At 42.5% G+C, this 144,179-nt stretch overlaps 5 protein-coding genes and 2 non-coding genes across 10 annotated transcripts in view; 5 read left to right on the top strand and 2 right to left on the bottom strand.

Moving 5' to 3' along the window:
• The first annotated feature begins 79,895 nt into the window (after nt 1-79,895).
• On the top strand, nt 79,896-83,012 carry LOC112231446 (mesenteric estrogen-dependent adipogenesis protein). Its single transcript, XM_024398197.2, has 5 exons — nt 79,896-80,180; nt 80,306-80,442; nt 80,981-81,096; nt 81,269-81,439; nt 81,935-83,012. The coding sequence occupies exons 1-5, from the start codon at nt 79,984-79,986 to the stop codon at nt 81,953-81,955; spliced, it is 642 nt and encodes a 213-aa protein (XP_024253965.1). The 5' UTR covers nt 79,896-79,983; the 3' UTR covers nt 81,956-83,012.
• A 591-nt stretch (nt 83,013-83,603) lies between these two features.
• LOC112231447 (arachidonate 5-lipoxygenase-activating protein) lies at nt 83,604-90,197 on the bottom strand. The gene is made up of 5 exons (XM_042311392.1): nt 90,040-90,197; nt 89,301-89,379; nt 84,254-84,324; nt 84,089-84,170; nt 83,604-83,994 (listed from the first exon to the last, which is right to left on the bottom strand). Exons 1-5 carry the CDS (start codon nt 90,107-90,109, stop codon nt 83,832-83,834), a joined length of 465 nt encoding a protein of 154 aa, XP_042167326.1. The 5' UTR covers nt 90,110-90,197; the 3' UTR covers nt 83,604-83,831.
• A 241-nt stretch (nt 90,198-90,438) lies between these two features.
• On the top strand, nt 90,439-90,510 carry trnae-uuc. Its single transcript has one exon. It is a non-coding gene; the product is annotated as a tRNA-Glu (tRNA).
• Nucleotides 90,511-93,151: 2,641 nt separating this feature from the next.
• Nucleotides 93,152-116,396, bottom strand: LOC112231448 (SUMO-specific isopeptidase USPL1). 2 transcript variants are annotated; one of them, XM_042311135.1, is made up of 7 exons: nt 116,289-116,396; nt 114,979-116,237; nt 112,602-112,712; nt 110,842-110,977; nt 104,939-105,064; nt 97,758-97,918; nt 93,152-96,854 (listed from the first exon to the last, which is right to left on the bottom strand). In XM_042311135.1, the coding sequence occupies exons 2-7, from the start codon at nt 116,177-116,179 to the stop codon at nt 94,618-94,620; spliced, it is 3,972 nt and encodes a 1,323-aa protein (XP_042167069.1). In that variant the 5' UTR covers nt 116,180-116,237; nt 116,289-116,396; the 3' UTR covers nt 93,152-94,617. The 2 variants fall into 2 exon arrangements, with proteins under 2 accessions (XP_042167069.1, XP_042167070.1); XM_042311136.1 differs by having other exon boundaries at nt 93,152-95,528; nt 95,559-96,854; nt 114,979-116,320.
• trnae-uuc lies at nt 105,257-105,328 on the top strand. Its single transcript has one exon. It is a non-coding gene; the product is annotated as a tRNA-Glu (tRNA).
• An 11,825-nt stretch (nt 116,397-128,221) lies between the features above and the next one.
• hmgb1a (high mobility group box 1a) lies at nt 128,222-134,404 on the top strand. Of its 2 annotated transcripts, none has more exons than XM_024398207.2 (5): nt 128,222-128,354; nt 131,870-132,024; nt 132,445-132,590; nt 132,893-133,067; nt 133,546-134,404. In XM_024398207.2, the coding sequence occupies exons 2-5, from the start codon at nt 131,878-131,880 to the stop codon at nt 133,687-133,689; spliced, it is 612 nt and encodes a 203-aa protein (XP_024253975.1). In that variant the 5' UTR covers nt 128,222-128,354; nt 131,870-131,877; the 3' UTR covers nt 133,690-134,404. The 2 variants fall into 2 exon arrangements, with proteins under 2 accessions (XP_024253975.1, XP_024253973.1); XM_024398205.2 differs by lacking the exon at nt 128,222-128,354 and adding an exon at nt 130,013-131,701.
• Nucleotides 134,405-142,765: 8,361 nt separating this feature from the next.
• katnal1 (katanin p60 subunit A-like 1) overlaps nt 142,766-144,179 on the top strand; it is a 19,114-nt gene continuing 17,700 nt past the window's right edge. The window contains exon 1 of one of the 2 annotated variants that reach the window (XM_042311621.1): nt 142,766-142,871. The gene's annotated coding sequence lies outside the window, so the exon portion shown is untranslated. The remainder of the gene's footprint in view (nt 142,872-144,179) is intronic. The other variant, XM_042311620.1, reaches the window with a different exon arrangement.

Raw genomic sequence — 144,179 nt, 5'->3', positions numbered from 1 at the left:
AAAGAGTGTCAAGGTGTATGCCCCCCCCCAGTGGGTTCAACTCTACACAGATGGGGACCAGTTCTTCATCTTCACCAACATATTTTACAGTGTTGTAACCAAATAATGTTTTGAGAAAGTAGATGAAAGTTTAATACTCAAACATAAATGAGTATGAATAATTTACATCAAATAAAAGTTTAATTTCAGTGATGTGCATTGACATAAACAATGAAAATACTGTTGGAGTTTGTGTTGCAGAGAAGCACTTAGAAAGTAAAGGAAGAAATACACAAGGATTGAATAAATATATATATTATATTTCAGACATGTAATTATGCATATGTAAACAAACAATTCAATCTCGACCTCCATCCTTATAATGTCACAGAAATCACAAAAACCCAGCTCCACCGTCACTGCACACACCTGCAGTGGAACCAGTGCTGACAGAAGTCACAGCACAACCATGGCACCTTAGACTCACACACCTGCAGTGGAACCAGTGCTGACAGAAGTCACAGCAAAAACCATGGCACCTCAGACTCACACACCTGCAGTGGAACCAGTGCTGACAGAAGTCACAGCACAACCATGGTACCTCAGACTCACACTCCTGCAGTGGAACCAGTGCTGACAGAAGTCACCTCAGACTCACACTCCTGCGAGGAGCTTGCAGGTGGATCACACTTCCTGCGGGGAACCTGCAGGTATGGAACGCCGTTTGGGTATTTGTGTGTCAAAAAGGATACACGTCAAATAACAATATGCAATCTATATGCAAATGTTGGCCAATCACAAATAAGGTGCATGTGAAGTGAGCTCATCGTCAATCATCATCATCAACAAATGTCTAAGTCAAGTCTAAAAATGAAAACATCTGAGACCGCTTTTTAAATTTTGCCAGCCAAGTACAACCACCCCAGGAGGATCAGGTGGTTCAAAGGTAGGATTAATTCTGGTAGGTAATACCTGGCAAAAGTCAACATTGACCGGCACAGCTATCTAACGTTAATGTAACGCTCCCCTCTAGCTATGCTATTGTTTGTTATTAAACAGTATGTCTGTTCGAGTAAACCAGGCCTTTCTATTGCTGTTATGTTGTGTTATGATTTTGTAGACTTTTCCTATCAAATATCGCTTGAACATAAAGCGCCAATGGACTGGACTGAACTAACTATAGCAGCAGCTACCATGTGGTGCGCGAGTATGGGCGGCGGCGATTATGCTGAGTGTCATTCGTGTAACTTTTTATAACGTTTGCACCTGTCAGATTTCAATCATTCAGGAGAATGAATAATGCTGGGGTCCAAAGGCGGCAAACAGGGAGAAGCCGGCTGATAAACGAGGGTTTTCCAGGTCGCTGAGCCTACCATCCAGATGCTGAACAGGATAGGTACATTTTCCCTATATCCATACAGTACATGAGGACGCACATTACAGTGCTTGCTTTGTAAGTAAGCTAGGTGTGAATCTATCTTGTAATTAAACAGACTTATTGAAGGTTATTTTACTGATTTTAAAGATCATGGTCTGTTTCCCTGTGTACAGTGGGCTCCAAAATTACTGGCACCCCTGACTGGCAATGCACAAACAATACTTTAAAAAAATATATAAACAATATAATTATAGAGAACTCAACATACCAACATGTGACAGTGTACTTTATTAATGTTTCAATGGAACCCACCAAAATCATTCAATTATTTAATACAAAATAAATGAAACCAAAATCAATGTTTCATTATTGGCACTCCTCATTTAGTACTTAGTGCAACCACCTCTGGCAAGGATAACAGCATTCAGATCCTATGTAGATCCTTTCAGGATCCTTCACATTCTTGGGTTTGCGCTTATCAACTGCCCCTCTTCCACTCAGCCCACAGGTTTTCTATTGGATTGAGGTCCAGCGACTGAGATGGCCATGGCAGAACATTGATTTTGTTGTCACAGAACCATTTCTGTGTGGATCTTGTGGTATGTTTCGGGTCATTGTCTTGTTGGAAAGTCCACCTGATGCTCTATCTGACCAAAACGTTCAATGTTGGTCTCATCTGACCAGAGCACCTTCTTCCAGTCATAATTTAAATGACGTTTGGCAAACTCAAGCGCTTGCGTCTGTCTTGGGGTCAGAAAGGGCTTTCTTCTGGCAACCCTTCCAATGAGCCTGTGGATGGGGCTTTTTGAAACCTGGTGACCCCAAGACGCCACCAAGGCCTGCGATTCTTTCACAGTGATTATTGGTGATTTTGTTGCTTCTCTCACCATCCTCCTTCATATCCTGTGGGGCAAAATGCATTTGCGTCCTCTACCCATGAGGTTTTTAACTGTTCCATATCTTTTGAATTTTCTAATAATTGCCTTGACAGTGCTCAGTGGTATATTCAATTGTTTGTGGATCTTGTAGCCATTACCAGGTCTATGACCATCTGTCTCTTTTGTTTTCTTCATGGTGTTGGATGACAGCGGGATATTGCATGTGTGTTACCTCATTTTTATACCCTAGTGAAACAGGAAGTGATGTAATGGCTCAATATAGTTCCTTAGACTTAAACTTAAATAAGTGGAATTTAATTTGGATGTTATTTACAATACTCTTTAAGGGTGCCTTTAATTGTGAAACCTTGATTTGGAGGACATTAAAATTAAATCAATAAATTATTTTGGTTGCTTCCATTGAAACATGAATAAAGTAGAGTATTTCTCAAATGTTGGTATTTTGAGTTTCTCCATAATTATATTGTTTATATTTTTATAAGTATTGTTTGTGCATTGCCAGTCAGGGGTGCCAGTAATTTTGGAGCCCACTATATATTAGGATGCTTTTTATTAGATTGAAATAATGTTTTCATATCTCAGTATCTTTAGAGTATCCTGTGAGGCAGATCAATGTCCGCCATGGTCTGAAGGACAGCAGCTTCTTGAATGTTCGGAAGGAGCGAAACGGCTGTCCCTTGATGTCCATTGTAAGCCTTCTCTTTTACCACATATTAAGGTCTGATTTTCATGTAAAATACAGAATTTAAGCCAAAACAATTAGTGAAGAGGGTATTTCGGGTGCTTTGTCCATCATAGGGAGAATAAAGCTGGCACACACATTTTAAAATTCTAGATCAAAAAAGCAGACAAGAGGTGAAGAACAAATTGGAGGAATCAGTACAGGCTGAGCCTACTGAGGATGAAATTGATCGTTGTCAAGACAATGGAGGACAGTGATGGTGTGGTTGAATTGGTGGCCTTGGAGCAGGAAGGCAACTCTGTCATAAATCTGTGAAGGATTTGTCATGACCTCCTTTAACATAAGTATTTTTAAATCGGTCCACCCCACTAAATCAATACACTTCACTATACTGTCATTTAAACTTATTTTTGAAAACATAACAGGTTCAAATATAGGTCTCAACTGTCTTAGGCTGCTGGAGGCATTGGGGGACCACCGGACAGCAACCGAGCACTTTTTGTGGTCAACAATGTTACTAACAGTATTAGGTTGCTGTTAATCATGATGATATAAAATGTAACGGGGGGCAAACCACCGGTCCAGTATAAATCCCTATCTTCATAGTTTATTTATTTTCATATGGAATTATATGTCTAAAATATAATATATATATTTATTCAACCCATCTTGTGTATTTCTTCCTTTACTTTCTAAGTGCATCTCTGCAACACAAACAGTATTTTCATTGTTTATGTCCATGCACATGACTGAAATGAAACTTAAATTATTCATACTAATTTATATTTGAGTATTAAACTTTCATGTAGTTTCTCAAAACATATTACGAGACGTTATTTGGTTCTAACACTGTAAAAAAAAAAAATGTTGGTGAAGATGAAGAACCACAAGAGGGTGCATCGGGCTACGCAATGAAAAGTTGAAGGGCAAGTTAAAAATAAAAAGTAAACACTTCAAAGACTTAAACGGCTATATAATTAAACAATAGTAAGATGGCCAATAAATGAGGACATATTAATAATACAGGACATATTAATTATAAAGCTGAAAATAGTAGTATTTCCACTGAAATGTCAAACATGCTAATTGCTAACCCATTAGCTAACATTTTTGAGGCACCAATAATAAAACGTTGAAGGCTTGATCACAACACTGTTGAGGGTGATAGATTTCTTAAATGCTGTTGAATATGCCAATAATACGGGATTCTCGGAAATTCAGGTACCTTTGGGGAGTTTCAACGGTTTTGATAGCATTTAGCGATTTGAGAGTGGACAACAGAAGTCATAACAACAGTGGACACACAGGTAGAGAAGCACAAGGGGTGTGTGGCGGGAGAGGGGGCAAAACAACGCTATGTTGGGTGCTACTGGTGCTGTGTTGTGGTGTAACAGTACTCTTCTTGCGCTGTGTACAATCATCGACACGGACTCCAACTTGTAGCACCAGTCATGGAGATTTATTCTCATGGAAACAGCACAAAATTGCACATCATGCAACAGCTCACCTTCCAACTCTGCACTCATGCACGCTGGTTTAATGCTTGTTCACTGGGGCAGCGTAGTTACCAAAATAATACAACAATTAGTATACACAATATAATATTTTTAACACTGTACCTGATAGAAACAGCACAAAATTGCATGGTTAACCATCCAACTCGGCACTCACGCACTGTACAAAATATACGACCCCCCACCAGAGACAGTAAGTTGCTAGCTAGCATTAGCTGGAATTCTCCAACAAAATGCACAACAAATATGCACAAAAAAATGCTGCATCCTATGTGTGATGTTCTAATAATATTTATAAACTGTACATTCAAATCATCTCTTGGGAGTTGTGAGATTCTGTGTTATGCACTATAGCCCGTTACCATATACAGTGGGGCAAAAAAATATTTAGTCAGCCACCAATTGTGCAAGTTCTCCCACTTAAAAAGATGAGAGAGGCCTGTAATTTTCATCATAGGTACACTTCAACTATGACAGACTAAATAAGAAAAAAAATCCAGAAAATCACATTGTAGGTTTTTTTATGAATTTATTTGCAAATTATGGTGGAAAATAAGTATTTCATCAATAACAAAAGTTTCTCAATACTTTGTTATATACCCTTTGTTGGCAATGGCAGAGGTCAAACGTTTTCTGTAAGTCTTCACAAGGTTTTCACGCACTGTTGCTGGTATTTTGGCCCATTCCTCCATGCAGATCTCCTCTAGAGCAGTGATGTTTTGTGGCTGTTGCTGGGCAACACGGACTTTCAACTCCCTCCAAAGATTTTCTATGGGGTTGAGATCTGGAGACTGGCTAGGCCACTCCAGGACCTTGAAATGCTTCTTACGAAGCCACTCATTTGTTGCCTGGGCGGTGTGTTTGGGATCATTCATGCTGAAAGACCCAGCCACGTTTCAACTTCAATGCCCTTGCTGATGGAAGGAGGTTTTCACTCAAAATCTCATGATACATGGCCCCATTCATTCTTTCCTTTACATGGATCAGTCGTCCTGGTCCCTTTGCAGAAAAACAGCCCCAAAGCATGATGTTTCCACCCCATGCTTCACAGTAGGTATGGTGTTCTTTGGATGCAACTCAGCATTCTTTGTCCTCCAAACACGACGAGTTGAGTTTTTACCAAAAATGTCTATTTTGGTTTCATCTGACCATATGACATTCTCCCAATCTTCTTCTGGATCATTCAAATGCTCTTTAGCAAACTTCAGACGGGCCTGGACATGTACTGGCTTAAGCAGGGGGACACGTCTGGCATTGCAGGATTTGAGTCCCTGGCGGCGTAGAGTGTTACTGATGGTAGGCTTGTTACTTTGGTCCCCGTGTGGTTCTGGGATTTTTGCTCACCGTTCTTGTGATCATTTTCACCCCACGGGGTGAGATCTTGCATGGAGCCCCAGATCGAGGGAGATTATCAGTGGTCCTGTATGTCTTCCATTTCCTAATAATTGCTCCCACAGTTGATTTCTTCAAACCAAGCTGCTTACCTATTGCAGATCTACAATTTTGTCTCTGGTGTCCGTTGACAGCTCTTTGGTCTTGGCCATAGTGGAGTTTGGAGTGTGACTGTTTGAGGTTGTGGACACTGTTTTCTGACCATGGTAACCATCCCACCAATCACCAATCACGTCTTGTAGAAGACGTCATGTGAAGGCTTCGGAGGCATGTCTTGACTTGCCACAGCCAGGAGGACCCACGAGCACTGTGACGTCAGTTTTGAAGTGACGAGGAGGTGAGAGTTCCATCGCTGTTGCCCAGGCAACCAGTCCGCGGGTGATATTTGATGAAGACAGACGCATGCGCAGCAGCCACAGCTTTCAAATTTTCCGGAAGTATATTTCATCATTTGAACAGTGTCTTCAACACAATTTATTTTACCCTCTTTACAAGGCTCACCAATGCAGGTAAAACAAGGAACAGGGAAACAGAAATATCACATTTAACAAAAAGATAGCTTATGAAGAAGGTGTGCAGTTGCTTCGATAAAGATGGAACTAAAGTTTTATTATAGGCTAAGAGCAGTGAATATATTAACAAAAAAAGCAAACGTTTGAGCCCAAAAACGCAATAGATAGACCAAAAGGATGAAATGTATGTCCAAATAAAGAGCAATATATCATATTATGCAAAATCCTGAGAAAAAAACTGAGAATTCCTTTGACAATTTATATTTTCCAAGCAATCCTATGGTCAAGAATGAGATGACACATACAAATTAGGAGAAAACATAAATGCTAACTTCAAACAGACACATCAATAATAGTTTTAGACAAAGTAGAATAGACAGAATTGAACACGATAAACACACAACAATTGTTACATGGACTCAGAGCTCAAAATTATAGGTCATCCTGCCATCCCAGGACTGAAAAAAAATGAGCTGTTCAAAATAGACTGGGCCAGTTCTTGGATGACAGCTCTGTTAGCCTCTGTCATTTCTAACGGAGCTGCATTTCTAAGAACTGACACTAGATGAGAAAACATTAAGCAAAACAGTATCAGTATATTTCTACTTAACAAGAGTGGTGATGCATCCCAATTCTCCACACTTGTCCTGAAGTATCCACTTATATACTCCTCATGGGTTTTAAAATGATTGAATTGGTGTGAGTATTGGCTGGAGGGATTGATTGATTTATTTGACAATAAAACCAGTTAATTTAGTAAATCTAGCCTGCTGTAATTTTTTTAGACAGACCTAATGCCTGCGCCTTATGTAAAAATGGTGTTAGTTAGCTTGTGCACTATAGCAAGAGGTTAAAGCGTAACCAATTAAACTTGTTTTGAAGATAAAACTACTTTCAGTGCGCACTAATCCAGTGTCCCTGACTTCAACTTTTGGCTGCCATCTATTGGAAAGGAATGGTAACTACACTGGGCAGCTACAGTTGAAGTCGGAAGTTTACACTTAGGTTGGAGTCATTAAAACTCTTTTTTTCAACCACTCCACAAATTTCTTGTTAACAAACTATAGTTTTGGCAAGTCGGGTAGGATATCTACTTTGTGCACGACACAAGTCATTTTTCCAACATTGTTTACAGATTATTTCACTTATAATACACTATCACAATTCCAGTGGGTCAGAAGTTTGCATATGGTGCCTTTAAACAGCTTGGAAAATTCCAGAAAATGATGTCATGGCTTTAGAATGTTCTATTAGGCTAATTTACATCATTTGAGTCAATTGGAGGTGTACCTGTGGATGTATTTCAAGGCCTACCTTCAAACTCAGTGCCTCTTTGCTTGACATCATGGGAAAATTAAATGAAATTAGCCAAGACCGCAGAAATTAAATTGTAGACCTCCACAAGTCTGGTTCCTCCTTGGGAGCAATTTCCAAAGGTACCACATTCATCTGTACAAACAATAGTACGGATGTATAAACACCATGGGACCACGCAGCCGTCATACCGCTCCGGAATGAGATGCGTATGGTCTCCTAGAGATGAACGTACTTTGGTGCGAAAAGTGCAAATCAATCCCAGAACAACATAAAAGGACCTTGTGAAGATGCTGGAGGAAACAGGTACAAAAGTATCAATATCCACAGTCAAACAAGTCCTATATCAACATAACCTGAATGGCTGCTCAGCAAGGAAGAAGCCACTGCTCCAAAACCGCCATAAAAAAACAGACTACGGTTTGCAACTGCACATGGAGACAAAGATCGTACTTTTTGGAGTTATGTCCTCTGGTCTGATGAAACAAAAATATAACTGTTCTGCCATGATGACCATCGTTATGTTTGGAGGAAAAAGGGGGATGCTTGCAAGCCGAAGAACACCATCCCAACCGTGAAGCATGGGTTTTGCAGTATCATGTTGTGGGGGTGCTTTGCTGCAGGAGGGACTGGTGCACTTCACAGAAGGAAGGAAAATTATGTGGATATATTGAAGCAACATCTCAAGACATCAGTCAGGAAGTTAAAGCTTGGTTGCAAATGGGTCTTCCAAATGGACAATGACCCCAAACATACTTACAAAGTTGTGGCAGAATGGCCCAAGGAAAAGAAAGTCAAGGTATTGGAGTGGCCATCACAAAGCCCTGACCTCAATCCTATAGAACATTTGTGGGCAGAACTGAAAAGCATGTGCGAGCAAGGAGGCCTACCAACCTGACTCAGTTACACCAGCTCTGTCAGGAGGAATGGGCCAAAATTCACCCAACTTATTGTGGGAAGCTCGTGGAAGGCTACCCGAAACGTTTGACCCAAGTTAAACCATTTAAAGGCAATGCTACCAAATTCTAATTGAATGTGTATAAACTTCTGTGTAATGGAATTCCTCTTCTTCAGAGGAGGAGTAGCAAGGATCAGACAAATGTGCAGCGTGGTAAGTGTCCATAATGATATATTTAATAAATCAACTGAACAAAATAACAAAAGTACAAACAACCGAAACAGTCCCGTATGGTGAAAACACTAACACAGGATACAACCACCCACAAAACACAGTAGAAAACAGGCTGCCTAAATATGGCTCCCAATCAGAGACAACGACTGACACCTGCCTCTGATTGAGAACCATACTAGGCCAAACACATAGAAATATAACAGAACAAAACATAGAATGCCCACCCCAACTCACGCCCTGACCAACTAAAATAAAGACATACATTCTGACTCACTGAAAGAAATAAAAGTGAAATAAATGATTCTCTCTACTATTATTCTGACATTTCATATTCTTAAAATAAAGTGGTGATCCTAACTGACCTAAGACAGGACATTTTTACAAGGATTAAATGTCAGGAATTGTGAAAAACGGAGTGTAAATGTATTTGGCTAAGGTACAGAGTCAAAGTAGACTTTAATAATATGCCATTTAGCAGACACCTTTATCCAAAGTGAACTGGGTACATGGTAGCGGAAACAGATCATAGAAACAGGATTACAATGTTGATATTATGGATGGTCAGTCCTTGCATCTATATCTCTGTCTATGAATTTGAGAGTGGTTACATTTATCCAGGCCCATCCCTCAGCTTTTTACCGAAAGAGGAGCAGGGCGACACCTTGTCATTGTTTCTACTGCTGATTGTCACTTGAATAAGTTAAGATGCAGATTAAGTGCACACCAAAATATGTTACAGATACTATAAACATTTCCATCATTCAGAAAGTTAGTGAATACACAGCATCCAGGACAGCAAACAATCAATCAATCGTATTTTACAAAAGCCCTTTTTACATCAAAATAATAACCACAGTGGTTATAGAGGATGCAACAGTTCAACACCTCAGGAGAATATGTCAGTTGGCTTTTCACAGCTGAGCATTAATAGGTTGAGAGATTCGAACCACCAGGACAGGGTAGCACATCTGTTAAAACAGCAGGACCGGGACAGGGTAGCACATCTGTTAAAACGGGTAAAAGAGTCAGTGGAAAACATTTTTCACTCAGATTCCCTTTATCTTTAAATTATGGTGTATTTTGAATTCGCTGTTGAATGACCTGCTCCTTCTCCATTTTTGGGAACACCAGCCCGCTCCCCCAAAGGGATCAATAGTATATCTTGACCCGCACTGTGATTGTGATTCTGAGCTCTCAGGTTCATACAGCGAGTTCTGGTCTACACTGATCTCACTCTCCATCAGCTCCATCTGTGGCATATAGGGGCAGGACTCGGTTGTATACTGATTGTCGTGAGCACAATCTAGCTGGGCCCTGAGCTCTTTAGTGATGGTCCAAGTGGACCTCTTCTCCACTGCAGCACAGGAACACTCTGGCACCTAGGGGTCAGTTTGGCATGCTGTACTAACCGTTCTTTCCTGTTGGTAGAACACGATTAAGGCATCGATTTAGGCTATAGTTATATTCAATAATCACTGCATATACATGAAATAAACAATAGCCTTAGAAATAAGATGTATTTGCATGTGCCTCCTGCACAGTCTCTTCCAGGATGAAAACATTTTCAGGGATGAAGATGACAAATCTAATTGTATTTGTCACATGCGCTGAATACAACAGGTGTAGAGTGAAATGCTTACTAACAAGCCCTTAACCAACAATGCAGTTTTAGGAAAATCCCGAAGAATAACAAATAATTAAAGAGCAGCAGTAAATAACAATAGCGGGGCTATATACAGGGGGTACAGAGTCAATGTGCTGGGGGCACCGATGTCGAGGTAATTATGTACATGTAGGTTTGACGCAACCCTAACAGTACAGAGTCAATGTGCGGGGGGTACTGATGTCGAGGTAATTGAGGTAATTATGTACATGTAGGTAGAGTTATTAAAGTGGCTATGCATAGATAATATCAGAGTAGCAGCAGCAGCAGGGGGGGGGCAATAATAATAGTTTGGGTCGCCATTTCATTAGATGTTCAGGAGTCTTATGGCTTGGGGGTAGAAGCTGTTTAGAAGCCTCTTGGACCTAGACGTGGCCCTCCGGTACCGCTTGCCATGCGGTAGCAGAGAGAACAGTCTATGTCTGGGGTCGCTGGAGTCTTTGACAATTTTTAGGGCCTTCCTCTGACACTGCCTGGTATAGAGGTCCTGGATGGCAGGAAGCTTGGCACCGGTGATGTACTGGGCCGTACGCACTACCCTCTATAGTGCCTTGCAGTCGGAGGCCGAGCAGTTTCCATACCAGGCAGTGATGCAACCAGTCAGGATGCTCTCGATGGTGCAGCTGTAAAACCTTTGAGGATCTGAGGACCCGTGCCAAATCTTTTCAGTCTCCTGAGGAGGAATAGGTTTTGTTGTGCCCTCTTCACGACTGTCTTGGTGTGTTTGGACCATGTTAGTTTGTTAGGGATGTGGACGCCAAGGAACTTGAGGCTCTCAACCTGCTCCACTACAGCCCTGTTGATGAGAATGGGGGCGTGCTCGGTCCTCCTTTTCCTCTAGTCCACAATCATCTCCTTTGTTTTGATCACGTTGAGGGAGAGGTTGTTGTCCTGGCACCACTCTGACCTCCTCCCTATAGGCTCTCATCGTTGTCGGTGATCGTGTCTTAATGCATGGTAGGAATAATTTGACCACAAACTGTGTGTGAACCCTAAAACCCTCCCTAACCGGTTGAAGAAATAGCGACAAAGGTGTGCAAGGCAACAGTGACTTTTAACACTTCTATCTGTCCTAGCCATAAATTGGGGCAGGATTGCTGAGAGCACTTGTGGAGTGAGCATAGAGAGAACGGCTCAGATGAGAGACTTATATACGTGGGAGAATGTATCTATTTGGGTATCGAAATTGGGACACGATCAAGGGCCATTAAATGGGACATGCAAGAGTTACATGTGCCGTTAGGAACTGTAAACGATATCTGAAAAAAACATGCTACAATGATAAGTGCCGGGAGAAGGAAAGGGGGGATCTACACACTGCTAATAATTTAGATTAAGTCTGCATTGAGATACTGATATTTCATTACCAGGTCACTTATGACAGGAAAACAGGAATAAAGGGGGTTGTAATGAATAGTTATTACTGGTACTAAAAGGATTTGTTTATAAATTTACATTTTAATAGGGATGATGTGTGCTAAGTTGAGAAGTGTGAATTTGAGTTATGGAATTAAAGTAAGCACTAAGGACTGTTATTCTGAATTTGAGTTATGGAATTAAAGTAAGCACTAAGGACTGTTATTCTGAATTTGAGTTATGGAATTAAAGTAAGCACTAAGGACTGTTATTCTGAATTTGAGTTATGGAATTAAAGTAAGCACTAAGGACTGTTATTCTGAATTTGAGTTGGATAATTTATAAAAATGTTTTAGTTATGATTTGGATATAGCAAGAGAGAGTTGCTTTTGAACGGTGAGGGTTGGGGGCACTTTTTACATTTATTATGCCTAGGGAAGCTCTGGAAACCTTATCTCTAAGTATCCTTTGACAGGGAGGTTGTTAGAACTTACTGGATGATAGCTTGGGGTAACATTAAGGTTTTTGTTGGTTTTGTTTTATTATGTCATTAGAAGTTTTATGTTAAATTGTATTGATAAATAGAGATGGCTGGATGATATAATTCATTGCATATAAGGTTTATAGTCTGTGTTTTGCGATAACACCCAATGATGGAAAAGGAGAGGGCATAAAGACAAACAATACATTGACATAGAACGTAACAGATGGACGGTTCTTTCCCCAGTTTTAGTCACGTCAAGGGAGGTGTGAAGTTATTAAATATCTATTTTTTTCTCTCTTTCCTTTTGAAGTCAATATGTTTTTAGGTTTCGTGGAACATGAGAGTGATCATTGTTCCAGAGCAGGGACTGATGTATATTGACTAATTGATTTGAGAATGTTTTAGTATGTTTATAACTGTAGGAGTGCATTAGGACTAGTGACTAGTGTGTTATGGGTTAGATGGAATGATATATGTAGGTTGAATATTCTTCCAATTCATTCATCTCTTTGCCAATTTCTAACAGCCAGTGAACACTTGACAGATTACAGGCAGTAGTTATTCTCACGGCAGTCGCTGTAGGGACCGTAATTGAAGGAGGCTATAGGCATGGGCCATGTTAATAGTAGCAGGGGTACTTTAGTAGCATTGTTGGGATATCAGTTTATGAGGACTCATGCCACATGGATTGTTAACTGGTAACTGGGAGACTAATGGGAGTACAGGGGGGGGGGGTCAGTTATTCAAATGTCACAAATGAGTGACCTTGCCAGAAGAGGAGAGTCTATGTTGTCAGGAAATGACCCATGTGTTGCAGTGTGTATATCCTCAGGTGAAAGCAGAGATAACCAAGTGCATGGGCTGAATTCTGGAGATTGAGTGGTACATCCAGACACACCAGGAACGGCGTTGGTCTGGTCCACACACAGTACTCCTTACAACAGCTGCAGCGGTAAAGATCGGCATGTCTCTCCTCGGTGGGTGCATAGGTCTCACGTGAAGTGAGGTCCAGCTGCATTATGGGTGAGCTTGAAGACACCATGACATAGGAAGCAGAGCCAAAGAAAGAGAGAGACTAGATTCCACTGTAGACATGCAGATGGGTTAGGTCTGGGAGCTACTTTAAACATCATAGTTGGGTTGGGTTAGCTGTTTTATTGGTTAATGCATCATATGAAGAGGATAGATTTTGGGGTAATTGTACTCTAAACAACATATTGAAGGCATCGATGTGAAAAGCATATACAGTGCTGAGTTATCTCAAGAAGATGTAGCATTGATTAGGGATACGCACTTGCCTATCAGGTGATGTGCCTATCAGGTGGCAATAGAGGAGATGGGGAACAAAGTGAAAATAAAATGGCTTGGGAACATCTCTCGGAACCTGGGGCTGGAAAGGGGAAGACTGGGCGAAAGCACAAGGATGCTTTTAAGGGCCTTCATTTTTGTGGAATTCAGCAGAAAAGTATCCTGAAGGCATAGAGTCAGGTGAAGGGAGAGTGGGAATTGTCATGGTCTCAGACTTTGGTTTTCATGCATATATAATTATGCATAACTAATCACATTGTTAAGCTCGTTGATGGTACATTCACAGCCAAATAGGGAGTCATTGGAACGCAGCGCTTTCAAAACTTGGGGCACTTCCGGATTGGATTTTTCTCAGGCTTTCGCTTGCAACATCAGTTCTGTTATACTCACAGACAATATCTTTACAGGTTTGGAAATGTTAGAGTGTTTTCAATCGAAAGCTGTCAATTATATGCATATTCTAGCATCTTTTCCTGACAAAATATCCCATTTAAAACGGGAACGTTTTTTTCTCCAAAAATGAAAATACTGCCCCTAGCACCAACAGGTTTTAAGAGGGAATCTCAACGTAATTTATAATGTCTTACAAAGCCCAAGGTTTTCCATCAAACTAATTATCATTGCGTGATTAATGTGATGTAGTAAAGTAATTTAAATACGTTGCATGAGTGAACATAATCTACTTTTATTAATCCCTTAATGTCTAGGACAGGCGTTCCTCTCGGGAATGTTTCAACAAAAATTGCCCGAAATGTCATTATTATAAATATTTAACTTCAATTAAAACAGAAGTGCAATACACCAAATGAAAGCTAAACCTCTTGTTAATCTAGCCACCGTGTCAGATTTCAAAAAGCTTTCCTGCAAAACCGATTATCGATCAGTAGACAACACATTAGGTACAGTTACAGCAAAGTAGATTAGTCACGAAAGTCAGAAATAGCAATAAAATTCATCAATTACCTTTGAAGATCTTCTTCTTTTGGCAACACTAAAGGTCACGACGAAACAATAAAGTGTTCTTTTGTTTGTTATAATCCATTTTAATAGCCTAACAGGAAACATTTTGTAAACGGCTTGTGTTGTAAATACAGTGTCCTTCAACTTTGGACCTAACGTTCGATGTAATTACTTAATCTAAACGGACGTTTATCGAGTCATGTTTGGTTTCATTGCAATTCTCTGTTTGTTAGTAAAACAACCACACTTCATGGTTCTTTTCTGGGACATATTGACCGAAAGGAACTGATTTGAACACAGCAAACAATGACCTAATTGCGGACCAATGACCACTGATCGTCTTGAAATCTAGCTGGGTAGATAGCCAATGAGCTCAGGTAAACGACAACATGTGATGGTTCTATCCAGGAAGACTATCGTTTGTGGGAAACTCAGCGTGTAGACACAACCATTCGCCATTGAACATTCTACAAGACGCGCAGCATTTCTGCTTTGAGAGCATTTTCAGAGAAGAATTATGGCAAGTAAATCTTTAAAATCAAAGACAAAGACAAAGTATACAGATATACACGATATCATTGACGAGATTGATAGAGACAGTGAATTACTACAAGATGAGTCAGACAGTGAGCATTCTTTTGACTCTAAATCTGAGGGGATGTTCCTGTATGGAGAAGATTCTGTGTTGGATTGGTGAGTAACGTTTGATTGAAATCAATAAAATCAAATGTTATTCATTTGAGTTGTTTGAGATATTTTTATTTTATTTCCCATGAAATATAAAGTACACATATAAGTATAACGAAATGTATAAAGTAAACATTGCTCTACATTGTGGGTGTATGTCTGTATATATTACATGTTTTTATTTTACATGTATTTTATCTAAACATGGAATGGACAACACCTCACCTTAGTGGATGTTTACTTACTCTATATATAATCTGTGTCTGTTTGTCTGTGTCTTTGTTTCACAGTCCCAGCGATTCTGATTGGGAGCCCATACTGCCAAGGTGCAAATCCCCACTGAAGCTGGTCCATCCAGCCGAACCCCTGCTGTCTCCGGCACCACACCTACCCCATCAAGAAAAACTTGTGAGGGACACCTGGGTGACTTCATGCTCAATGGCATGTACCTCACTCATTCCTGAAGGTATCTGTCTGAAACGTTGGTCAAATACTGTTGCCTACTTATGTTGTTATTTGAAATTATGCTCAGTATCATAACTGAATGTTTGGCTGTTCTTGGTCAGTTGAAATATGCAACAACAATAAAAGAACAGAAAAATGTCTGTTTATTTCCTTGTATTTTCTTCTACCAGATCTATTGTGTTATATTCTCCTACATTCAATTCACATTTACACAACCTTCAGAGTGTTTTCTTTCAAATGGTACCATGAATATGCATATCCTTGCTTCTGGGCATGTCTACAGGCGGAAATTGCACAAAGTAGGGGGGTAGCTCGAAGAGGATGGGTAAACATCGAATGGCACAAACACACAGACAGTGGTGGCATGGCAAAGCTACCAGGCAACTAGCAGTCATGGGAACATTGCTCAGATTTTAACATCTGCCCATGCTAGTGATATTGCAGAGAGAAGGGAGTATCTGAGGAGATTTGATGCGGTCACCTCAATGTTAGGAAGACAGGGACTCTCTATCCATGCCAATGATGTCTCTAGTGAAAGCACAAATAAGAGGGAACTTTCTTGAATGTATGGAGCTTTTGAAGGAGTTTGACCCTTTGCTGCAAGGTACAATACTCCATCAAATGCAACGTATCTCTCTCCAGAATCTCAGAATGACGTGATCTAATACTGTGCTCAAGAGATTATGGACACCATGGTCTCTGAGATGTCAAAGTCTGGAATGTATACCATTATGGTGGATGAGGTCAGGGATGGGCAGTCTGAACAGTTGGCTCTGTGTGTTAGGTATGTAACAGAGGGGACAGTTAAGGAGCGTTTACTACCACTAGCAGAAATCAAGTCATTTAATGCCCAATTGATAGCAAATGAGTTGCAACAGCAGCTCCTAATGAGGGGTAGCAGGCCTAAAGTGCATTGCACAGACCTATGATGGTGCAGCTGTCATGAGTGGATCCAAAGGAGGTGTGCAAGGACATTTCAGAGTGCTGCATTCAGAGGCAATTTATGTACATTGCTTTGCTCATCATGAGCTTAATTTGGTGTTGTGTCATATTTGCAGGGCAATTCCGGAGGCTGCTGAGTTTAAGTTTCTTGGAGAATGTGTATTCGTTTTTCAACACATCCCTAGTTAACCACCACAAGTGCAAAGAAGCTCAGTCCAAACTTGGAATAGCATCAGCTGAACTTGTACAGCTCTCAAACGCTGGCTGGGCATGCCAGCTGAGGTCCATAAGTACAGTCCTGGACACTTTAACTGCTATTTTTAATTGTCTATCTGCCACTGGCTCCCCCATGGCTGTTTGTCTAAGAACAAAGCTTCATCAGTTCTCCACCATGTATTTGCTACTGATGTTTCAGTCTCAGTTTCTTTCTGTAACTGAGGGACGACACAAGTTCCTCCAGAAAGAGACAGTAGACCTGGCAGAAGCTTGTTTCAGCCAACAAGCTGTATGTGACACACTGATAGGCAAACGCACAGATCTTTATGACAGAGCCAAAGCACTCTGTGAAATTCACAATATTCCAGAGGCAGATGCAGCAAGAGAGCACAAACAAAGGAAATGGGAGATTTTGTGGTGGAGACCTCCTTGAGTTTAGGCACAGAATTGTCATGTTCCCAAACAATGAAAACAGAGTTGTTGCTCCCCTGCTTGGACAGGATGGTTTGTGAGCTTGACCAGCGATTCTCGACTGTAGATGCAGGTCTGCTCAACGGCATACAGGCATGCAGCCCCAACTCAAAAAACATCCTAGATACATCATGCTTAACTGAGTTTGCAAAGCACTACGGTATTGATGTTAAAACAAAAGAGATGTTGGTGGCCAGGTGACCTCCTGGATGATGATATGTTTCCTTCTCTGAAGGAAATCATTCAGGTTGCCTTCACAATTCCAGTGAGCAGCTGCTCCTGTGAAAGGTCCTTTAGTGCACTGCGCCGGCTGCACTCCTGGTTGCGTAAGACAATGGGTCAGAAAAGGCTTGCAATTCTTGCAGCCATGTCCATTGAGGTTGAAGTGCTTGGGCCACTAAGCCATAGTAGTGTTATTTACCACTTTGCCACCTTTAAAAATACACTATGATGCGTCCACCCACAAAATAAGCATCAAAAGAGAGAATCAGGAGGAGCGGTTCTTTAATAAAGGTTGTAATATTTGTTTGGGATCTTACTTTATCAGATTTTATCCCTAATTATTTTAGTTTTTTATTTAGTTCATTAGTTGAATTTAGTTTAAGATGTTCCATGTTTAAGATGTTCCATATCATGAATTATTGGGTTAATTTAGAGCAACACTTAACAGAAAGGGTGTGTCACGGCTGTTGTCAGATGAAGCAGGAGACCAAGGTGCAGCGTGGTAAATGTTCATGATAAATGTATTACTCCAAACACTTGAACAAAATGACAAAGAGTGAAAACCAAAACAGTCCTGTCAGGTGCAGACACTAAACAGAAAATAACTACCCACAAAACCCACACGAAAAGGACAACTTATATATGATCCCCAATCAGAGACAACGATAGACTGCCTCTGATTGGGAACATAGAAATAAAAAAATAGAATACCCACCTAGTCACACCCTGGCCTAACCAAAATAGAGAATTAAAAACCTCTCTATGGCCAGGGCGTGACAGGGTGAAACTTAAATAAAGATTTTTTTTTCTAATGTATAATATGACCTGCATGTCTTCACATTTCTCTCTCTCTCTCGAATAACATAGAACAGCCATTTTTGTGCCTTTTGTTGGTGTTGGATGGATGGGGACAGAGTGGACTTAAAATTCTATCCAAATAAAGAATTTAAGTAAGGCATATTAGATCCGTGTCTAACAAACTACGAGACAGGTATACTTTTAGCCAACCTTGACCAAAAATAACCTTATTTTGAACGATTTTACACCTGTTGTTACTCTAAACATACATGATAAATACATTTTGGGGGCTTTAAAACAAATCCTGGGGGAGTATGCCCGTGTCCCCCTAAAAGAGGCTTAGCCCCCCTATCCATGAATCTCTAGTGACGTCCCTGACCCCTGCCTTATAGAGCTAGTTCAACTTGTTTTTACAAAGCCTTTCTAAAGACAGTTTTAGATCTTGTGGAGAAAACAATTCCAAACAATGGATGAATTGGATGAAAGTGGATGAACAAGACAGCAATGCTCCCATCCACAGTGAATGTGTATCTGTCCAATAGTCATCTTATTATCCATCTTTCACATTCTTTACATTTTTGTACACTACCTGTAGTTTATGTGATGTAATCCACTTTCAAATTAAGTACATCTTAATATTCAATTAAAATAAGTATCCTACATATACAGCGGTGAAATACAATTCTAAACGTGTTGTGTTTACTTTGCAGCTCCAAATAAAGACCTTTCACACGTACCACTTCTATTCAGACCACTCAGACCTACAGCTGACACTGTTATATTCAGACCACTCAGACCTACAGCTGACACTGTTATATTCAGACCACTCAGACCTACAGCTGACACTGTTATATTCAGACCACTCAGACCTACAGCTGACACCGATGTATTCAGACCACTCAGACCTACAGCTGACACTGTTATATTCAGACCACTCAGACCTACAGCTGACACCGTTATATTCAGACCACTCAGACCTACAGCTGACACCGTTATATTCAGACACCACTCAGACCTACAGCTGACACCGATATATTCAGACCACTCAGACCTACAGCTGACACTGTTATATTCAGACCACTCAGACCTACAGCTGACACTGTTATATTCAGACCACTCAGACCTACAGCTGACACTGTTATATTCAGACCACTCAGACCTACAGCTGACACTGTTATATTCAGACCTCTCAGACCTACAGCTGACACTGTTATATTCAGACCACTCAGACCTACAGCTGACACCGATATATTCAGACCACTCAGACCTACAGCTGACACTGTTATATTCAGACCACTCAGACCTACAGCTGACACTGTTATATTCAGACCACTCAGACCTACAGCTGACACCGTTATATTCAGACCACTCAGACCTACAGCTGACACCGTTATATTCAGACCACTCAGACCTACAGCTGACACTGTTATATTCAGACCACTCAGACCTACAGCTGACACTGTTATATTCAGACCACTCAGACCTACAGCTGACACTGTTATATTCAGACCACTCAGACCTACAGCTGACACCGATATATTCAGACCACTCAGACCTACAGCTGACACTGTTATATTCAGACCACTCAGACCTACAGCTGACAGTTATATTCAGACCACTCAGACCTACAGCTGACACTGTTATATTCAGACCACTCAGACCTACAGCTGACACCGATATATTCAGACCACTCAGACCTACAGCTGACACCGATATATTCAGACCACTCAGACCTACAGCTGACACTGTTATATTCAGACCACTCAGACCTACAGCTGACACTGTTATATTCAGACCACTCAGACCTACAGCTGACACTGTTATATTCAGACCACTCAGACCTACAGCTGACACCGTTATATTCAGACCACTCAGACCTACAGCTGACACCGTTATATTCAGACACCACTCAGACCTACAGCTGACACCGTTATATTCAGACCACTCAGACCTACAGCTGACACCGTTATATTCAGACCACTCAGACCTACAGCTGACACCGTTATATTCAGACACCAATCAGACCTACAGCTGACACCGTTATATTCAGACCACTCAGACCTACAGCTGACACTGTTATATTCAGACCACTCAGACCTACAGCTGACACCGTTATATTCAGACCACTCAGACCTACAGCTGACACCGTTATATTCAGACCACTCAGACCTACAGCTGACACTGTTATATTCAGACCACTCAGACCTACAGCTGACACCGTTATATTCAGACCACTCAGACCTACAGCTGACACCGTTATATTCAGACCACTCAGACCTACTGCTGACACCTTATATTCAGACACCACTCAGACCGACAGCTGACACCTTATATTCAGACCACTCAGACCTACAGCTGACACTGTTATATTCAGACCACTCAGACCTACAGCTGACACCGTTATATTCAGACCACTCAGACCTACTGCTGACACCTTATATTCAGACCACTCAGACCTACAGCTGACACCGATATATTCAGACCACTCAGACCTACAGCTGACACCGTTATATTCAGACCACTCAGACCTACTGCTGACACCTTATATTCAGACCACTCAGACCTACAGCTGACACCGATATATTCAGACCACTCAGACATACAGCTGACACCGTTATATTCAGACACCACTCAGACCGACAGCTGACACCTTTATATACAGACCACTCAAACCTGCTGCTGACACCTTATATTTCAGACCACTCAGACCTACTGCTGACACCTTTATATACAGACACCACTCAGACCTACTGCTGACACCTTTATATACAGACCACTCAAACCTGCTGCTGACACCTTATATTTCAGACCACTCAGACCTACTGCTGACACCTTTATATACAGACACCACTCAGACCTACTGCTGACACCTTTATATTCAGACACCACTCAGACCTACTGCTGACACCTTTATATACAGACCACTCAGACCAACAGCTGACACCGTTATATTCAGACCACTCAGACCTACTGCTGACACCTTATATTCAGACACCACTCAGACCGACAGCTGACACCTTATATTCAGACCACTCAGACCTACAGCTGACACTGTTATATTCAGACCACTCAGACCTACTGCTGAGCTGACACCTTTAGTCTCCCTCTCTCTCCATCCTCTTGATCCATCCTCTGGCTGCATTTTAAGTAATGACTTTTTCTCTTTTAATTCAGCTTTCTTCCCATTTCTTGTTGTAGTTAAAAAAATGCAAACCAACTCGAGATTCTAAAAACAATTGTATCTTTAAATAAAATATTTTAAGATACAATTGTTTTTAGAATCTCCAGGTAGCATTTCATCTGTCAACTAACGACACGCATTGCTCTGTGCACCTGAAGCTATGGCAGGTAGCCTATATCTAGGTTACAATAGTAGTCAACAGTTAGTATGACACACTTTTACGTTACCGTGTGGCATATGGAGTAATTTTTGCACTGCAAATCCTGCCTCTCCCATCTCCTTATTGGTTTGTAGAAGCAGGTACCTATGTGCCATCTCCTCATTGGTTATACCCACGTGGGTGACTGAAAGACGAAAGAGGTCAGTTGCGGTAATGCACCTAAATTATGAAAGTTGCCAATCGCAATATAAAGTCAATAAAGGAAAAGGCCTGGAAGGAAGAGAGATGACTAGAAATGATTCGGTAGAGGACCTTGTGCATTTCAGGAAAAATAACAACTAAATGTTTATATCCCAGGACAAATTAGCGAGCAACAGCAAGCTAGCTGAAAAGGACAAATTAGCTAGCAAGTGCAAGCTAGCTAGCTAAACTACCATAAATGTTTAATGCTTTTCAACCTATCCCCAAATTAATATAATCGGTTCAGAGTTGTTTTGATATTTTAACCTGCGTGTTGTGATCGCATTTGGTGTGGGGGACAAAATACATTTATGGATTCCGTGTCAGGCTTAGTTTTAGTACCAGGCGAGATCCATTATCAGATCTGACCCATGATTGAGTCATTGAAACCCATGTCACCTTCAAACACACACACAGCACTTCTTTAATGGGTTTGAGAAGGGTCTGGGCTTGACGTTTAAATGTGAACTCAACATTAGCTCCTTAGTTGGCCAAACTCTCTTTATGAATTGCTATTGTTAGTAGTTTTTTATCTCATAATCTCTAGCTCTCCTTGTCAATTCAAGCCCCGTGGCAGAGTGGACCTCCCTGGTGCATTCCATCAGTCAAAGTTATGTGTATAGGGCCATGACACTTTCGCATACACTTTTCATGCAGAATGGCTCCTGGCTCCAGCCGTAAGCTGTGTCCTAGTTGTAACACATCAATAGGAGTAGCATCAAAGAAGTGGAAGATCTGTGGTGCAAAATTACAGCTAAAGGTAAAGTTAGAGGCCCAAAAAATGAAGGCAACAGATGAATGGGCAAATAAGACCATGAAACATGGAAGATATGCCACCTTGGTTAATGCAGCAAACAAGCTGCTAAACTTGATTATGTTTTCCTCTAAAAAGATTTCTGCATTTCTAGCTTAGGGATATGTTAGGTCCTATGCACTTATTTGTTGTTGTCTCATTGTGTCATTTAAGACTGTACATCTGAATGTCATTTGTTGTGTTTCTGGAAGTTATTTTGTGATTAATGATTCCAGGTCCATAGGCTCCACAAGGTAGGAGTGTACCCCCTGCTACTCCTCAGCAAGAGGAAGAAGGATAACATTTTGTTGTCAACTGCACTGTGTCCTCACAGTGGTATGATGAATCAGACCTCAATGGCAGCAATCCAAAGGTTGCATGAGGCAATTGTGAAAGGTATTTGGACAGAGATATGAATGTTTGTCTACCTTAAGACCCTATCCCTCAACCACCACATCCTTCAGACGGCAAAAAAACAAATTATTCCACTTACGCAAATTCGCCAAATTCAGCCCTCCCTCTCCTGTCCTGCTGTCCGAAACTCTCATCCATGCTTTCATCTTCTCCCGAATAGACTATTGCAACTCACTACTCCCCGGCACTAACACAAACTCCCTCTATAAGATCCAAATGGTTGAAAATTTAGCAGCCCCTCTTCTAACACACACTAAATCATCCAGGCAGCATATCACACCCATCCTCTGTGAACTCCACTGGCTTCCTGTCTCCCACCGCATTAATTACAAGATCCTCCTGACCTAAAAAGCTCTCCCCCACCTTGCTGACTCTTGAGTCCATCATCAAGTCCTTCTGTTCACCTGATTTAGAATTCCTCACAATCAAATGTCGACCGCATTATCTACCAAGGGAATTCTCTTCGATTATATTCACAGCCGTATATATTCCCCCCCAAGCAGACACATCGATGGCTCTGAACAAACTTTATTTGACTCTTTGCAAACTGGAATCCATATATCCGGAGGCTGCATTCATTGTAGCTGGGGATTTTAACAAGTCTAATCTGAAAACAAGACTCCCTAAATTGTATCAGCATATCGATTGCGCAACCAGGGCTGGAAAAACCTTGGATCATTGCTATTCTAACTTCCGCGACGCATATAAAGGCCCTGCCCCGCTCTCCTTTCGGAAAAGCTGACCACGACTCCATTTTGATGATCCCTGTCTACAGACAAAAGCTAAAATAATAAGCTCCCACGCTGAGGTCTGTTCAACGCTGGTCCGACCAATCTGATTCCACACTCCAAGACTGCTTCCATCACGTGGACTGGGATGTTTCGTATTGCGTCAGACAACATTGACGAATACGCTGATTCGGTGAGCGAGTTCATTAGAACGTGCGTTGAAGATGGCGTTCCCATAGCAACGATTAAAACATTCCCAACCAGAAACCGTGGATTGATGGCAGCATTCGCGTGAAACTGAAAGCGAGAAGAACTGCTTTTAATCAGGGCAAGGTGTCTGGTAACATGACTGAATACAAACAGTGCAGCTATTCCCTCCGCAAGGCTATCAAACAAGCTAAGCGCCAGTACAGAGACAAAGTAGAATCTCAATTCAACGGCTCAGACACAAGAGGCATGTGGCAGGGTCTACAGTCAATCACGGATTACAAAAAGAAAACCAGCCCCGTCACGGACCAGGATGTCTTGCTCCCAGGCAGACTAAATAACTTTTTTGCCCGCTTTGAGGACAATACAGTGCCACGGCCCGCAAATAAAACATGCGGACTCTCCTTCACTGCAGCCGACGTGAGGAAAACATTTAAACGTGTCAACCCTCGCAAGGCTGCAGGCCCAGACGGCATCCCCAGCCGCGCCCTCAGAGCATGCGCAGACCAGCTGGCTGGTGTGTTTACGGACATATTCAATCAATCCCTATCCCAGTCTGTTGTTCCCACATGCTTCAAGAGGGCCACCATTGTTCCTGTTCCCAAGAAAGCTAAGGTAACTGAGCTAAACGACTACTGCCCCGTAGCACTCACTTCCGTCATCATGAAGTGCTTTGAGAGACTAGTCAAGGACCATATCACCTCCACCCTACCTGACACCCTAGACCCACTCCAATTTGCTTACCGCCCAAATAGGTCCACAGACGATGCAATCTCAACCACACTGCACGCTGCCCTAACCCATCTGGACAAGAGGAATACCTATGAGAATGCTGTTCATCGACTACAGCTCGGCATTTAACACCATAGTGCCCTCCAAGCTCGTCATCAAGCTCGAGACCCTGGGCCTCGACCCCGCCCTGTGCAACTGGGTACTGGACTTCCTGACGGGCCGCCCCCAGGTGGTGAGGGTAGGCAACAACATCTCTACCCCGCTGATCCTCAACACTGGGGCCCCACAAGGGTGCATTCTGAGCCCTCTCCTGTACTCCCTGGACACGCACGCCTCCAACTCAATCATCAAGTTTGCGGACGACACAACAGTGGTAGGCTTGATTACCAACAACGACGAGACGACCTACAGGGAGGAGTTGACGGCCCTCGGAGTGTGGTGTCAGGAAAATAACCTCACACTCAACGTCAACAAAACTAAGGAGATGATTGTGGACTTCAGGAAACAGCAGAGGGAACACCCCCCTATCCACATCGATGGAACAGTAGTGGAGAGGGTAGTAAGTTCCTCGGCGCACACATCACAGACAAACTGAATTGGTCCACCCACACAGACAGCATCGTGAAGAAGGCGCAGCAGCCAGCGTCTCTTCAACCTCAGGAGGCTGAAGAAATTTGGCTTGTCACCAAAAGCACTCACAAACTTCTACAGATGCACAATCGAGAGCATCCTGTCGGGCTGTATCACCGCCTGGTACGGCAACTGCTCCGCCCACAACCGTAAGGCTCTCCAGAGGGTAGTGAGGTCTGCACAATGCATCACCGGGGGCAAACTACCTGCCCTCCAGGACACCTACACCACCCGATGTCACAGGAAGGCCATAAAGATCATCAAGGACAACAACCACCCGAGCCACTGCCTGCTCACCCCGCTATCATCCAGAAGGCGAGGTCAGTACAGGTGCATCAAAGCTGGGACCGAGAGACTGAAACAGCTTCTATCTCAAGGCCATCAGACTGTTAAACAGCCACCACTAACATTGAGTAGCTGCTGCCAACACACTGACTCAACTCCAGCCACTTTAATCATGGGAATTGATGGGAAATGATGTAAATATATCACTAGCCACTTTAAACAATGCTACCTAATATAATGTTTACATACCCTACATTATTCATCTCATATGTATACGTATATACTGTACTCTATATCATCTACTGCATCTTTATGTAATACATGTATCACTAGCCACTAACTATGCCACTTTGTTTACATACTCATCTCATATGTATATACTGCACTCAATACCATCTACTGTATCTTGCCTATGCCGCTCTGTACCATCACTCATTCATATATCTTTATGTACATATTCTTTATCCCCTTACACTTGCGTCTATAAGGTAGTAGTTTTAGAATTGTTAGCTAGATTACTTGTTGGTTATTACTGCATTGTCGGAACTAGAAGCACAAGCATTTCACTACACTCGCATTAGCATCTGCTAACCATGTGTATGTGACAAATAAAATTTGATTTGATTTGATTTGATCTTTCAGTCCCACCTAAAAACCCACCTCTTCACCACGGCCTACCCTTACCTCCAACTCCACCATTCTCACACTCACCTCTTCTGTTTCACACACACATAGACGCAACACCTGCTGTCTCACTCACATCCTTTCCTTGAGCCCTTCTTACCTATATTTAGCCCCGTTTATACCTGGTTCTAACATGCATTATATGTCCTGATCTTGTCCAGTCTGATTGTGCCCACATTTTCAAACAGGTGTAGAGGATTAAAAGTAGCATTGTGATCAGATCTTCCTAACCACATCTGGAGGTGACAGTGAAACCATTAAATTAAAAGGATCTCTAAGGTCAGGGCGTGACATTCATTTACAGTTGGAGAGAAATGTAGAGGAGCTGCAAGTAAACTAATGTCACGATCGTCGTAGAGAGGAGACCAAGGCGCAGCGTGATATGAATACATCTTCTATATTTAATGAAGAAAGAACACTAAATCAAACTTACAAAACATGACGCTATGTGTGTATATATAAACAATTCAGACACAGGCAACTAGACATAGACAATAACCCACAAAACCCACCAAAGAGATGGCTGCCTAAATATGGTTCCCAATTAGAGACAACAATAAACAGCTGCCTCTAATTAAGAACCAATCTAGGCAACCATAGACATACATAAACACCTAGATAGTATACTACCCCATAAGCCTACAAAACCCCTAGACAGTACAAAAACACACACACCATGTCACACCCTGACCTAACAAAAACAATAAAGAAAACAAAGAATACTCAGGTCAGGGCGTGACAACTAACAACCTTCAGTGTGGAAGAGAACAATTTAAATACACTTCAGTATAAGAGAAAGGAAAAATAATTGCCAGATAAAACAATGAGATTATTGGCAATCCCAACAAAGCACGGAAGAAACAAGTAGGGGCCTCTCCACCAGTGTTGCCAATTTAGCAACTTTATCGCTATATTTTTTGAGTATTCAGACTCCTCTAGCGACACATTTTCAAAAAAGAGACTAGCGACAAATCTAGCGACTTTTTCTGGTGTTATTGGAGACTTTTGGAGACTGATGTGAAAGCACGTATCGTTCTTACTCTTCTCAATGAGCAGCAAGTGCTGCAGTGCTGCCGTGGGCCCCATCCCCCCATCCCAAAGCACTTACAGGCTTCCTTGCTCAGCTGTCCCTTCCAGCTGCAGTCAGAGCAGGAGATGTTCACCCCTCCGCATCCAGACTGCAAATGAATTGCACATGCAGGAAGCAGCCGCTGGCTGATCCCATCCTGGTTGACATTTTTTTTTTATATAACTATATTAGGGCCTGCCATAATTTTCTCACATTGCCATTGACAGTTTTTTCTATTGTCTCTTTTTGGTCCATTTAGATTGTTAATGTAGATTGTATACACAAAAATGTATGGTTAAAAATGTTCATGTTTTACTGTGACTTGTTGTAGGCTCTAAGTGGACCATATAAAGTCGAAAACCAAACCAAATTAAGAAAACTAAGAAATAAAATAAAAAACTAACTCCGCCAGAGTGTCTCTTTTGCCAGTTCCAAGTCCGGATAAAAGAGGGGAGGGTTGGGATTGTGACATAAAATGTTTAAAAAGAATTGACAGAAGAAAGTAGTTCATTTGTAGTTCTAAACATATTTATTTAGGGGGTTTTTTACTTACTTTTTGTCTCTCCAACGACGTTACTCCTCTCTTACAGCGTCCATCACAATTACATGCATATGGCCAATTATGCAAATTAGGTGATGGCGTCATTTAGCTACTTTCATTACTGAAGAGTTGGCAAACACTGCTCTCCACACTAGTGGATGGTCGCGTGTTTAGTAATAACACGAGATGATGGACAGTGATGGAGCTGACCTGTGCTTTAGTGGTCAATAGTAACAAAGCATCTCAAGTAATAGACTGCGTTGTAAAAATACGTCAGAGAATCAGAATGATAGGTTACCTAACATATCAACATGTCAAAATATTATACTGGAGGCAGGACAGGTGTCATTGCAGCAAATTCAAGAGCAATTCAAGAACAAATTCTTATTTACAACAATGGCCTACCCCAGCCAACACTGGGCCAATTGTGCACCACCCTTTGTGATTCCCAATCACAGCTAGATATGATAAAGCCTGGACTTGAACCAGAGACTGTATTGCTGTCTCTTACACTGACATGCAGTGCGCCACTAGTGCCCCAGAGATAATAAGAAATGAATTGTAGAAATCTCTCAGAACAAATTAGTCAGGATCATTCTTAAACTTCCAGCATTTAGGCATGTTGACCATTCCCACTTCAAAAACCTTAGATGGCTCAATGTGGAAGAGAGTCTCTCAGATTAAATTGTGTCTGGTATGTAAAATTGTCCACAGTATGGTCCCCAGGTACCTATGTAACTACTTTAACTTGGTACGGGATAACCATAACTATTCCACTAGATTGAGTGAAACTGACGTCGTTCCTTTAGATCTAAAAGTGGTATTTGGGAAATAAACTTTTTTTATACTCAGCAGCCATTCTTTGGAATAATCTTCCATATGTAGTTTCAAGTTCTTACTGAAAAATTGGCTAAATAGTAGTATGTCTCAAAAGCGAGTCGTAAAGTTATATAATACGTGGCTGGCATAGCATGTGGTCTGAGTTCTGGTGCCTGTTGTTAATCATATTGTGATTGTCTTGTATATATTAGGTATTGATTGTTTTATATATTACGGGCATGTGAGACAAGGGAGATAGATGTACCTGTCCATTGTTGTTTATTAGGAAAGGGAATTGTACTAATTATTTCATGTTATGAATCGAAACATTGTTGCTGACATTACAATTGCCGCTTAACATTGTTGCATACCTCTTTCCCTCTTCAAAAAGACAATAATGGAAACAATATTTTAAGCTTTGTCGTGTTATCCTTGATGATTTTCTTAAATTGTATGTGGAGGCGTCACTGGCTGGAGCGCCCTTATGTTTTTTATTTTGTATTGTCTACTAAATTCAATCAATCAATCAATCAACACAGGCATAATAAGAGATATATAGCTAACTGTAAAGTAATGCGTGGCCATGATCAAAACGCGTGGGGTACGTCTGTAGCCTTCCACCTCGAAAGCTTGAAATAAATATTTTTTCTTGAATGTGATTTATACCTTTTAGTTTGCAAATTATTTTCACTCCGTTGGGAGATCACCGCTCCACGTCGTTCATAGTCATCCCTGTCAGCTGCTACGTCCAAACAGCGCTCAGCCCATCAAAACACTTCTCAAACAAAACTTTCCCATGGAGTAAAATTGACGGTCGACTACATCCCGAGTAGTCTAGATATAGGGCTTTACAACCATCCCAAAAATATATGCAATATTACATAGTCAGGGCACCTCGTTCATTCTAAACCGGCCTGCTGTCTAACCTGACATATACATGCATATTTATTAATGTTCATGGTTGGGTGGATTTTCAGAAAATATCCAACACTCAGCCAATCGTTTTTACATAACAACAGAATGCAGCGCAGCACCTCGACTGAAGAAAGAAGAGAGAACCAATTCACTAGTTACAGCATCTGCGAGCGCTCTGCAAAGGCAGCTTCCTAGTTACAGCAGCGCGTCCCCTGAACGATAATGAAGCGGGAACGTTAGGCGAGAAGCCTGACCACGGAGACGGGGGTGAGAAGGTGATAAAGCGTACTTCATGAGCTGTAACTGTCAACTACCGCCATTTGGAAAGTATGAGGTGAGGGAGAAAGTTTGGTGGAACAAGTATTAGCCTTTTTAAGTATCTTAATTCTGGATCTAATTCTTCGTTAGCTAGCCAGAGAAATGTTGAGCAACATTAGCCAATTTATCTGATCAAATAATTTGAGTTTTTGGTGTGAAAATTAGCTTGCTAATAAAGTCAGACAGCTAACGTTAGCTAGCTAACGTTACAACATCAGATGAGCTAACAGTAGTAACCTAACCAATTCGCTGTAGTATTAACTGGTATACGACTTCTTGTCGTTGCTTACTGGACGCTGGCAATCTGTGTGAAATGTTAACTAGCTAACGAACTAAGCACTATCTGTTAACAAATGTTTTACCTCTACAGTATGTGGTACATTTTTAGAATGAGATAATTAGGTGAAAATGAGGCGTTGCTTGTTAAAATAAACACGTGGATTCAGGGATCTAGTGTAGCTGGAGCTGGGCCGAACTTAATCTTGGATGCCACAGGTATAAGGAACACCACACACACTTTTCTGCTTTCTCACTTTTGCTGGCACATTGTAGAACAGATGTCCAAAGGCAGAACGTGTACAATGTAATAATATGCAGTGTAGCCCAAATATATTGTTTTTGTTGTGTTGAATTTGACAGTAACACGTGTGTGAGTGAGGGGGGATTATACTTTTTCTTTGCTCAGTGAATGTTATTTTTGCTCACATGTAGCCTTGTGCACTTGATCAATGTCTATAGTGGCCACCATAATATAGCAAAAATAGAATGGTTGTTTGTTTCATTCTATTTTTAAGATGTTTTTTCCCCCAGGTGCAATATTTATGTGTGGTCACAAACGTTCTATTATAAAGGCTGTCATGGCTAACTGCAATATTAGTGTATTGTTGTTGTTTTTTTCAGGACTTGCATGTCATTTGTAGTAAAGCGTAGGCAACAAATAACATGGGATTGCTTTCTTTACATTTTTTTAGCTGTGAGTTATGTTCACATGAACCACTTTTTATTTTGCACACAGACTGATCATGTAAATCCTAATTCTTTGTTGTTTAATTGGTTAAAACCTGTATTGCCTCCTAGCAGGGATTTTTTTTTTATGTTTCAGTGCAACAACAAAAAAAAGTGTCACCTTTTGGGCCCTCAGCAGTTTGCATCCCTGATGTTTTACCAATGTAAGGTAAAAAAATTAAAAAAATCTGAGGCAACTCAAAAATAAATGCAAAGAAAATAACATAATAAACTATGTAAACCTGCCCTGACTACCCTACCTCATGTAATGAAGCAAACCAAAAAAACACAGCAAATAATCAAAAGCCTACCCTTGCAGTGTTGCCAACTCCTCAGTAAGGAAAGTAGCTATTGGCTGTCCTAAAAGTCGCTAAATTACTCTTGATTCTTTTTTTTTTTGTTGTCACAATTCCAACCCTCCTCCTTTATCTGGGCTTGGGACCGGCAAAATTGACCCAAAAGAGACACTCTGTCGGAGTTACTTAGTTTACTTAGGTTTTTAACCTTATGGGCCACTTAGGAGCCTACAACAAGTCACAGTAAAACATGACATTTTTTTACCATAACACTTTTAACATAATTTTTTAAACAATCTACATTAACAATCTAAATGGACCAAAAAGAGAAAATAGAAAAAAACTGTCAATGACAATGTGAGAAAATTATGGTAACTAGTCTGGCCCTAATTCAGATTATTATGATTTTTTTTTCAGACCCCCTCCACACACACAGGCTGTGCTGGCTCACAAAAAGAGTGGGTCGTCTGTCATTTTGGTCAAGGCTCTCTATGGCAGGTTCAGCAACTGAGGGAGCTGACTTAAATGAGTAAGCAGCTGATGTGCCAAAACTTTACCAACACATTACCAGGCAGCTGGTGCTCATAGCAAGCCTCACCAGACAGCTTCAGTCCATATCGAATGTACATGATGGAGTTAAGGCTCTGCAAGTACATCTGATTTCTAAGTTTGCTTTTTACCACACTCATCTGGCTGAATACTCTCGACTTCAGCATTCAATTGTGGCAAGGACAACATAGACACAGCAGCCATGGCAAGTTCTTGAAACGGGTTGATATCAGCTGCATCCCTGAACTTCCAAATCTCACTCCAGAAGCCCAGTGTGTTTTTTGTCTCATTCCATTTCCTAAAATGGATGGCACGCCATTGCTGGACAATCTTGTCTATCTCTGCAGCGGAGTTGCCAAGGAGCTTGGTTAATTGTTCTATTTCTCCAGGGCTCTTATTGTGCTTTAGAGTTTCCTCCCCATTGAAAGCTGACATGTACTGCAATGCTTCAATGTTAGTGAGGGAGATGATGAAGGCTACACACCGCTTTTGGACATTGTTTTCATCCTCAGGCCCAAGGTGGAGCTCAGCTGCCTTTGACTCAAAAAGGTAACCTAGGTACGGTTTGGGACTGATGTGTCCATCTATTGACCCTTTGAAGTACATCAACATTTGCCAGTGGATTCAGCAGTCTGCTGCTCACAGACTTGATCAAGCTGTCAAGTAGTTTAAGAGGATCTACTTGCTCTCCCTCAAAAGCCTTGATGGCCAACTGTACCTCACCCAGCACTACTGTACCTCACCCAGCACTACTGTACCTCACCCAGCACTGACTTCAAAAGAGTCAGATACAGTATGTTTTGAGGATCACTGTACCAGGAGTATAAAACCTCAGCCAGGTAGCAGTGTTCACTGGACATGGTGACTGTGAAATGCAGCCTAAGCTCCTCCCACTGGTCCAAACTGCAGATTCAACCCACAGATGATAGTCTCATATGGCCTTGCAGGCCTCCCTGCGTTTTGGAGACACTGAATACTCGCTAAATATAGCGACAATGTCGCTAAGTTGGCAACACTGTACCCTTGCAATGACAATTAAGATGAAGCCGGTCACTGTCATAAAGTGTGTGATTTGGTTGTGAATGCATCAGAAATAATATGTTAGTCCTAAAATAAATGACAGATGCTGCAAAAGCCCATTTTGTTTCATTAACTACATGTTTAATAGTATCATCGTCCTTTGGTCGGGGTAGAATGAAGCAAACTGCAAACATTACTTCATACCGATACTCCCTAACTCTGACGATCAGTTCCAGCATCCTCCTGATAATGTTGTAAGGAGAATCCCTTGAGCTACGTTGTTTGTTCCAATGTGCACAATCAGTAGCAGTGGATCATTGACAGGTACGCAAATGGTACAACTGCTGATGTGTTGCTCGTTCCAGAGTGACTCAGGCAATGCATGTTTCGCGTCTTGAAGCATAAAATCTGCGAGGACAAACACTGAGTCCTGTTGGGGCAAACATTAAGGCAATTCAAAAGGAACAGATTTTGGCTAGCTTGAGATTACATAAAACAAATTTGGCTACATAACTGCACCTCGAGGCAATGTGCCAGCACCAAGCCTCTCTAAAGCAAATAGGGACATGCGGGGCACTGCACATCTTCGGTCTTAAATGCTCATGCTAGCAATTGTCGGGTTGAAGTGCAATGTGGCGACTGGTACGGCTACTCAATACACCGTACATTATGCACCTGTCATGTCACCTGTCAGGTCAGTCAGTAATTGCTGTAGATGTGCTCAATAGTGCTTGAGCATATGATACTCCCCAAAGCATGGTGAAACACATAGAGGTGTGTCACAAGCTAAACATGTACTTTGTCAACTTCCTCTGCTTCCTTCTCCTGGTGCCAGACAGGCAGACTTTGCAGTGCCTCCATGTGTGACTACCTTGAGTAGCAGTTTTTGAGGGACTTTGCAGGTATAATGTCATGCAGTGAGGCATAGGGGATTTCCTGCAGCAGGACAGCTCCCAGTGGATGGGCGCCGAGGGGTGTGGTGCTCCCCCAGCAGCTCTCTCATTAGGTTCTCTCTGTACTTTTGATAGGTAATTATTTTACCTATGAGGGAGTGAGGAGGATCAGGGAAGGGAGAAGATGATGAGGCAGTGGGTGAGATATTGTCACTATAATTGCATAATGGAACTGTATGTGATTTGTATGTGAACTACACATCCAATTACAAAAAATACCTTCAGTAATCATCTCACCTTTTAGTCGGCGGTGAACTATGTAGCCATTGAGGGAACGGGGTGTCGATCAGATGGAAAGAAAAAAAAATTCAGAGTGCATTCCAAAAGTATGTTTATCATGTCAGCCTTGCCCAATTGAGGTTATAGTCAAGCATGCAGTCTGGTTTGATTTCTCTCTCCCATCAGGTGGTCCACCTTCCCTGTGGCCGACATGGTCGCTGTATGGACATGGGCGTCTCGTTTGTCATGCCACTTTACTGCCAGTTGTTGAACGTTCTCATTGAACTCCACCTCCCTCTGCATCTTCCTGTATCCGAATGCCGACATCCCCTTCCTGTTCGACCTGACTGTGCCACAGGCCCCTGTGCTGTTGGAGACAGATGCTGAAAAAGTGTGGGACTACTGTACCAATTGTCCACATACAGAATGTGTCCCTTGCCGAGATGAGGAGCCAGCATGGTCATCACCGTGGACACGGACACCCCAAGCCCCTCATAATGTTGGATGTCAGTGGTAGACCCGGTGTAGACTATAATGTCCTGGACAAATCCTATCTTCACTTCGCACATGACAAAGAACATGACCCCAAACCTGTGCCTTTTGGAGGGAATATATTGACGGAACGCCAGCCTACCCTTCCATAACATCAGGGACTCATCAATGCATAGATCCTTGTATGGCACAAAGACCCGACCAAATGCTGATGTCAGGCTGGTAAGAACTGTTTTGTGTGTAACGGGTAATTTAGTGGAATGGGTCATTTATGTTGGCAGTAGCACTGTTGACGAAATGCAGGAATCACAGCAGAACTAGGAAGCGGTCTTGAGAAAAGACATTGGCAAAGAAGAGAGTTGCAAACACAGGATCTGTGCTCCAGTATTCTCTTAGGGAGTTTTTCTTAACTATTCCCATGAGAAGGATTGTCAGCAGGAAGGTATACATTTTACTAATCTCCTTTTGAAAGACATTGCTAATGCTACAGCTTAGCTCACTAGCTACATACATAAACAACAATACTGAATGGCTCAGAGTGGGAGTGAGAGGATACCTGATTGACTGCCTGCACACGCCACTTGTATCAATACATCACTATCAGAAAATGTTTTGTGTGGTAATTATTTACTGTTTTATTCACGATTTTAAGTTTTGGTGACCAATCATGCATTCCAATTCTTGCATAGATTGAAAATACTTTTTTGAAGGTTGTACTGATTATGATGAGGTAAGGTAATTCCATCTGTGTGGAGCCATGTTTGTTGATATACAATGCCCTCTGGACCAAAGATGTTATAACAAAATTAGGTGAGGGAGGGTTCACTCATGTTTTAGTAAACTTCTGGAAGTGGCCTCAAGTGGTGCGGTGGTCTAAGGCACTGCATTGCAGTGCTAGCTGTGCCACTAGAGATCCTGGTTCAAGTCCAGACTGAAGGAGTGGCACACAATTGGCCCAGTGTCGTCTGGGTTAGGGGAGGCTGGATGGATGTCCTTGTCCCATTGCACTCTAGCAACTCCTGTAGCGCGGCTGGCGCTGACATGGTTGCCAGTTGTACAGTGTTTCCTTTAACACGTTGGTGTTGCTGGGTTAAGTGGGCATTGCGTAAAGAATCTTTGTTGGGTTTTGTTTCGGAGGTTGCACGGCTCTCAACCTTCGCCTCTCTCGAGTCTGTACGTGAGTTGCAGCAATGAGACAAGACTGTAACTACCAATTGGATACCACAAAATTGTGGAGAAAAAGTTTTTAAAATAGATACTTCCGTAAGTGAACGATGCTAGACGACAAACCCTCTTCAACATGCATACTATAGATCAAATTCATCTGGTCTCTTATTATCTTTGGTGGATGCGAGAAAACAAAACATGACGGTTTACACAATCTACTGGATTACTTTTTGATTTCTAGAAAGTGTTTTACTCTATTTTTTATCAATGGGGAGCTCATCAGTGATGTGATTAATTATAAATAGTAATTGTCATCAGCTATTTCGTATTGTAGTTTCAGTGAGCTGAGAGTTTCAAAAATCTGACCGCTTGTGTTACATCAGTCTTTCCTCAGTTAGCGCTAGAACAGATGTACCCTACATTTTCCGGGTTTGGATGATTGTGTTATGCTGTAGCTACTTCTGTGAATGTCTGAACATTGTATCCAAAAAATAAACCGGTCACATTCTGGACATAACTTTAAGTAAGGACTGTACTCGTGCAAAATGTTTCTGTGAAACTCGAATGCTTGATTGTTGCGTTAATCGAAACTGCACGTTCTAATCACCCCGGTTTGATCGTACCCTGAACCACTGTAGAATGATCACACCCGATTGTTGGTACATGTGAAAAGGTTAATAAGTTACCTGAGGCAAGCCTATGAGGTTAACGGGGGCAGGTCTCTTGCCGGCAATAGCGAAGCAGGCATTGTGACACAGAACAATGGGCTGGGAATAGAACGTTCGGAAGGCAAGTTGGTGCTAAGAAATGTCCCCAAATAAGTCCTGTTTACTTCAAAACTACGGTGAGCAGCTGGGACATATGGTAATATTACGAAACTGGGCTCCATTGTGGATGTAATAAACTCGTTTTTATCAAACAAAACGTTACAAATATGTGTCCAGCCTACCAAAGGTGACAGCAGAACTCTCCCCCCATGACAAGTAGGCTAAATGTGGACATTTGTTATTTCTTGAATATGCCCATCTGAATCTGTTAAGAAAGACACCCGCAGTTGCGACCCAGATGTGTCTGTCTTCATTCACTTGTAGCCTACTTCTTAGCTGAAAAGCTAAAGAGAAGGACCTGATCACATGACGGGCGTTGGCCATATCTGAGAGAGCCGTTTGAGTGGGAGGTGCTTCGGAGCACCGCAGCCTGGAGAAGACAATTATAATTAGGCTATTATATTCAGCCCAAGGGCACAATGGCCACTTTGGCCGCAAAAGGCTTGGATTTTTTTAGGTGGCATTACGGCCACACAAGGGGGATGCTGCCGGGAAATTCGAAGGCTTGGTGAGAATATTATCAAGTGCTTGTCAAATTGTGAATGAGAGACTGATGAAGTGTGTGCAGCTTGTGACTTTTTCAAATCATTAGAGTCACATCATGCAGCCTTAGAATGTTTTAAACCTCTTGGAACTACCCATCCCGGATCCGGGAGAATTGTCATCAACTACACTAATTAGCATAGCGCAACGGTCAAAATATTATTCATGAAATCACAAGTGAAATATAGTGAAACACAGCTTAGCCTTTTGTTAATCACCCTGTCATCTCAGATTTTGAAATTATGCTTTACAGCCAAAGCAAGACAAGCGTTTGTGTAAGTTTATCGATAGCCTAGCATAGCATTATGTCCAGCTAGCAGCAGGAAGCTTGGTCACGAAAATCAGAAAAAGCAATCAAATTAACCGTTTACCATTGATGATCTTCAGATGTTTTCACTGACGAGACTCCCAGTTAGACAGCAAATGTTCCTTTTGTTCCATAAAGATTATTTTTATTCCCAAAATTCCTCCGTTTGTTTGTCACCTCATGTTGAAGAAATCCAACAACGCCGGGGGAAAAAATCTAATTATATCCATAATATCGACAGAAACATGGCAAACATTTTTATAATCAATCCTCAAGGTGTTTTTCTAATATCTATTTATTATCAACCGGGACAATTGGCTTTTCAGTAGGAGCGAGAGGAAAAATGACTACCTCTGTCTTTTACGCAAGAATCACTCTGAGAGCCCTCAGCCGGCCACTTACGCAATGTAGTCATTTATGCTTATTCTTCAACATAAAGGCGTGAAACTATGTCAAGAGCGCACACACAGGCAGGAGGCGGCAGTAGAGAGCCATTGTACCACTGTGACATTGTCGAGGCTATAGCAAAACCTGCTGCGTAAATTCTCCTAACCTCCTACGAAAATGTAACTTCTTACTCCCTTCCGAACTGCAGGAAGATAGCTATCTAGCATCCTAACCTCCTACGAAAATGTAACTTCTTACTCCCTTCCGAACTGCAGGAAGATAGCTATCTAGCCATCTACAGGACAGGTCAAGTTCATGACCACACCACCATGGGATCATACCCACCAACAACAGTTAAAAGAAATATATATTCAGTATTGTGTGAAACCAGACTTGGGGTGAAGGAGGTCACCGAATAGTTAGGCTTGGGGTGAAATAACCAGAGATATAACAGCAAGGCCTGTGTACTTGGACAACTCGACGCAAGCGTTGCAAAATAAATGTAGAAATCTATATTATTCAATTATTCCACCCACACTGCTCATGCGCGCCAACGAGCGACTGCATACCAAGGGCTAAAATCGAAGTCAGTTCTATTGGTGATGCAGACAGATCGCGCTGCAAGTCCTGCCTCTACCATCTCCTCATTGGTTTATAGAAGCAGATACCCACGTGCCATCTCCTCATTGGTTATATCCACGTGAGTAACTGAAAGACGAACAAGGACCGTGGCGGTTATGCACCTAATTTATGAAAATTGCCAATCGCAATATAGTCAAGAGAAGGGCCTGGAAGAAGGAGAGATGACTAGAAACAATTCGGTTGACCGTTTTATGTGTGGGTTAATTGGCAGAGTAGAGGACCTTGTGCATTTCAGGTAAAATAACAGCTCAATGTTTATATCCCAGGACAAATTAGCTAGCAGCAGCTAAATAGGACAAATTAGCTAGCAAGTGCAAGCTAACTATCTAAATTGCCATAAATGTTTACTGCTTTTCGACCTGTCCCCAAATAAATATAATTGGTTCAGTTTGTTTTGATATTTTAAACTCATGTTTGGTGTGGGGGGACAAAATACATTTATGCACGCGCGCAGCCGGTTTGGGTTCCGTGTAACGGACATGGAGAATTTTTTTAAATGATAATTGCTTTTTGTAATTATCCCAAATGTACAATTTCACTCAAAACATTTTGAAGCGCTGTGTGCTCCTAACAACAAAACAAAAAAGGGGGCACCGGTTGAGCCTGCTGCAACAACTGGATTAGTACAAACAATCTCCCTCTGCTCTCATTTACCCAGACACACACATGGCTCTGTTTCACTCACAGTCACTTGTCTCAGGGCACATGTATCCTCTTCTTCAAACATTGTGTTTGAATCATATTCCGTAGGTAGTCATTGTTCAATCTAGTTATTTTCTGTTGACTTTGGTGAGGCTATATGGTTGTTTATGTCTGTCTACTTGGCGCTGTTTAGCAGGCTTACTTTGTCCGTATAATTATTCAATTGCTGACTGATGTGATCCAAGCCCATGCTTGCTTGCTATTATTTATTCTCGCCCAGGCATGTTTACCGAGTGACAGATCATCGTTATACACTGAACAAAAATATAGACGCAACATGTCACAATTTCAAGGATTTTACTGAGGCACTTTTCAGATAAGGAAATCAGTCAATTGAAATAGATTCCTTAGGCTATGGATTTCACATGAAAATAAGTATACATAGTAATATAGATATGCATTGGTTGGTAACAGATACCTTTTTTAAAAAAGGTAGGGTGGATCAGAAAACCAGTCAGTATCTGGTGTGACCACCATTTGTCTCATGCAGTGCGACACATCTCCTTCAGATGGAGTTGATTGTGGCCTGTGGAATGTTGTTCCACTCCTCTTCAATGGGGTGTGCGAAGTTTCTGGATATTGCCAGGAACGATAGTTACCAGAGTTGTAAAGTGGATCGGAGCCCCATAGGGGAGCTCTGCTCCTAGTGGTGTACCCTGCTGCCTAGGCAGTGAACAGCCTGAGATAAAATGATGCACACACCTGCAGATGGGAGTACACGTGTCCCTGTTGCAGGGGACGCTTCCCCTCAATCAGCCACCCAAAAAATTATATTCAGCGAGACTAGGGGTCGGTTGGACCTTAAGCTCTATGGGGCTCTGCTCCATTCATAGAACTGGAGTTACACTCCGGTAACTATAGTTCTACATCGTGGAGAGAAACGCTCCCAAAATGTACTCCCTGCCGAGCCTTACACTTCCCACCTTAGAAAAGGTCAGCTCAGCAATGGCGGCGACCAAATCCCACAGTACTGTAACATACTGTAAAAACAGACGGTTACAATGTACTGCGTTATCGGTCTCATCCGCCCACTCAGTCTAAAGCAGTGGTTCTTAACCTGGGTTCGACCGAACCCCAGGGGTTCAGTGAGTCAGTCTCAGGGGTTCGGCAGAGGTCAAGACACACATCCGACTCATATGATTCGTGATGGCACGCCCCGCTTGGCCATCATTGGCTGCAGGTGATCACGCTACATCGCTTGGCCTATCTGTGCTGCAGGGAATTTGGTGCGCTCAGTAGTCGACTTGTGACTGTTGTGATGGTACGTCTTGTGATTTCTTTCTTAATATTTTAATCCCTTCATACTTACTATGTCGAGCAAAAAAAGAATGTGTTCGGACGAATATGTACAATATAAATTCACATGTATAACGGAATGTGATGGGAGTCAGCATCCTAACTGCATGATTTGCAATGCCAAGTTGAGCAATTCTAGTCTAGCACCAGCAAAACCACGAGAACACTTCTGCATGGAGATGGAAAATACAAGAACACAACGCTCGCTGAATTCAAGGTGAGAAGAGCCAGATTCAATGAAAAGGCTACTCTGCCTGTTCTCGGCTTTGTACCCATCAACAAACCGATCCTCACAGCATCGTACGAAGTTGCTTACCTGATCGCAAAGCAGAGCAAACCACACAACATTGGTGAAACACTCATAAAACCAGCTGTGTTGAAGATGGTGAATATCATGCTGGGAAAAGAGGCTGAAGTTAAGTTATCCCAAATTCCTCTTTCAAATGACACCATTAGCGACAGAATAGAGGACATGAGCAAAGACATCTTGGCTCAAGTAGTTGCAGATCTGATTTCAAGCCCGGCAAAATTCAGCCTTCAACTCGACGAGACCACAGATGTTTCCAATCTAAGCCAGCTTGCTGTATTCGTGCGCTATGTGAAATACAAATGATAAAGGAAGATTTTTTATTTTGTAAGCCTCTTACAACAACAACTAAGGCAGCCGATGTGAAGAAACTTGTGGATGACTTCTTCAAAGACAACAATCTTTCGTGGGATATGGTTTCCGCAGTTTGTTCGGACGGAGCTCCAGTCATGCTGGGAAGAAAGTCTAGTTTTGGTGCGCTAGTGAAAGCCGATGCACCACACATCATTGTTACGCATTGTATTCTGCACAGGCATGCATTGGCAACAAAAACCTTGCCTCCAAAACAGGCAGAAGTATTAAAAATTGTAGTGGAATGCGTGAACTATGTGCGAACTAGTGCTCTGAGGCACCGCATCTTCAGTGAGCTGTGTAAAGAAATGGGCTCTGAATTCGAGGTACTTCTGTACCATTCTAATGTTCGGTGTTTATCCCGGGGACAGGTGCTGAATCGTGTTTTTGCCGTGCGTGTGGAATTAGCCCTGTTTTTGCAAGAGCACCAACATTGTCATGCAGATTGCTTCAAAAATTCTGAGTTCATTCTCATTTTAGTGTACATGGCTGATATCTTCGCAGCTCTTAATCATCTCAATCAAAAGATGCAGGGCGATGGAGTCAACATCATCGAAGCGGAGGAAAACCTGAAGGCTTTTCAAAAAAAGCTACCGTTATGGAAACAACGAACAGAGAATGATAACTTCGCAAACTTTCCCCTGACTGTGTAAGTAAGATCGAAGATGTATCTGGAATCGGAGACATTTCTGTTCCCGCTGAACTGAAGCAAGCAATTGCCACGCACTTAGATGAACTTGCAAAGTTTCTCGACAGATACTTCCCTACAAGAGAGTCATATCCAGCATGGGTGAGACAGCCGTTCACGTTTAGTGTTGAGACAACAGATGTCAATGATGAATACCTCGATGAAATCATTGAAATTCAGCAGAGCCAGGTTCAGAACAACAACGCTTTCAAAGTTTTGGTGTCAACAAATGGTAACGTACCCTGTTATTGCTAAGAAAGCTCTGGAGATTTTCATACCGTTTGTTACAACATATCTTTGCGAGCAATCCTTTTCGAGCATGCTGGACATAAAAACGAAGAAAAGGAACAGACTTTGTTGTGAAAATGACATGAGAGTGGCACTTGGCAAGGTGAAGCCGCGCATTTCTGAACTGGTCTCTGAAAGGCAACAGCAGAAGTCACACTGATTTGCAGTAAATATTCATTATTATGTTTTTGTGTGAAAATCATGTTTTGATGATTTTGTTCTTTGAACACAGTGATGTTGAGGCACGGTTCATTTTGTGCACCAGTAAAATATATACCTATGTTTTGAGTTTGAAAAAATCATATTTTCGGTGAATGCGCATATGAAACTGGTGGGGTTCAGTACCTCCAACAAGGTTAAGAACCACTGGTCTAAAGGCAAAGCCAATTACTAGTGGGCAGATATCAGAATATGAGTGATACTAACTGTACCACAGATATATGAACTCAACTCTATTGATATTAAGATTGGTATTACAGTATTATTAGACCAATTTCAGAACTATATCCCTAATCCCTCCGCCCAAAAACACAGTCATAGACTTGTGGGCATGATATAACGTGACTCTACTGTGCCACTTAGCCAGGAGTCATGTCATGCAGTCCTTCTAATGAAGGACAAAACCTGACCTGATGGAAACCCTTTCCATTAATCGTGTGTTTTCCCACTGTAATTATAGCCTACACATCAGCCAAAACTTGAGTACAGGCTGAACCAATTTAGGAGACATGCTCACTGCTTTCACAGTGTAACCCACCACACTCAATCCATAGGCAGATGATTTGTGGGCAGATAACAGAATATTTTTCCAACTATTCTGCCTCAGCAGTTAGACGGTACCTCAATATTCCATCAACTTTAGTGACCGGTCTAATAGTCAAGAAACACTTGGTTACAGTACTATTTCCCAGCACAATGACACACTGGTGGCAGTCTAGACATGCCCTGTTGTGTTGACAGTGTCATACAAAGGTCATGATACATGTGTCTCTTTCTCGCTGTCAAAAAGAGAGGACCTGATGGGAACACAGCCCATTAGTCCTGCAACTCTTCTTAATTAACTCAAGTTCTGAACGAGCTAGAGAGTTAGATGACATGTCTAACAGGTAGAATCGGTGACGACCACGACACCTCTGCACGAATATCCTCTGAAAATGGCCCTAGACGCCACTAATACACGAGTGGAGTGGGCTCTTACACCTTGAGACATTGGCTGCCTCATGAGTCGTCTCAATACCTCCGCAAAGCCAATGAGACAGCCACTCGCTCATTGGGGGGGGGGGGTTCGATGGAACTGAATGGCATAATCCTTCTCCAGCGTCTGACTTAACCAGGAGAGGGTGCAGCTTCGCTGCCACTCCCAATAGTGCTGCGCAAAGCTGTGGTACATACAGTAGGAATGACCTGTATTCCTCTATGGCCCAAGCCGCTGCTGTCTCCCAGCACTGAAATGGTCGGACAGCTTAGGGTGCGTCCCCTTCAAAAGGGGGAGGGAATACTAGCGCGTTCTGTGAGAATAGGGGGCTCTGACACTTCGGTTAAACATGTAACCTGGTGGTTCCAGCCCTCTGAACACAGCACAAGTCTGAGCGGCAGGTATCCTAGTGTAACAGCTGTTTGAAGAAGTGGACCAAAGCGCAGTGTGGTAAGTGTTCATGATTTAATAATAGAAATGAACACTGAATAACAAAACCAACAAAGAGCGCAAACAAAACAGTTCTGTCTTGTGCAGACACAAAAACAGAACACAACTACCCACAAAACACAGGTGGGAAAAGGCTACCTAAGTATGGTTCTCAATCAGAGATAACGATAGACAGCTGCCTCTGATTGAGAACTACACCCGGCCAAACACAGAAATAGAAAACATAGAACACAAAACATAGAATGCCCACCCCAACTCACGCCCTGACCAAACCAAAATAGAGACATAAAAAGGATCTCTAAGGTCAGGGCATGACACCTAGTGAGCGGCAGGTAGCCTAGTGGTTAGAGTGTTGGACTAGTAACTGAAAGGTTGCAAGATGAAATCCCTGAGCTAACAAGGTAAAAATCTCATGTTCTGCCCCTGAACAAGGCAGTTAACCTACTGTTCCTAGGCTGTAATTGAAAATAAGAATTTGTTCTTAATTTACTTGCCTAGTAAAACAACACTAATTGAGGTGTCTGCCTGAGTTAGTGTGCTGTTCCCTAACAGCAATTGTGTCATTGGCCCACTGTGAGGCTGCTCTTAAAACCCTTATTATCTACTTCACTCCTAAGAGTGTGTAGTCTAGGGTTTTTATGAGGTATAATATGACGGCTCATTACAAGCGTCCGTCTTGCTTTCCTCATGTCATTCCTACTCACAACGCCCTTCTGTGTGTGCTGTGCTGCACACAGGGTGGAGAGAAGGAATCTGAGTGGTCTCAGTTTTGTTATGGAAAAGAGGTTATCTTGTGACAAAGTCAGATGGAACACATTCTTTATTAACCACAGACACAATGACTCATCCATCCCTTTACAGGGGTGGGGGATGTACAGTGGGCGCCCTCACACTAAGTGCTGCGCTCTCTCCCATCCTCTCCCCCTCCTTCCGTCATGGCCGGCGTCTCTTCTGACTGCCAGGGCAATGAAATGAAAGTCTCTCGTCGGTTTCACCGCCGCCTTCTCTGGTGCAGCCGGAGGGCGGGTCCCGCTCTCGGTACGCCAGGTGCAGCTGCTCGACAGGCTCTCTGTCTGGCCGTAGACCCAGGTCTATTGGCGACGGTGGAGTGAGGGGGTTCCTTTGCAGCTGTTCTAGACCCTCCTGCCAATGGCAGGTATCGAGACAGCTTATTTCTCTCCTCATGCTTTCCAAAATGCGCCGTCACATCTTGACATCTAGAGGTGTGTCGTTCCAGTACCACCAATGTGGCCATGAACCTCCCCGCACATTTAAAAAAATTGTTTTTTTAAATGGGGGGGTAAATCATTTTCATTTCACATTCAATTACAATTACAAATTCAGTGTAACATGGATTTATAAAAACAGTATCAAAAAGTACCGTAACCATATAAAAAAATAACAAAACCAACATTCAAGATTAGCATGCCTCTAACAAACTCCAAAAATAATACAAACAATTCTATAAATAAAAACATACACACATTCCAAAGTGAACTCTGTATCAGTCAGACTGATGCCCCACTTATCTATATTTCCAAATGTATTCTTTTCCAAATGTCTTGTTTTATAAATTGAACCAATTCTGTCGGTGACCACTTGAGGGTGTCAATGACCGCATCACATCTGGCCTCCCAAAGTTTGGTCTTGATAAGGGACACCAGAGTCACTCATTCTAATAATTGCACCTTTTCCACATTTTTTTGTTCAAATTTGGCTACCAAAAAATTGTTTTATTTTTTTCCAAACTAATTGGGCAAAGGAACATTCCCATAAAACATGGGGAATTGTTTCAGTTGCGAACAAAATATATTGGTACAAAATGCCTCTGGCCTACAATGCCAGAGGCAATCAGGAGAGGTGAAGGAAATAAAGGCCCTTGCCCCAATTTCCTCATGCATTACTGTCACGGCTGATTTCCTCCTTCCTCTGAAGAGGTGAAACAAGGATCGGACCAATACGCAGCGTGGTAAGTGTCCATGGTTTTAATAGGAAAACTCAACATCAATACAACTACAAAACAAGTGGAAACCCGAAACAGTCCCATGTGGCACAAACACTGACACAGGAAACAATCACCCACAAAATACCCAAAGAACATGGCTGCCTAAATATGGTTCCCAATCAGAGACAACGATAAACACCTGCCTCTGATTGAGAACCAATCTAGGCAACCATAGACTTACATAAACACCTAGAATGAACACAACCCCATAAATCTAAAAAAAAAACCTAGACAGTACAAACACCCTAGATGAGACAAAAAACATACATCACCCATGTCACACCCTGGCCTAACCAAAATAATAAAGAAAACAAAGATAACTAAGGCCAGGGCGTGACAATTACTTTGAACCAGCTCTCAGCAGTGGCCTCTCCCTGATCTGTCCCTGTTCTGGTAGGAAATATGTTCAAGTCCTATCATGAGGGTAAATAACAAGAAAATGTCAATATATTGTTTGAGCATTTTTCCAGTTGGCATGCATAACATTTTAAATTTACCGTAACCTACTATGGAAATCTTAGTTGGGTTCAGTAATGTATTCATTGAACCAAACAATATTGGAGGGCTAAAGCAATGAGTTTAGGAGATTATGAAACAACAGTGACATTACAATTACACTAAGATTTCTATGTTTCCTACCATGTACATCTTTAAATTCTCCCACTTCTTTGAGTCCTGACCACCTGTGAGCTTTCCCTCCAGCCCCATCCTCTGAACAATTGTCCTGTAAATAATTACAAAGCATTTTCACATTAAGTTATCGTACATATTAACAAAAAACTGACAGCACAAGTATTACATTTTAGAGAACTTTGGGACAGGGAAGCGCAACCCCTGGTTAATTGGCATGAAAGATAAAACACCCTACGTATTGCATCATGAGGGTTAAGCCACTTGGTGAAAACTGTAACGTGGCTCACGGCTACCATCCCACTTCAGACACAAACGTAGTAAAGCGAACCTGGGTTGCAGGTGTGCAAAGCAAACACCCTTTTACTTACACGCCAGATTGTTGACCAATGTCATACATTTACTATAGTGCTACTGCTAATACATTACTTATTAGAAATTATGTTCAAGTTTAATTTGTTGTGTCATATATATATATATATAGTATGCAGATGTTCATAGTAAGGATACTAACACATACTACAACATTGAACAATGCTGTGGTCAAATAAAGCAACCTAACAACTTACCGATCATGGCACATGGTGAAACAATTTTGATGGGCTTCCACTCTTGAGCCACAGTCTTAACCCTCTCAAACTTCTGGCAGGCTAGATAGGTACTGACCTTTAAGCACAAATTGTAAAGCACAAATGAAAATTTTAAACGTGTGCTCTCTGATATGACCTTCATTGAAATGATAATAATTTTAGTAATAATTGAATAAACAAAAGGTATTTCACTTGTCCACTTCCTTGACAATCCCATGCCAGAAGAAGTGTAGGTTGATTTTGGCAATCATGCACTTCACTCCAAAATGGCCAGCATGCATCTCGGTCAGCACGACCTCCTTCTCTTCAATGAAAATCACCCTCCTGTGTGGCTGGCCATCCTTCCCCCATAGGTACATGTGATTTCCTAAAAGGTTGGAAGACAAGAGTTGTTGAAATATTAAAGTCTGACGTCTGTTTCTCTCTCCCCATCTCTGTCTTTCATTCTCCTCTCACTTTCATCCTTCCTCGCTTTCTTCCTCTCTGTACATGTTTCTGGCCGTCTGTCTCTACCATAATTGCTTATGCCTTTCCATTTGATTGATCAGATTTAATTTATCGCTAGATACCTCAATATGACAGCCATATAAATAAATGTATAACTAGATGTATAACTAGATGGAAAATGGTTGTACATAAATCCTTCCAGTGATCTAGTAGAAGCTAACTGCTTAACGTTGCCCCAAAATGTTAATTTCTCTGCCCCTCCTACGAATCTTGTGCCTCTTGTCGAGATCAATGGTGCCTTCATAGTACTTTGCCTGGTTTCAAAGATAATGTTATGTTTCCTCAATGGAAGCCATTAAAGTGCAAGCTATATACAACAGAAAGCTACAGTAACAGTTAGCTAGCTAACGTTAGCTAAATAAAACTGTCTGGCTAGCTAGCTGAGTAGGTAGCCCGAGGTAAATAAGTAGCTAGCAATGTCAATCTAAAATGTATCTAAAAACATCTTAAATGATTTACTGTTATTTAGAAAATATGTTCTTCTATAAAGACAAATATATGGTAAAGAAAGAGTATTCTCTTTTCAGTCTTCTGAAGCAATAGGTATTTATTGTCAAAAACAGTCCTTGGAGAGCGGTTCTGAGGTAATACAATTGCCCGGGCCATGCCAAGGGTTTTTAGCCTCCTGAGGGTTAAGAGGCGTTGTCGTGCCCTCTTCACGACTATTGGTGTGCTTAGACCATGAGAGATCCTTAGTGTTGTGGACACCGACGAACTTGAAACTCTAATCCCGCTCCAGTACCCATCGATGTGAATGGGGGCGTGCTCGGCCCTCCGTTTTCTGTAGTCCATGATCAGCTCTTTTGTCTTGCTGACGTTAAGGGAGAGGTTGTTTTACTGGCACCACATTTCCTGTTCTCTGGCCTCCTGTCTATAATCCTACCAATGTCATGTTGTCGGCAAACTTAATGGTGGTGTTCAAATAGAACCCACATTTTAAATAAGGTTAGCCCTCAATAAGCATATCCAAGAGGGCTTTGTAGACTGAGAGGGTAATGATCCTGGCCAGCACCCGGAGGTAGTTATTCAGCTCCATGTTGTGACTGATCGAACAGACTAGTTCCTGGGGAATTTTTCCCCCGTAGATGATGGATCAGCATCTTCCAAAAGATAAGCCCTCAGACACAGTGTTATTTAGGGACTGATCAAACAGCTCCAAAGACAAATGTATGTCATTCAGCAGACACACTTATCCAGAACAACTTACAATGCATACATTTTTACACTGGTCCCCCATGGGAATAAAAACCCACAACCCTGGCATCGAAAGCACCCTGTTCTATCAACTGAGCCACCAGCCATGTGCCTTGGGAACATTTCTCCATAGATTACCAAGACTAGCAAGCAGACCACAATTATTTCAGTAAATGTCATTTTCTAGCTACTAAGACCTTTCATCTCCACACCAACCAGGGCTGGAATGTGTAAGATTGGATGATACTTGTGATCAGAAAAAACATTAGGCTATAACTAGCAGAGCAAATGGCGCTGAGATACGAATAATAAGATCATACACGTAGTGTTAGCTAACAGTACACTTTACTTTTAAAATGAAAACGTGTAATATCTGAAAATGTAGCTAGCTAGACTATGTACCCATATACATCATGGATGTATGCTTCTCCCTGTCACGGATGCCATGGCTGCCCTTAATTTGAAGAAGCCTTACTTCATACCGATACTCCCTAACTCTGACGATCAGTTCCAGCATCCTCCTGATAATGTTGTAAGGAGAATCCCCTTGAGCTACGTTGTTTGTTCCAATGTGTAAAATCAGTAGCAGTGGATCATTGACTGGTACGCAAATGTTACAACTGCTGATGTGTTGCTCGTTCCAGAGTTGTGCCAGGGTGCACCCAGTAGTGTGCATCAGGCAATGCATGTTTCATGCCTCGAAGCAAAGAATCTGCGAGGACGCAATCACTGACTCCTGTTGGGGAAAACATTAAGGTCATTCACAAGGAACAGATTTTGCCTAGGTTGAGATTACATAACACAAATACTAGGCTACATACCTTCACCTCTGAAGGCAACTTGCCAGCAGCAAGCCTCTCTAAAGCCCATAGGGACATGCGGGGCATATCTTCAGTTTAGCATTCTATAAATTGTCGGGCTGAAGTGTAATATGGCGACTGGTACTCCTACCCTATATACACCCTACAATATACAAAACAAATGCCCCGGGCGAATCAGCTATTGACTACACACTATAGCTGACAGCTCCCCCACCCTTTCCCCTCACCCTCGCAGAAAAACTCCCGCATGCGCTTTTTTCTGTCCCTTTCCTCACTGCTAATGCAAGAGGAAGGACTGAAACAGAATTTTAAGAGATTACTGTGAATTACAATGATGATTCATGTTCATTATCTAGATTCATGATTCATGTTCATTATCTATTTTCATGATTCATGTTCATTATCTATTTTCATGATTCATGTTCATTATCTATTTTCATGATTCATGTTCATTATCTATTTTCATGATTCATGTTTTGAAATTATACTTGATTACTATTTCAATAACTATTATCAATAATTCTGAACACGAATTCAGTCACCTCTTGTCGAGAAACGTATGTTCCTCTTGCATTCATTGTCAAATTCATCAACCATCATGATCTAGCCCCTCTGCCTTCTCACACAAGAAGCCAACTCAACAAGCCCCGCAAAAACTCGTGCCGTCAGAGGCAGCGAATCACTCTGCCTTCTCGCGCAAGCAAAGGGTATGTTGAGGTAAAATTGTTAACTGCGAGGGTTGAATGATGTAATTTATTCGCGGGCTGTTGAAGAGGCATTCTTTTGTGTTTTCGAGGCATATCAAATTACCCAGCACCCATTTAGAAACAACAAATCGTAAAACAAAAAAGGTAATTTCTTCTGGCTGTTTAACTTGGCCACATCTTGAAAAAGAGGACGGACATGCATTTTGTTCAGGTTTACACCTTTTTCTGAAAATAAATCTAAATATGGTTAACCATTTAACGTTTGATGGCTATGCGCCAGCCATCATTAACACTGTGGGTTATAACAACATGTACCCAGGTGAACAGTGAGCTTCCTCACCAAGTAGCCGTAACCTTGTTAATAATAAGTAACCTGAGATAAGCCTCCGAGTTCAATGTGGGCAGGTCTCAGTACCAACTATAGCGAAGCAGGCATTGTGATGTAGAACAATGGGCTAGGAATAGAACGTTTGGAAGGCGAGTTGGTGCCACGGTGCTCAATAGAACTAATGAGAGCTGGCAGGGTGAAAAATGCCCTAAACTAAGGCTTGTGTTTTTGGGATTATTTCAAAATTATGGAAAGCAGCTGGAACATATGGTAATATTATGAAACTGAGCTACACGGCAGATGCAATAACCAGTTTTTATCAGAAAAAAGCATTGTTAAAAATCTAATGTGTCCAGCCTACTAGTAATGTTAGTTAACCATGTTCCTATCATCAACATACTTGTGGATTGTCACGTGTACTCTCTCTCCGGCCTCTAGGTCACCAGGCTGCTCATTATGGTGCACACCTGTCACCATCGTTACGCGCACCTGCGTGTCATCAGACTCACCTGGACTCCATCACCTCCCTGATTACCTTCCCTATATATGTCACTCCCTTTGGTTCCTTCCCCAGGCGTTATTGTTTCTGTTCCAGTGTCATGCCTTTGCATCATTTATGTTTGGTATTATGTTGCGTTACATTTATTTATTAAAACACTCACTCACTCCCTGAACTTGCTTCCCGACTCTCAGCGCACACGTTACATGGATATTGGATAGTTTATTGCCGTTACAATTGTGGCAGTAATATAGATCTAAATGATGCTAGTAGAGTTTTTAGGTTATAGCTAGCTTATGTAGTTAATGAGTTGTCTAGCTAACGTTAGTCAAACAAACAAGCTAGCGCACCTTTTTTGCAGTTTCTCATGCAAGTGCACTCTGAGGTGATTCAAATGAATTGTGTTTTGCGCCGCAGAGCTTCTGTATTGCGCACTGGTCCCTGGCGTGCAGTTTCTCGCGCGGCTGCATTTTGAAGTGATTCAAGTGAATTGTGTTTCGCCCACAGAGCGTCTGTATCTGTATTGAGCGCTGTGTTTATTGAGATGCATCCTGTCTTGAGTTGCAGCCTGTCTGCCACAGCTCACAGAGCTAAATAACCTTCAAAACTGTGTTGAACCCAGACTGATTATCTATTTACCAAGAAAAGCGAATGTGCTTTACTGAACTTTATTGAAACTATGTTTGGTATAAATAGGATGTTTCTTTTGGTGTGGCGGCAATGATTCTGCCGTGGCGCAGCGCCACACTTAAATGAACACAGATGAGTACTGGTCAGGTTTATTGGGTTGTGGCATCCTGTTTTGTAGATGTTGTGCAAGATACATGCTGAGGTTATGATCTTGCATGTTTTTTTTCTGGGCTGTATAAAATAACTCCCCCTGCGCGGTCAATGCTTCTGTATCTGGATTTTAGGACTCCGATAGATCTCATTACGAAACTCCTCGTTTTCATCTGAGTATGGTTGTAGTACTCTTCTGCATCGTTGTTAGTGTGTAGGATTGGTGTCATGAGGCATGTTTTTTGTCCAAAGCCACTATAACCTAAAACCCCAAACATACAAAGTAATACATTTATATTATCAGAAGCAGCACTATTTTAAGTGTGCTGTTGACATCAAAACAATTCCACAGGCAACAGGTATTATTTCCTACATTGTTAGCCCAGAAAATCTTAAGTGTTATTACATACAACCGGGAAGAACTATTGGATATCAGAGCGACGTCAACTTACCAACATTACGACCAGGAATACAACTTTCCCAAAGCAAATCCTTTTGTCCACACCACCCAGGGCATTTGAACTGATCCCAGAGGCCGACCCAAATCAACGCCGCCGGAGAAGAGGAAGAGGGAGCGGTCTTCAGGGCACACACCACCCACCTCTCCCGAGTGTATATATATATATATTTTTCAATACAAGCATTTCACTACACTCGCAATAACATCTGCTAACCATGTGTATGTGACCAATAAAATGTGATTTGATTTTGATTTGAGGTAAAGGAAAGAAAGGGTTTGTGATTTATGATCTATTCACATAATAGCCATCCATCAATGTGATCTTCTTGAAACTTGACCCCAAGGGTTGAATTTGATACCATGAAGGAGTAATGTGTGCTCCCAGACCATTTGGCAAAAACATTTGTGAAGGCTAGTGTGGCATTGCAGACTACTTGCACATTCATAGATTGGCATTTTTCTCAAATTAACATGTGTCCTCTTCACGTGGACCCTATCAGGAGAAATGGTAAGACTACATCAAATACTCGTAAAGCCTACTGAAATAATACATAATTGGTGGGGTGCAAACTCTACTTATGTAGCCATGGTTTGACAGAAGCTGGTCATTGTCACTGACCTTTACAGCCACATGGGTCCAATCCACTGCACCATTGACATTGGGGAAGATAGCCACCTCAAAAAATAGCATTTATTTTGGTGCTTATTTGTTCAGGTGCAGTTGATGGGAACTTGATACATCTCTGCACATGACGACACAGTGCATTTCTTCTACCAGATCTATTGTGTTATATTCTCCTACATTCAATTAACATTTCCACAAACTTCAGAATGTTTCCATTCAAATGATACCAAGAATATGCATATCCTTGCTTCTGGGCCTGAGCTACAGGCAGGCAGTTAGATTAGGCTATGTCTTCAGGCGGAAATTGAGAAGAAGGGATGTAGCCATAGTCATTAAATAAAAGCTTTTCAAATGAACATTTATGTGGATGTTTTTAGTTCTAATGTATTTTTTAAATACTCTCCTCCTGACACCAGTCTGCACAAGACAAAGGTTTAGCTGTCCTAAAGCTTAGTGCATTTCCAAGAAGAAATCCTTAAACATTATTTTAAAGAATTTAATTAATTCTTAACTTCTTTCTTATGAAGAAACATTTAAAAAGCGTAAGGACATTTCCAATAACTTTATTGAGGAAAAGCAACGTTTAGTAAATTTCTTCTTAAGTATAAACTTCAGGAAAAAAATGTCCCTTAGAAAGACATTTCATTTTAAGGAGGTTTTGTGAATCTGGGCCCTAGTTCAGCATATCAACCAGCTAATTATTAGAATAATGTGTTTTAGATTAGGGTTGGAGTGAAAACCTACATGAACCGGGTTGGAGTTAAAACCTACATGAGGGTAACTCTACAGGAACAGGGTTGGAAGGTAGTTCTACAGGAACAGGGTTGGAGTTAAAACCTACAGGACGGTGGCTCTCCAGGAACAGGGTTGGAGTTAAAAACCTACAGGACGGTAGCACTCCAGGAACAGGGTTGGAGTGCGCTGGTGTAGAGAGTGTGCTTAGCTAGACTGCCATAGTTATTCTAACTGAGGAACTGCTAAAGACATCAGAATCAAATCACAACAACATTATCAATAAAGTGTTTGTGTGTGTGTCAGTGACAGAGAGAGAGATGGTAGAGAGAGAGAGAGGGAGAAGTAGAATTTTGGTATGCTTTAATTGTGGTCTTTTTACTTGTGGAAAAGAGAGGTGCAGGGAGTGCATCAGGCCAAAGTGTCATGACGCGCAATCACACGCGCACTTCAATCGAAACCACTAGACCAGCGTAGATCTTCTGAAATGAGTCTTCCCAGTCTGAGGTTGACACACGTGATAGACACATGTACACTCTATTTTACACACACACCTCATCTCACACACTTCACACCCCATCACACACGACTCATCTCACACCTCATCACACACATCTCATACCTCATCTCACACACCTCATACCTCATCTCACACACCTCAGACTACATCTTACACACCTTATACCTATCTCACACACCTCAACCTCACCTCACACCTTATGTCACCCCTCATCTCACACCTCATACCTCATCTCACACCTTATGTCACCCCCCATCACACACAACTCATCTCACACCTCATGTCAAACCTCATCTCACACACCTAATCGAACACCCTATCTCTCACATCTCATATCACATCTCCTCTCACACCTTATAGAAATTCTCAGGAAGAGAATTCACAATGATCAAGTAGAAACAGCCAGAGTGAACGGTTCATGGACAAAACCCCACCCACACACCTCTCCCTTCTCTCTTCACCCACACCTCTCTCATCCACTCTCTTCACCCACACCTCTCTCTCTCTTCACCCACACCTCTCTCTCTCTCTCTTCACCCACACCACTCTCGCTCTCTCTTCACCCACACCTCTCGCTCTCTCTTCACCCACACCACTCTCGCTCTCTCTTCACCTGAACCTCTGTCTCACCCTTGTCTCTCTCTTCACCCACATCTCTCTTCTCTCTCTTCGCCCACACCTCTCTCTCTCTCTCTTCACCCACACCACTCTCTTCACCTGAACCTCTCTGTCTCACCCTTGTCTCTCTCTTCACCCACATCTCTCTCCCCCTTCACCTGCACCTCTATCTCTCTTTCTCTCTCTCTCTTCACCCACATACTGCTCAATTTAACACAGTAGTCTTTATTGATATGGCAAATTAAGTTACTTACATTGTCAAAGTATACAGTACATATAGCAAAAATGGTGGGACCAACGGCAATAGTAACAGTAGTAGTAGTGGAAATGTGATTACCATTAACAGGAACTACAACAACAATATTCATGAGAATAATAATACATTAAAGCAATAGCAGTAGACCAGTCTCAACATGACTGAGAAGTCCCATGACATGGTATACGAAAGCCAAAACTAAATGGGAAATATTATTGACATTACATTGCACTCTTCACTGGCTGTCCCTCAGGTTGGCAGGAGGAAAAATATGTGGCTGCCAAAACTGCACATTTTGGCTTTTCACCCAATAACCATTTGATTCATTCTTTAGCTATAGTTTCAAATTCTTTGTACTGAATTAGAATTTTGGGAAAGAAATACTCTCTTAAGTCTGAATATTTGCCACAGTGTAATGGGAAATGCAGCTCAGTCTCTACCTCTCCCCTGGAGCAGAGGGAGCACAGCATGTCCTCTCTGGGCAGCCAGGTTTGCCTGTGATGACCGGTCTCTATTTTATTTTTATTTCACCTTTATTTAACCAGGTAGGCTAGTTGAGAACAAGTTCTCATTTACAACTGTGACCTGGCCAAGATAAAGCAAAGCAGTGCGACACAAACAACAACACAGAGTTACACATGGAGTAAACAAACATACAGTCAATAACACAATAGGGGGGGGAAGTCTATATACAAGTGTGCAAATAAGGTAAGATAAGGGAGGTAAGGCAATAAATAGGCCATATTGGTGAAATAATTACAATTTAGCAATTACAGTTTTTCTCAGTCGCTTTGGTGCATTTTTCACATCCTCCCTAATAAGTGCATTTCTCAGAACAATTTGTACAAACTGCAATATACAATAGACATGTTTCTAAAGCTAGTCAGTCACTAAAAATCCTTAGTACATCTCTCAAAAGTAAATATTCAGGCCAATGATCATGTCAGTGTCATCAGAATGATAAGTCATTGAGTCCTTGTTCACGAACAAGGTCGTCAAAATGTTTAGGCATGTTGTCAATGTAACTGTGTACTTTGACAGTATTACCTGATGTAAACTTAGGCTACAGTTTGGATGACAGTTACTGTATTGAAAATGCACAAGGCTGCACTTCTATGGCATATATCAATTTCAACAGTACTATTTACATATTACTGTATGTGGGTTATTGATTGAAAGAGACTGGACAACCCAAGGGGCACAACGGGGAAACAACTAAATTAGAAAGAAACACAGGAAACCACCCCTAAGGCACAACTTTGCCCGCAGCACTGTTGTGCTGTCTCTACACATCCAGACGTTCCTGTCTGTCGGCCCACATATTCTCATCCACATCACACCGGATATTTTCCCTTCCAATGCAACGTGGAAAGAATCTTTTGGAATGCCTTATCCATCCTCTGCAGGCGTCTACTGTGATGTCCTCACATGCTGCATCCATTGCAGCCAGCAGGGTCATCTGTGTGTGTGGCTGACGATCGTACACCTTCCACCTCCATGCTGAAAAGAACTCCTCAATTGGGTTAAGGAATGGTGAATAAGGTGGGAGGAATTCTATGAGCATCCTCGGGTGGGTCACAAACCATTGCCTTATGATGTTTGATCGATGGAAACTCACATTATCACAAATGACCACATACTTTGGCAAATCCTCTCTAAACAGACCCCTCTCATCATCAGGGATGAGAGCCCTGTAGAGAGTCTCTAAAAAGTTGAGTAGATGCTGGGTGTTGTATGGCCCTATAAGGGGGATATGGGTTAGGACACCATTTTTTTTATTTTACTAGGCAAGTCAGTTAAGGACAAATTCTTATTTTCAATGACAGCCTAGGAACAGTGGGTTAACTGCCTGTTCAAGGGCAGAATGACAGATTTGTACCTTGTCAGCTCAGGGATTTGAACTTGCAACCTTTCGGTTACTAGTCCAATGCTCTAACCACTAGGCTACCTAAAGTAGTTCCATAGATATATGTTTTACCTATACATACTGGTACCGTAGCTCCTTAACTCTGTCCTCATTCCTTTGGAATGGTACACGGTACAGCTGTTTCATCCTCATCTGGTTTCTATGCAGCACCCTGTCGATGGTTGAGATGTGTTATGATTGGTGTTTATATATTGGAGAGTTGAGACCAAATCACGGACGCTGGACAGAGTGGATTTCAGTTGTAACAAAAGGCAGTTTTAATGAGTCAAAGATATCTTGTCCTGCAGTTTTACGTGCACGGATCTAGTTCATACAACTCGGCAAGGAGTCAGGTGAAAAAGAGGCCTTATACAAAGGTTACATTCATTTTTATACATAGAATAAAGTAGGTAGAGTCTTGTCGTTTATGTCTTCTGATTGGTCCCAAAAAGTTGGAGGCGGACCTGCTCTAATCCAGAGCATGAGCCCCATTGGTACAGAACAGAGTCTTGTTCTCTGAGCCCCCGACCAGTAGAGGGGGAGATGTGTTTATACTAGGAGATGTTTGTGTCAGGGGTTCATGAGGTAGAGGGGCAGTTTTTATGGCTGGGTGTATGTGTTCATGCGATGGAATGTCTTTGTTTCCTGGGGTCGGGAGACAACCAAGCTGAGGGGATGGTTTTAGGGGGGTAGTTTTATTGCTGGCTGTGTGAGCTAGTTCCTGCTTTAGCAAGGGTACGTAAGATGACTTGAGTCAGGCGGTTTAGCTTAGCGCTGTATAATATATGAGTTATGTGTATGAATATTTATATAACAGATGCGAACCGTATGGATGTTTTCAAAGACATTGTTGTCTTCTATAAGCGTCCTTTGTATTTCCTGTTTGCTCGGACCATGGTGCAAATAGCCTCCTCCTGTTGAGGTGTGAAAAGGCGTCCTCTGCCACCGGTTTGAGGTAATCTTGCAGTCCTATGTGGGGATTAATGCAGTGATGCATCGCACACTTTCACATAGACAAAAACTATGCGAACACACATTTTACTGTAAAACATACAGGTGGGTGCATGTAAGGTGCAGTATGTATCTGTATAGAGTATATTTCTGTATGCTGTGAAATACAAGTGGACTACTGTAATATGAAGCATTGTAGGAAGTATACAGTATACTGCTTATATACAGTAACAGTGCACTGTACATTGGTGGACATACCTGTTCTCTCTTCGAAACGTTTGAACAATTGAGGACACGGTTGATCTCCCAATATTCGGCTGCACCCTTCGACCCGCCTCAGCCATTGTAAGGCCATGATTGACAACATGGTCTACAATAGTGGCCCTTATGTCATCAGATATGCGCCTATGTCCTCTTCTGCCTCTTCCTCTGTTTTGCCTTCCACCACGCATTCTTGCTCCTCTTCTTCCTCCTCTTGGCTGTTGACCCTGTTTGTTTCCTGGTCCATTCATTATTGGAAAATTGCAGCTCTGTGTTGTGGTCTGTCTATATATGCTTGCCAATTGATTCTTCATGAGATGCACCTTTGAGCAATTTAGACAACTGGTTGATTGTTGGTTGAACTAACACTTTACATTCCTTCATGAGTGAGGGTCTATTTCACCTGCACGATTCATCAATTCACGTTTTTGTACAAAAGGTCTAATAGAAATGTGTAAAACTATGCTTGACAGTTTATGACAAATAGTTCAACTATTTTGCATGTAATGGCTTATGCAAGGAACTAATGCCTAGATGTTTTGAGGGGTAAGACTATTCAACAGAGAACCATCTACTATATTTTGATCAACATGACATGAGCAATTGATAATGTGGAAAAAAGCTGACACTTGTACATTACCAATTGCAATTTGTTCAAAGGAATAAGAAATTGCTTTAATGATGTGCACAAGTGACTAGATGATTTGGAATTTGTACAAGTAGTATCAAGAATTGCACTTTTGATCTAAGAAATGCACCAAAGCGACTGAGAAAAACTGTAAACACTGGAGTGACAGATGTGCAGAAGATGAATGTGCAAGTAGAGATACTGGGGTGCAAAGGAGAAAAAATAAATAACAGTATGTGGATGAGGTAGTTGGATGGGCTATTTACAGATGGGCTATGTACAGGTGCAGTGATCTGTGAGTTGTACTGACAGCTGGTGCTTAAAGTTAGTGAGGAAGATATGAGTCTCCAGCTGTAACGGTTTTATTCCTGGGAAGGAGAGGAGGACCAAAATGCAGCGTGGTTATTTATAAACATCTTTAATGAAAGATGAAAACGTGAACACTATACAAAATAAGAAAATGTGGACAAACCGAAACAGTCCTAACTGGTGCAAAACACAGAGACAGGAACAATCACCCACAAGATACCTAAAGAATATGGCTGCCTAAATATGGTTCCCAATCAGAGACAACGATAAACACCTACCTCTGATTGAGAACCACTCCAGGCAACCATAGACTTACCTAGAACACTCAGCTGAACACAGCCCCATAGACTACAAAACCCCTAGACAAAACAAGACACACAAATCACCCATGTCACACCCTGGCCTAACCAGAATAACAAAGAAAACACAGAATACTAAGGCCTGGGCGTGACACCAGCTTCAGTGATATTTGCAATTCGTTCCAGTCATTGGCAGCAGAAAACTGGAAGGAAAGGTGGCTTGGGGGTGACCATTGAGATATACCTGCTGGAGCGCGTGCTACGGGTGGGTGCTGCTATGGTGACTAATGAGCTGAGATAAGGTGGGGCTTTACCTAGCAGAGACTTATAGATGACCTGGAGCCAGTGGGATAGGCGACGAATATGAAGTGAGGGCCAGCCAACGAGAGAATACAGGTCGCTGTGGTGGGTAGTATATGGGGCTTTGGTGACAAAACAGATGGCACTGTGATAGACTGCATCCAGTTTGCTGAGAAGAGTGTTGGAGGCTATTTTCTAAATGACATCGCTGAAGTCAAGAATCGTCAGGATAGTAGGTTTTACGAGGGTATGTTTGGCAGCATGAGTGAAGGATGCTTTGTTGCGAAATAGGAAGCCAATTCTAGATTTAATTTTGGATTGGAGATGCTTAATGTGAGTCTGGAAGGAGAGTTTACAGTCTAACCAGACACATAGGTATTTGTAGTTGTCCACATATTCTAAGAACCGTCCAGAGTAGTGATGCTGAACGGCGCTGGCAGGGGCCAGACTGCTTACTGAGTCTGTCGCTAGTCAATGTTTTCCTCAGTTTTCTATCAGCCACCATGTACTGTCTGTTTAGAACCAAATGGCATAGATGATATATTTTTATTTTTTCTTTGTGATGATTTGGTTGGGCCAGATGTTCTGTGTGATGTCTTGTGGCTCTATGGGGTTGGGTTGGGTTAGTGAACTGAGCTTCAGAACCAGCTGGCTGAGGGACATTTCTCTTGTTTCATTTCTTGACATTGCGGAGCTGTGTGATGGAATGTTTTGGGGTCACTTGTTTTTAGATGGTTTTAAAATGTAATGTGGTGGTTCTTTTTTCTGGTAATGGGTGCGTGTTGGTGGCAGGGAAGTCAGGCGCAGGAGAACGAACTTGGTATAAACGGAGTCGTTTAACAAAAGTTAACAAAACTCAAAACTCCAAAATATATAAAATAATCAAAGTGGGTACAAAACCCGTCGCACACCAACACATAACTTGCACAAACATACAATCACCGACAAGGACATGAGGGGAAACAGAGGGTTAAATACACATGTAATTGATGGGATTGGAACCAGGTGTGACGGAAGACAAGACAAAACCAATGGAAAATGTATCAGTGATGGCTAGAAGATCGGTGACGTCGACTGCCGAACATCGCTCGAACAAGGAGAGGGGCCGACTTTGGCGGAAGTCGTGACAGTACCCCCCTGAGCTGCGAGTTGACACCAACCTCAGGACGACCCGGAGGGCGAGGCGCAGGGCGACCCAGAAGGAGACGGTGGAACTCTCGCAGCATAGAAGAATCCAACACGTCCTCCACCGGAACCCAGCATCTCTCCTCCGGACCATACCCCTCCCAGTCCACGAGGTACTGAAGGCCCCTCGCCCGACGTCTCGAATCCATTATGGAACGAACAGAGTACGCCGTGGCCCCATCGATGTCCAGAGGGGGTGGAGGAACCTCAGACACCTGGAGCAGGCCAGCCACCACCGGCCTGAGGAGAGACACATGGAACGAGGGGTTAATGCGGTAATCGGGGGGAGCTGTAACCGATAACATACCTCGTTCACTCTCCTCAGGACTTTAATTGGCCCCACAAACCGCGGACCCAGCTTCCGACAGGGCTGGCAGAGGGGCAGGTTTCGGGTCGAGAGCCAGACCCAGTCCCACTGGGGGCGAACACCGGGGCCTCACTGTGGTGACGGTCTGCGTCAACTTTCTGGCACAGTACGGCGCGCTGAAGGTGGACATGGGCGGTGTCCCATGTCTCCTCCGCGCTCCGGAACCAGTCATCCACCGCAGGATCCTCGGTCTGACTCTGATGCCAAGGAGCCAGAACCAGCTGATACCCCAATACACACTGGAAGGGAGAGAGGTTAGTTGAGGAGTGGCGGAGTGCGTTCTGGGCCATCTCTGCCCAGTGCACGGATGCTGCCCACTCTCCCGGCTGGTCCTGGGAATAAGACCTCAGAAACCTACCCACATCCTGGTTAACTCTCTCCACCTGCCCGTTACTCTCGGGGTGAAAATCTGAGGTAGGCTGACCGAGACCCCCAGACCTTCCATGAACGGCCTCCAGAACCTCGACGTGAACTGGGGAACCCGCTCAGACACTATATCCTCAGGCACCCCGTAGTGCCGGAAGACGTGAGTAAATAGGGCCTCCGCAGTCTTTAGGGCCGTAGGGAGACCGGGAAAGGGAGGAGACGACAGGAATTAGAAAAACGATCCACAACGACCAGGATCATGGTGTTACCCTGTGAAGGTGGAAGATCGGTTATGAAATCCACCGACAGGTGCAACCATGGCCGTTGTGGAACGGGTAAGGTTTGTAGCTTACCTCTGGGCAAGTGCCTAGGAGCCTTACACTGGGCGCACACAGAGCAGGAGGAAACATAAACCCTCACATCCTTAGCCAAAGTGGGCCACCAGTACTTCCCACTAAGACAGCGCACCGTCCGGCCGATCTCAGGATGACCAGAGGAGGGTGACGTGTGGGCCCAATATATCAGCCGGTCGCAGACAGCAGATGTAAAGTAGAGACACCCAGCTGGACACTGAGGGGGAGCGGGCTCTGCACGTGACGGCCGCTCAATGTCTGCGTCCAGCTCCCACACTACCAGCGCCACCAAGCAAGAGGCGGGGAGTATGGGAGTGGGTTCCATCTCCTCTGTGTCATACAGCCGGGACAATGCGTCTGCTTTAACGTTCTGGGAGCCTGGTCTGTAAGAAAGGGTAAACACAAAACGGGTGAAAAACATGGCCCACCTTGCCTGGCGAGGGTTCAGTCTGCTCGCCGCCCAGATGTACTCCAGATTGCGGTGGTCAGTCCAGATGAGAAAAGGGTGTCTAGCCCCCTCAAGCCAATGTCTCCATGCCTTCAAAGCCTTGATGACAGCCAACAGCTCCTGGTCCCCCACATCATAGTTTCGCTCTCTCGGGCTGAGCTTCTTTCAAGAACAAGGCACAAGGGTGGAGCTTCGGTGGTGTACCAGAGCGCTGTTAGAACACAGTTCATATCCCAGCCTCGGACGTGTTCACCTCCACTATGAACGCCAAAGAGGGATCGGATGGGCCAGCACGGGAGCCGAGGTAAACAAAGCCCTCAAGTGGCTGAGAGCCCTGTCCTCCTCACCTGTCCAATGCAAGCGCACCGGCCCCCCTTCAGCAGTGAAGTAATGGGAGCCCCTACCTGACCAAAAACCCCGGATAAACCTCCGGTAGTAGTTGGAAAACCCTAAGAATCGCTGCACCTCCTTTACATTGGTGGGAATCGGCCAATTACGCACTGTTGCAATGCGGTCACTCTCCATCTCCACCCCTGACTTGGAAATGTGATACCCTAGGAAGGAGACGGACTATTGGAAGAATAGGCATTTCTCAGCCTTGACATACAGGTCATGCTCCAACAGGCGACCAAGCACTCTGCATACCAGGGACACATGCTCAGCGAGTGCAGCGGAGTATATCAAAATGTCATCAATATACACCACTACACCCTGCCCTGAAAATCTCGTCTACAAAAGCTTGGAAGACTGATGGCACATTCATCAACTCGTACGGCATGACGAGTTACTCACAGTGCCCAGAGGTGGTACTGAAAGCTGTCTTCTACTCGTCTCCCTCTCGGATACACACCAGGTAGTAAGCGCTCCTGAGATCTAGTTTGGTGAAGAAGCGCGCCCCGTGCATTGACTTTATTGCTGTGGCTATGAGCGGTAGTAGGTAACTATACCTCACCGTGATCTTATTTAGACCCCGGTAGTCAATACACGGACGCAGACCTCCCTCCTTCTTCACAAAAAATAATCTTGAGAAGACGGGTGAAGTGGAGGACCGAATGTACCCCTGACGCAGGGATTTGGAGACATGTGTTTCCATAGCCTCCGTCTCCGCCTGTGAGAGGGGATACACGTGACTCCTGGGAAGTGCAGCGTCTACCAGGAGATCTATCGCACAATTGCCCCGTTGATGAGGTGGTAATTGAGTCGCCTTCTTTTTAGAGAAGGCGAGAGCCAAATCGGCATATTCAGGGGGAATGCGCACGGTGGAGACGTGGTCTGGACTCTCCACCGTAGTCGCACCAACGGAAACCTCTAAACACATACCTGAGCACTCTCGCGACCACCCTGTAAGAGCACTCTGTGGCCAGCACCACGGGAAACGCAGGAGAGTCAATAAGGAAGAGACTAATTCTCTCTGTATGACCCCCCGTCCCCCGTCCCCCCCGTCACCATGCCCCCTAACCATCCCTGCCCCTAATGGTCGACTATCTAAGGCGTGAACAGGGAAAGGCACATCCACAGGTAGGCGCTCACCTGCTGCTCTACCCTCGGGTGGGTGGTCGAAGACTGCCTGGAAACGGCAGGTGAACTCCTCAAACTGGTCCAACGCCGCATCTCCCTCTCTCCATACGGCGTTGGCCCACTCCAGGGCTTTCCCGGTGAGGCACGAGACGCGGGCGGACACCCTCTCACGGTCCGATGGAGCTGGGTGGACCGTGGCCAGATAGAGGTTTAATTGAAGGAGGAACCCCTGGCAGTTGGCAGCACTCCTGTCGTACTCCTGTGGCAAGGAGAGACGGATCCCACTGAGTTCAGGCGGGAAAGGGGCGCTCAGGGGAGACCCCGGTTGTGCTGGTGGGGGCGCTGGAAGAACTCCCTGTCTCTCCCAGTGGTCCATTGTCTGGACAACGCGGTTCATGGCGGCACCAAGATGGTAAAGTATTACTGCTCCTGGACGCGCTCCTCCACCTCTATGGCCGGGGTAACTTTTCCTGCTGACTCCATAGAAGGGTTGGGGATTCTGTAATGTTGGTGGCAGGGAAGTCAGGCGCAGGAGAACGAACTTGACATAAACGGAGTCGTTTGATAAAAGTCAACAAAAACCACAAAAGAATATGGCTAGAAGATCGGTGATAATACAAGTTATACACATGGAATTATAGATATACCTCTCCTTAATGCAACCGCTGTGTCTGATTTCAAAAAAACTTTACGGAATGAGCAAACCATGCAATAATCTGAGACGGCGCTCAGAAAAATTTGTCACAATTAGCCGCCATGTTGACGTCAACATAAACAAGAAATTACATGATAAATATTCCCTTACCTTTGATGATCTACATCAGAAAGCACTCCAGGAATCCCAGGTCCACAATAAATGTTTGTTTTGTTCGATAATGTCCGTTATTTATGTCCAAATACCTTCTTCTGTTAGCGCGTTTGGTATACATATCCAAACGCTCATTCTGGTCAGCGTTACATCGGACAAAAAGTTATATTACAGGTCGAAGAAACATTTCAAACTAAGTACAGAATCAATCATTATGATGTTTTTAACATATAGTTTCAATAAAGTTCCAACAGAATCAATCATTATGATGTTTTTAACATATAGTTTCAATAAAGTTCCAACCGGAGTATTCCTTCTTGTCTTCATGAGCAATGGAATGCAAGTGGATACCATGAGGAATGCGTGTGATCAGAAAATGGCTGACTGCCAGACACCTGAAAGATTCTGCTATCATTCACTCCCACAACACCATAGAAGTCTCATTATAATGTATATTGATGGTTGACATCTAGTGGAACCCCTAGGCAGTGCAACATCATTAATATCTCAAGGGGATTTCATTGGGGACTCTGGTGAATACATACAAAGCTCAGATTTATCACTTCCTGTTTTGATTTCGCCTCAGGATTTTGCTTGCCATATGAGTTCTGTTATACTCACAGACATCATTCAAACGGTTTTAGAAACTTTAGAGTGTTTTCTATCCAATACTACTAATAATATGCATATATTAGCAACTGGGACTGAGGAGCAGGCCGTTTACTTTGTGCAACTTATTCATCCAAGCTACTCAATACTGCCCCCCAGCCATAAGAAGTTAATGTAGATGTGAAATAGTGTTGGGACTTATTGGGCAGCCCTGTTTCACTCCACATCCCTGAGAGAAGAAGTCTGTTTGCTTGTTTCCAATTTTAACCACATTTGTTTTTAGTGTACACTGATTTAATAACATCATGTGTTTTCCCTCCAATACCACTTTCTATTAGGTTATAAAAAATACCTTTGTGCCAAATTGAATTAAATGCTTTCTTGATTTTGTTTTGCTTTACTTGTTTATCAATTAGAGTGTGGAGGGTATTGGTGGTTTGATGTGCGGTAATTTGTTAAAAATCTAATCTGGCTTCTGCTCAGGACGTTGTGTTCATCAACGAAATGACGTAGTCAGCTATTTATGATACTACAGAGAATTTTCCCCAAGTTGCTGTAATTATTTGGGTCAAATTTGTCTCCCTTTTTATAGATTGGTGTGATCAAACCTTGGTTCCAAATATCAGGGGAAATACCTGCAGTGAGGATAATGTTGAGTTTGAGTATAGCCAATTTGAATTTGTGGTTTGTATATATGATCATTAATTTAAAATACCATCAGCACGGCAAGTCTTTTTGGGTTGGAGAGTGCATAGTTTTTCCAATAATTATTCTTCTGTAATTGGGGTATCCACAGGATTCTGATAGTCTTTGACTGCTGATTAAAGGTAATGTGTAATTGTTCTTGTATATCTTGTTGTTCTGGGCTCTTTGTTATATTTCTGTAGAGGTTTGCTAAGTGATTTCACCACATCACCATTTTGGATAGCCAATTCTTCATGGTGAGGTTTGTTTAATATATTCCAATTCCCCAGAAATGGTTTCATTCTATTCGCCTTATGTAGCCCCACCCACTTGACCCAGTTCCATTCGAACGCGATTGTGTTTGTGTTTCCGTTTTACAACTTCCGTCAACGCTAGCTAATTACATCAGAGCGGTGGCTAGCTAATAATTAAAAAACGTGCATCATTAACACATCTTAACAAACAAACAAAAACAAAACCTGGCTCACATTTGGGAACAGACACAAATGGCTTCACCAGGAGGGAAAGGGATTGGTCATTTGAAGATCGATGTTCAGCCCAGCCAATCAAGCAGCTCTTACCACTCTGCTTGGGACACTTGTATTCAACAGTGGTTCAGTAGAAACGGCAGGATGCTCTTGCATCGCTGGCCTTGGAAAGTCATGCAGCCTCCATGTTGTGGAAGGTCGGCTAATAAGCAAAGTCACTTGCATTTCTATGTCTAGTATTACTTAACATAAGCGATTACAGCATACAAGCAGCCTACATGTGTTGTGGTGACAGTTACTATAGTCCATACACTGACGTTATGACAGAGTTCTCAGATGATATCTATGATCAATCTCCGCATTACTTGGTCTTGTAATTGATGTTTATAGCCTATTTTCTTTGTTCCTTTCATAGAAGAAAGTTTCGTAATACTGCCTTATCTAGACACAGAAGGATAAAATATTCAGGCTTAACATAGCAGTTAGACCAAACGTTTTGTTGGATGAAAGCTGAATTGACAATGTCATTATTTATTGTTTATGTTAATATCATGTATTTGTGGATAAACAGAACTGCTGTATTAATGATTAATGATTCTGTAAGTATCCCATCAAATCTCATGCTGGTGAAGCAAGGCAGGTTTATGGAGTCCAGGTGATAAAGGGTATAAAGTAGGGTATAAAAAAAAATGTCAGCATCACATGTATTTCTTTAGTGCCTTTAGTGTTATTGTTTTTTTCTGGTTGAATAAGATTTGTAAAATATCCTTGTGGTTGGGGGGTAATGCCTAAAGTTTGGTAGGTATAAGTGGTCTCATCTCATTGGGAACAATAGCAAGGTAAGTTTATGATGAAACGTGCATGTGTTTTGATGAAGTTGATCACATAGTCCTCAGTCACACAATAGTTCATAATGGGATTTTATATTTTTTTTTGTAACAAACATTATATCACCGGTGCAGAATGCAGTGTCCAGAGGGCTAACTGGCATAGCGTACACAGATGAGCAGCGACAATGGAATGCAGGGACTCGGAGGAACCTTGAGCCAAAGCGGTTAAACAGCATAACTGTCCATAAGGACAGTGACCAATATGCAGAAAAGAGTCCAGAATGTCCACCCCTGCCTCCCACTCCTGCATTCCACTCACAGGAGGAATTGAATAGGAGCCTGAGACACCTGAATCTGCCTTTGGGGAGTCTGCTCTATAAGTGTGTTAGTGCTGATCCGAGCGTAACATCACAGCCAGTAGCATCCCAGGTAAAATTGGACTGAAAGGAATATTTATTTGTGGCTGTACCATTTTAATGTATTTGAAGATAATGAGCTGATGGCCTCCCAGTGGCTGGAAGTCTGTGGATACTCTGTGAACCACAGAGGCACTGTTGTCAGTGTCAAAGAGCCATGGCTATCAGCAAGCCCTGGCGGGAGTGCTGAACTCCAAGGAGCTGTCGGATAATCAAGTGTCCTGTCATCAATGGGTAAGCCTGTGATGTGAAGGTGGTGGAGGGCACACCCCAAATGCAACCACATGGGCCACGTGGCTACTACATGCAGGTGCAAACTGGTATGTTTTGCATAGGACTGAGAGAATGTAAGGTGCTCATCTGGACTCTGTCCCACACAAGTTGTCATCCCTGTTCCCTATGATGCACAGTCCTGTGCAGAGGCTGTTCTGAGGTTGAAGGCATTCTACCCAACACACATGCTGCCATTTATTGTTGAGGAGAATCAGGCAGGCAGATTGTCACTGAGTGACAAATATATGCAGCTCTGTATAGAGTATGTAGTCAGATGTCTCTCCTGTTTGCAGTTACTATTAACATATTGTTCTGACGTCCGGATGAAAAGCTTGCCCAAAGTAAACTGCCTGTTACTCAGGCCAGGATATGCAGAAGCTAGGATATGCATTTAATTGGTAGATTTGGATAGAAAACAGTCTTAAGTTTCTAAAACTGTTAAAATAATGTCTGTGAGAATAACAGAATTGATATGGCACTCAAAACCCCAAGTACAAACCATCCCCCCCCAAAAAAGATTCAGCCTACCACTGTTTTCAATGGCCGTCACTTTTATTATAAGTTTGAAACCTCCCAGATTGCAGTTCCTAGGGCTTCCACTAGATGTCAACAGTCTTTAGAAAGAGTTTCAGGCTGGTTTTTGGAAAAATTAGCTAGAAGTTGTAGTTTTTCTAAGTGGCTCCCATTTTGGCTGTAGGGTTTTCATGCACGTGGAGGAAAGCAGTTTCTTTGTTATTTATCTCCGGTAATGAACATACTATTCTCCGTCTTAAATTTGATCGTTTATTTACGTATTAAGGTACCTAAGGTTTGATTATAAACCTTGTTTGACTTGTTTGGATATGTTTATTGGTAACGTTTGGGTTTCATTTTGTATGCATTTTGATGGAGGGAAACTGGGTGGACTATTGACTGAAGCGCGCTAGCTAAACTGAGTTTTTATGGATATAGGACTTTATCGAACAAAAGGACCATTTGTAATGTAACTGGGACCTTTTGGAGTGCCAACAGAAGAAGATCTTCAAAGGTAAGGCATTTATTATATTGCTATTTCTGACTTTCGTGTCGCATCTGCCTGGTTGAAAAATGTTTTTCATGGTTTTGAATGCTGGGCGCTGTCCTCAGATAATCGCATGGTGTGCTTAAAGCCTTTTTGAAATCTGACACAGCGGCTGGATTAATAAGAAGTTAAGCTTTATTTTTAAGTATTAAACATGTATTTTCATGAATGTTAAATATTTATATTTCTGTTGTTTGAATTTCGCGCTCTGTAATTTCACCGGATGTTGTCGAGGTGGGTCGCTTGCGGAACGCCTGCGCTAGAAAGGTTAATGCATCAACTGTCACAGTATTATGGAAATTATTTTTATGACTTTGTTTTTTATTCATATTCATGAGTAATGTAAAACAAATAATTAAGTCAAGTTGTTATAAAATGAATTGACATTTACTTAAACGTAACTTTTTACAACTTTAATTCATATTTGGAAATCGACCTTGTAAATGGCATGTGACTAGTCAGATCATTCATAATTTTCTTGAATGACAGATTCAAAGTATTTTGTCCATTTTAGATGAGAGGTTGATTGGCATTGTCTGTGAGATGATTCTAAACCGTTTGAGCCTTTGAATTAAGCGTTCCACATGAACCCTCAAGTTAGCAATCCGTCTTGTAGATGTGGTGTCCTCCTCTGACAGCTGCGCGCCTCTTTTTGTGAAGGCTGGAATTGTTCATTTGACCTTCCACTCCTGTAGCATATCACGGAATGTGAAGCCCCGGTCAGCCATGACCTCATCACCTGGACAGAGGTACTCCAGGAACCCAGAATCTGATGTTATATATTTGTCGCTAAATCTACCTCCATATGCTGAGGGGATAAACATCAGTAGACCACCAGGTGCAATGGCCACCAGGAACTTGGTAGTGTTCTGGGTGTAGTAATGGCTGAATGACCCCCCTTGAATCCAGATTCTTACACTTCTGTAAAGCAGTTTCTGAGCAGTCAATCATGCCAGTTGTTCCTGGGTAGTGGTTCTTAAAACACTGTGGCATTCTAACACGGATGGTCTCCCCTGGCAACCATGGTATGTACTCCCTGAGATTCCCTTCCATCGTGTCAATCCCAATAACTAATCACTCGACTGACAATCTTCTGGGAAACACCAAACCTTTCTGCTAGGTACTGCTGCAGCAAGTTGAGCTTCAGCTTCATCAGTGTCATCGGAAGTTGGTCTGTCAGGTCTAACTGAAAGCTGCCTTTGTAGAGGGTTAGAAGATGTTCTGTCAGGGTAGGAAAGGTAGCAAGAGACAAGCCTGTATGCAGTGGACAGAGTGCTTTTTCCTCAGCAGGGTTTTGGAGAGAGGTGCTGCTGGGCACTGTGTCCCTGCCTCACAGGTAGTGGGGCTTTACGTGATCACCTGAGCTGTAGTTGTGATCACTTAGAGACGGGTCTTCCCATTGGGTTTGGGCATCCTTCTCTGTTGGCCAATCCCCAAATTTTCAATTTGATGAACACTTGAGCCTGTTGTCTCATCTGTTAAGAAATCAGTATGGCTCGTTAAGCAAGTCAATGGACAATTAATAACAAAACCATACAATAAAACACCATACTGCATGGATGCTCTTATAATATTTAATAATCATAACAATTAAGTATATATAAAATGGGAATGTTTTATTGAGTTGTAGAGGAAATAAATTGTGCTATTATGAGACTGTGCTTAGATAGAAGAGAGGGAGGGAGACACAAAATGAGAGCAGGCAAACTGCTCAAGCCTTAGGCTGACACGGAACCCAACATCGTGCATAGATTTATTTTGTCCCCCTACACCAAACGTGATCACGACACGCAGGTTAAAATATCAAAACAAACTCTGAACCGGTCCCATTAATGGGAACCGGTCGATAAGCATTAAACATTTATGCCAATTTAGCTAGTTAGCTTGCACTTGCTAGCTAATTTGTCCTATTTAGCTAGCTTGCTGTTGCTAGCTCATTTGTCCTGGGATATAAACATTGAGTTGGTATTTTACCTGAAATGCACAAGGTCCCCTACTCCGACAATTAATCCACACATAAAACGGTCAACCGAATCGTTTCTAGTCATCTCTCCTTCCAGGCTTTTTCATCTTTGAACTTATATGGTGATTGGCATCTAAACTTTCATAATATTACTACACCAACCGGCAACACAGTTCGTCTTTCAATCACCCACGTGGGTATAATCAATGAGGAAATGGCACGTGGGTACCTGCTTCTATAAGGAGATGGGAGAGGCAGGACTTGCAGCGAGATTTGCGTCAGAAATAGAAAGGAGTTCTATTTTAGCCCTTGGCTTCGCAGACGCGCGCGAGCAGTGTGGGTGCAATAATTGAATAACAGATTTCTAAAATTATTTTGCAACGCTCGTGCATGTGACGCAAGCGGTGTGGTCAGCCTATTACCTGTCACTGATGACTGCCTGACCAACACCTTGAAGCTTCTTCACAAGTGGAGCATTGTAGTCAGGCCATTTCTCAGGTTAAGGAAGCTCCACTGTAGGATTCTTGTCAAAGAAGTGATAGGAAGGAGACACAAAGGGAAGTTTTGGTGGTTTCTTTAGGTTTAACGCTTTGAGCCGCAAAGACTGTGTCTTCAGGAGGTGGATGCCGGTCGCATGGGGTTCCACAGGTATATTCAGATCGCATTAGGGGTTGGTGTACACAACATTGTTGTTGTAAAACTGCCTCCTTTTTCATTCAATTATTGTGACAGCCTCGTACTGAACAAATAATGCTTGCCATGTTGATCAATTTTAGGATTTTGTGCGGTCCTGTCAGTGTAAAACTATCAATTTCTCAACTAAAAGTTCCGCTTTCACCTCCCACCACTAGCACGCGCTAGCGTCGCACGAAAGTTGCCGGAACTCCCCATGATCACTGTGATGTTCCAGAATAAGGCGAATAGATTCCTCAATTCCATCCAGCTGATTTCTAAAGTGGTGTTTGTATTGCTTCAGTGTTTCTCCATATTAAAAGGTGACTATTTTTGTTGTCTGGTTTTTGATTAGATATATTTCTCAATGACCTCCTTACATTTCTTCAATCATTATCTAACCATTTTTCATTATCTATTATTTTGTTTCTTTATATTAACCAAGGAGGCTAATTTGTTAAATATAAAGTTTATGTTATAAATGGCCAAATGTCCACCTTCATTGCTGTAGGAGAATGTTAAGGCTAAAAAGTTGTCCAGGAGAGATTTATTTTTTGGCTGCTAATTGCTTGTGGGAAGATGTCTGTACTGTTTGCAATCCATCCATATAGGCCTGTTTTGTACCATGTAATTTATTGGGCCGTGATGCTTCATGGTTGGGTTCTGCTCTTCTCAGATACACTGTGATTTTACTGTGGTCTGAGAGAGCTGTTAGTGGGCTGACTGTGAAGGCTCTGAGACTCTGGGTTGAGGTCGGTGATAAATTAGTCTCTCTTCACCCACACATAAAGTGCATTCGGAAAGTATTCAGACTCCTTGCCTTTTTCCACATTTTGTTACGCTACAGCCGTATACTAAAATGGATTAAATTGTTTTTTTCCCCTCATCAATCTACACACAATACCCCATAATGACAAAGCAAAAACAGGTTTTTAGAGAAGTTTGCAAATGTATAAAAAAATTACCTAAAATGTCACATTTACACATATATTCAGGCTCTTTACTCAGTACTTTGTTGAAGCACCTTTGACAGCGATTACAGCCTTGAGTCTTCTTGGGTATGACGCTACAAGCTTGACACACCTGTATTTGGGGAGTTTCTCACCTTATTCTCTGCAGATCCTCTCTGTCAGGTTGGATGGGGAGTATTGCTGCTCAGCTATTTTCAGGTCTCTCCAGAGATGTTTGATCAGGTTCAAGTCCTGGCTCTGGCTGGGCAACTCAAGGACATTCAGAGACTTGTCCCAAAGCCACTCCTGCAATGTATTGGCTGTGTGCTTAGGGTCGTTGTCTTGTTGGAAGGTGGACCTTCGCCCCCAGTCTGAGGTCCTGAGTGTTCTGGAGCAGGTTTTCATCATGGATCTCTCTATACTTTGCTCTGTTCATCTTTCCCTTGATCCTGACTAGTCTTCCAGTCCCTGCTGCTGAAAAACATCCCCACAGCATGATGCTGCCACCACCATGCTTCATCATAGGGGTGGGTGCCAGGTTTCCTCCAGATGTGACACTGCATTCAGGCCAAAGATTTCAATCTTGGTTTCATCAGACCAGAGAATCTTGTGTCTCGTAGTCTGAGAGTCTATGTGAAGGGGTCTGAATACTTTCCAAATGCACTGTACCTCTCCCGCTCTCTCTTCGCCCACACCTCTCTTTCTCTCTTCACCCACACCTCTCTTCCTCTCTTCACCCACACAACTCTCTTCCTCTCTACCCACACAACTCTCTTCCTCTCTTCACCCACACCTCTCTTCCTCTCTTCACCCACACCTCTCTTTCTCTCTTTACCCACACCTCTCTTTCTCTCTTTACCCACACCTCTCTTTCTCTCTTTACCCACACCTCTCTTTCTCTCTTTACCCACACCTCTCTCTTTTTACCCACACCTCTCTCTCCCTCTCTCTTTTCATTCTTTTGTATTTCTCTCCTGGTATCATTCTTTCGATAAATTATTTGGTTAAACCCCCAACCTCTTTCTTTCCCATCAATCTGTGATTATTTTTTCTTCTGCTACCATTCACTCATTCCTAGTCTATTTAGTTGCACCCTCCTCATCTCTCCTGTCTCTGTTTTTACCCTCCCTGTTCAGTGTTCTGTTACCTGTTCACTGTTCTGTACCCTGTTCACTGTTCTGTTCCCAGTTCACTGTTCTGTTCCCTGTTCACTGTTCTGTGCCCTGTTCACTGTTCTGTTCACTGTTCTGTACCCTGTTCACTGTTCTGTACCCTGTTCACTGTTCCATGTTCACTGTTCTGTCCTCTGTTCTGTCCACTGTTCACTGTTCTGTCCAAATCAAATTTTATTTGTCACATACACATGGTTAGCAGATGTTAATGCGAGTGTAGTGAAATGCTTGTGCTTCTAGTTCCGACAATGCAGTAATAACGAGCAAGTAATCTAACTAACAATTCCAAAACTACTGTCTTATACACACAAGTGTAAGGGGATAAAGAATATGTACATAAAGATATATGAATGAGTGATGGTACAGAGCGGCATAGGCAAGATACAGTAGATGGTATCGAGTACAGTATATACATATGAGATGAGTATGTAAACAAAGTGGCATAGTTTAAAGTGGCTAGTGATACATGTATTACATAAAGATGCAGTAGATGATATAGAGTACAGTATATATGTATACATATGAGATGAATAATGTAGGGTATGTAAACATTATATTAGGTAGCATTGTTTAAAGTGGCTAGTGATATATTTTACATAATTTATAAATCAATTCCCATTATTAAAGTGGCTGGAGTTGAGTCAGTGTGTTGGCAGCAGCCACTCAATGTTAGTGGTGGCTGGTCCACTGTTCTGTTCCATGTTCACTGTTCTGTTCACTGTTCCCTATTCAATGTTCTTCGGTAAATAAACGTTTTGTATTGTGTGTTTGCATTGACCTTACATTGATTGAAACTATTCTCTTCTTACAATATTCTTTTTAATGGTTAGTTGAGCTGATCAGTCTTGGCCCAGCCCACCATTTTGTTAAAATGCCATTTTAAAATGTTATAAGTCTAGTGTAGACTATAGACTATACCCTATCTTTCCTGTCTCTCCCTCTTATGTGTCTTTCTGTCTGTCTTGTCTCATTCTTTGCAGTCAAACAGGCAGGCCGCCACTGCAAAATAACAGTTGAGGAGTCAGAGACAGGTCAATGGGGACCTCTTCTGGCGATTTCAGTGTACTACAACAGTTTGAGGACGAATTAAAAAAGGACTTGGCAGAGAAATATTGCTTCACAATATTACTGTTTTTTTTTTAACTTATCCTCTGGGGGCGTTTGCTCTAGTTCCTCAACAGCAAAAATAGGAGAGCTCATAAAAGCACCGTATAGTTTAAATGACTTAGGAACTGTGAACACTTTGGAGAGGTGTGTGTCCACTTGGAGACACCAGTTAGTCCTCCCACTCAAACCCTTGTCATTTTTTTTGTCTTCTGTTGCACCTACACCACATTTTCAAGGAATATTATTATCATGTTGCTGAATGAATGTATCCAGAGGATTTTGTTATCTACAAACACGGCAAAAGGTACAGTAAATGTAAAAATGCACATAAAATCAACAGTGTCATGTTTGGATTCAGTCCTGTGTCAGGTGAACTGTTGTGTCCTCACAGCTGACTGTGAACCGGGCGAAAAAAATACTTTCCATAGCTAAACCTTCATATCATAACCACTAACCTCTACACACAGCCTAGATCGTTATCGCCATTATTAGCTAGCTAACAACATAGTCAACATCGCTACTAGAACTAACTGGTTGGTAAACCCACTACAATCATGCAGTACAGTGTAGTCAGCAAGCAGTTTAGCAGTTACACCAGCGGGCCCCGTGGCAATAAATGAATAAAACCAAAAGCTTTACCTTGACTTGGAAGAGTTCCTGTGTTGGATAACCATAGCCAGCTAGCTAACATAGCATCCCTCTGTTATAGCCAGCTAGCTAACATAGCATCCCTCTGTTATAGCCAGCTAGCTAACATAGCATCCCTCTGTTATAGCCAGCTAGCTAACATAGCATCCCTCTGTTATAGCCAGCTAGCTAACATAGCATCCCTCTGTTATAGCCAGCTAGCTAACATAGCATCCCTCTGTTAAATCCAGCTAGCTAACATAGCATCCCTCTGTTATAGCCAGCTAGCTAACATAGCATCCCTCTGTTATAGCCAGCTAGCTAACATAGCATCCCTCTGTTATAGCCAGCTAGCTAACATAGCATCCCTCTGTTATAGCCAGCTAGCTAACATAGCATCCCTCTGTTATAGCTGCTTGCTGTCTCAGCCTCCAGTATTTATGCTGCAGTAGTTAATGTGTCGGGGGGCTAGGGTCAGTTTGTTATATCTGGAGTACCTCTCCTGTCCTATTCGGTGTCCTGTGTGAATCTAAGTGTGCTCAGCTCTCTTTCTCTATTTATGCTGAGGACCTGAGCCCTAGGACCATGCCCCAGGACTACCTGAATGATGACTCCTTGCTGTCCCCAGCCCACCTGGGTGCTGCTGCTCCAGTTTCAACTGTCTGCCTTATTATTATTACCCATGCTGGTCATTTATTTTGAACATCTTGGCCATGTTCTGTTATAATCTCCACCCGGCACAGCCAGAAGAGGACTGGCCACCCCACATATGCTTCTCTAATTCTTTCTTTCTTCTCTCTCTCTCTGAGGACCTGAGCCCTAGGACCATGCCTCAGGACTACCTGACATGATGACTCCTTGCTGTCCCCAGTCCACCTGGCCGTGCTGCTGCTCCAGTTTCAACTGTTCTGCCTTATTATTGGACCATGCTGGTCATTTATGAACATTTGAACATCTTGGCCATGTTCTGTTATAATCTCCACCCGGCACAGCCAGAAGAGGACTGGCCACCCCACATAGCCTGGTTCCTCTCTAGGTTTCTTCCTAGGTTTTGGCCTTTCTAGGGAGTTTTTCCTAGCCACCGTGCTTCTACACCTGCATTGCTTGCTGTTTGGGGTTTTAGGCTGGGTTTCTGTACAGCACTTTGAGATATCACCTGATGTACGAAGGGCTATATAAATACATTTGATTTGATTTTGATTTGAAATAAATTTGATTTGATTTATAGCCAGCTAGCTAACATAGCATCCCTCTGTTATAGCCAGCTAGCTAACATAGCATCCCTCTGTTTGAGCCGGGTGTTTAGGTCGTTCACGCTTCCTCTCTCTCCAGTTGAAGAGAGAGAAGAAGGACAGCTGTGAAAACAACAGCTGGAAAATGAGTTGGAATCACAGTAACATTTGGATGCATTTTAATAATGTAGACAATGTTAGAGCACAGGTAGAATTTTTCCAAAACAAAATATCATATAAAGCCGGTTCTACGCACAACCGAAGGGCGCAAGGGTCTTTAAATTAAAGATCCAGGCAGCCTCTCGTTTTAACAATAAATTATCAAGGTCACCCCCTCTCCTAGGGAGGGTGACATGTTCGATGCCAATGTAACGCAGAGACGAAATCGAGTGGCCTGCCTCCAAGAAGTGGGCCGCAACTGGATAAGTAAAGTTTTTACACCTAATGGTGCTACGATGCTCTGAGATACGTACTTTTAATTCGCGCTTTGTTTTACCTACATAATTTATACCACAAGGACAAGTTATAAGATAGATAACTGCCTGCACGTAATAACACCTTTTATTGGGATCGATTTCCCTGTTTGTGGGTGTTTGAAGGATCTACATTTATAAGTGCCATTGCATTGAGCACAGCCATTACATTTGTAATTTCCATCCAGTAGGGGCGCAAATAGACATTGTTCAGGAATATCTTGGGGTGGTAAATCAGAGTTTACCAATTGGTCTCTGAGATTTCTGCCCCGCGAGAATACGACCAAGGGAAGGTCCGAAAACACATTACCGAGACTATCATCGGATTTTAGGATGTGCCAATGTTTGTGAACAATTCCCTTAATTTGTTCAGAGCTACCTTTGAATAGCGGGTAGTTAGAACGCAAGAATGCGTCTTTTTGCGAGACTTGAAAAAGGTCATGTCTCGTTTTGTTTTGAATGTTCTCCATGGCAATATTAATCTGATCATTCTTGTAGCCCCTCTCCTTGAACTTTCTTTGCATCTCAGCCATATTTCTGTCGAAATCTGATTTTTGCAAATTCTTTTGAGTCGACAGAATTGGCTGTAGGGCAAACTATTTTTCAAGGGAAGTGGGTGACAACTATCAGCCCTCAACAAACTGTTACGATCAGTAGGCTTCCTGTAAAGATCAGTGTATAGAACATTATCTTCACACAAGATCAGAAGATCAAGAAAACTGATTTGACGTGTATCAGATTGCAGAGTAAATCTCAAATGATCAGAACAGGAGTTAAGAAAAGCATGGAACGCCTGGAGCTGTTTTGCATCACCCCTCAATAGAACAAAAATATCATCAATATACCGTTTCCAAATAATGATGTGAGGCAAGAAAACATTTTTGAGAGGATTGAAAATAGACTGTTTCTCCATGTAACCCACATACAAATTAGCATAGTTAGGAGCCATGGGGGATCCCATAGCAGTACCCTTCGTCTGAATAAAGAAATTATTTAGAAACATGAAATAGTTATGAGTGAGTACTATTTCAGCCAATGTTACAATGCATGCACTGGAAGGTAGTTCATTAGGGTCACGTTGCAGAAGAAAATGTTCCATAGCTTCAATACCGCCCTCGTGTGGAATATTAGTGTATAATGACTCAACATCAAAAGTAACTAACAAGGTATTCTCAGGGAGAGGATCAAGAGATTCAATGATAGAGATCATACTGCTGGTGTCCTTTACAAAGGAGGGGAGCTGTTCTGCGAGTGGTCTAATAAAAAAGTCAACAAAAGTAGATAGAGGGGCCGTTACTGCATCAATGCCCGCTACAATAGGGCGCCCTGGAGGTTGTGTAACATTCTTGTGTAATTTCGGCAAAGTATAGAAAGTGGCAATTTTAGGGTGTTGAATAGCTGCACTTGACCCCAGGTTTAAGAAGTTAGCCTTCAGTGATGCCAGAGCAATTGATGAGGCTCTTCAAAGAATAACCTCAGCAGCAGGGAGGGGCAGCCCCAGCAGTCAGCTGGCTCAGGCATCAGGGCAACAGGAAGAAGAGGGAGGGACAGCCCCAGCAGACAGCTGGCTCAGGCACCAGGGCAACAGGAAGAAGAGGGAGGGACAGCCCCAGCAGTCAGCTGGCTCAGGCACCAGGGCAACATGAAGAAGAGGGATCAGACAGAGCAGAAGCACCAGCAGTAGTGCCACTATAACATCTGCTGTTTGGATGCTGTTTGACGAGAGAACAACTGGGGATGCAGCACGAAGGAATCCCTCAGCAGACGCCATAATGGAGGTCCGATCCAAATTGGAGGAGCCGCTGCAGATCCTCTGAGCTGGTGGAAGAACAAGGCCTCTATCTCCCCACGGCTTACTAAAGTCATGACAGGGAGACTCTGCCTAGTGGCAGATGAACCAGAGCGTTCCGGCTCTTTTCAGTGAGCAGGTTCATTCGGCTCACCAAAAAGAGACGTCTCTTTTGGCTCCCAAACGGCTCTGAGAGGGTCTTCTCGAAAACGGGACAAATAATTACTGAGAGAAGAAACCGCATTAGCCGAAAGTGAGGCAGATTGCATTTCTGAATGCAAATCTCTCATAAAAGCAAAATATGTTCAGCATTTCTGTGTGCTGCTGGTTATAACATGGCAATAAAGAAGAGAGAGAAAAGAGGGACCAGTTTAATGTTTTAAGTGGGATGCTGCAGTTTTGCACATTAATTATTTTTTCTTTGATATGGTGCAATATTCTATTATTATGTTGTTCAGATTGTATTTGTTTTGAATTGTTAGATTGATATGCACTTTGTTTAATATACATTAAAAAGTTATACTTTAAATGCAAATATTTAATAGCATTCTTTTTCATAACAAACCAATGCATTTCTAAATACATTGTGGTTAAGGTAGAGTATGATTTCATTTAATCATTTAATTAGAATTATTTGAACACCAATCACAGTCAAAACTATCGCAAACTTTATGACTTGAAAAAATACAAAACATGTTTTTTTTAAAGAGCCGTTTGGGAGCCAAAAGAACCGGCTCTTTTTGGTGAGCTGAGCCGAACGAACCGGCTCACTGAAAAGATCCGGAACGCCCATCTGGGGTTACGAGACCTGTATTTCCTCATCACGTGATCTGGAATCGCAGCAGAAAAACAGACATTGCTCGAGACAGAAAACTCCACATAACTCCAAAGACATGACGATCACAGACGTGTCCCGTTGTACGATGGAAGTTATAGAAGTTGAGGAATTCTTGCGGAACCCTCCGCCCGGTTTCACCGTAGAGGCTGGCTACGGATTCGTGAAAAGCGATCCTGAAAACTGCTGCGTGTTCATCGATGACTTCGAGTTATCCAGAGGAGGAAAAGTAGTCTTCCAACACTCGCAGGGAAAGTAAGGAATATGTTCATTTAAAAAGTTTGATACATTAGTCAGCCTTGAAAATATAATTAATTCATCTGAGCATCAACTTCTTAACTAGAAATCGGAAATGTATCCAACAATTTATTTTCTTTCAGGAAAATCACAGTGCGCAATTTGGGAGATTACACTCGCTTCAGGAAGAACCTAACCTCAAAAAAGATATATATACTGGTGTCTGCATGTGAAAGTACACCTTCATCGACAGATAACAAAGCTCCCAAAAACAAAAGAGGTACAACTTTTCACTGTTCTATCTATAATGGTCCTGTAGGCTGCAGCAGACACGGCGTGCTCTGCGCTGTCGTCCATGGTTTTCATAAAGACTTTTCATAACGTTACTCTTTACTGCATCAAATACCAGATTGCATATGTGCAGGAGTAAATGTTAGCCTGATACAGTATATGTGTGTTGGTGGATATCAGCAGTACATAGTTCTTAACCATGCAGTGAAACAACGTTATTTATGTATTTTTAACCTGGGCTGGCCCTTCCATATGGAGGTTATAATGAGTCACTCCCTGCTTCCCAAATTGTACCTTATGCCCTATATAGTACACTACTGTTGGCCAGGGCTATGGTCAATATATTGTACTATAAAGGGAATATGGTGCTATTTGGGACGTAACTGTGGTTTTTGACTCTCAGGCGGTGCAGAGTGACTCAGCCTAACTTCACTCCTGGCTTATTACTAACACAGTGGCCTTCACAGGACTGACTGACTCTTTCTGATGCTCTGTCTCTCTCTCTCCTTTTCTCCCTCCCTCCCCAGTGCTCCAGCAGTATGTGGTGTCCATTGATGGCCGTAACCCTCTGATCAAGTGGGAGATTGAGAGAGGCCTGGACAGGACTATCTCCTCTGTGGCTGGGGAGAGCTACAGGGTTGACGTGAGTTTGTCATTTTTTTGTTATTACTTATTGTTATAGATTCTTAGATAACAAGCTTATTTTCTTTACACAGCCACCTCTCAAGATGTTGACATTGAAAATGGCATATTCATATTCATTTTTTTAATGTAAAGTTGAAATACATTTTTCCCTCTGCTTTTTTGGTTTTCAGATTGACCTGTGTGATGCGTTGCGTGGCTGGGAAGGGGAGAGTTTCTGTCTCCTAGGCAATAGAGAGAAGGTCACACCCGTGTGGAAGGATACCTGCTTCACCTTGAAATATTACTCGGATGCCCTCTTCGACTTCCCACACTGGCTCGGCTTCAGCAAACGACATTTCAAGGTCAAATACAATAAATGAATAAGGACTATTTTTTTATGAATGTATCTGGAACGTTCCGCTTAGCTTATTGATGTGTATTCTCTACTGCGGACAGTTTACTGCTGAATAATCTGTGTTTCTCTGAATCTTACTTGTGGCCATCAAAGGGTGCGTCACAATAATATCTCTGTCCTCCTGAAGTGTGCACTTGTTCACAACTTCCCACCAATCTAAAAGCATTGAGATATGGACACTCCCACCAGCCCATTGCTTCGCAATATTTCTTATACCGGTAATTTTTTTTCAAATCAGTGAAGGGAATAGATCCATTCTGGGAGGAAGGAGGTGATTGGGCCATAACTAGGGTGTCCACTCTGGGAGGAAGGAGGTGATTGGGCCATAGCTAGGGCGTCCACTCTGGGAGGAAGGAGGTGATTGGGCCATAGCTAGGGTGTCCACTCTGGGAGGAAGTAAAACCAACACATGTTTATTTACTTTGTGATTTCTTCCCTGTAGATCTCCTACCATGGAAGATGAGACCTTAGCAAGAATCAATAATTACTATTTGATGGGCAAGAAGACTGGACATAGGCCAAAGATGATGATCTATTATATTGACAAGGTAGCCGAGTGACCACTCTAACAATGGAAATGCATGTCCTCAATGTTTGAAGGCAACTGAGGTCAGGTGGGACCATACTAGCCAATGAGAGGGCAGATATGTGTGTGAACAACAGGCACAACCAAGTCATTTTTCGCAAAGCTGTCGGAATGCCACCTGCATCCACTTAGATCGGTACATTTGAAACAGTCTAAAAATTACAGACTTCTATTGAAATCAAATTAGCCCCATGTATTTCTACACTCTCTCATAGACCTCCATACAAAAAGGGTCTTATCTCACACGGCCATATTTAGGGCGGTAAATCCTCTCGCTTCGCCTCTTCCAAGGCCCATGTTTCAGTGGACAGCGACACCTGTCAGTTGAAGTGAGAAGCTGGGATGCCTGCTATGCAGGATTCCACCACTGGGAGGAGCTGTTTATCAGTAGACATGATCATCTCGTTTAGTGTAAGACATGGATGGTCAGTTCAATGCTGCTGCTTTGGTTTGAGAATTTAACCCTCGGCTGCACTGTTATGTCACTGGGAAGATGGAGTAAGCCAGTCGGCAAGAAACTATTGAAAGAACAGCCCAAAAGACTTCACAATGAGTTGTTTTATCTAGTTCATATATACAGGGCCTTTAGAAAGTATTGAAAGAACAGCCCAAAAGACTTTACAATAAGTTGTTTTATCTAGTTCATATATACAGGGCCTTCAGAAAGTATTTCAATCCTTTTGACTTGTTCTACATTTTGTTGTGTTACAGCCTGAATTTAAAATGGATTAAATTGGGTTTTTGTTATTGTTACTGACCTACACACAATACCCCATAATGACAAAGTGGAAGGATGTTTTTAGAAAAAAATCAAATTAATTTAAAAAAATAGTTTTAAGTATTCAACCTCTTATGGCAAGTCTAAATAAGTTCAGAAGTAAACAATCCACATAATAAGTTTACATGGATTCACTGTGTACAATGCTAGTGTTTAACAGGACTTTTGAATGACTACCTCATCTCTCTACCCAACACACAATTATCTGTAATGTCCCTCAGATGAGCAGTGAATTATAAAAAGAATAATGGGCAAATGTTGCACAATCCAGGTGTAGAAAACTCTTAGACTTACCCAGAAAGACAGCTGTAATCGCTGCCAAAGTATTGACTCAGGAGTATTTCTGTATTTACTTCTCAATAAATTTGGAAAACATTTGTAAAAACCAGGTTTTCACTTCATCATTATGGGGTATTGTGTGTATCTGGGTGAGAGGGGGGAAAAAATCAAATTAATCAATTTTGAATTCAGGCTGTAACACAAAATGTGGAATAAGTTGAGAGGTATGAATACTTTATGAAGGCTATGTACGTTAGAAAACATTTAAAAATTGTGTATGGTGACATGATTTCTAGAACATGGGGACATGATTTCTAGGACATTTGAATGTAGATGTTGAGATGTTGTATGCTCTTCAGATGAAGGGTCACCTTGGACTGACTTTAGAAACTGTTAAAATGACATTTAGAGTGATAGCTGTGGCATATCAACATATTTTATACATTTTCAATAGAATTCAATACTATGTAGCTTTTATGTTTTTATTTCCCAGACAAAACTATAAAAAAAATAAAGAATATAAAACATTAAATGATTGAGCACAGAAGTGGATAATTGCACCACATTGAATCACCCATCACGTCACCACACTTGCTACCCTTGCACTGTGCAAAGACACAAAACACAGACTTTATAGTCACTTTCAGTAGTACCTCAACACAGACACAAAACAGACTTTATAGTCACTGCCGTAGTTCAGGGAATAAGGAGTAGAGCAGAGGCTGCGTTGGTGATCGTTTCCATGGTGTCTTTATAGTCGTTGCCGAGGTAACGCACCAGCAGGAAGTTGAAGATACCCACAATGCACATCAGGATGAGGAAGGCCAGGACGCGTTTCCCAAACAGGAACCCTGGAGTGCTGTCAGACAGAAACACAGTTGATTAGTCACACACACATAAAAAACAGCGGTCAATCAGTTACAAATACATACTTTACACACACACACTCTCACCTCTGACATGTCTGACCCATGTACCCGACAAAGTACTTCTGCCTGGCCACCAGGTAGATGATCCCTGCGAAGGCAGCAGGAGCTGAACACACCAAGATCACAGACAGTGTTAGCTAGATGAAAAGAGAGACTGGGGAATGTTACAGTATCTGTGTGATGATTTACCTTGGTTAAGGCAGAGCCCAGCACACCACATCACTGCTAGGAAGGTAGGGTAGGAATCCATACAGTTACGACTGTGGAGACAGACAAGAGAAACACATGATGAAAACCCCAGTTAGGCCTAGATTCAATCAGATCAAGGGTTAACCGGCGCTAGGAGACACATGCATAGCAGTGTGTTTTGGCGATGTCTGAGGTGTCACTACAGTCCCTGGTTCAAATCCAGGCTGTATCACTATCCGGCCGTGATTGGGAGTCCCATAGAGCGGAGCACAATTGGCCGAGCGTTGGCCTGGGGTAGGCCGTCATTGTAAATAAGAATTTGTTCTTAACTGAGTTGCCAAGTTATTTAAAGGTTAAAAAGTAATAATCCACACTTGCCCTACTCGTGTTAGAAGTTCAGAGCGAGAAAGTGTAGGCTATACAGAAATAATTACACTCCAACTTTACCTTTATTTAACTAGGCAAGTCAGTTAAGAACAAATTCTTATTTTCAATGACAGCCTAGGAACAGTGGGTTAACTACCTGTTCAGGGGCAGAACGACAGATTTGTACCTTGTCAGCTCGGGGGTTTGAACTTGCAACCTTCCGGTTACTAGTCCAACGCTCTAACCAGACTAGGCTAACCACTAGGCTACCCACTAGGCTACCCCATTAAATAATGATTTCTAGCATCTTGGTGGAGGTGTAGATTACAGTTTACATGGGATTTCTGTTGATGTGACTCAGCATAGCCAATGGCAATGCCCGCTTTAGGTATAATTTACATTTTAGTCCTTTAGCAGAGGCTCTTAACCAGATAATAGTTATATTTAAGACAGGAGTCAACATTCTGACATGTTATTAACAAATAAATACATGATTACACCCCTCACTTCCCCCAGACAACCCCACCCCCAAATGTGTGTGCGTGCCCGTGCGGTGTGTGTGTGTGTGCGATGAGTGTAAATGCTGGTGTGGCAAATACCACAATCTACCCAACCGAGTCCCCACGGAAGCCACTTGTGTCTTCGACAGCTCTACCTAAGTTCCACCGCTATGTGGATGTTGGCTAAAGCAGATCTGATTGAAATAGAGCCCTTGGGCTTCGACAGTTTGATGCTGAAATTACAGTGAATACAAACACACACTGAGACTCGACTCGTTTGAAGTGTTAGGCTTCTAATCCATACAGTGGAAACTCAGCATTACAGCGCGATTGACATGTAAAGGCGATGTTCTTGCTTTAGCGGAGACTGCGCTCACGGTAAACGCTACATATGTCGGCTCAATCGGAAATGGCTATTGAAGTTCTATAGCGGAAGCTGTAACGCTTCAAGAATGAATAGAGCCCTGAGTCACGAGAGCCATCGCAAATATTCTGTGGTCAGTAAAATACTCTGTAGTATGCAGTCAGCAAAGTAACAATGATGAAATGGGTTGACAACATCCTCAGCCCTGCTCTCTCACTAGGAAGGAGGGGTGTTGCAATAAAAAACACCACCTCTTCCTGAAAATACAAAAATATAGTTCCTGTGTGACAGCGCAGCCACACAGCAACTTCCTGAACTTTGTTTTTTATTGTGAAATGTTTCACTTTGTGTGTGTGTGTGTGTGTGTGTGTGTGTGTGTGTGTGTGTGTGTGTGTGTGTGTGTGTGTGTGTGTGTGTGTGTGTGTGTGTGTGTGTGTGTGCGTGTGTGTGTGTGTGTGTGTGTGTGTGTGTGTGTGTGTGTGTGTGTGTGTGTGTGTGTGTGTGTTTCTTCACACGCGATGTCAGCCTAACCACCTTAACTTAGTCCTCTCTACAGAGAAGTTGTATTAGTCATATATACGAGATATGCATGATAGACATCGTCCAATGAAATGCTTACAGGCAGGTTATTTCTGGACAATGCAACAAGGTGAGGAGCAGAGAAAGGGTGTGGGTCCACTGCTTCCTTTTTTAATACAGGAAGTACATCATCGCAACAACGATGGCCTCCAATGAAACAACAGTCCTGATCCTCTGTTCCTTCATGTCTTTATCTACGTTATTCCTTTTTTTGACCAGAATATTTGAAGGAAAGGAGACAAGGAGAGGAATCCACTTCATACTATTGAGATGCACCCTGTGGGCTGATTTCCTGGTCTGAGATTAAGCCAAGTCCTGGAGTACAAAACACTTACAATGGGGCTGTTTCCATTGAGTGTGCCTTTTAGTGCAGGAATAGGTTTAACATCTGTACAGGAACGCATTAGAGTCTAACCTCCCCTAAAGACCCAGGGCAGATCCACACAGTAAGCAGAGTCTAACCTCCCCTAAAGACCCAGGGCAGATCCACACAGTAAGCAGAGTCTAACCTCCCCTAAAGACCCAGGGCAGTTCCACAGACCCAAAGACCCAGGGCATGATCCAAAGACACAGTAACAGCAGAGTCTAAAAGACCCAGGGCAGTTCCCGCAGTAAAGACCCAGGGAGTCAAAGACCCAGGGCAGTGTCCACAGATCCAGTAAGCAGAGTCTAACCTCCCCTACAGACCCAGGGCAGTTCCACACAGTAAGCAGAGTCTAGCAAGACCCAAGACCCAGGGCAGATTCCACACAGTAAGCAGAGTCTAACCTCCCTAAAGACCCAGGGCAGTTCCAAAGACCCAGGGCAGTAACAGTAAGCAGAGTCTAACCTCCCACAGTAAAGACCCAGGGCAGTTCCAAAGACACAGTAAGCAGAGTCTAACCTCCCTAAAGACCCAGGGCAGTTCCAAAGACCCAGGGACAGGGCAGTTCCACACAGTAAGCAGAGTCTAACCTCCCCTAAAGACCCAGGGCAGTTCCACACAGTAAGCAGAGTCTAACCTCCCCTAAAGACCCAGGGCAGATCCACACAGTAAGCAGAGTCTAACCTCCCCTAAAGACCCAGGGCAGTTCCACACAGTAAGCAGAGACTAACCTCCCCTACAGCCCCAGGGCAGATCCACACAGTAAGCAGAGTCTACACCCTATTCCCTATATATTACACTACTGTATGGGCCCTGGTCAACAGTTACGCACTATAAATAGAAAATAGGGTGCTATAACCTGGTCTTGTTGGACTTTGAGGAAACTCCATGTGATGGTTAGTAATGTTAAGAGAGATGGAAATCACATGTAAAAGGTGACCAGATGGAAGAGAGAGAGGAGACATGGGATATGCAAAACCCTTCTCCCATTGGCAACACAACTAATGTGTAAAGAAACACACGCAGTCTTGTGTGGGTTACAGCATGGCTATTATTAGGTTATGGCTTGATACACGGGGATAGTAGCATTTATGTAAATGAAATAAGCAGTAAAGAAATGATAACCAGCTGGATCAACAGTTAAACACAGTTAAAATGGTACGTCCTTGTTTGGGTTATGTGTAACAGTTTTCCTCCTCTTCTGAGGAGGAGTAGGAAGGATCGGACCAATATGCAGCGTGGTAAGTGTTCGTCATTTTAATCCATAGCACTGAACACTAAAATACAAAGTAACAAAAAGAACAACCGAAACAGTTCCGTCTGGTAAACTACATACAAAGACAGAAAACAACTACCCACAAATCATAGTGGGAAAACAGGCTGCCTAAGTATGGTTCTCAATCAGAGACATCGATAAACAGCTGCCTCTGATTGGGAACCATACCAGGCCAAACACAGAAATACACAAATATAGAACAACACATAGAATACCCACCCCAACTCACGCCCTGACCAAACTAAAATAGAGACATAAAAAGGATCTAAGGTCAGGACGTGACATTATGGGCTTAGTTCACATTCTGAATACACAGGGAAAGAATATAATTGTACATTGTGTGTGTGTGTTTTTTATATTTATGTATTTATTTTATTTAATCTTTATTTAACCAGGTTGGCCAGTTGAGAACAAGTTCTCATTTACAACTGCGACCTGGCCAAGATAAAGCAAAGCAGTGTGACACATACAACAACACAGAGTTACATATAAACAAAAGTTCAGTCAATAACACAAAAGAAAATAAAAATATATGTACAGTGTGTGCAAATGTAGAAGAGTAGGGAGGTAGATAATAAATAGGCCCTAGAGGCGAAAATAATTACAATTTATAATTAATACTGGAGTGATAGATCTACAGATGATGATGTGCAGGTAGAGATACTGGGGTGCAAAAGAGCAAGAGGGTAAGTAATAATATGGGGATGAGGTAGTTAGGTGGGCTATTTACAGATTGGCTGTGTGCAGGTACAGTGATCGGTAAGCTGCTCAGACAGCTGATGCTTAAAGTTAGAGAGGGAGATATAAGACTCCAGCTTCAGAGATTTTTGCAATTCGTTCCAGTCATTGGCAGCAGAGAACTGGAAGGAGAGGCGGCCAAAGGGAGTGTTGGCTTTGGGGATGACCTGCTGGAGAGTGTGCTACGGGTGCGTGTTGCTATGGTGACCAGTGAGATATACCTGCTGGAGAGTGTGCTACGGGTGGGTGTTGCTATGGTGACCAGTGAGCTGAGATAAGGCGGGGCTTTACCTAGCAAAGACTTATAGATGACCTGGAGCCAGTGGGTTTGGCGACGGATATGTAGTGAGGGCCAGCCAACGAGAGCATACAGGTCGCAGTGGTGGGTAGTATATGGGGCTTTGGTGATAAAACGGATGGCACTGTGATAGACTACATCCAGTTTGCTGAATAGAGTGTTGGGGGCTATTTTATAAATGACATCGCCGAAGTCAAGGATCAGTAGGATAGTCAGTTTTACGAGGGTGTGTTTGGCGGCATGAGTGAAGGAGGCTTTGTTGCGAAATAGGAAGCCGATTCTAGATGTAATTTTGGATTGGAGATGCTTAATGTGAGTCTGGAAGGAGAGTTTACAGTCTAACCAGACACCTAGGTATTTGTAGTTGTCCACATATTCTAGGTCAGAACCGTCCAGAGTAGTGATGCTAGTCGGACAGGAGGGTGCGGGCAGCAAACGGTTGAAGATCATGCACTTCGTTTTACTAGCATTTAAAAGCAATATTTTTATTCCAGGATTAGGTTTAATGTGTGTCTGGGAAAAATGGTGTGTGGGTGTGCGTGTGTGTGTGAAAGTTACTTACTTGGCGCACGACACTCTCTCAAAAGCAGTTTTGTTGTTGTGCTCTTTACCCTCCCTCTCTACCTTTGTTGCAAAGAAAGCTGGAAATAACAGGACAGATAAAACACCAACAGTTCAGAAATGTATTTTATCGTCGATCAGAGAAGTGAAGAAAAAGACTTGGTTATCAAGTGATATACAGTCATTTAAAAGTAAGGCATAGTATTCAATTCAAAGCATCAACCGAGAGGTTAAATGATAAATACATTTTACAGTATGAAAAACAAAGAACACTACTACTAATGTCTGTAATAAATCACATAGTAAGCTACTTTACAATGTGAGTAAATCCTCCACAGGTCACCATTTATAAAGATATTATTTATATCAATGGGACTTCCTGGTTCAAACAAAAAATATATTACATTTATAGTCTCTTACCTGAGATAGGGCCGGTTTCCCAAACGCAGATTAAGCCTAGTCCTGGACTAAAAAATCGCCATTGAAAGTGATTTTTATACCAGGATTAGGTTTAATGTGTGTCTGGGGAAAAGACCCATAAAGTTAAATTATTCTCTCGCTGACAATGACAATGCAAGTAACTTCGCCACAGTTGTCTTTTTGGCCTCATTTCTATACATATATTATTCATGTAAATGGGACATCCTAGTTTAAATCAAATAAAAAATGTAGTCAATTTTTTTTTTTTTTATAATAATAATAACCTAAATAATGTATATAAAGTGTATTAATTATCTTACCATTCTGTAGGACGCTAATGAGAGTGACGATGACCAAGAGAAAGATGTGTTCCACCACTATGGACAACATGACGACTCAGAACGGAGGGACAGATAGAACAGAGGGAGGACAGGCTTATTGAATATAAGGATAGAGGAGGAGGGACAACAGTTATAACTCTCTCTGTGTCTGTCTCACACACGCACACATTCTCTCTCTCTCTCTCTCTCTCTCTCGCACTTCCTGTTAGACTGTCCGTTTTTTTCTCCGTTTTTATGCAAACTATTTCTCAGACATGATTTCCTTACTGATGTGTGTATTGGTAACGGAGCTCCCTCACCTTTCCGTCATGATTACTTCATTGTTGTTGTCATTGCGTAATACATTCAAAACCCCATTGATGACAAACAAATTTATACTCCCATATGGTCTAGCGGTTAGGATTCCTGGTTTTCACCCAGGCGGCCCGGGTTCGACTCCCGGTATGGGAACGAGTATTTTTCTTTACTAGTCTTCTCACCAATAAATCGTTTTATAGTCGATTCAATTTACTTAGATATTTTTACAATTATGCTTTTAATGCATGCATGACGTTCCAATTGGCGAGGAGTATTCTGCGTTAGTAACCGTAAGATAGTCGAGAGAACATCCAATACATCAGCCTAGCTAGTCCTGACTGTTGCACATGTATAATTTGTCAATAAATTAAACAAAACATTGATTCTTCCAACTGATAAAATACCCTCTTTGATAATAATTTACATACTGTAGCTAGATAGAACCAGAGATGGTAGAGAAAGCGAGACACCACACTCCGTAATTCTTTCTGGTCTACTTATTTCCCTCGCCCCGCGGAGCAGGTGCCCCCAGGGCGAGATATGTTACTGGCAAAAAAAAATATTGGTCGGGGCGGATGGGGCGAGCGGGAGGGGACAATAAGTAGACCAGAGCCAGCTATCAATTCAATTTAAGGGCTTTATTGGTATGGGAAACATATGTTAACATTGCCAAAGCAAGTGAAGTAGATAATAAACAAAATTGCAATAAACAATACAAATTTACAGTAAACATTACACATACAGAATTTCCAAAAGAATAAAGACATTTCAAATGTCATATTATGTCTATTTACAGTGTTGTAACGATGTGCAAATAGGTCAAGTACAAAAGGGAAAATATATAAACATAAATATTGGTTGTATTTACAATTGTGTTTGGTCTTCACTGGTTGCCCTTTTCTTGTGGCAACAGGTCACAAATCTTGCTGCTGTGATTGTACACTGCGGTATTTCACCCAGTAGATATGGGAGTTTATCAAAATTGTGTTTATTTTTGAATTCTTTGTGGGTCTGTGTAATCTGAAGGAAATATGTCTCTAATATGGTCATACATTTGGCAGGTTAGGAAGTGCAGCTCAGTTTCCAACTCATTTTGTGGGCAGTGAGCACATAGCCTGTCTTCTCTTGAGAGCCAGGTCTGCCTACGGCGGCCTTTCTCAATAGCAAGGCTATGTTCACTGAGTCGGTACATAGTCAAAGCTTTCCTTAATTTGTTGGGTCAGTCACAGTGGTCAGGTATTCTGCCATTGTGTACTCTGTTTAGGGAAAAATAGCATTCTAGTTTGCTCTGTTTTTTTGTAAATTATTTTCAATGTGTCAAGTAATTATCTTTTTGTTTTCTCATGATTTGGTTGTGTCTAATTGTGTTGCTGTTCTGTGGGGTCTGTTTGTGTTTGTGAACAGAGCCTCAGGACCAGCTTGCTTAGGGGACTCTTCTCCAGGTTCATCTCTCTGTGATGGCTTTGATATGGAAGGTTTGGGAATCGCTTCCTCTTAGATGGTTGTAGAATTTAACAGATCTTTACTGGCTTCTGATCATTAGTGGGTATCGGCCTAATTCTGCTCTGCATTATGTGGTGTTTTACGTTGTACACAGAGGATATTTTTGCAGAATTCTACATGCAGTCTCAATTTGGTGTTTATCCCATTTTGTGAATTCTTGGTTAGTATGTATAGTTTTTTTGTGTGCTCTAGGGCAACGGTGTTTAGATTGAATTTGTATTTGTGGTCCTGGCGACTGGACATTTTTTGGAACACCATTATTTTTGTCTTACTGAGATTTACTGTCAGGGCCCAGAAGATGTAGGTGCTGCAGTAGGCCCTCCTTGGTTGGTAACAGAAGCACCAGATCATCAGCAAACAGTAGACATTTGACTTCAGATTCTAGTAGGGTGAGGCCGGGTGCTGCAGACTATTCTAGTGCCTTCGCCAATTCGTTGATATGTATGTTGAAGAGGGTGGGCCTTAAGCTGCATTCCTCTCTTTTGCATGAGTATGCCAGATATTATGGAGGACCCGCGAGCACACGCGGGAAAAGCAGGCTCACGCGAAAGAGGTAACGCCCACTTACACATACAGGAACCTTGAAAAAAAAAAAAAGAAAGCAGGATAAACTCTTATTTATCTACCATCTTTGGTAGAATATTGAAAAACTGAAGTTGGGTAAATGGACATGGTCTTTAGGGAGCGCATTAGCACTATCGAAGAGCCTGCTATGGTGAAGTAAAGTATGCTATTTGTAGCGTCACTACTAGTGAAATTGTATTACCAGTAAACAGGCGGTGGTGAAACTACTTACCAAACGATGTATATTCAGTACAATTTATCACCTTGCAATGAGACCACAGCTACAAAGCTACATCACCACATTTTCATATCTTTCCCTTCATTTTAGTTTAGTAAAGTCTGTATATTTTCCTGCAGGTTGCTGATGATTCTTAGCCTGGGTATCACTACCTGTCTATTGTGCCATCATGCCACAGGAGTTGGCATGATAGCACATACCTATCTGGGACCAGGCTAGTTCATTTCTCACAACTCTCCCCAAGAACAATTTCTTCTAGATTCTCGAAATTATCAATATGGAGCATTTTGCCTCCTGATTGATTTGCTACAAGGAGTCAGCAGTATTTTCCACTACCTACCATTCACAAATAAATAAGGAGATGGTTTGTGGGGGGGGGTAAGACCGACAAGCGTTCTGTCCAAGAGGTACAGCTACATCACACGGACTCACGCAAATATAAAAACTATTAGATTCTGGCTCAGACAAATACCCCCCAAAACATGTGTATCCATGTAAAGAATATTTTATTAGAATTACATACAGTATCTGATTCAGTACAACATTTTAGAACTCTGTCACAGTTTTTTATTACAAAAAATACATTCAAAAGATAAGAGTTCGAACCACCCTATAAAACACAAACATATTTTTATCCTAGATGTCAGGCTTTTTCCACCTAGTTTTCAAGTAATTCAGACAAACTAACATTTTTTAAAAAGCAAACAAAAACAGCATATGTTGTCTTCAGGAGTTTTTTTCCACAAAGCAGGATCAAATAATTGGGTCTATTAACGTTCCAGAATACTCTGAAACAACCTCCATTTTTAATCTCCCTTAAAGCCTCAGAACCTGTAAGTACAATGGTTCCATCACAAATGGGCACCTTATTCCCTTTTTAAAAAAAGTACACTTACTTTTGATCAGATCCCTAAAGACCCTAGTCAAAAGCAGGACACTATGTAGGGAATAGGGTGTCATTTTGGACAAAACCTCAGTGAGTATTAACATTACTCCATGTTCAACTCCAACATTCTTGATAAACCACAAAAAAAACATGAGCGATATCCAAGTGCTTACCAGAGTTACAGGGACAGTTCATCCAAATGACAAAATGATGCATTGGTTTCCTTACCCTGTAAGCAGGTCTATGGATGACAGCAATCCGTGCTTTGGTTAAGTTTCCCTGGCATTGTTTCCATATGCTAACGTTTTAGTATTTGTATCAGAAATCCCATCCAAGGGACCGATATTAGCATTTTTCATGCATCCTGTCCTAACCATCCAAAATTATCTAAAATTCATTGTGAATCTAAACAAAGTCACTTAGATATGATTTGAACAGGATGCGTAGAAAATAATAAATCGGTCCCATGATTTGAATGGGATTTGTGCCACAAACGTTAGCATGTGGAAACAATGCCAGGGAAACTAAACCAAAGCATGGATCGCCATCGTACCTTGTCCATTGACTGCTTCCAGGGTAAGAAAACCAATATGTCACTTTGTAATTTAGGTGAACTCTCTCTTTAAAATGGCAGTTTGATTCCGCTTCATGTAACACATGCTACCCAGAACAGAACAACCCATTGATGCCAAGCACACACACACACACACACACACACACACACACACACACACACACACAGAGACACGCAGAGACACACACACACACACTCTCCCGACTGAAAGGAATAGTAGCATGCAGTTTCTACTAGAAACTGTCTGAATGCATCCAAAATGGCACACTACTCCCTTTAGAGCTCACTTCTCATATAATTAGGAATTAGAATAGTTTAATTTAATAGGATCTCTATGGTGCTACTTTTGACCAGAGGCTCTATATAGGGATTATCATGCCATTTGAGACGTAGACTTAGCCACTGATCTGAGGTAAGCTTTGCATTTCCCCCAACGTTTAAGCTTAGGGGTTGGGTAAGAGTTGTCAGCAGATCCTAGACCTGTAGTTAACGTGCCTAAAAGAACAGGTCGAGAGCACTAAGGGTATCAGTCTCCATCTCCGTCTGCTGATTGGCCGACCCTGATATGAACTCTTCCAGGAAGTTCTCACCAGAGGTCGTGATTGGCTCGGCTAGACCAGGCTGTGGCACTACTACACCGTGATTGGCCGGATGCAAGATCACAGGTGTCACCACCTGTGAGGCTCCACTAATACCATTCCCCCCACATGCCAAGTCCCCGCCCCCTTCTTGCCCATTGGTGGTCAGCATCTCCAGCAAGCCTGTGCTGTCCGGCGATAGGTTGCTGGCGGTCGTCACCGGCGAAAGAAGGTCAGCAAAGAACTGGTCGTATGCGGGGCTGTCGTAGACAGAGGTACTAGAGCTCACGGTGTGGGAGGGACTCCGATCAGTGATGTCTGGTGTGCAGGTTACTTCCCCCCGCCCTCCCGCACCCCCCTGGTTACCCAGCATCTGATTCAGCTTCTCTAGTTTCTTCTTCTTGGCTTTCAGCTTCTTCAGCAGCTTGTACCTGAGGGCATCGGTCTCACTGACCTGACCGCCGGGGCTGTGTTTCCTGGAGGAAGAGATTTTAGGGATCTCCGTGACTCCTGGAGAGGGAGGAAGTGAGGTCACAATAGGCACTGCTGAAGTGGTGTGGTTGATAAGGGGTTTTCGCGAGACGAGGGCAGGAGGTTGACTCTGTATCTTCCAGGCGCCATTTTGAGGGTCAGTTCTTTGAGAGAGAAGCTGGGTGGGAGATGAAGTCTTGGAGGGGCTGTTCATGTTTATATTTACGATCCTGCTTCTGGCCTGGAACCCTCCGTACATCTCGGCAGCCTTCACCGGCAGGGCCTCGTTGTCCACCTTACTTAGTTTGGGTTTGGGTAGAGGCGGAGGCTTCTTCAACCTGGCGTCTGGGTTGGGGGGAGCCATCCTTGGGATCTGCCAGCTATGTGAAAGCTGCTGGAACCGGTTGGGTGTTGAGTGTTTGAAGTGACTGGTTGGTCTTGGGGGATTGGGGATGGAGGTGGGGTGGAGGCTAAGCAGGTAGGACCAGCGAGAGTTGGGGTCCGGGGGTGGAGGAAGGCCGGGTTTGCTCTGCAGAGAGGTGGAGGTAGTAGCGGGTTTGGAGTGGGGTGGGGGAGAAGGAGGAGTAGGGGCCTCTGGTGATGGGGTGCTGGGTTCCACATATGACGGTGACATCATAGATACAACTGAGGGCAGGATTATTCCACCACACTTTCCAGGAAGTGCCATTGGTGTAGATGTTCTTGGTGGTGTTGTTGCGACCACCTTAGCTGCTGGTGCAACTGGAGTGTTGGATGCAATCATTTTAGCTTTATTGCTGGTGCTTCTGCCCCTTCTGAGTCTGGGAGGACTAGGAGGAGTGGGCTTTTCAGAGTCGGGCTCAGAAGGACCGTCACTGCTGTCAAGGAGAAACCCACTGGCAGTATCAGGGGACGATGGCCTTTTGATGACGACAACATCTGTTTCAGGGGGCGTTTCACCTTCAGGGGGCATTTCATGGGCAGGTGCAGGGTTCTCAGCCTCAGGTGTAGGAGCAGGTAGAGGAGGACTGAGGTCTCCATTTTGCCTGGGAGCCAGGGAGACATCGTTGTCGTCCAACGCCCTCCCATCAGAGCCAACTTTGACCTCTACGAGCGTCAGGGTGACAACGTCATCGTGGGAGAGGCCCTCGAAGGTGTCAAGCAGTGTGGTGCTACCAATAGACGAGTTACCAGCTTTACCGGTGGTTACCGTGGTGTCCATGATGTCGTTGTCGGTATCGTCAGACACAGTCAGTGCCTCGACAATGGCTGTGTCGTTGTGAAGGAGGGGGAGAGAGAGGTTGTGGTAACAGGATTGAACCGGTACGCCATGAAGCACACTGGTGGAACCGATGGCGATGGGAGAGTTAACGTTATTCGTTAATGTTGCGTCCATATCGTTATCAATATAGCCAGCAGTTATGGTGGTGTCCATGTCAGTGTCCGCATCATCAGAGACCGTCTGAGAGATGTCTTGAGATTCATTGTTGACAAAGAGTTTGGCTAAGGGAGGTTGCTGCAGTTCTTTGTGTATCAGTACAGTGCTTGTCAGGGATACAGGGGGAGAGCAGGGTGTCTGTGGGTTGTCCGGTCTGTCGGTCTTCAACTCCCAGAAGACAACATGGATTTCTTTAGGAGGGACCACCAGCTGGGTGTGGGAGACACAGTTAGGGTGCTTCAGATCGTCAAACTCCAACCACGATCCTGTGGGGAGAGACAGCAAGAGAGAAGAGTGAGGAATGGGTTCTATATACTGGTTGTGGAGGGGGAGAGTTACCACAGTCACAGAGGAATGGGTTCTATACACTGGTTGTGGAGGGAGAGAGTTACCACAGTCACAGAGGACTGGGTTCTATATACTGGTTGTGGAGGGGGAGAGTTACCGCAGTCACAGAGGACTGGATTCTATATACTGGTTGTGGACGTTACCACAGTCACAGAGGAATGGATAACATGCTCACTCTGATCATTCCTCAAATCGTAGGAAGGTGCTGAATCCTTGTGATAACTAAATGGATTATTGAAGGTATTTTTGGTGTGCTGTCCATCTCTTTTAAAGAGTTAACCCAACACAATGTAGAGACCTACTGATTGGCACTTTATAAATGCTACACACAATTAGACAGAGACCGACATTACTTTTCAGTTACGAAATATAATTGCTTCTATCCATTGTTAATGGAGGTATGAATAAGCTATATATAGCATTCTTAAAAGGGATAAGCCCTTTATCTACTTCCAGAGTCAGATGAACTCAGGGATACCATTTTTATTTCCTTGCATCCAGTACGAAGGAAGTTAAGAGGTAGTTTCGCGAGCCAATGCTAACTAGCAATCTACAAGCATGGTAGTTACCATAGACTTCCAGTCATTGCGCTAACACTAGTTAGCAACTTCCTTCAAACTGTCCGCAGAGACATAAAAATGGTAGCCACGAGTTCATCTGACTGGGGAAGTTGATAATCCCGACATATACATTTACAAAGAACACAAATTTACTTGTTGACCAGTAAACAACAACAAAAACTTTACTAAGGAAATGACAGTCAACTGCCCCTGAAGGGACAAATAAAGTTATACGGAACTAAATGACAAAGTCACACTGACCGTCAGTTCTGCGTATCCAGGTGACAAAGTGCTTGAGTTGCTGGTCATACTGTATGACTGTGGTGACGGAGTATTCCTGCTGCTGGAAGGTGAAGGAGTACACGCAGAGGTCGTTGTCAGGAAGACCTTCTACAAAGTGCAGCACAAACACAGGAGACACCCTGGAGGGACAGACAGACAGAATACATATCAGGAAACAGAGGTAGTGAAAGCAAGACATTATCTACAACATGGTGTCTCGATCGTTGGATGATAAATCCTCTACTCATTTCCTGTCCTCCATCTGCACCGACTGGTAACAGAACGACAATCTGTAACAGAAAACATGAAAAAAGGAAAACCAAGACAAGCTCGAGCGCTTGCAGTTGCTTCACAAATCACCTAGCTTTGGAAGACCAGCAAGTCTGGCGGAAGTCCTCCAATCGTCCACATGGCTGGCTGCGTTTTGCTATCACCGTAAACATCGGGAAGATTGCCCATTATTAAATTTTTTCTAAGGACCCAGAAAACGGAGGCAGTGGAAGAACCTATTCAAGTAAATAAATATAATTTTGAAAATGACAGCTGCAGGCTAACTCAAATGAGCTAATGTAATGTTCGCTAGCTGATTTTACATACTGTATAGCTAATCAAGTAAATTAAATATCACCAGCAAGCTAACTTCATATTAGCTACCTATCTATTTATTTTTGTAACTCAAAATGCATTTGTAGCTAGCTAGCTAACAGCCATGGAAACAGGTGAAAGGAATAGATGGCAGTTCCAGCTGTCAGAGAAGGGAGAGTAGTACTCTGGATATGGGCAGGTACCTTTGTGGGAGGACACTATGAAAAGATTCCCCAGTTTACAGTCCCTAGCGAGAAAAACTATGAGACACAGCAACATAATATTTAGTGCTGTCTATTTGGAGTAGAATGCAGCCTGTTTCTATACGATGTGTTCTGTCCTCCGATACAGAGAGCGGTGAAACCCTGTCTGCAGATGAAGAGGTCCTAAAGAATGTCCCAAGAGAATAAGGATCCTTTTAAAACATGGATTATATGTGTATTTATGTTGGCATATTGAGTAAAGAAAAATACATTTTAAAAAGGTCACACATACAATGTAGAAACCTCCTACAACTGGAGAAGGCTAACCCTGCTGGGCGTGCAGGCTTCTGTTTCAGCCCAGCACTAACATACATGATTCAATTTATCAAAATGAAGTGTGCTATTGCTGGGCTGGAATAGAAGTCCTCCCAGCCAGTAGATCAGGGATCAGTGGAGCAATGTTGGCCTCTTCTGGTATTTACATGTTTTTGTTCACCTGCGGTTTTATGCTTTAGTAATAATAGCCTACTTGTTAATAACACGTCTAACCTTTACATAGGAGTTAGCTTACGCAAAACACTTTGAAAATTATATGAAATAGTGTTGATTCTTTGAAGTGTTTAAACTTGTTTTAATTGTTAACTTTAAAACTATTATTCAAGATGAACTAGGTGTCAATGTTGATTCATCACAGCTCACAATCCTGTCTAATTTGTGTGTTATATTCTCAAATGAACATTACCTTTTGCTCAATTGTAAGGTCTTACAATTAGTATTATTTGATTGTTACTTTTGTTCAGGATATCAGCCACGTGAACCCATTTTGCAATGCCAATGCAGCCATAGGTCTACAGCAGTGGTTCCCAGCCATTTTTGTTGCAGCCTGGCGTGCTTGTCCGGGGCTACAATAAAACCGTGTGCTATTGGGGGTTCTCGAGGACCGGAGTGGGAACCACTGGCCTACAGTGTGATGGCATACGCCTTACAGTGGGGTTTCCTAAACTTGGTCCTCAGTACGCACATTTAGTTTTGTTGCCCCTAGCACTACACAGCTGATTTAAATAATGAAGTTATCAAGATTTGAATCAGCTGTGTAGACTTAGGACAAAAAAACAAAATGTGCACCGCTTTGTGTCCCAAGGACCGAGATTGAGAAACGCTGCCTTGTAGGCATTTGCAATGCACCCCTTGACATTGTCCATCTGAAGCATTATCGACTAACATTATTTACATATTGTTGAGCTATATGTTCAAGAAAAAAAATTATACCAGTCAACAAATGTACAGTGAATTCAGAAAGTATTCAGACCCTTTGACTTGTTACACATTTTGAAGTTACAGCGTTCAAAAATGGTTAAACTGAAATATTTAATAACATTTACATTTAGTATTCAGACCTTTTACTCAGTACTTTGTTGAAGCACCTTTGGCAGCGATTACAGCTTCGAGTCTTCTTGGGTAATGACGCTACAAGCTTGGAACACCTGTATTTGGGGAGTTTCTTCCATTCTTCTCTGCAGATCGTCTCAAGCTCTGTCAGGTTGGATGGAGAGTGTCTCTGCACAGCTATTTTCAGGTCTCTCCAGAGATGTTCGATCGGGTTCAAGTCCGGACTTTGGCTAGGCTACTCAAGGACATTCAGAGACTTGTCCCGAAACCACTCCTACTTTGTCTTGGCTGTGCGCTTAGGGCCATTGTCCTTTTGGAAGGTGAACCTTCGCACCAGTCTGAGGTCCTGAGCGCTCTGGGGCAGGTTTTCATCAAGGATCTCTCTGTACTTTGCGCCGTTCATTTTCCCTCGATCCTGACTAGTCTTTCAGTCCCTGCCGCTGAGGAATATTACAACAGCAAGATGCTGCCACCACCATGCTTCACCATAGGGATGGTGCCAGGTTTCATCCAGACTTCATGCTTGGCATTCAGGCCAAAGAGTTCAATCTTGGTTTCATCAGACCAGAGAATCTTGTTTCTCATGGTCTGAGAGTCCTTTAGGTGCCTTTTGGCAAACTCCAAGCAGGCTGTCATGTGCCTTTTACTGAAGAGTGGCTTCCATCTGGCCACTCTACCATAAAGGTCTGATTGGTGGTCCTCAGAGACACTTGTCCTTCTGGAAGGTTCTCCCATCTCCATAGAGGAACTCTGTCAGAGTGACCATCGGGTTCTTGGTCACCTCCCTGACCAAGGCCCTTCTCCCCTGATTGCTCAGTTTGTCCGTGCAGCCAGCTCTGGGAAGAGTCCTGGTGTTTCCAAACTTCTTCCATTTAAGAATGGAGGCCACTGTGTTCTTGGGGACCTTCAATGCCTATTGGTACCCTTCTCCAGATCGACACAATCCTGTCCCGGCGCTTTACAGACAATTCCATCGAACTCTTGGCTTGGTTTTTGCTCTGACATCCACTGTTAACTGTGGGACCTTATATAGACAGGTGTGAGCCTTTCCAAATCATGTTCAATCAATTGAATTTACCACAGGTGGACTCCAATCAAGTTGTAGAAACATCTCAAGGATGATCAATGGAAACAGGATGCGCCTGAGCTCAATTTGTAGTCTCATAGCAAAAGGGTCTGACTACTTATGTAAATAATAATACTTTTTTTTTTTTAAATAAATGTGCAAACATTTAGAAAAACCTGTTTTTGCTTTGTCATTATGGGGTATTGTGTGTAGATTGATGAGGAAAACAAAATTGTATCCATTCTAGAATAAGGCTGTAACATAACAAAATGTGGAAAAAGTCAATGGGGGTCTGAATCCTTCCTGAATGCACTGTAGAGGCTAAGACTACACCAGATGTTTTACATGCCTTGTGTTGACATGTTTTAGTGCAAATCCAACCCTTCTAATCTTGGTGGTGAAATGTCTGGTAGGAGATGATGGGATCCTTATCTTAGAACATACAAACTACTACCACCAAGTTCCATGCCAGATACTTGTCTGCCAGAAGGTCTGAGAGGCACTTGGAGGTTCCACTGTGATAATGAAGATGGTTTGCCAAAGACTACCACAACAATTACATTGTCTATGCTAAATGTGTTTAAATCATAAAAATAACAAAAAATTGTTGGGCTATAAGAAATACATTTTATTCAATGGGGTGAAGCAGAGATGACACACAATATACTTTTAATATCACCTATACAACTATATATTAAAATACAGTATGTTAACAATATCATAAACATTTTACAAATTACATTGTATATACTCATACGGTTTATTTTGTCATGACAAGGTGCTCACTACTCAAATGGCACAACATAAATCATTCAGATTTACCAAAGTAGAGCATTTGACAACCAATGTGTCTAACTGAAGGATGTCTCCTTTCATATCTGGAAAAGGACAAAGAAGTATAAATGCTGCAGCATTGGTCATCTTCACAGGGAGAAACTGATGGTGCTGCAGAATTGGTCATCTTCACAGGGAGGGAAACTGATGGTGCTGCAGCATTGGTCATCTTCACAGGGAGGGAAACTGATGGTGCTGCAGCATTGGTCATCTTCACAGGGAGGGAAACTGATGGTGCTGCAGCATTGGTCATCTTCACAGGGAGGGAAACTGATGGTGCTGCAGCATTGGTCATCTTCACAGGGAGGGAAACTGATGGTGGGAGAAACTGAGGTGCTGGAGCATTGCTCATCTTCACAGGGAGGGAAACTGATGGTGCTGCAGCATTGGTCATCTTCACAGGAGGGAAACTGATGGTGCTGCAGCATTGGTCATCTTCACAGGGAGAAACTGAGGTCATCTTCACAGGGAGGGAAACTGATGGTGCTGCAGCATTGGTCATCTTCACAGGGAGAAACTGAGGTGCTGGAGCATTGGTCATCTTCACAGGGAGAGACTGATGCTGCTGCAACATTGGTCATCTTCACAGGGAAAAACTGATGGTGCTGCAGCATTGGTCATCTTCACAGGTGGGAAACTGATGGTGCTGCAGCATTGGTCATCTTCACAGGGGGAATTCAGTCGACATCGGTGTCTTGACAGAGGTCAGCTGGTGAACCTACAGTACATAAACAAATGAGAAACACATCTGATGTTAGAATATAATTGATTTAAGTCATCAATACCATCATGGCTCATAATTGTTTGGTTGTGTTTAATTCGTTCAGGTGTTTTAGTGTCATATAAATATTCAATATATTGTTGGGCTGGAACATTAGTCAACACAACAGGTTGTCATATCCCAGTGAGGCATTTGTCCTATGCTGTAATGTCCATACATTTTACCTCTACTTATGAATCAAGTTCTCTACAAATTATCACTGGGTCATTGGACAATAATGTCCTCCTCCAGGCTATGAGAGCCTCATATTGTACAATATGTGTCTTCTCTTTTCATGGTCATCGCTAGAAGGGATCCGACTACGTCATTTGACTTTTCGTAGCTAATTAGGAGAATTTACGCTGCAGGCTAGAATAATTAACATAGCAGGCTAGGATAATTAGCATAGCAGGTTAGGATAATTAACATAGCAGGTTAGGATAATTAACATAGCAGGCTAGGATAATTAACATAGCAGGTTACATAGCAGGTTAGGATAATTAGCATAGCAGGCTAGGATAATTAACATAGCAGGATAGGATAATTAGCATAGCAGGCTAGGATCATTAACATAGCAGGTTAGGACAATTATTAGGGTAAGGAAAAAGTTTAGCTAAAATGCATGACATTAATTTACCAATAGCTGGATCCCTTCTAGCCATGACCCCTTTTCATAGGCCTAGATTATATGGTTACATTCTAGACAAGGTCGTTTTCATTCATCTGTTGTCAAGTGTCAGCAGAGTAGGCCTAGACTACCATCATATTTTTTTTTTTAAATATTCTGCTAATGTCTCCAGTCATTTTACAAGTCCATGAAATGTTTGTCATAAGGCCACAGAAAGGTCTCTAGAATAACCTATAGGCCTATGCTACTACCCACTTATTAATAACCTGCAGGCCTATGCCACTACCCACTTATTAATAACCTACAGGCCTATGCTACTACCCACTTATTAATAACCTACAGGCCTATGCCACTACCCACTTATTAATAGCCTACATTATGACCATCCAATCTACTCACCACATTAGGAATACTAGACTTACATTAGTTTGCAAATGCGATGATAAATGCATGTTATAAAAAGGTGCATGTTTTAATGGTGCAAAAATTGCTTCCCCTAAAACGTTAAACTCACGCAACACATGCTAATAGCTAGACTACAGGCTAATAGCTAGACTACATGCTAATAGCTAGACTACATGCTAATAGCTAGACTACATGCTAATAGCTAGACTACATGCTAATAGCTAGACTACATGCTAATAGCTAGACTACAAGCTAATAGCTAGACTACATGCTAATAGCTAGACTACATGCTAATAGCTAGACTACATGCTAATAGCTAGACTACATGCTAATAGCTAGACTACATGCTAATAGCTAGACTACAAGCTAATAGCTAGACTACAAGCTATCTTTCTTGCTAATTTTGTCTAACAGTGTTGTCAACTCCTGGTTAGCATAACGGCTAAACTAAACTGGAAATTGATCAGACTTGACTTACCAGTGATGAAATGATCGTAGCAGACCCTGTACTGACAGTTGTCTGGGTTCAGGTCTGGACAGGCAAAAAGGTTTCTTCGCTTTTCTGACAGTTGGTGTATCCTTGTGTTTCATGATTGCGGGGAATCCATTAACATGTTTTTCCCCCCGTTTTCTTTCCTGCCATGTTAGAGCAGCCAAATACTGATGAATCAAAGACGTTTTAGGTACTGTTATCATGTTCTTTCTGGAAGCTCGTCAGCTGTTATCGGAAGAATTAATGCGGTGGTCTTCCAACATGGCCACCGGGTGGCATCATACGTCAACTTCAAGCCCTCTAAAAACTACACGGCCCCATCTCAATCGTCTACAATATCAACTATACGGCCCCATCTCAATCGTCTACAATATCAACTATACGGCCCCATCTCAATCGTCTACAATATCAACTACACGGCCCCATCTCAATCGTCTACAATATCAACTATACGGCCCCATCTCAATCGTCTACAATATCAACTATACGGCTCCATCTCAATAGTCTACAGTGGCTTCCACTACTCATCTCCTCCATCTGCACTGAATAAATAGGTAAAGAGAAAAGGGCCTGGAAATCCCTGGAGCGGAATTCACTTAAGATCAGGGTTGGGGTCAATTCAGTTCTACTCCTCCACTGAATAGGAAGTTGCCCATTGTTTTCTGTGAGGACTTCTCAATTCGTGAACAGAATTTCAATTTCATTCACTTCCTGAATTTAAAAAAAAAAAACAGAATTGACCCCAACCCTGGTTGAGATACACCCCAGGTATGAAAGGTTAGAGGTTGCGCCCTCACCTCTCCAGCACCAACATCCTGGTCTGCTTCCTCTTATTACACTTGCTGCAACGTGACTGGTGGGCTGCGTTGAGAGGGTGCCAATCAGAAAGCACCTTGGTGAAAGTGGTGAGGGTCTTCTTACATCTGAAAGAAAAATACATTTGATAGTAAATAAAAGACACACAGACCTTTTGGTCCAGTTGAGTGAGTCAGTTTCCCCCTTTATTTGTTTAATGAAAATTATTTTCTGAAACGTCCTTGTACACTCCCTTTCTGTCAACATCACTGTTACCGTTACCATTCAAAAGCCCAATTAAAATACAGACAGACACAGCTTCCCATATGGTCTAGCGGTTAGGATTCCTGGTTTTCACCCAGGCGGCCCGGGTTCGACTCCCGGTATGGGAACGAGTCATTTTGTTTATAGTTTTCATCTCACTTAAAAAGTATGATAAGCCATCTAAACCAATTACATTTTAATTCACACAGGAATATAAGAGATAAAGGTTTCAACAAATAATATCTACTCCTTTCATCATCTGGTAAACTTGTACTGAGTCAAGCTCTTCAAAAGATACCAAACCAAAAACTACAGGAAATATTCAATGAGATTTACATTTTAGTCATTTAGCAGACGCTCTGATCCAGAACAACTAACAGGTTTAAGGTTTAAGTGCCTTGCTCAAGGGAACAGAACATTTTTACCTAGTCGGCTCTGGGATTCAAACCAGCGAACTTTCAGTTACTTGCCCAATGCTCTAAACCGCAGGGCTACCAGCCGCCCCAGTAAATAACGGATTATTTTCAACAGACTAAATCGCTACCCTTTTTCACCATCTGTATTGTAGCTACTGGGCCAAGTTCCTTGAAGAGTCTGAATTAGACCAATAGGTTCACATTATTGTTTGCTCTTTGCACTGCTAAAATGTTGCCAAATACCTGCCCCATTGTCTATATTGGTAAACCCGCCTCACTGTCTATATTGGTAAACCCGCCTCACTGTCTATATTGGTAAACCCGCCTCACTGTCTATATTGGTAAACCCGCCTCACTGTCTATATTGGTAAACCCGCCTCACTGTCTATATTGGTAAACCCGCCTCACTGTCTATATTGGTAAACCCGCCTCACTGTCTATATTGGTAAACCCGCCTCACTGTCTATATTGGTAAACCCGCCTCACTGTCTATATTGGTAAACCCGCCTCACTGTCTATATTGGTAAACCCGCCTCACTGTCTATATTGGTAAACCCGCCTCACTGTCTATATTGGTAAACCCGCCTCACTGTCTATATTGGTAAACCCGCCTCACTGTCTATATTGGTAAACCCGCCTCACTGTCTATATTGGTAAACCCGCCTCACTGTCTATATTGGTAAACCCGCCTCACTGTCTATATTGGTAAACCCGCCTCACTGTCTATATTGGTAAACCCGCCTCACTGTCTATATTGGTAAACCCGCCTCACTGTCTATATTGGTAAACCCGCCTCACTGTCTATATTGGTAAACCCGCCTCACTGTCTATATTGGTAAACCTGCTTCCCTGTCTATATTGGTAAACCTGCTTCACTGTCTATTTTGGTAAACCTGGACTGGTCCAAGATTCTCAATGAGTCATAATATGACCAATCCCCAAAATAGAGGAAGGAATTAGATGAGAAAATGTTTGTTTTCATTCATGACTCATTTTCCTATTCTTTCCTCTTTAGGGACATCCTCAGGGCAGAAGACTGGACGTTCCTCCAGCACTACAGTACAATCACCATGTTGATTATATTCATTTCACTTCTCTCCCTCTTCTCTCATTCCCTCTACATTCCCATTTCCATGCCTATCCCACGTTGTGCTGTTACCAGCCAGGTCTACTGAATGTAGGTGAGAGAAGACAAGTCACTTACAAATCTGCTCTCTCACCTGACTGACCATTAGGTTAATATGACAGAGTCTACAGTATTGACCATTAGGTTAATATGACCGAGTCTACAGTACTGACCATTAGGTTAATATGACATAGTCTACAGTATTGCCCATCAGGGTAATATGACAGAATCTACAGTACTGACCGGTTCTAAAATCAGTTAACCACCTAACTGAGGAACTCAATTTAACCTTGCGCAATACCCTAGATGCAGTTGCACCCCTAAAAACTAAAAACATTTCTCATAAGAAACTAGCTCCCTGGTACACAGAAAATACCCGAGCTCTGAAGCAAGCTTCCAGAAAATTGGAACGGAAATGGCGCCACACCAAACTGGAAGTCTTCCGACTAGCTTGGAAAGACAGTACCGTGCAGTACCGAAGAGCCTTTACTGCTGCTTGATCATCCTATTTTTATAACTTAATTGAGGAAAATAAGAACAATCCGAAATTCCTTTTTGATACTGTCGCAAAGCTAACTAAAAAGCAGCATTCCCCAAGAGAGGATGGCTTTCACTTTAGCAGTGATAAATTCATGAACTTCTTTGAGGAAAAGATCATGATTATTAGAAAGCAAATTACGGACTCCTCTTTAAATCTGCGTATTCCTTCAAAGCTCAGTTGTCCTGAGTCTGCACAACTCTGCCAGGACCTAGGATCAAGAGAGACGCTCAAGTGTTTTAGTACTATATCTCTTGACACAATTATGAAAATAATCATGGCCTCTAAACCTTCAAGCTGCATACTGGACCCTATTCCAACTAAACTACTGAAAGAGCTGCTTCCTGTGCTTGGCCCTCCTATGTTGAACATAATAAACGGCTCTCTATCCACCGGATGTGTACCAAACTCACTAAAAGTGGCAGTAATAAAGCCTCTCTTGAAAAAGCCAAACCTTGACCAAGAAAATATTTAAAAAACATCGGCCTATATCGAATCTTCCATTCCTCTCGAAAATTTAAGAAAAGGCTGTTGCGCAGCAACTCACTGCCTTCCTGAAGACAAACAATGTATACGAAATGCTTCAGTCTGGTTTTAGACCCCATCATAGCACTGAGACGGCACTTGTGAAGGTGGTAAATGACCTTTTAATGGCATCAGACCGAGGCTCTGCATCTGTCCTCGTGCTCCTAGACCTTAGTGCTGCTTTTGATACCATCGATCACCACATTCTTTTGGAGAGATTGGAAACCCAAATTGGTCTACACGGACAAGTTCTGGCCTGGTTTAGATCTTATCTGTCGGAAAGATATCAGTTTGTCTCTGTGAATGGTTTGTCCTCTGACAAATCAACTGTAAATTTCGGTGTTCCTCAAGGTTCCGTTTTAGGACCACTATTGTTTTCACTATATATTTTACCTCTTGGGGATGTCATTCGAAAACATAATGTTAACTTTCACTGCTATGCGGATGACACACAGATGTACATTTCAATGAAACATGGAAACCCCAAAATTGCCCTCGCTAGAAGCATGTGTTTCAGACATAAGAAAGTGGATGGCTGCAAACTTTCTACTTTTAAACTCGGACAAAACAGAGATGCTTGTTCTAGGTCCCAAGAAACAAAGAGATCTTCTGTTGAATCTGACAATTAATCTTAATGGTTGTACAATCATCTCAAATAAAACTGTGAAGGACCTTGGCGTTACTCTGGACCCTGATCTCTCTTTTGAAGAACATATCAAGACCATTTCAAGGACAGCTTTTTTCCATCTACGTAACATTGCAAAAATCAGAAACTTTCTGCCCAAAAATGATGCAGAAAAATTAATCCATGCTTTTGTCACTTCTAGGTTAGACTACTGCAATGCTCTACTTTCCGGCTACCTGGATAAAGCACTAAATAAACTTCAGTTAGTGCTAAATACGGCTACTAGAATCCTGACTAGAACCCAAAAATGTGATCATATTACTCCAGTGCTAGCCTCCCTACACTGGCTTCCTGTCAAAGCAAGGGCTGATTTCAAGGTTTTACTGCTAACCTACAAAGCATTACATGGGCTTGCTCCTACCTATCTCTCTGATTTGGTCCTGCCGTACATACCTACACGTACGCTCCGGTCACAAGATGCAGGCCTCCTAATTGTCCCTAGAATTTCTAAACAAACAGCTGGAGGCAGGGCTTTCTCCTATAGAGCTCCACTTTTATGGAACGGTCTGCCTACCCATGTCAGAGACGCAAACTCGGTCTCAACCTTTAAGTCTTTACTGAAGACTCATCTCTTCAGTGGGTCATATGATTGAGTGTAGTCTGGCCCAGGAGTGGGAAGGTGAACGGAAAGACTCTGGAGCAACGAACCGCCCTTGCTGTCTCTGCCTGGCCGGGTTCCCCTCTTTCCACTGGGATTCTCTGCCTCTAACCCTATTATAGTGGCTGAGTCACTGGCTTACTGGGGCTCTCTCATACCGTCCCTGGGAGGGGTGCGTCACCTGAGTGGGTTGAGTCACTGATGTGATCATCCTGTCTGGGTTGCCCCCCCCCTTGGGTTGTGCCGTGGCGGAGATCTTTGTGGGCTATACTCAGACTGGTCTCAGGATAGTAAGTTGGTGGTTGAAGATATCCCTCTAGTGGTGTGGGGGCTGTGCTTTGGCAAAGTGGGTGGGGTTATATCCTTCCTGTTTGGCCCTGTCCGGGGGTGTCCTCAGATGGGGCCACAGTGTCTCCTGACCCCTCCTGCCTCAGCCTCCAGTATTTATGCTGCAGTAGTTTGTGTCGGGGGGCTAGGGTCAGTTTGTTATATCTGGAGTACTTCTCCTGTCCTATTCAGTGTCCTGTGTGAATTTAAGTCTCTCTTTCTTTCTATCTCTCGGAGGACCTGAGCCTTAGGACCATGCCTCAGGACTACCTGACATGATGACTCCTTGCTGTCCCCAGTCCACCTGGCCGTGCTGCTGCTCCAGTTTCAACTGTTCTGCCTTATTATTATTGGACCATGCTGGTAATTTATGAACATTTGAACATCTTGGCCATGTTCTGTTATAATCTCCACCCAGCACAGCCAGAAGAGGACTGGCCACCCCACATAGCCTGGTTCCTCTCTAGGTTGCTTCCTAGGTTTTGGCATTTCTAGGGAGTTTTTCCTAGCCACCGTGCTTCTACACCTGCATTGCTTGCTGTTTGGGGTTTTAGGCTGGGTTTCTGTACAGCACTTTGAGATATCAGCTGATGTACGAAGGGCTATATAAATACATTTGATTTGATACTGACCATTAGGTTAATATAACCGATTCTACAGTACTGACCATTAGGTTAATATGACAGAGTCTACAGTACTGACCAATAGGTTAATATGACCGAGTCTACAGTACTGACCATTAGGTTAATATGACCGAGTCTACAGTACTGACCATTAGGTTAATATGACAGAGTCTACAGTACTGACCAATAGGTTAATATGACCGAGTCTACAGTACTGACCATTAGGTTAATATGACCGAGTCTACAGTACTGACCATTAGGTTAATATGACCGAGTCTACAGTACTGACCATTAGGTTAATATGACAGAGTCTACAGTACTGACCATTAGGTTAATATGACCGAGTCTACAGTACTGACCAATAGGTTAATATGACAGAGTCTACAGTACTGACCATTAGGTTAATATGACCGAGTCTACAGTATTGCAGTGGGACTAGGAGCCTTCTTATGAAAACTAAAGAACTTTGTTAACAGTTGTCAAACACATTTTATTTATTTAACTAGGCAAGTCAGTTAAGAACAAATTCTTATTTTCAATGACAGCCTAGGAACAGTGGGTTAACTGCCTGTTCAGGGGCAGAACGACAGATTTGTACCTTGTCAGCTCGGGGGTTTGAACTTGCAACCTTCCGGTTACTACCCTGCCGCCCCACATATCTTCTAGGATAATGACTAATAATGATATTGATCACTAAATCACAGAGAGATGAAGATTCACCATTGAAAGTGCTTCTTAGTCCAAGACTAGGTTATATATTTATGTCTAGAAAACTGGCCCTAAAAGTTCAAGATGGCTCTTACTTGGTGTTGGTGGCATGTTGACAAGTTGTTGAGATACACTCAAACTGCCACTCATAAGCTTGCTGGAAGAGAGGTTCTGCCCAGGAGTCAGCCCTGAGCAGGAGCGGCAGGGCAAACACAGGTGTCTCATTCTGACCTGCAGGAGAGGAGACAGCAGGGGTCAGGGTGAGGTCAGGGATTAAAAAATATATATTCAAAAATTAAATAAAAAATTAAAATCAGGGTCACAAAGTAAAATCAGGTACATTTTTAATCAATCGTGGAATGTTTGTGTTAGTTCTGAAGGTAGGAGATGGTTGAGAAGGTGGAATGTTTGTGTTAGTTCTGAAGGTAAGAGATGGTTGAGAAGGTGGTATGTTTGTGTTAGTTCTGAAGGTAAGAGATGGTTGAGAAGGTGGTATGCTTGTAATCATGAACTGGGAAGTTTTACAATATAAAAATGAAAGAAACAGAAGAGGCATAATCACAGAGGAAAACCTGCTTCAGTCTGCTTTCCATCAGACACTGAGAGAGGATTTCACCTTTCAGCAGGACAATAAACTAAAACACAAGGCCAAATCCACACTGGAGTTGCTTACCAAGAGGACAGTGAATCTATTTGAAAATCTATGGCAAGAACCGAAACTGGTTGTCTAACAATGATCAACAACCTATTTGACAGAGCTCAAATCATTTACTTGTATTTTTTATAATGCGCAAAAGTTGCACAATCCAGGTGTGGAAAGCTCTTAGAACCTCCCCAGAAAGACTTACAGTTGTAATCACTGCCAAAGGTGCTTCAATATAATATAAACTCAGGGGTGTGAATACTTATGTAAATTAGATATTTCTGATTTAATGTAATACATTTGCACAAAAAGAAAACGAATAACTTAATGAATTTTGAATTCAGGCTGTAACACAACAAAATGTGGAATAAGTCAAGGGGTATGAACACTTTCTGAAGGCTCTGTATATTACTTTAGACTGAGTAGGTAAGAGCAGGGTCACATGCACAAATAGCCTATTACACATCTGAGTCATTTTGCGGATGCTGGGGCGGCAGGGTAGCCTAGTGGTTAGAGCGTTGGACTAGTAACCGAAAGGTTGCATCCCCGAGCTGACAAGGTACAAATCTGTCATTCTACCCCTGAACAGGCAGTTAACCTACTGTTCCTAGGCTGTCATTGAAAATAAGAATTTGTTCTTAACAACTGACTTGCCCAGTAAAATAAAGGTAAAAAAAAAAAAAAATGCTCTTATCCAGAAAGACTCTAGCTTTCACACATGTTGGTTGACCTATGAACTGTTGAGAGCCATCACCACCCTGCCAGGTTCTTGTTTTTTTTTGTGGTATACAATTGGTAGTTACAGTCTTGTCTAATTGCTGCAACTCCCGTACGGACTCGGGAGAGACAAAGGTTGAGAGCCGTGCGTCCTCCGAAACACAACCCAACCAAGCTGCACTGCTTCTTGACACAATGCCCACTTAACCTGGAAGCCAGCCGCACCAATGCGTTGGAGGAAACAACTTGCACCTGGCGAGCGGCCAGCCACAGGGGTCGCTAGTGCGCGATGGGACAAGGACATCCCTGCCAGCCAAACCCTCCCCTAAGCCGGATGACGCTGGGCCAATTGTGCGCCACCCCATGGGTCTCCCGGTCGCGGCCGGCTGCGACAGGGCCTGGACTCGAACCCAGAATCTCTAGTGGCACAGCTAACACTGCGATGCAGTGCCTTAGAACAATGCACCACTCGGGAGGCCCCAGCCAGGTTCTTACCCAGTTTACATTTCAGTAGGGGCTCCAGCAGTCTAAAGATGGACATCCTGATGGCTTGCATCTCAGTTTGGACCCTCTGTAACACCGCAGAGGGCACTCTGACAACACCGTCTGGAGAGAGATGAGGGAGACAAACACAAACAGGTGTAAACATGTAAAGGATTAGGTAATAGATTAATACACAAGAAGCCCTGATGAAGGCAGCTTGCTGACGAAACGTTGCTCATGTCCACAACCCCACGGAAATTTAATTAGCTTCTTTTTTTTACAACCCCCCCCCAAAAAAAATTCAGTCAGTTTAGGAGATGTGTTTTTTTTTTTTGCATTGGATGCATCTCAATCCATCACATCTGTTGATGTCACACTTCCTTATCTGTGAGGAAAGGTCAGAGCCAGAGCGGTGACCGCCAGACCACGAGACATCCCGTTTAAAAAGGTCTGCTCAACAAAATGAAACTGACGAAGACGACGGTGTTATCCGTTTTGATCTACGAATTCAAGGGTTTCTTTATTTTGTACTATACTCTACATTGTAGAATAGTGAAGACTTACATATAAAGACTTATATGAAATAACGCATATGGAATCATGTAGTAACCTAAGAAAGTGTTAAACAAATCGAAACATTTCATATCTGAGATTCTTCCAAGTAGCCACCCTCTTTACCTTGATGACAGCTTTTGCACACTCATGGCATTCTCTCAACCAGCTTCATAAGGTAGTCACCTGGAATGCATTTCAATTAACAGGTGTGCCTTGGTGGGGTATACAGAAGATGGTCTTTTACCAAATAGGGCTAAGTCCATATTATGTCAAGAACAGCTCAAATAGGCAAAGAGAGATGACAGTCCATCACTAGTTTGAGACGTGAAGGTCATTCAATATGGAAAATGTCAAGAACTTTGGAAGTTTCACTCGCAAAAACCTTCAAGCGCTATGATGAAACTGGCTCTCATGAGGACCGCCACGGGAAAGGAAGACCCAGTATTACCTCTACTGCGGAGGATGAGTTCATTAGAGTTACCAGTCTCAGAAATTGCAGCCCAAATAAATGGTTCACAGAGTTCAATTAACAGACATCTCAACATCAACTGTTCAGAGGAAACTGCTTGAATCAGGCATCATGGTCGATGTGCTGCAAAGATACCACTACTAAAAGACACCAATAAGAAGAGACGTGCTTGGGCCAAGAAACACGAGCAATGGACATTAGACCAGTGGAAATCTGTCCTTTGATCTGATGAGTCCAAATGTGAGATTTTTGGTTCCAACCACCGTCTTTGTGAGACGCAGAGTATGTGAATGGATGATCTCCGCATGTGTGGTTCCCACCGTGAAGCATGCAGGAAGAGGTGTAACGGTGTGGGGGTGTTTTGCTGGTGACACTGTCTGTGATTTATTTAGAATTCAAGGCACACTTAACCAGCATGTCTACCAGAGCATTCTGCAGCGATACGCCATCCCATCTGGTTTGCACTTAGTGGGACTATCATTTGTTTTTCAACAGGACAATGACCCAAAAACACACCTCCAGGCTGTGTCAGGGATATTTGACCAAGAAGGAGAATGATGGAGTGTTGCATCAGATGACCTGGCCTCCACAGTCACCCGACCTCAACCCAATTGAGATGGTTTGGGACAAGTTGGACTGCAGAGTGAAGGAAAAGCAGCCAACAAGTGCTCAGCATATGTGGGAACTCCTTCAAGACTGTTGGAAAAGCATTCCTCATGAAGCTGGTTGAGAGAATGCCAAGAGTGTGCAAAGCTGTCATCAAGGCAAAGGGTGGCTACTTAGAAGAATCTCAACTATTAAATATATTTTAATTTGTTTAAGTGTTATTTTGAGATTGGTTATTACATGATTCCATATGTGTTATTTCATAATTATGATGGCTAAATGCATGTAAAAATATATATATATATATATTTCCTGTTCTTTTATCTCTCTCTCAAATATAGGACAGACATTTCAGAACAAACTTCAGATTTTTTTTGGGGGGGGGGGACCATCTGTTTATCCATGTAGTAAATATTTTATGCAATTCATTTGTATGGGCTAACAGCAGAAAGGCCAAAAATATATATATATTTTTAAATGACACTTCAAGGAGTCTTAAAATTCTAAATCAAATAGATAAATTATCGTTGGTACGACCTTCTTAAAACAATTCCATATAGCTTAGTACAACCCCGCCGCCACCGAGCTTAGACAGGGCTAAGTCTGTAGAGGGGTAATTCAATCAATACATGTATTGTATCAAAGGGATAGTGTGTGTGCGGATACATTCTTGCCCATTCGAAATAGATATTCAGCTCTTAGCTGCCAATGTTGTACATCAATTCAAATAAACCTTACTAAATAGATAAGTCCACCCACCTGCACCAGTGTGTTGGTAGGCTGTGATGAGACCACAGGCCCGGTTGTAACTCTCACACAGGTCCCAGACAGGTTGACCTACAGTGGGCCTCTTGGTGGGCCGTCTGTCCCTCAGGGTGTGAAGGTGGACCAGCGCTACCAGCAAGGTGTCCAGCCAACACAGACTATGCTCATTCCTCCAGAATAGGTGAGGCCCGGGAACCGGAACCAACTCATCAGTCGAGATCACTTCCGGGTCAAAGTTGGGCACCACTACCTGTGTGTATTTAATAATAGGAGTCTTTCTCGGCCGGCCCATTTTCTTTTTTGGCGGTGATGGCACGACTTCCACTTCCTCAGTGACGCTTCCTTCCCGTTCTGTTTCCATGGTTTCGCCGGTCATCTCGTCCTCGCTACTGATTAGTTGCCGGGTGTTCTGAGCTCTTCTTCTAGCTTTTATAGGACCATCATCATCATCATCATCATCATGAACTTCAACAGGCACTTTGCTCTGACTGAGGTCCACACTACATGGCCTACACATCACCTCTGGGGAGCACTCTTCCTCGTCAAAGACAGACAGATCATCCTCTCCGTACTCATTATCCATCAAGGCATGTGTAGCCACCTCCTCCTCATCTTTCTCTGAAGCAGGGACAGCCTCCACCAAGGTAGGTAGAGCCTTCTCAACCTCTTGTAAAGCAGGGACAGCCTCCACCAAGGCAGGTAGAGCCTTCTCAACCTCTTCTGAGGCAGGGACATCCTCCACCAAGGCAGGTAGAGCCTTCTCAACCTCTTCTGAGGCAGGGACATCCTCCACCAAGGCAGGTAGAGCCTTCTCAACCTCTTCTGAGGCAGGGACATCCTCCACCAAGGCAGGTAGAGCCTTCTCAACCTCTTCTGAGGCAGGGACATCCTCCACCAAGGCAGGTAGAGCCTTCTCAACCTCTTCTGAGGCAGGGACATCCTCCACCAAGGCAGGTAGAGCCTTCTCAACCTCTTCTAAAGCAGGGACATCCTCCACCAAGGCAGGTAGAGCCTTCTCAACCTCTTCTGAGGCAGGGACATCCTCCACCAAGGCAGGTAGAGCCTTCTCAACCTCTTCTGAGGCAGGGACATCCTCCACCAAGGCAGGTAGAGCCTTCTCAACCTCTTCTGAAGGCAGGGACATCCTCCACCAAGGCAGGTAGAGCCTTCTCAACCTCTTCTGAGGCAGGGACATCCTCCACCAAGGCAGGTAGAGCCTTCTCAACCTCTTCTAAAGCAGGGACATCCTCCACCAAGGCAGGTAGAGCCTTCTCAACCTCTTCTAAAGCAGGGACATCCTCCACCAAGGCAGGTAGAGCCTTCTCAACCTCTTCTAAAGCAGGGACATCCTCCAAAGCCACAAGTATAGCCACCTCTTCCTCCTCGATTAAACACTCCTCTTCCTCATCTTTCTTTAAGACAGAGAGACCCTCCTTTATGTCAGGTGAATTATTCTCTAAGACAGTCAGAGCATCCTGCAACACCAGGACAGCTTCCATGGCAGGTGGAACCATGGCTTCCTCATCTTTCTTTAAGCAGGCACAACCTCCTTTATGTCAGGTGAATTATTCTCTAAGACGCAGGCACAACACCAGGACAGCTTCCATGGCAGGTGGAACCAGGCACAACCTCCTCTGGCGCAGGCACAACCTCCTCTGGCGCAGGCACAACCTCCTCTGGCGCAGGCACAACCTCCTCTGGCGCAGGCACAACCTCCTCTGGCGCAGGCACAACCTCCTCTGGCGCAGGCACAACCTCCTCTGGCGCAGGCACAACCTCCTCTGGCGCAGGCACAACCTCCTCTGGCGCAGGCACAACCTCCTCTGGCGCAGGCACAACCTCCTCTGGCGCAGGCACAACCTCCTCTGGCGCAGGCACAACCTCCTCTGGCGCAGGCACAACCTTGACAGTCCTTTGTAAGGGAGGGTGAACCTTCTGACGTGATTGTGTAACTTCCCCTGGGGCAGTCAAAGCCTCTAAGAGAGACACTGTGTCCTCAAAAGTAGGGACAACCTCCACTAAGGCAGCCTTGGCCAAGGGTTTCTCTGGGGCAGACGTTGAGGCAGACATGGCCACATGTAAGGGACGTGAAATCTTCTCTGGAAGAGAAATGGCTACTTGCGGGGCAGAAAAAGTATTTTCTCGGGCAAATACAGCCTCCTGTAAAGTAGAGAGAACCTCCTTTTGTGCACCTTCAGACTCTACAGCAGACTCTACAGCAGACTCTACAGCAGACTCTACAGCAGACTCTACAGCAGACTCTACAGCAGACTCTACAGCAGACTCTACAGCAGACTCTACAGCAGACTCTACAGCAGACTCTACAGCAGACTCTACAGCAGACTCTACAGCAGACTCTACAGCAGACTCTACAGCAGACTCTACAGCAGACTCTACAGCAGACTCTACAGCAGACTCTACAGCAGACTCTACAGCAGACTCTACAGCAGAAACGGCCACCTGTAAGACTGATAAAGTCTTCTTTTGGAGAGGAAAACCCTTGTCTAAAGTTGGTGTACCGTCCTCTGGGCGAAAGACACCACCTTGTTCCTCTTCTAGGAGTTCCTGGTCCATTTCTTCTGGCATCGACCAACCAGAATCCTTGTGATATGCGTTGGCCCCTCCCCTCTCAGTCTCAGGAAGTGTGTGTTTGAGGGTTTTATTCACCACATCCATGTTGGTGTGTTCTGATTGGCGGAGTCTCTCCTTCTTCCCATTAAAGCACTCTTCTTCCCCATTGAGTTTGTTGGTGATGCCGCTGACTGATGGAGCTCCACTCTGTGATACGGCGTCCTCTGCCACTTCGGACTCCACCGATCGTGCATGTTTGGGGGAAGGTACAGGGTCTCCGTTTTCCAACCCGCAGGGACTCTTCCTCTTGCTCCCTGTCTGAGTTTGGTGTAGAGGGGGTACGAGGCTGGCCAGGACATCCTCCAAAGGACGAGAGACCAAGGGAAACAGGCACTGTAGGGGAGAATAAGTTACTTTGATTTATTTGTTTATTTAAAACAGGCAAGAAAATTCATATTTACAATGGCCTGGCAAGAGGCGAGGCTGAATGAAGAAATTATGGGTAACTGTCAGGGAAGTTCAAACTTCACATTGGCTTCATATTGTTTCTTGAACCTACTACTTGTTTTCACTCTTGCATTAAAGGATGGGGCCCAGGAAAACACTAGAGGACAACACTCAGACTATAAACTAGCAGAGTGAAAGGATAATTTAGCACAGTTTCTGAATGCATTTACTGCGCTGACAGTAACACAGAATTCAGCCAAAACTTGACTCTCTCATAATACTGCCACAATGGCGGACAACAATACAAATCTAGACAAGGGCCAGTTTCTCTAAGAAACTACTAAACCCGGTGTCTTGTTCAGACAGTTTAGGAATCACCCATTGATCCTGCTTTGTGAAACACCCTTGTTTTTTGTTGACGTTGTGCTGATTGTGTGCGCGTGTATACGTGTGTGTCTGTGTACATGAGCACATGTGTGTGTGTGTGTTAACGTTACCCTACCTGTGGGTCAGTGCAGAGAGTGATGAACTCCTGGGAGTTGATCCTGTAGGAGCGCAGGGCCAGAGACTGTCCTTTAGCAGCACACCATGGACAGGTCTCCAACAAAGCTGAGCGTTCCTGGATCTGCAGGGACCAATCACAAAACATGTTAATACCCCTGATAGATATCAGTAGGGGAGGGTAACCTGGTCAACGGAGAGACCACATACAGTAATTACACAGAGTATTGCACAGTATCATTGAGTACAACAGAGTATGACCAGTATCATGATACTTGTTAGTACCTTAGCCAGAAGACAAAAAAAACAAAGCAGATTTTTACTTCTTTAGGAAGACAGCCATAATGTTGTAAACAGGTGTAAACATGTTGTCATCCAGAGAGACATTCATTTTCCAAGTTATAGCACACAATATTTTACATACAGCAGGTTTTTAAAGGACCAAAGAGTATAACCTGCTTTGTGTTTTCATTTAATGCATCGGGGGAGATCCCGATAATGGTATCGTCAAAATAGAATTGAGTGCCATCAGAGTATCGTACACAGTATCATTTAGAATCAGAGAGTATCTTAATGTCATATAGTACAGTGTAGTATCAGATTAGAGGACACAGTATCATTGATTTTTTTTTTGTATCTCAAGATATCATTTATTACAGTGGATTTACAATCCAGTCGATGAGAATCATTTTTAAGTTTTGCATTGTACCCGGCTGTCAATGTCAATCAATCTAGCCCTCAAAAGCACCCACACAACAGATCGATTTTGAATGTTGATTTGGGATACAAGAGGATTCTGCCTTCCCAAACAGACAGCATCTCTCAGACCCAAAATAGCTTTGCACAAGTGACAGTAAGTGAGAGGAAGACAATACGAGTTCAACTGACTTTTTCCCAATACCCTGCTAGCGGGCCAGGGGCCCCCAAACCAGTGCCGTCGCCACTCATCACAGGCAAACCACTGCTGTTTCTTGTTGTTGTAGCCAGTACTGTCAGTGTCCTGCGTCATTCACTTTACATTACCATATCACTGTGACCACCCAGGCTCACCACCTCAGCATGGTAGGCTATGGGGGAGGGACAACAACAAAGCAGAAGATGTTAGGTACAGTGAGTGTTACCAAGAGATGTATGTATCTAAAGAATTAGAGTCAGAGAATGAACCCATGTCAGCCAATGGAACTCCGGCCTACTGACAAGGTAATTGACTACCATATTTATTTAGATGTGCACACTAATGACTACACAGCCCTATTCTAGCCACCAGAACTGTAGATTAGTGTAGCTAAGCACGATCTTTCAGGGGTAGAATATATGGTTTCATGATTAAGTAGTTACCTAGTTCAACCAGTATCTTTACGTTAGGGACCTCTAAAGTCCAGAATGCTCCGATTCGTAGGCGTTATAATAATAAACCAATGAGCGAAGTTATTTTGGTTATTCGAGTTTTATAGTTGTACTGTTGATCATGCTTAACCAGGACCAGTTGATTTGAAAATATATTTTACGGATGATAGTAACAGGATATACTGAAAAGGTATTTGAGCTAATATTTTTATTGAACCGATTTACTTAAGCCTTTTATATACCGGCTATAACTGGAGTAAATGAAGGTAGTTTCTCAGCGAAATTCAATGAACGCATTTTGCCATTATAACGCTTGCAGAGCTAGTGAATAGGAGTTTGAGTCGGAGCTTTCTGGGAGTCAGAAGGGTCTAACGCAGATGCTGGTCTGTTCGTCAAAGTTAACAATTGTCACGCTGACAGACAGTACATTGGCAAAGTACACATGCAGCAAAACGTTGGCATTACGTTTGGATATCTAACGAAGTTAGCTAAATTAATCGCTAAACGTTTATACACCCATAATCGTTCATACTAATGTCCGTAACACAGTTGATATGACAATGCAGGGAATGTGATTTAATCTTGCTGTGAAAAAAAAAAATAGTAACGTTTAGCTATAACGTGGTGTGGTTTTTGCTAGTTGTTAGCAATGCCATGCTAGCTAGCAGTTAGAAAAAACGCTAGACCTCAAACCTTGCTAATATTTTAACATACCTCAGTAAAGCGCTTATTATATCCAATTTAGAGATGAATATGATTCCAATAAACCATCTGAATTTAATTCATTCATCAACTCGGGTCCCCGGTGTTTTTCCATGTGCACCGCTCTTTCGGGATCGAAACGTTGTGTTTCCGGTTGGGGGCGTTCCACTAGATAACCCACACACAAAGTCAAAATTGTCTGCATTGTAGAAAATTCATGAAAAGCTACAAATCTGGTCTTAATTTTTATGTATTTTTTATTTTTTTAGGCATACGGTTAAAAATGAGGTGGAGGTTAGGTTGGAAATCAGATTTTAAGAAGACAAATTGTAGAAAATGGGCGGGGTTTATGACTTTGTGGCTGTGGTACCTAATGAAAATCGCTGGCGCTGGTTCTGTAGCAAGTTTTTACCTTCCTTTCGAACGGGGAAAAAGACGTTGGTGTACCACCCCCCAATGGTCACACAATGTATAACACCTTACTGGCTAGACTGGTCATAGATAAGGATAGAGGCCTCTAGTGGCAAAAAGGCTATTTATCATGGGTGGTGCCACTGAGGACTTCCACCATTTTAATATAATCAACTGGGTGGGACTTCTAACTTCATTGGCTGATCCATGTCCAACCGGGACATCAGGAAGGATCAGACAATCGTGAAAAAGAAAATGGATTACTTCAGAATGGATTGTCTCAATGGTACTGCCCATTGGCTAGACTGTAAACTCTCCTTCCAGACATGAAGCATCTCCAATCCAAAATTAAATCTAAAATCGGCTTCCTATTTCGCAACAAAGCAACCTTCACTCATGCTGCCAAACATACCCTCGTAAAACTGACCATCCTACCGAACCTCGACTTCGGCGATGTCATCTATAAAATAGCCTCCAACACTCAACTCAACATATTAGATGTAGTCTATCACAGTACCATAATTTAGTCACCAAAGCCCCATATACTACACACCACTGCGACCTGTATGCTCTCGTTGGCTGGCCCTCGCTTCATTCTCGTCGCCAAACCCACTGGCCCCAGGTCATCTATAAGTCTCTGCTAGGTAAAGCCCTGCCTTATCTCAGCTCACTGGTCACCATAGCAGCACCCACCCATAACACACGCTCCAGCAGGTATATCTCACTGGTCACCCCCAAAGCTAATTCCTCCTTTGTCCGCCTTTCCTTCCAGTTCTCTGCTGCCAATGACTGGAACGAACTGCAAAAATCACTGGCGCTGGAGACTCGTATCTCCCTCTCCAACTTTAAGCACCAGCTGTCAGAGCAGCTCACAGATCACTGCACCTGTACATAGCCCATCTGTAAACAGCCCATCCAACTACATCCTCCCCGTATTTATTTATTTATTTATCTTGCTCCTTTGCACCCCAGTATCTCTACTTGTACATTCGTCTACCATTCCAGTGTTTAATTGCTATATTGTAATTACTTCGCCACCATGGCCAATTTATTGCCTTACCTCCCTTATCTTACCTCATTTGCACTCACTGTATATAGACTTTTCTTTTTTCTACTGTATTATTGACTGTATGTTTGTTTATTCCATGTGTAACTCTGTGTTGTTGTATGTGTCGAACTGCTGTGCTTTTGTCACGCCCTGGTCTTAGTATTTTGTGTTTTCTTTATTAATTTGGTCAGGCCAGGGTGTGACATGGGTTTATTGTGGTGTGTTTTGTCTTGGGGTTTTGTTAGGTATTGGGTTTGTGGCTTAGTGGGGTATCTAGCATAGTCTATGGCTGTCTGGAGTGGTTCTCAATCAGAGGCAGGTGTTTATCGTTGTCTCTGATTGGGAACCATATTTAGGCAGCCATATTCTTTTAGTGTTTCGCGGGTGATTGTTCCTGTCTCTGTGTTTGCACCAGATAGGGCTGGTTTAGGTTTTCACTTTTCTTGTTTTGGTTGTCTGTTCATGTATAGTTGTCTTTATTAAAACCATGAATAGAAACCACGCTGCATTTTGGTCCGATCCTTGCTACACCTCTTCGTCAGAGATAGAAGAAAACCGTTACAGCTTTATCTTGGCCAGGTCGCAGTTGTAAATGAGAACTTGTTCTCTGCTAGCCTACCTGGTTAAATAAAGGTGAAATAAATAAAACAAATAACAATAATAATAATAAATCTGTCACAGACACAAGGATGAGTCCTCTATCTACCTCTATGAGACTGGTACATTTTGATTGAAATCAAGAAGAACAGCAGATTCAGCACAGTTGCCTGCAACACACAGCAGACATTGTGGAGTAGAGGTCCAATCTATTTAATAGATTTGATAATAATATAAGGTTACATGGTCATCATAATGTGAATAATTGCTGTACTAATATGAATACTGATACTAATAACTGCTGTACTAATATTACTGATACTAATAATTGCTGTACTAATATGAAAACTGATACTAATAATTGTTGTACTAATAATTGCTGTACTAATATGAATACTACTAATAATAATTGCTGTACTAATATGAATACTACTAATAATAATTGCTGTACTAATATGAATACTACTACTAATAATTGCTGTGCAAATATGACACTACTAATAATAATTGCTCTACTAATATGAATACTGATACTAATAATTGCTGTACTAATATGAATACTACTACTAATAATTGCTGTACTAATATGAATACTACTAATAATAATTGCTGTACTAATATGAAAACTGATACTAATAATTGCTGTACTAATATGAAAACTGATACTAATAATTGCTGTACTAATATGAATACTGATACTAATAATTGCTGTACTAATATTACTGATACTAATAATTGCTGTACTAATATGAAAACTGATACTAATAATTTCTGTACTAATATGAATACTACTAATAATAATTGATGTACTAATATGAACACTACTAATAATAATTGCTGTACTAATATGAATACAGATACTAATAATTGCTGTACTAATATGAATACTACTAATAATAATTGCTGTACTAATATGAATACTACTAATAATAATTGCTGTACTAATGCAACTACAGTATGTCATCTTTTGTTATCCACATCACCTTCAGCATCTCTTTTTTATTTGAATTTATAGAAGGAGAAACATGAAATGGAGAGGGGGGTTCTTTGGGGTATGGGGGTTCTCAGTGTACAGAGGTGAGAGGGCGGGCGGTGGGGTAGGTACTACAAATATCTGAAAAACAATCACCCTTTCATGTATATCTCAGTGCTCCTGCCCCCCGCCCCCCCTCAAAAAAATCCCCTCTTCCCCTTTTTCTCCATCCCTCTGGCTCCCTTCCCCTGTTCCCCTTCTCCTGTCCCCCTTTCTCCTGTACCCCCTTCTCCTGTCCCCCTTCCCCTGTCACACCATCCCCCTGTCCCCTTTCTCTGTTCTCCTTCTCCTGTCCCCCTTTCCACCAACCCCTATTCCTGTCTCCCCCCTGCACATGGACGCATGCACTCAGGCACATACACACTCCGACACCCCTTCTTTCAGCCCCTCCTGTATGCACCGCTGCTGTCCTCCTGATGACAAATGAATTTGCATATTTTTTTCCCCCCAGAGAGGCCTCAATAGAATGCATAAATACACTGGTGGTGGGCTGTCTTATCCGCCCACTCTGCTTTCCTTGCCTCTCTTCTTCCATCTTCACCTCTCCTTTCCTTGTCTCTCTTCTCTCATCTTCACCTCTCCTTCTCCCATCTTCTCATCTCCGTTCCTCTCCTCTCCTTTCCTCTCCTCTTCTCTCCTTTACTCCCTGTGCTTCATGGACAGGCTGGCTGGCTTTCTGTCATTACTACTGGTGCTGCTGCTATTGCTGCTACATGGGACAGATGACAGTATAATAGCCAGAGAGACAAGTGGGGCTCTGGATAAAAGTTGCCTTAAGGTACAGATCTGGGATCAGTTTCTGCACCCTGAATCCTACTCGTAGATATGAGCGGTGGAATTGCCCCTCCCCCTAATTTGTTTTCCTTTGTTAAAGAAAAAAAAAACTGGACTGTATTTATTCTTATATGTCAAATAAGTCTATTAGGTCCCTCCCCTCAATTGTTCCTATTGGGTGAACATATCCCCTCCCTTCATTTTTAATAGCACTCTGCTAGAATGTATTCCTATGGCAAATTCTGATTGGTGCCACTATCAGTGTCACCCTTCGATTGTTCTGTAGGTCTAAGGGTATCAATGTAACCTCGAAAGAAAATGGAGACGCTTGACATAACAGCAGGCAACAGAGTATGCATACAGGCTCTGGTACATAGAAATTGATTGTAGAAATATAAATCAAGGATGGTTGAGTTTAAGATGATGATAATGATGCCAACAAATGTGGCTAACAAACAGCAAATTAATATCAGAATGTGAAAGGAAAGCTTCATCCTTCTCACAACCATAATTACATCACCACCACCATCATCATCACCATCATGATCATCACCACCATCATCACAAAATCCCATCACCACCACCATCATCATCAACACCATCACCATCATCATCACCATCATACATCATCACATCATTATCATCATCACCAGCATCATCATTATCATGATCACTACCATCATCATCACCAGCATCATCATCACCACCACCACCACCATGATTATCACCATCAAACAGCATCATCAACACCTTCAGCATCACCAGCATCATCATCACTACCATCATCACCATCATCACCACCACCATCATCATCACCCCCACCACCATCATCATCCTCACCAGCATCATCATAACCACCATCATCATCACCAGCATCCTCCTCATCACCATCATCATCATCACCATTATTATCATCAGCATCAACAGCATCATCACCATCATAATCACCATCATCATCATCACCATCATCATCACCACCATCACTGCCACCATCAACATCACCATCATCATCATCATCACCATCATGATCACCAGCATCACCATCATCATCACCATTATCATCATCATCATCAATTCATAATCACCACCACCAACATGATCACTATCATTAACTTCACCATCCCCACCATCATTATCATCACTATAATCATAATCATTATCATCATCATCATCATCACTACCATCATCATCACCATCCTTATCATCACCAGCATCATCACTACCTTCATCATCACCATCCTTATCATCACCACCATCATCGCCACCACCACCATCATCACCATCATCATCACATCATCATCACTACCATCATCATCATCATCATCAGCAGCATCATCATCACCATCATTATCATCAGCATCACCATCATCATCACCACCACCACCATTATCATCTCCAGCATCATCACCATCATTATCACCACTATCATCATCATCACCAACACTACCATCAATACCATCATCATCACCAGCATCATCATCACCACCATCATCATCTTCATCACAAACATCATCATCATCGCTATCATCATCGTCATCACCAGCATCATCATCACCATCAGCTTTATCATCATCATCATCACCAGCAGCTTTATCATCATCATCATCACCATCACCATCATCATCATCATCACATCAGCTTTATCATCATCATCATCATCACCAGCAGCTTTATCATCATCATCATCATCATCATCATCACCATCATCATCATCATCACATCAGCTTTATCATCATCATCATCATCACCAGCAGCTTTATCATCATCATCATCATCACATCAGCTTCACCAGCATCATCATCACTACCATCACTACATCATCACCATCATCATTAGCATTACCATCATCAGCTTTATCATCATATTCATCATCACCATCACCATCATCATCACATCATCATCATCTCATCATCACCAGCACCGTCATCATCACTACCATCATCGTCATCACCATCATCACCATCATCATCAGCGTTACCATCACAGCTTTATCATCATATTCATCACCATCACCATCACATCATCATCACCACCACCGTCATCACCACTACCATCATCACCATCATCATCAGCGTTACCATCATCAGCTTTATCATCATATTCATCATCACCACCATCATCACCACCACCGTCATCATCACTATCATCATCATCACATCATCATTGCAATCATCATCATTGATAGCATTACCATCATCACCATCACCATCCTCATTGTATTCTAGGTTAGACATTATCATTATCTTGATTATTGTACTTTCCACACCCGCAAAGACAATGTCTCAGAGCCCTATAAAAATGGCATTGTTTTTTTTGTCAGTGGTATGATGATGCTGCTGATAATTGATTTGATAATGAATGACCAAAACCAGCACTGTCCCATTTACTATAATATAAAGGGCATGGTGCTATCAACAAGGGTACATTCAAATTTGCCGATTAAACATGTTATACAAATTTGTCAAGATCAAAATCTGATTATATTTCTAATGACACATTATTGTTTTTATTAAAATTGTAAGTTAGGCTTCAATCAATCCATGGATTGATCTTATATGTGTGAATAGAATGTACCTATAAGGGACCAAGGCCCCTCATACTCAACTCTGGACCTCGAAGCCAGTTCCACACAATTTCTTCATTGTTCCCTCTTATCAGAGACTGATTTAGACCTGGGACACCAGTTGTGTACAAATAATTATCATGTAGAACAGAAAAGCAGCAGGCTCCGGACCTCGTAGGTTAAGATTGGAATACCCCATGGGCTGTGGCATTCAATACAGGTCTATTCATAGGAGCGCGAGCGCATGTGATAATTGGAACATTGGGTTGCAACATACACGCATAGGCTACTGTAAGCGCGTTGACATCAAAGATATTTTAGTAGGTCTCCCGCAATGCTCTTGCTTGTATCCTAATAAATGTATTCAAAAGGTTTAGACTTTAGCTACATTGTAACAACACGTACAGTTACAATAGCAGAAAAATAACAGTACAAAGTAACGGTTCGAGTCAGAGCTGTAGCCTATTGCGCGTCTCACCGCTTCATATAGCCAGAAGAGCGCACATGAAACAGGTTGTTATATGTTTGTGGTGTGCCCACTGATAGCAATATACCCCATGTGCATTAAATTAACATACGTGAATAAATAATATTGTATTTATCTTAAACAATCACTATTAACACAGTAAACGCCATCTCGTATCGAAAAGCAGCGCGATGGTGGCTTAAGTAGGCTAAACAATTAGACAGTCATTTATACACCTGCATTGATAGCAGTGTATCTTGTGTCTAGCCTATAGCCTATTGATTGGGTCAAAAACAAATGCCAAATTATGGCAAATTATCTACATTTACATATCAACCTACCAAGAGGTCGCTCAAACACTTTTCTTGTATTCCTATTTTTAAAAAAACCATCCTAATCTTAAATTAACAAAGTCATAATTTGCTAATAAAGTTAACATTGGGTGGTGTGAATAGTCAATGGTTGTGATTGATGATCGGGGGAAACGCTCACCAACACCCGTATCGCGTTCACTTTTACCTCTCTGTAGCTCACTAGAAGGCTCCACGTTGCCCCATTCATTTGCTACACTGTGTTCAAAACACATAACTCAATTCTATAGCAAACACACTACTACACTATCTAGCGAGCTGCGCGCCCCAAGCTCAGCACCAGCAACATGTTTCGTATCACCGCGCCACTGAAAACTCCGGTGACGTTTCACAAAAAAATAGCCAATGGCGCATCGTCTGATATTAGGGCAATGAAAAAGTTATATCCAATCAGACGTGCGATACACTTGGCGGTGGCCAATGAGGGGCGAGCACCATCGACAGTAATGTTACAGAAGCTAAGACTGAAGACACTGCGTATCGCTGGTATTCCACATACAGCCATTGCAGTGCATTGAGATACAGCGGCAGCCGCTTTGGTAAGTATCAGGCACGAAAAAAATGTTAAGTCTCGGTAAGGATGAAAGTGATAAGAAAATACAGAAATACCTCAGAAATGTATTGACCATATTTGAATGTTAGGTTGGAAACAATTTTGTGATTTTTCATTCGAAGCGAACGTAAAAAAAAAAACAAGAAATTAGCCAGCTAACGTTACTTACTGTACAGTAAGCACACATTAGCCGCTCGTTGAAAAAAGGAGAAAGCAAAATTAATCGGTGGAATTTCAATACAAACGTGGATTTCCTTGAATGCAAATTATTGTATTAATTCATGTCAGGTAAGTGTTGCATTGTTATGATAAAATGTGGTTTATTTATCGAATTAAAAATCAGTAATGTCCAGCGGACAGCTGGCTATGTAACATTAGCGCACAAACATGTTCATGGTAGAAGACACGGTTCATGGTATGAGCTCCAGCCCATAGCTAGCCATTGCAGTGTTGCGAGGCTGTGATGCCTCTCATGCGAAGATGAAATCGTGGGAAAATCGAAAATAAAAATATAGAAAACATTGTGGGGGGAAAAAAAGCTGTTAATAGTTATTTTTCACCAATCGCCTCATAAAAGAGTGAAAAAAATTACCTCAGGAATCTGCGCTTTACTGTAATGGCTGACTGTTCTCGCATAGGAAAAAAATGCAGACAAGCCATACAAGCGCAGTTCACTTCAACTTTTTCAAACCGTGATTTCTCACCAAACACGTGTAAAACTGTACAATCTAACGATTGGAAATTAAAGTCCCATCTGTCCTTGTTCCAACGATAGTATTTTATTATTTTTCCGTCGAGATTAAAGGGTTGAAATCACAGATTGAAATAAAGTGGGTACCCGCGGTTGCGCTGCCCTCTACTGTATGCAATGTAATGGCCAAAGATTTAACTAACCCAAGATAGACCACCGCCTGTCGTTTCCAATGGGAGCAAATGAATCATAGTGGGCAGAACAAGCAAGGAGGTGGGCAGAGCAAAGCACAAGTTAGCAAGATCCCATTGGCACGTTGTAGCATTTATTTGCATATTTCCGTTAGAGAACGCCTACTATGAAGTGCGCGTGTGCAATAACTCCATTCGCTCATGAAGTCGTTCTAAACAACGCAATTTTATGAAACTCAGCAACGGGTAAAGTCTATAAAACATAGTCCAATCTGTTCTTTACATATTCTAGTAATGGGAACAAAATACTCTATTGAGATCAAATGTTTCATTAATTAGAAAATGTGCAGAATGTTGGACAAATCCATCTCACTCCATCTTCTCCCACTGCCGGTCACTAGGCTTCCTCTCATCACCATATTTGGTGGCGAGTGGAATTGCTTGCTGGATTTGTACATCCGGTGAAACATCTGGTTCATTGTTCTATCTGTGTAATGGGGTCGTCACTAGTTACCATAGCCAAAAAGTCCTAAACCCCGCCTATTTCTACAATTTATCTTCTTAAAATATTATCTTAAACCTAACCATAACCACAATGATAACCTTATGCCTAACAGTGACCTTCCATTAAGACCAAAAATCACATTTTTGTTTTCACTAATTTTACGATTGACAATTTTTGATTTTGTGGCTGTGGTATCTAGTGTAAACCGTGTAATGGCTGTGCATTGACACAAAGAGAAGGAGCCATATTCTCCATGTTAGTGGATGAAGACAAGCGGCCATTCCGAGCTAATAGGAAACTAACTCAACACAGCCCGCACATAGGCATAGCACAGACCCAGTGTATTGCTATAAACGGCGGCTAATGCAATAGGAATCTACCGGGGAAAAGTATTGTCATGCTCGCGGGCTTTGTCAACATGTTTGTCGATTAATAAAGCGACCGGGAATGCGGGTCGAGACATTTCAGGGCGACTTTCTTTCACGAAGAAGGCATTCTTACAAAATGGAAGAAGAAATATTGCCGTCGTTGTTGACCTCCTTTTCCTCAACGAGAAGCCTATGCGCCATTACTACTTCACTCGGCAGATAGAAAGGCATTGCTTTGTTACAACACAGATGTACTGTATAGCTACCAGTAATATACAATAGGAAATATTAGGGATTTTTCCCAAATTTTATGATTTTTTTCAAATGTTGCCAAATCGAGTTTAGAGTGAAAGGGAAGCATCTTTTAACGTTATTTTGTGGTTTTAGGGTATTTTTCTCGATTTTTCGGAGTTTGTTTTTCTAAGGAATATATTTCTGTAGACTTAAATGCACTATAATTTTAACATTATACACGAATTCATCAGAAACGTGGCGATATGTATTTCTCATTTTCTTTCCGCTTTAGTGAGTGAAACATTGCAAATATTTGCATACATATATAGAAGAGTATCCAATGTTGCACGCATTTTTTATCTAGACTGAGAACTTCTGTAACGTTCTGTAGCTAAAACTCAAATCATCGAATGACAAGCATTCTGCATTAAATAAAAATATCAAATGTGACTAATTTAAGTCAACAAAAATGCATGAAAATAGTTTTAATTAAATTGTATTAAAAAGTTACATTTCTCACGATTTGACCAGTAAAAATAACGGATGCGTTTTCGGCAAAGGGCACTGTCCCTGTGACAAACACTAGAAAGGGTTTGTTTTCCACAAACGTATCGTCAAGCAGACAGAAGGAACGAACCAGACGTGTTTATTCGCAGAGGGCTGCGTTTACAGTTCTGATGCCAAGAGTGAGGGAAGGAAACTGTCTTTAGTGCAGGCTGGTAGGGGGATCCAAATGATTAGAAAATGAATAATCAAAATCAATAACCAATACTATATTATTTAATGTCTTCAACCCCTTTGTCAAAGCAAATCTAATTAACTCAGTTACAACAAATATTTGTAATAAGTTGAGAAAGGGGTTTCCACCTGTGTGTAATATACACCTGGGTCTGTGAGGGCCCTCAGTCAGGTAGTCAATTTAAACCATGAGGCGCAAAGAGCTTTCAGAAGAGTTCAGGGATAAAGTTGTAGATCGGCACAGATTAGGGGAAGGTTATAAGAAAATTTCCCATACATTGAGTATCCCATTGGGTACAGTCAGGTCAATCATTAAGAAGTGGAAGGTGTATGGCACCACTGAGACTCTGCCCAGATCAGGACGGCCTTCCAAAATAAGCAGTTGGGCGAAAAGGATTCTTGCTCTGGAACTCACCATGAGACCAACTGCCTCGTTGAAAGAGCTGCAGAGTTCCATGGCTGAGATGGGAGAAAATGTCCATGAATCAACTATAGCTCGATCATTCGCCAACTGTAGCCGGTATGGCCGATCGGAAAGAAGGAGAACATTACAGAAAGCAAACAGCGATCTCCAATCACGTGCAGAGTTTGCAGAAAAGCATTTAGGTGACACTTAAAAAAAAAATATATATATATATATATATATATATATGGCAGTAAATAGTTTTTCTGTCAAAAAATACTGAATAAAATGACCTACAATGTTTCTAATATTTAACGTTGTTAACTTTTTCTTTGCCTGTTTTGCTAATTTCTAAAACATCTCCTTTTTAGATATTGAGATGGGGAAAGATCCAAGGAAGCCGAGGGGCAAGATGTCCTCCTATGCCTACTTTGTCCAGACCTGTCGGGAGGAGCACAAGAAGAAACACCCAGAAGCTTCCGTCAACTTCTCAGAGTTCTCCAAGAAGTGCTCTGAGAGATGGAAGGTAAGTATGGAACACATCTCAGCTGTGATTGATTGGCACCCTTTTGAATTATTCCCAATTTAGTACACTGCTTTTGACCAGCACCCCGCATGGGCCCTGGTCAAAAGTAATGCACTTAATAGGGAATATAGTGCCATTTTGGGAGCCAGCCCCTTTAGTTGAAACTGTCCTGTACCACTATCAATCCCTTGATAGTTGTCTTTGGTACAACTTAGTTTCAAATGAATGGTATCACAGCTAAGTTGTTCCATACTTATTTGCCACCCCTTGTGTATCATTCTCTTGTAAACGTTGTCTTCCTCTACCACTGTGTGTTGCCCCTACCTGACACAAAACACACGCTTCACTATTGGCATCTTACCACCAGTGTTTACTACATGTACTTAAATACCTTCTTCATGTTGTTGTTCTTCTCTCAAGACCATGTCCGCCAAGGAGAAGGGGAAGTTTGAGGATCTGGCCAAACTGGACAAGGTGCGATATGAGAGGGAGATGAGGAGCTACATTCCTCCCAAGGGAGAGAAGAAGAAGAGGTTCAAGGACCCCAACGCCCCCAAGAGACCATCGTGAGTACTGCCTGACAGAAAAAGACAGTCATCTCCCCCCCATGGCTCATGTCTCAGAGAAGCATGTCTAAAGTAAATAAATGAAATAATTACTATAATAAAATAATGAACAATAAACGTGATTTGAATTGGATTACATTTGAATAAAACAACTACTGCATTTAATGCACCCATTTAACACTACACTACATTAAAATCAGGGTGTCCCATGTTTTGGCAACAACAATCAATTCATGATATCCAAACAACATTAGTAAGAATTCTCTTTCCTTTCTTCCACCGCCGTCTCTCCCATCCTCCAGGTCTGCGTTCTTCATCTTCTGCGCTGACTTCAGACCCCAGGTGAAGGGGGAGACCCCGGGCCTGTCTATCGGTGATGTGGCCAAGAAGCTGGGAGAGAAGTGGAACAACCTAACAGCGGAGGACAAGGTACCCTATGAGAAGAAGGCTTCCAAGCTGAAGGAGAAGTACGAGAAGGTAAACAAGCAACCCTTTTTTGTTCCTTCATCAATTTGGGGGACCTGTAACACAGTGCAGTCAGACGGGGGTGACAGGTGTATACTGGGGGCTGTGTCTAATTTGGACTTTCTCGTAGTTCATGTCAATAGTGTGACAATTCAAGTTAGACTTGTGGATTTCAACATGGGGTTCGGGCCCCAAGTAACCGACAATAAATTATACCGTTTGATTAGAAATACCTTAATGTTAACAGTCAAAAATATCTATTACTAACACCAGGGGTGTAATTGTTTTGCAACGTAAACTAGCGTTTCTATTGGCCAGAATCAGGTATGCTGATCCTGTCCAATAGAAATACAAGTTTTTGTTCTAAAATTGGAACATTTTGCAACTGTTTGGAGTAATGATTAAACCCCAGTCATCTGAAACACTAGCCACGTGTCATTCAGAGCAACAGTTAAAAATTATATTTTTTAAAATCTCTCCTTATTCTCAGGACATCACTGCGTACCGCAACAAGGGTAAGGTGCCGGTCAGCATGCCAGCGAAGGCCGCCGCACCCGCCAAGGACGACGACGACGATGATGACGACGACGATGATGAGGATGACGATGATGACGATGATGAGGATGACGAGTAGATTACCGTTGTTACGTATAGCACTTACAATGTCTTGTTTATAAAGCATTTAACCCCCCTTGTACACACAACACTTACTGAAAACAACGTTTAAAAAATGAAAAAAAGACACAAAAACCTGTACCAAAAAAAAAAAAAAAAAAAAAAAAACGTAACCGCTGTGTATAAGAATCGTTTTTAAGCTGTACAGTTTTTTTCTCCTTTTCTACAACAGTGTCATTTGTGTTTGTCTAGTGCTCTTCTCTTCCAGTGGTAGGTACTATTTATACCACTTATCCCTGGGGTTGCATCCCAAATGAAACCCTATTCCCTATTTAGTTCACTATGAGACTCTGGTCAAAAGTAGTGTACTATATAGGGAAAGGGTTGCCATTTGGTACGCATACTTTACGTGGTACAGTTTTAAAGCGGTTGTAAAAAAAAATAATAATAATAATTGTCTGGGAAACCGATGGGTCTATTTTCCCTATGTAGCAATGCACAGCAGCACACTACCTAGTTATATGTGGGGTCCTAGAAGTTCTTCTGTTTTCAATGAGCGGTGTATTTGTTCTCTTCTTTTAGATACTGTATTATCAACGTTATTTTACTGTACTGTTTGAATACCACTGTAATTACAACAACAACAACAACAACAACAACAAAAGAAAGGATTACATCTGTTTTGGTTGATTCTGAATTGCTTCTGACATCAATAAACATTTTTTTTTAATATATATATATATATATATTTTATTTTTTATTGTAGATGGAGCACCACTAGATGATTATCATGGTTAATATATACAAATCATACTGTTACTTTTTTTCCGGCCTTTGATTGTGTCGTACGGACGTTTGAATAGAATGGGCGAGGATGGAAGTCGTAACTCAAGAACCTGTCTGATGTAGGGTCAACTGATTCTGTATTGACTATATTATCCACAGGGTTCCTCCCAGGAGGAAAGTCATCTTCACTGCTATGTCAACACAAGTGTCTAATTGACAGCCAGACAATAATACATTCAGTCATGAATTGTCCTTATGGGTTATCCTATCTGGGAATAATCATAGCTGTGATGCCGTGTTCACGTGCCAGTCGGAACTCTTGACATTTATGACTTGGTAAGTGGTTGAATGCGTCACATGTAAACTGCAAATAGTTAGCAAGTTGGACATTTCAAGAGTTTCCTAGTTCTGTCTAGCACGTGAACGTGACGAAGAGTGACAAATCTGGGAGTAATCATGGCTCAAGAGTGTCGTAGGCACGCTTGGGAATAGTGCTTTACAGAAGCTTACACACACATTATGTTTGACTGTAGTGTCTCCTGTGTCTAGGAAGCCTGCAGTGCCCCTGTCTAGTTGCTGTGGTGTAGACTAGTCAGTTCGACCTAAAACGAGAGAAGAGACCTATTTCCTTTTACTGCCCTGTATTTGACCACTGCCCATAGTGCCCTGTATTTGACCAGGGTCCATAGTGCCCTGTATTTGACCAGGGTCCATAGTGCCCTGTATTTGACCGGGCTCCATAATGCCCTGTATTTGACCAGGGTCCATAGTGCCCTGTATTTGACCAGGGCCCATAGTGCCCTGTATTTGACCAGGGCCCATAGTGCCCTGTATTTGACCAGGGTCCATAGTGCCCTGTATTTGACCAGGGTCCATAGTGCCCTGTATTTGACCAGGGCCCATAGTGCCCTGTATTTGACCAGGGCCCATAGTGCCCTGTATTTGACCAGGGTCCATAGTGCCCTGTATTTGACCAGGGTCCATAGTGCCCTGTATTTGACCAGGGTCCATAGTGCCCTGTATTTGAATTTGTATGTATTATGGATCTTCATTAGTTCCTGCCAAGGCAGCAGCTACTCTTCCTAGGGTCCATTTAAAAATAAAATAAATTACAATGCATTTATAACAGATTTCACAACACACTTAAGTGTGTGCCCTCAGACCCCTACTTGACTACCACATATCTACAACACAAAATCCATGTGTATATGTGTGTATAGTGAGTATGTTATTGTGTGTAGATATATAGAGATTACGTTTCAAGATTTAATGTCATGTGCACAAGCTCCAAACCCAGTAATCAACAGGGTGTAATGCAGTAATCAACAGGGTGTAATGCAGTAATCAACAGGGTTTAATGCAGTAATCAACAGGGTGTAATGCAGTAATCAACAGGGTGTAATGCAGTAATCAACAGGGTTTAATGCAGTAATCAACAGGGTGTAATGCAGTAATCAACAGGGTGTAATGTAGTAACCAACAGGGTGTAATGCAGTAATCAACAGGGTGTAATGTAGTAACCAACAGGGTGTAATGCAGTAATCAACAGGGTGTAATGCAGTAATCAACAGGGTGTAATGTAGTAATCAACAGGGTGTAATGCAGTAATCAACAGGGTGTAATGCAGTAACCAACAGGGTGTAATGCAGTAATCAACAGGGTGTAATGTAGTAACCAACAGGGTGTAATGCAGTAATCAACAGGGTGTAATGTAGTAACCAACAGGGTGTAATGCAGTAATCAACAGGGTGTAATGCAGTAATCAACAGGGTGTAATGTAGTAATCAACAGGGTGTAATGCAGTAATCAACAGGGTGTAATGCAGTAACCAACAGGGTGTAATGCAGTAACCAACAGGGTGTAATGCAGTAACCAACAGGGTGTAATGCAGTAATCAACAGGGTGTAATGTAGTAATCAACAGGGTGTCATATGGGATATACACACAGACTATTAAAGTGTACTTTTAATGACAATGTGTGACCAATTGTGTGTGTGTGTGTGTGTCTGTGTGCATAAACATCTGAGCCTGTGTGTTGCTGTATCCTATCCTCTCCTTAACCCTGGTGGAGGAAGTTACTGTGTCTAGGCTATAGCTAACAGTATACAGAGAGGATGTTAGTATGTCTTAGCCACACAACGTGGCATGATAACACCATGATCCACTGTCTCCTGTTCTCCCTGCTTTATTTAGATATACTGAGGCATTCTCTCTCTGCCTTTCTCTCTATCTCTCACTCTCAATCTCTCTTTCCCTCTCTCTGTCTCTTTCTCTCTGCCTTTCTCTATCTCACACTCAATGTCTATCTCTTTCCCTCTCTCTCTCTCTCTCTCTCTCTCTCTCTTCCTCTCTCTCTGTGTGTCTCTCTCTTTCTCTCTGTCTCTTTCTTTCTCTCTCTCTCTCTCTCTCTCTCTCTCTCTCTCTCTCTCTGTGTCTCTTTCTTTCTTGCTCTCTCTCTCATTGACTTCCATCCAGGATGGGGAAAAACAGCAGCGGTTTATATAAGAAGGATTATGTGCTTTGACAAACCCAGTGAAACAAGATACTGGTGTCGTAGAACTGCCTCATTTAATGTAATGTACAGTGTCACTCACCAATCACACACACATACATACACAAACACACACACACACACACACACACACACACACACTGGATAGAGACGGGGTTTATTCAGGAGGAGGCAATGCTACTGAACGGAACGTTTAGATAGAAATGAGTTAAGTAGAACAGCGATACCATGTGATCCTGTGTAAAAACAAATTGTGATTTCCCAATTCAGAGTTATTTTACAATCTGTGATAATTTACAATGGGAATGCCAAGGCCAACCGTAGAGTTGTCATCAATATCATCATGACTCATGATAGACTGTGGATTTGAAAAAGGACACCATTTTGTACCTATTAAACCATATGGTTATTTTTTCAGGGGGAAATTGATCCAAGGACCTTCAAAAGGGGAGTGGCCCACCGGGATGCCAGTTGCCCATCCCTGTTCTACCACGAGTTTTGGGAGTTAGAGGGTCAACAACAGCAGTAGTAGACGGGCAGCTAAGAATGAGTTCACTCCCAGTCCATGAGGAGATTAACAATGGAACAACAACAATGAAGTATGGCTGTGTGTTTACAATGTTTACCTCCACCGCTGTCATTTCCTGGTACCACAAGTACAATAGGCATACATTGTGATTCATAGTGATAGTAGTGATAGTTGAGGATAGGGCGGTGTGAGTGTGTGTGATGCTGGTTCTTTGTAGTGGTCTACTACTGATCTGCTCCCTTTCAGCTGTTGCGGTTCACTGTGCTGTTCTGTGAGACTATTATCCTGCTAGCGCAGAGTAGACAGACTAGGTCTGAAAGCAGCAGTCCACAGCCACATACAGACAGGTAGGCAGCACACAGCGCCACAGAACAGACAGACAGCGGGCTTCAAAGCCTCACTAATCCAGTCTCCTGCTGTTCACTCCCATTGCACATAATACATGGGCCTGGATTGACGTCTAGTGGATATTTAGTTGAACTGCAGAAGTATTGACAAAGATATTATAAAGATTTTTCTCTGTGGTATTGATGATAAAATATGTGGGAATAATAAATGTAACACTAGTTATATGAGCAGTTATTGTATTGGTTTACAACAGAACAAACAAACCAGCTCTGATCAAATTGATTTACATAGCCCTCACATCAGCTGATATCTCAAAGTGCTGTACAGAAACCCAGCCTAAAACCCCAAACAGCAAGCAATGCAGGTGTAGAAGCACGGTGGCTAGGAAAAACTCCCTAGAAAGGCCAAAACCTAGGAAGAAACCTAGAGAGGAACCAGGCTATGTGGGGTGGCCAGTCCTCTTCTGGCTGTGCCGGGTGGAGATTATAACAGAACATAGCCAAGATGTTCAAATGTTCATAAATGACCAGCATGGTTAAAAAATAATAATCACAGTAGTTGTCGAGGGTGCAACAAGTCAGCAGGAGTAAATGTCAGTTGGCTTTTCATAGCCAATCATTGAGAGTATCTCTACCGCTCCTGCTGTCTCTAGAGAGTTGAAAACAGCAGGTCTGGGACAGGTAGCACGTCCGGTGAACAGATCAGGGTTCCATAGCTGCAGGCGTGTAACTTTCTATTTCAAGTCTTTTCTTAGAATGGCCAAACACGGTTTGGTCAGGTGTTGTTGGCCAGGCGTGGTTTGGCCAGGCGTTGTTGGCCAGGTGTTGTTTGGCCAGGTGTGGTTTGGCCAGGCGTGGTTTGGCCAGGTATTGTTGGCCAGGTGTGGTTTGGCCAGGTGTGATTTGGCCAGGTGTTGTTGGCCAGGTATTGTTGGCCAGGTGTTCTTTGGCCAGACGTTGTTTGGCCAGGTGTTGTTTGGCCAGGTGTTTTTTGGCCAGGTGTGGTTTGGCCAGGTGTTGTTGGCCAGGTGTTGTTTGGCCAGGCGTGGTTTGGCCAGGTGTTGTTGGCCAGGTGTTGTTTGGCCAGGCGTGGTTTGGCCAGGTGTTGTTTGCCAGGTGTTGTTTGGCCAGGCGTGGTTTGGCCAGGTGTTGTTGGCCAGGTATTGTTGGCCAGGTGTTCTTTGGCCAGGCATTGTTTGGCCAGGTGTTGTTTGGCCAGGTGTTTTTGGCCAGGTGTTGTTTGGTCAGGCGTGGTTTGGCCAGGCGTGGTTTGGCCAGGCGTTGTTTGGCCAGGCGTGGTTTGGCCAGGCGTGGTTTGGCCAGGCGTTGTTTGGCCAAGTGTGGTTTAGCCAGGCGTAGTTTGGCCAGGCGTGGTTTGGCCAGGCGTGGTTTGGCCAGGCGTGGTTTGGCCAGGCGTGGTTTGGCCAGGTATTGTTGGCCAGGTGTGTTTGGCCAGGCGTGGTTTGGCCAGGTGTTGTTGGCCAGGTATTGTTGGCCAGGTGTTGTTTGGCCAGGCGTGGTTTGGCCAGGTGTTGTTTGGCCAGGTGTTTTTTGGCCAGGTGTTGTTTGGCCAGGTGTGGTTTGGCCAGGTGTTGTTTGCCAGGTGTTGTTTGGCCAGGCGTGGTTTGGCCAGGTGTTGTTGGCCAGGTATTGTTGGCCAGGTGTTGTTTGGCCAGGCATTGTTTGGCCAGGTGTTGTTTGGCCAGGTGTTTTTGGCCAGGTGTTGTTTGGCCAGGCGTGGTTTGGCCAGGTGTTGTTTGCCAGGTGTTGTTGGCCAGGTGTTGTTTGGCCAGGTGTTGTTTGGCCAGGTGTTGTTTGGCCAGGTGTTGTTTGGCCAGGCGTGGTTTGGCCAGGCGTGGTTTGGCCAGGCGTTGTTTGGCCAGGCGTGGTTTGGCCAGGCGTGGTTTGGCCAGGTGTGGTTTGGCCAGGCGTTGTTTGGCCAGGTGTGGTTTAGCCAGGCGTGGTTTGGCCAGGCGTGGTTTGGCCAGGTGTTGTTTGGCCATGTGTGGAATAGCCAGGCGGGGTTTGGCCAGGCGTTGTTTGGCCATGTGTGGTTTGGCCAGGCGTGGTTTGGCCAGGCGTGGTTTGGCCAGGCGTGTTTTTTTCCTCCTGCGGTTGGTGCTGGCACCTCGGATGGTGCACTTCCCAAATGGCACCCTATTCCCTTTAAAGTACACCACTTTTGACCAGGGCCCATAGGGATCTGGACAAAAGTAGGGCACTATATAGGGAATAGGGTGACATTTGGGACGTAGCCCTGGAGTCTTGACAAAAAAAGCAGACTTATATAGCCAGCTGCAAAAACACATGGTGTCACACCGTGTCTACACCATTTCCAAACGTGTTTTTGATTTCAGATTCAGAATAAAGTTTCCTTTGCTTCTAACTAACTACCTCCACAGCACTGCGGAGGGCTACTGTACAGCTTTCCACTGTTGAAATGGACAAGGACCTGACATCAACGTGTTCCTAATGTGTTTTCAATTATGCCAATTGTAATTATAACCCATGTCAGTGTTCACAGCAATGTCGTAGTGAAATTGTACAATAAACTGATCGAACACATCACTTCTAATCAGGCCATGCGTTTATTTTTTTCTGATCAGTTGGACATAGAGCTCAGGAAATTATTCTGACAAATGATAACATTTATTTTATGTGAATAAAATCATACCTTCTTCTTTCACAGCCTTTTTTATTTCCTTCAAGGACATACAGGTAACCCTAATCCACTATCAACATTCAAACAACTAGATAAGGCCACTGCATGACTGTCCAAGGGTCAAACCACAGAGAACAACATATCAATTCAATTGCAATGTAAGGCATGGGAAACATATGTTTACATGGCCTAAGCAAGTGAAATAAACAATAAAAGATTTACAGTAAACATTACACTCACAAAAGTTCCAAAATAATAAAGACATTTCAAGTTTCATGTTATGTCTATATGCAGTGTTGTAACGATGTGCAAATAGTTAAAGTACACAAGGGAAAATAAATAAGCATAAATATGGGTTGTAATTACAATGGTGTTGGTTCTTCACTGGTTCGCCCTTTTCTTGTGACAGCAGGTCACAAATCTTGCTGCTGTGATTGTACACTGGTATTTCACCCAATAGATATGGGAGTTTATCAAAATAGGATTTGTTTTTCGAATTCCTTGTGGGTCTGTGTAATCTGAGGGAAATATGTGTTAGGAAGTGCAGCTCAGTTTCCACCTCATTTTGTGGGCAGTGAGCACATAGCCTGTCTTCTCTTGAGAGCCATGTCTGCCTATGGCAGCATTTCTCAATAGCAAGGCTATGCTCACTGAGTCTGTACATAGTCAAAGCTTTCCTTAATTTGTTGGGTCAGTCACAGTGGTCAGGTATTCTGCCACTGTGTTCTCTCTGTGTAGGGCCAAATAGCATTCTAGGTTGGTCTGTTTTTTTTGTTAATTCTTTCCAATGTGTCAAGTAATTATCTTTTTGTTTTCTCATGATTTGGTTGTGTCTAATTGTGTTGCTGTCCTGGGGCTCTGTGGGGTCTGTTTGTGTTTGTGAACAGAGCCCCAGGACCAGCTTGCTTAGGCGACTCTTCTCCAGGTTCATCTCTATGTAGGTGATGGCTTTGTTATGGAAGGTTTGGGAATTGCTTCCTTTTAGGTGGTTGTAGAATTCAACGGCTCTTTTCTGGATTTTGATCATAAGCGGGTATCGGCCTAATTCTGCTCTGCATGCATTATTACACAGAGGATATTTTTGCAGAATTCTGGTGTTTGTCCTATTTTGTGAAATCTTGGTTGTTGAGCGAACCCCAGACTTCACAACCATAAAGGGCAATGGGTTATATAACTGATTCAAGTATTTTTTGCCAGATCCTAATTGGTAGGTCGAATTTTATGTTCCTTTAGACGGCATAGAAGGCCCTTTTTGCCTTGGCTCTCAGATTGTTCACAGCTTTGTGGAAGTTACCTGTGGTGCTGATGTTTAGGCCTAGGTATGTATATGTTTTTGTGTGCTTAGGGCAACGGTGTCTAGATGGAATTTTGTATTTGTGGTTCTGGCAACTGGACCTTTTTTGGAACACCATTATTTTTGTCTTGCTCTCTCTCTCTCTCTCGTCTAGAACAAAGATGTATAAAGAATGCATTGTTTACCTTCCAGCTTCGATTAAACCATTTCACCCAGACAATTTAGTGAAAATTCTGTTAGCATACTACCCATGTCATTATTATTATTATTATTATTTTATTTTTTTTCCTTTTTAAATTTTTTTTATTAACACAACAAATCAATACATAAAGCACATGAGGGAACACAAGCATACATAGATTACAAACAATGGACAATCGAGCTAGGGGGTACAATATCACATTACAATTACACAAGGACCTTAAGGGACATGCATATACTTACAATTCTAACAGCTTTTTTGTTAGTAGAGCATTTAACCGTCTTAAAATACAGTTCCATTTCTTTTTGTAGGGTACGAAAATGTGGTTTTCTGTTTGTAAATTTACATTTGTGTATATGAAATTTGGCCAAAAGAATAATGAAATTAATTACATAAAAATGATTCCGCTTATTTCTATTGTATGTAAAGAATCCAAACAGTACATCTCTCCACAATAGTGTAAAATCTTCATAAATGTGTTCAATTATAAACCTACTGATGTCTTGCCACAGTTTTCTTACATGCATACAATGCCAAAAAAGATGCACCACTGTTTCTGGGTGGTCATTACAAAAGGAGCAATTGGAGTTGATGTTTTCCTTAAACTTCTTCATATAGTGATTGGCAGGATAATATTTATGAATAATTTTAAAGGAAACTTCCTTACTACCCATGTCATTATATTTTGACAGTCTGTTCAGTTCTTGACGTTGACTGATGTCATCCATGAACTCCAGCGGCCACGCCTCTTCCTCTTCTTCCCCCCATATGATCGTCATTCTCCGCACGGCGTCTCTCCGCGGCCATGGTAACAGCACCGTCTAACGGACTACTGCAGACAACAACAGAAACAAGTGCTTCTCTTTGAGGTACAATCATATTCTTTTCATGCACATAGTTGTATATAGTAGCTATTTGTTTGTCTCTGGGTTTTTGTGGCATACTTGCGCGGACGTAATTTGTTCGAAACTAGAGGGTATTTTCTTGCCATGCGATCCGTTTTGTTATCTGGCCTAAGCTTGGGGTGTAACTGGCTGGAGGTTTATGGGAAATGTTGTTTTATTTACACATACTGCTGATCAAAATAGATGGAGAGATGTCGTGTGTTTGAACTACAAGACCAGGGTCCTGATTTGCGATGATAGATTTTTATGGATAATGTGCATTCTTTGAAAATATTTCCTGCTGATGTTATTATTGTTGATTCAGATACTAATGATAATGGTTGACATATTTACCTTAGCTAGCTAGCTACACTGTGAAAATGATGTTTGTTAGCTATTTTAGCTAACTATGAAACCCATCTGGATTAAGTAGGGCTACATTAAATAGGCTTTGAAGTTAATGTAGTTAGTTTAGCTACTATGAACATATGGTTAATGAAAGGTATGTCGGTATAACCGGAATGAAGGGACATTGCTATCAACAATAGGATATCCTGCTTACCGTGGGATAAGATTTTATTGATCCGGTCAAGTCAGTTAAGAACATTCTTATTTACAATGACGGCCTACACGGGCCAAACCCGGACGACGCTGGGCCAATTGTGCGCTGCCCTATGGGACTCCCAATCACGGCCGGGTTGGGATACAGCCTGGATTCGAACCTGGGTGTCTGTAGTGACACCTCAATCACTGAGATGCAGTGCCTTTGACCACTGCCACCCTACTGCTTGTCTAGCACAAGGTTTCCCAAACTTGGTCCTGATAACTTCTTAGCCCTCACGGTGTGATAACCTCCTTGCCCTTGTAACCGATGTGAAATGGCTAGCTAGTTAGCGGTGGTGCGCGCTAATAGTGTTTCAATCGTTGATGTCAATAGCTCTGAGACCTTGAAGTAGTTGTTCCCCTTGCTTTGCAAGGGCCTTGGCGTTTGTGGCGCGATAGGTAATGCTTCAAGGGTGGCTGTTGTTGATGTGTGCAGAGGGTCTGTATAGACTGGAGGTTATCTGAAGCTATACATTGGTGCCATGACCCGGATCACTGGTTGCTGTGGAAGAGGAGGAGGTCAAAAGGGGGGTGAGTGTAGCCGATGTGAAATGGCTAGCTAGTTAGTGGTGGTGTGCGCTAAAAGTGTTTCAACCAGTGATGTCACTTGCTCTGAGACCTTGAAGTAGTTGTTCACCTTGCTCTGCAAGAGCCGTGGCTTTTGTGGCGCGATGGGTAACGATGTTTCGA

This window comes from Oncorhynchus tshawytscha, linkage group LG33 (genome assembly GCF_018296145.1).
Source record: "Oncorhynchus tshawytscha isolate Ot180627B linkage group LG33, Otsh_v2.0, whole genome shotgun sequence".
NCBI lineage: Eukaryota > Metazoa > Chordata > Actinopteri > Salmoniformes > Salmonidae > Oncorhynchus > Oncorhynchus tshawytscha.
Note: the sequence above shows the minus strand (reverse complement) of the source record. Positions and strands in the feature narration are given on the sequence as shown.

Excerpts from the sequence above, each read along its gene's own strand:
- LOC112231447 (XM_042311392.1), bottom strand. The coding sequence starts at position 90,109 with ATGTTGTCCATAGTGGTGGAACACATCTTTCTCTTGGTCATCGTCACT. Across the intron at positions 89,380-90,039 it reads CATTAGCGTCCTACAGAATG|CTTTCTTTGCAACAAAGGTA; the intron begins GTAAGATAATTA and ends TGTTATTTCCAG. Across the intron at positions 84,171-84,253 it reads TGGGCTCTGCCTTAACCAAG|CTCCTGCTGCCTTCGCAGGG; the intron begins GTAAATCATCAC and ends TGGTGTGTTCAG.
- LOC112231448 (XM_042311135.1), bottom strand. The coding sequence starts at position 116,179 with ATGTCCCTGCCTCAGAAGAGGTTGAGAAGGCTCTACCTGCCTTGGTGG. Across the intron at positions 112,713-114,978 it reads CTACCAACACACTGGTGCAG|ACGGTGTTGTCAGAGTGCCC; the intron begins GTGGGTGGACTT and ends ATCTCTCTCCAG. Across the intron at positions 96,855-97,757 it reads CTGGATACGCAGAACTGACG|GATCGTGGTTGGAGTTTGAC; the intron begins GTCAGTGTGACT and ends CTCTCCCCACAG.
- hmgb1a (XM_024398205.2), top strand. The coding sequence starts at position 131,284 with ATGAGGCGCAAAGAGCTTTCAGAAGAGTTCAGGGATAAAGTTGTAGAT. Across the intron at positions 131,702-131,869 it reads GTTTGCAGAAAAGCATTTAG|ATATTGAGATGGGGAAAGAT; the intron begins GTGACACTTAAA and ends TCTCCTTTTTAG. Across the intron at positions 132,025-132,444 it reads AGTGCTCTGAGAGATGGAAG|ACCATGTCCGCCAAGGAGAA; the intron begins GTAAGTATGGAA and ends TCTTCTCTCAAG.
- LOC112231446 (XM_024398197.2), top strand. The coding sequence starts at position 79,984 with ATGACGATCACAGACGTGTCCCGTTGTACGATGGAAGTTATAGAAGTT. Across the intron at positions 80,181-80,305 it reads TTCCAACACTCGCAGGGAAA|GAAAATCACAGTGCGCAATT; the intron begins GTAAGGAATATG and ends ATTTTCTTTCAG. Across the intron at positions 80,443-80,980 it reads AGCTCCCAAAAACAAAAGAG|TGCTCCAGCAGTATGTGGTG; the intron begins GTACAACTTTTC and ends CTCCCTCCCCAG.